Source organism: Desmodus rotundus, chromosome 9, assembly GCF_022682495.2.
Source record: "Desmodus rotundus isolate HL8 chromosome 9, HLdesRot8A.1, whole genome shotgun sequence".
Classification (NCBI taxonomy): domain Eukaryota; kingdom Metazoa; phylum Chordata; class Mammalia; order Chiroptera; family Phyllostomidae; genus Desmodus; species Desmodus rotundus.
This window is the reverse complement of record NC_071395.1, coordinates 108035266-108156021: the sequence shown is the minus strand read 5'-3', so window position 1 is coordinate 108156021 and position 120756 is coordinate 108035266. Positions and strand designations below refer to the sequence as shown.

At 49.2% G+C, this 120756-nt stretch overlaps 7 protein-coding genes and 2 long non-coding RNA genes across 9 annotated transcripts; 4 read left to right on the top strand and 5 right to left on the bottom strand.

Moving 5' to 3' along the window:
- The first annotated feature begins 989 nt into the window (after positions 1–989).
- LOC123479046 (uncharacterized) lies at positions 990–6089 on the top strand. The gene is made up of 3 exons (XR_006654510.2): positions 990–1149; positions 1765–2402; positions 5789–6089. It is a non-coding gene; the product is annotated as an uncharacterized lncRNA (long non-coding RNA).
- On the bottom strand, positions 3052–6247 carry CCL16 (C-C motif chemokine ligand 16). The gene is made up of 3 exons (XM_024553998.4): positions 6037–6247; positions 4761–4881; positions 3052–4366 (listed from the first exon to the last, which is right to left on the bottom strand). The coding sequence occupies exons 1-3, from the start codon at positions 6113–6115 to the stop codon at positions 4249–4251; spliced, it is 318 nt and encodes a 105-aa protein (XP_024409766.1). The 5' UTR covers positions 6116–6247; the 3' UTR covers positions 3052–4248.
- Positions 6248–19406: 13159 nt separating this feature from the next.
- On the bottom strand, positions 19407–24151 carry LOC112298839 (C-C motif chemokine 15-like). Its single transcript, XM_024553959.3, has 4 exons — positions 23899–24151; positions 20630–20677; positions 20062–20173; positions 19407–19667 (listed from the first exon to the last, which is right to left on the bottom strand). The coding sequence occupies exons 1-4, from the start codon at positions 23993–23995 to the stop codon at positions 19541–19543; spliced, it is 384 nt and encodes a 127-aa protein (XP_024409727.2). The 5' UTR covers positions 23996–24151; the 3' UTR covers positions 19407–19540.
- Positions 24152–27690: 3539 nt separating this feature from the next.
- LOC112298947 (C-C motif chemokine 4) lies at positions 27691–31949 on the bottom strand. The gene is made up of 4 exons (XM_024554065.4): positions 31781–31949; positions 29086–29136; positions 28518–28629; positions 27691–28122 (listed from the first exon to the last, which is right to left on the bottom strand). The coding sequence occupies exons 1-4, from the start codon at positions 31881–31883 to the stop codon at positions 27999–28001; spliced, it is 390 nt and encodes a 129-aa protein (XP_024409833.2). The 5' UTR covers positions 31884–31949; the 3' UTR covers positions 27691–27998.
- Positions 31950–45095: 13146 nt separating this feature from the next.
- On the bottom strand, positions 45096–47130 carry LOC112298827 (C-C motif chemokine 3). The gene is made up of 3 exons (XM_024553947.3): positions 46805–47130; positions 46032–46146; positions 45096–45591 (listed from the first exon to the last, which is right to left on the bottom strand). The coding sequence occupies exons 1-3, from the start codon at positions 46869–46871 to the stop codon at positions 45489–45491; spliced, it is 285 nt and encodes a 94-aa protein (XP_024409715.1). The 5' UTR covers positions 46872–47130; the 3' UTR covers positions 45096–45488.
- Positions 47131–60850: 13720 nt separating this feature from the next.
- LOC112298882 (C-C motif chemokine 3-like 1) lies at positions 60851–62877 on the bottom strand. Its single transcript, XM_045190031.3, has 3 exons — positions 62552–62877; positions 61768–61882; positions 60851–61350 (listed from the first exon to the last, which is right to left on the bottom strand). The coding sequence occupies exons 1-3, from the start codon at positions 62796–62798 to the stop codon at positions 61260–61262; spliced, it is 453 nt and encodes a 150-aa protein (XP_045045966.2). The 5' UTR covers positions 62799–62877; the 3' UTR covers positions 60851–61259.
- An 11340-nt stretch (positions 62878–74217) lies between these two features.
- On the top strand, positions 74218–76020 carry LOC112298777 (C-C motif chemokine 4). The gene is made up of 3 exons (XM_024553883.4): positions 74218–74517; positions 74998–75112; positions 75689–76020. The coding sequence occupies exons 1-3, from the start codon at positions 74442–74444 to the stop codon at positions 75774–75776; spliced, it is 279 nt and encodes a 92-aa protein (XP_024409651.1). The 5' UTR covers positions 74218–74441; the 3' UTR covers positions 75777–76020.
- A 10872-nt stretch (positions 76021–86892) lies between these two features.
- Positions 86893–91158, top strand: LOC112298614 (uncharacterized). Its single transcript, XR_002974166.3, has 3 exons — positions 86893–87164; positions 89656–89757; positions 90955–91158. It is a non-coding gene; the product is annotated as an uncharacterized lncRNA (long non-coding RNA).
- Positions 91159–92787: 1629 nt separating this feature from the next.
- Positions 92788–120434, top strand: HEATR6 (HEAT repeat containing 6). The gene is made up of 20 exons (XM_024553623.4): positions 92788–93224; positions 95687–95794; positions 97069–97209; positions 97681–97796; positions 98822–98936; positions 100697–100798; positions 101675–101812; positions 104500–104798; positions 105582–105759; positions 106158–106364; positions 106734–106833; positions 108674–109029; positions 110527–110649; positions 111014–111100; positions 113587–113721; positions 114492–114614; positions 115091–115215; positions 116011–116107; positions 117141–117345; positions 118943–120434. Exons 1-20 carry the CDS (start codon positions 93000–93002, stop codon positions 119482–119484), a joined length of 3522 nt encoding a protein of 1173 aa, XP_024409391.2. The 5' UTR covers positions 92788–92999; the 3' UTR covers positions 119485–120434.
- The last annotated feature ends 322 nt before the right edge of the window (positions 120435–120756 follow it).

Here is a 120756-nt window from a genome sequence, read left to right as displayed (position 1 = left end):
CTACAGAGGCCTCTAAGCGGTTACGTGGAAGGGAGAGTTGCACGTCTCTCGCTTCAAAGCAGAAGCCAGAAATGATTCAGCTCAGTGAGGAAGCCATGCTGAGGGCCAAGAGAGCGGGCCTCCCATACTGAACAGCCAGGCTGTGAGTGCAAAGGGCCTTTTTATTTTCTTCCCAGATTTTAAAATTTGTTTATTTTTAGAGAGGGGAAGGGAGGGAGAAAGAGACCACCCTGTCTGAAGTGGCCACACAGTTGTGTCCCTGGATCTTGAGAGCAGCTCGGGAGTCTTCTCAGTTCCCCAGCCAATAGTCTAGGGGGACCCAAAGCTCCCACCAGACTTCTGTGAGTCGCCAAGGACTGAACCTCACACTCCTCACTCTCAGACTCCTTGTTCTGGGGGTGCTGGCCCTGTCTCACAGCTCTGGTAACCTCAATGGGGAGTTATCTCCCTTGTCACTGTCCCCCAGGCCACTCACATGAAATATCCCAGGAGCTGAATGATTGACGTACCTTTTGAGGGCTCCAGGGAGGAGGGAGGTCCTGCCTGCCATTGACTCACTGGTTTCTAGCCCATTCCCCAGTTCCTTTCTCTCCCCTCCTCTGGCACTTAAAGGCAAAACGGTCCCTCCTGTTGGTTCGAGAGCAACATTAGCACTTACCCTGAAGTCTTGGCCCCTGTCTGTAACCATGTCCTGGGGGGTGGTTTCCTGTCTTAACTGGGGTGACTGAGGCCTTTTCTTAACAAAAGTTGTTTCCTCCAGAAGAGGGATTCTTTTTCTAGATGTTAAAAGAAGAACAACATCTTATTGTCATGGTGAGAGCAGAGCTGGGATTTCAGCCTCGATCTGTCCTAGATCTGAGTTTGGAGCCAACGCTTTTAAACCATAGCATCAGCTGTGCCCTCCAAATACTATGGTGCAGGCCGCCGCCGACTCTCCATGGCGGCTCGCACACCCGTGCACGCATACCTGTGCTTTCTTGCAGGGGAAATGTACGGTCATCTGGCCCATCTCAGAAGGTTGTTCTGAAGGTCGAATAACATTTCTTACAAGCCCATCAAAGCTAGCCTCAGGACAACTGGTCACCTGGTCCAAATCCTCACCAAGTGTCAGACGGCTGCACAGAAAGGGGCCAGACCTCCGGACGCCAGGTAAAATGCTCTTTGTACCCGCCAGAGCTGCCTCCTCTCTTTCATTCCTGTCCCTCCCAGTAGTTTCCCCATGTTGCCATGGGTGGCCTTCACCCGGTGGGAGTGACCTCTTTCTCTGACAAAGGCATGGAAAGCCCACTCTTCTAGCCCTTATTTTCTACCCCCTCCCAGGTGATTACCCATGTCCCACAGGCCGGAGGTCATGTAAGCTGTTTGGGTGTGGGCTTATGAGGGTGAGACCTTCTTCGCTTTGGAATGATCAGGACTGGGAGACACCGATGTGTCAGAAGGAGGAGGTCCTCCCTCTCTCTCTCTCTCTCTCACTCACTCATTCACTCACCCTTTCATACCAGGGATCTGTCTACCTTGAAAGGACAGGAATAGCCCTCTTTAAAAACAGTCGAATGCTCCTGAGAAAAGTACTTCCGGTTCTGAACCGCCAGAATTTTCTGGCAAACCTTATAATGTCCCGTGATGGGGATATGACTTTGTTTGCAGACTTTCAGTTCGTTTCTCAGGCCAACACATTAATCCTGAACTCCTCGGATGGACCAAACAAACAAACAAACGAACAACAAAAAAGGAAACGATGGCATTTCGTTCTGTGTCCTTTAGGTCTTTGGATTCTACAGTTCCCTGACTTTGACCTTGGTGCTGGCTAAGGACTTTGAAACTTCCTGCTGCCTTGGGCATGCCCGATGAACTTGTTCTGGTCCCTATATCAGCCCAAGCCCAAGCCCACGCCCTCACTGCCCTCCATGTTCACTCTGGCCTCTGCAAGCAAAGGTCCAGAGCTGACTATGTTGTATCGGTTAGTGATTCGGTCATTCCTGAATGTGAGCTGTAACCCCTCAGTTTTGAGAGCAAGAAGGGTGGGGGGAAAAAATTCCTGGATCAAGGCACAGGAACTCACAACCCAGGGGGAACTAGCCCCCTGTGGAAGGATACAGGGCCCTTCCCTGCCCGAGCCCCTGCCTGGACAGCGTGGTGACTGATGTCACCATGCAAGTTAAAATGCTTTCAGCACAAGGAACAGAAACCACGACCTGCTAACTCTGGCTAATGTAAACTAGAAGGGGGTTCCCAAGATTCCCACGGATGGATGCATGGGTAAACACAACGTGCCAGGGAATGTTACTCGGCTTCAGGAAGGAAGGAACTTCCGTCATGACACACCATGCACCTGGGAGACACAGCCTGAATGGGATGTGCCAGTCGCAGGAGGGCAAACCCTGTGATTCCACGCACACGAGGTAACTGGAGAAGTTACAGAGATGGGAAGTGGATGGTGGTTCCCAGGGGCGGGGGGGATGGAGGGGTGGGGTGCTGTTGTGTAACGGGCACAGAGTCCCAGTTCTGGGTCTGGAAAAGCCCTGGAGAGGGTGGTGGTGCTGGTTACGCGGCCGTGTGTAGGCACGTAGTGCTGCTGAATTGTACCCTTAAAATTTTACACTTAAAGGTGGTAAGTATAGTTTACCAGACAGAAACCAAGACTGACCTAAACCAACACAAAGTTATTCCAGAGGGGTTAAATGCCACCGCGGCCCTTCAGGAATTGGGGGAAAAATGGTAAGAATGCCAGGGCGTCTCATGGAACTGAAAGACTAGCTAAACCTCACCTTGCGTGGGGACAGAAACAGGGCAGTTCCAGGGACTTCCGAGCAAGAGCTCATAGACCTCTTCCCTTGGGATGCTGCTCTGACAGCAACCTGACATGTTTCTCTGGGCCAGATTTTACCCACAGGAGAGAGTCTGCTTGGCCAGCTGTGGGAAGGTGGCCACCAGGTAGATTAACTTCAGTGGGGCTGGGGTGGCAGGCTAATGCATTACCACTGATGACCCCTAGGGGGTGCTACAGGTCTGTTCACCAGAAACCAAGTCCTTGAGTGGCCAGTTTTTAGAATGATTACAGTACTTTTCCAAATTTATTTTTTCTTTTATTTACATATCTTTAATTGCCTGATATTTATGTTGTCTGCACAACAGCATTTTGGGGAAATGTTGATTTCAGTCTGAGTCAGCTTCCTGCTGTTGAATGGGAGGCAGAACATTAGCAAGAAGCGGGGATTGAGTATGTGTGTCTGGCCTTGTGAACTCTCCAAGCCCCACCCTTGACAAAATTCTCAGGTGAATGCTGAGAAGCTCCTGAAAAAACTGAAATGTTTTTTCTTCCACCCTAAGCAGCAAGGAGGCAGGGAGTTAGGAATCAAGTTGACAATAAAGGAAATTTTCTTTATTGAATGATTGGGTTTTGGACCAAGATTTTTACCCCTAACTTATCCTAATGCCCTTCCCCTGCCCTGAAAAGCTTAGTGCAGGAGCTAGAGATTCTCTTCTTTTGTTTTCTGCTCTCTCTGTACCCATGTGACCTGGGGGGAGACCAGATCTCCCAGGGACCTAGCAAAGCCTCAGCAAAAGGGACAGAGATCATTTCCTGGCCAGTTAAGAAAAAGTTACGTTTTTTTTTTCTTTTTCTTTTTCTTTTTTTTCCATCACCATTTATTTTCCCTATATACCCTCTTCTGCCTCACCCACCCCAACACCTGTTTGTTTGGTTTTTTTGAGGGTTTTTATGAGTGTTCATTTGAGCCAAACTGGTAACATATGCAGGAGAGGAAGATCTCAAATGTTCCCACAAGTTATGTATTAAAATAAAAAAAATAGAAGAAAAAAGAGATCTAGAAATAAGATAAGGATGGACAGGAAATGTCAAGACTTCTGTGGGACTCCTCACGAGTCGGAGGCCAGGGACGGTCTGACTGGCCGGAAGCTGGATGTAGTTATTTAGAATGGCTGTTGTACTGGCATGAGGTGAGGAATGGAGAGCAAAGAGAAGGATATGGAAGGTGTCTTTCTGTGTAATGAGAATGTGTGTCTGCTTACCTCCCTTAACTTTGGCATTTCCTCCAGAGACTGAGAAACTATTTAAAATACTTTTATTTCTTGGATCACTGGCTCATTTCTCTGAATATGACTCTGTCATTCAGACTACAGGGCTGCCCTCGTTTCTCCTAGGGTCACACCTTTCTCGCCTGAGCCGGGGCTCCCACGGAGGCCTGGTTGTCATGAGGAGTGGAACAGCTGGGCTAGGCCTTTCAGCTACTGAATGGGCACGTTCCTGGCGGGTAGCAAAGGCAGGTTGGGATCCTTGAGGTAATCTTGGACCCATCTGTTGTCGGGATTGGTGCAGACCTCTCGTTTCTTTTTGGTGACGAAGCTGTGGAGGTAAAGTTAGACTGTTATGGGCCATGGAGTAGGGGAGGGGTCTGTCTACACCCCCCCTTCTAGCTCACACAGGGCTCACCTAGGCCTCCCCAATCTTGCTTCTATCAGAGGGCCCCCCTCTCTGGCTTCTAGACCTCATCAACGCTTTTTTCAGCCCCTTCCCCACTCAGCCTAGACCTTCAGGCTGGGCTTCATTACGAGCACCATTTATTGGGCCACACAGCTGTAAGCGGCAAAATCAAGAATCACACCCAGGCCTGTGCTGTGCGGTTCAAAGCCCTTCACCACTACTCTCCTCCTTCTGGCATGGAGACCTCTTGTTCTGTGCTCTCCTTCCCACCCCGGCTCCCCTTCCCCTCCACAGAAATATCTGTAGGCAAGCTTACATGATTGCTGGCAGGTAACAGTTGAGGGCCTTTCTGTATCCTGCCACCAGTTTCCTTGGTAGTACTTTCTCCTGATACTTCATGCAGCAGGTGTGCGGAAGGTTCACTGACTCAACCATTTCTGCGGGAATCACATCGAAAGCTGAGCTAAGCAGGCAGAGAGGCAGCCCGTGACCTCCCTCTCCCATACACTGCATCCCACCGCTTCTATGGCCAAGCCATCGGTTAGCAGGGACTGATCACAGCTGGCAGCAAAGCTCAGAACCGCTCAAGACCACCAGTGGGCTGATCCATGTTTTGGGTGGACCATTTTCTCTCTCTTGAGGCCTGAACCCATTGCATGGGCCTGCTTGACCTCCCCAAAGGGCACTGTGGCCCCCTCCCACCCACCATATACACCTCTGCACAGTGACATTCCTGTCCTTGATTCTCGAAGCAAAGTTGATAAAGACCGGGGCATCCTGAGAGTGTGTGAGTGACCTTTGCTCCCCCAAATATTTACACAGGCAGAGGTGGGCTTGGCTGCATGCCAAGGGTGACCTTAGGCAGAAAAGAAGGGCTGGGACAGTGGTGCCCAGGTATGTGGAAGGACAGAGTGACTTGGTCCCTTCCGAAGTGATGGTAGAGGCTGGAGCAGGGAGCGGGCAAAACGAACCTCGCTCTCCATAGCCCCCAAGCACCCTGCAGCGCTGAAACCTGCCAACCCCTGCTCCTTCCAATAGGCTTGATTTGGGACTAGGCTGGGGGGTGGAGACAGGGGTCAGGAAACCCCAGATGGCACACTTGGGTGTCTCATTGGGACTCCTTTTGGCTGCCATGATAGTTCCAGCCATTCTGGCCGCACAGTACCAGGTTCAGACTCCACACCCCTGAGCTCAGCCCCAAACTGCTTCAGCCTGCCCCCCCACCACCCTGGGTCCCACTCTCCCAGAGACCACGCTGTCCTTGTCCACCCGCCTTGCCTGCCTGTTCATCGCATATGTTTATCGTTGTCTGTTCTGTGACCTCCTTGGTTCCTCTTCCTAAAGGCTCCGTCCTTGGGACTTCTGCCGTAACCTTGACCCAGCTTCCCGGAACTGCCCAACTCCAGAAGGATCGAGACTACAGCCCAGCTCTACTTACGAAGGGGAGAGTTTAAAGACAGCAGCTAAGCTTGCAGGAGGGGAGAGACCCCCGGGAGGAGGACAGAGATCTGAAAGCTCTTTCGGGGTCACCCCGCTGCCAGCTGTCCCGTTCCCCTTTCTCATGGTTGCCCTACAGGGACAGGCGGACTCACTTGTCTGGCTGTGAGAAACAGAACTGATGGGGAGGAGGAGGAAGAGGAGGAGGAAGAGGGCAGCCCTGGAGGCCTTCATCCCCCCAGTGGGGCAGTTAAGTCTCTGGGGAGGGCTGAGCAAAGATGTCCTTCTTGCTGCTGGTGGTTCCCTCTCTGCCCTCTCGGCAACCTGGACTCTGACCACTTCAGAGTAGGTGGAGGGAGAGAGAAAAATCGGGCCTCCCTCCGCATGTGCGGAAAGGGAGGGCAGCGTGGGCGGGGCCTGGTGCAAAGCTGAATTCCGCACGATTTGAATTCGTGGGAAGGGAAGAACAGAGGAAGGGAATAGGTGACGAACTGTGCTGTGTGCCAGCCACCTTGCATGTCCTATTTTACCTACTCCTCACGTTGTGAAGTAGATTACTATTCCTGTTTTACAGGTGAGGCCATTGAGGCTTGCTGGGCTGGGGCGGGGGGCGGGGTGGGCATTAGGTCACACAGGTAGGAGGCCAATAGGCTGTTCTGAAACCAGAGCCATGCGGTTCCACCGCGTTACCTGCCAGCATCTCTGTGCCCCTTTCCCCAGGTGGTCGGTCTTTGGGAGGGTCAGGGTTTTGAGGTCTCAAAATGAGGTTCCCCCACCCGCAGTCCAAGGACACACGCTTAAATTTGCTCTTTCGTGTCACAGATTATGCTACTCATACCCCAAAGAGACAGTGTGCCTGGTCCTTGTGTTTTTGTTTTTTGCTGGGGTGTTTGGCTCATTTGCCGGTTCCCATTTATCTCTTTGGATCTTGGACTTTAAACCAGCTTTAGGTCTCAGTTGGCGGCAAGTGCCCTTCTTGTGGGTTTATCCAACCTACCACCATGGCCACCATGGCCAGCAGAGGGCGCTCTAACACCGTGAGCCTGGCAGTCGGCGCCGAGTTCCAAGTTCCAGTCTCTGCCGGTTGGCTTTGGCTAAACTAAGGCTGGACCTGCCCCGCAGCATCTCCTCTCTCCTGACCTGCTCAGGACCCTGCTCCAGGTTGAAGGAGGCATTCCGAGGAGAGCTGGAGTATATAGGGGATTTTGCTGTTGATGGACCTGGAGCTCTAGAGGCACGGGCAGTGTTTCCGGAGATGAGAGTAGAGGGGGCAGGGGAAGTTCAGGGCATACAAAGATCCTCGTGCTCATAAACAGGGAAAAACAGATAATGCAACTGGTCCTGGTGGGTTCAAAGCTGATAGCCGTCGTGAAGCTGTGGCTTTTTAGGAGGGTAAGGAGGGAGTGTATGTGGGGTTCCCCCTTGACCTCTGTTTAAGGACGCAAGGAGGTCTGAGGAAGCCTGGTTGTACCCGTAGCATGCTGGCTCCCTCTCAGCCCTTGTCTGTGGAGGGCTGGAGGCCAGGGAAGGGCGGCCATAGTTCCTACACTGTGCATGCTCTCACTCCGAGTTCGTAGAGCACCTCCTTGAACCCTGAATACGGGCCTCAGAGCCCCTGGGGACAGCTGGGTGTTATTCTTGGGGCATAAGCCTCCTCTTCCTTCCTTCCACTCATCCATCCATCTGTTACCCATCCATCCATCCGTTATCCATCCATCCATCTGTTATCCATCCATCCGTCCATCCACCCCTTTCCTGAGCACCTGCTGTGGCCTAGGCTTTGTGGGGGGCACAAAAATGAATAAAACAATATAGTACAACCTGATACATGTAAGAGGATGGGGAAGGGTTGGATAAAGTATGTCCATGAACCATCCCTATCCCAGGAAGCAGTGAACAGAGGCCTTGGGAGCAGCACAGAGAAAAGGACTGTGGCGTTTGCTCCGGAGAAGCCTTTCTGAAGATTTACCTGCACAACGAGGTGATCATTCTTCGCTTTACACTTGTAAAGGTTAAGTAAAATAATGTACATAGAAGGCACTGAACAAATGGTATCTGTTATCATTGTGCAAAGGTGGCCTTCACACCGAGTGTCTTCATTGCTTGCTTTTATTTCTTTTAAAAGATTTTATTTATTTATTTTTAGAGAAGAGGGAAGGGAGGGAGAAAGAGAGGGAGAGAAACATCAATGTGTGGTTGCCTCTCGAGTGTCCTCTACAGTGGACCTGGCCTGCAACCCAGGCATGTGCCCTGATTGGGAATCAAACCAGTGACCCTTTGGTTTGCCAGCTGGCACTCAACCCGCGGAGCCACACCGACCAGGGCTCTTTACTGCTTTCTGCTCAGCTTCCCACTACCCGCTTCGCAGGCCTGACCCATTTCTTTGCAGCAGACTCTGGCCAAACTTCCATGAGCAAGGCTGGATGCTGAGGCTGAGGGTGCCCCCTGGGCTGGGCTCATCAATGTCTCGGGGCCAGTGGGTAACTTCAGTAGAAATGAATGAGGGCAGGAGGACACCACTGACCTTTCATTCAAGGTGGGGCAGCTCCCAGGAGGTATGGCTTGGCTGAGAGCTGGGAGCAAGCCTTGGGGGCATGGGAGAGGCTTGGCCTCTTGTCTTTAGGATTCCGTGCTGTGCCCTTCCCCACGACTTCTGGGTCACTCAGATCTACCCCAGCTCCTGAATGTAGCCCTCGCTGGGGTCAGCGCCAATGGAACGCCCCTTTTTGGTGAGGAATCTATGGAACGAGAGGGAGAAGGGTTACGCCCCACGGGTCGGGCAGCTAGGAAGGAGACTTGTCCTCCCTCATGAACCCCTCGCCTGGCCTGGAGGCAGCCCAGGGCCAGTCCCCTTTCTGAGACAGACACTTCAGCCCCTCAGGGCCCCTGAACCCATCTAGTCTCCTTGTCCCCACTCAGGAAGTACCCTTCCGCCTTTTCTTCCCTTCCCTTACTGCCTCCCCAGCCATAGGGCCAGCTTCCTCCTGGCTCCCAGCGGGCCCCAGATCTGCCAGAAGGCCCTCAGCTTGCCCTTCAGCTTCCTCTCCCCCTGTCAACCCAGCTGAGAGGCACCCCGGGGAGTCCCCACTCAGCATTTGCCTGGCCCCCAGGCCCCAGTGTGGGTGTGGGGGTGTCTACACAACTCCAGGCTAGGAGCACTGGCCGCTGGGTCATAATCATGTGTGATCCGCTGGTGCAGGACAGTGTGGGAAGCATGGGTGCAGCTGCACCCCGCGGGTTGGGCGGGTTCCCCCGGTTCCCCCGAGGAGAGAGCATGAAGGAGCTGAAACTGGGCCCTTGTTCAAGGCGACAGCCGAAGGGAGGAAGCAGGAGGGAAGGAGGAGGTCACCCTGCACAACGGGGAGACATGGCTGTGGAGGGACACAGCTGTCCCCTGTCCATGCTGCACCTCTGGCCCCTCTTCTCCTCCTTCTCCACCAGCAATCACCCTGCTTCCTGCCCTTCACCCTCTCAGAAGGACTGGCTGGTGGCTTCCGCTCCACACTGAGGAACTGCAAAGCCCAGGTCGCCTCAGTGAGCATGGGCCATCCCGAGGGCCGGCTGGCCGGGACACTCCACGCAGGAGGGATATTTGGAAGAAATCCCACTAGGGGTTGGGACTCATGCTGTTTGGGAAAGCAGACCCAGCCCCTCACTGCGCCCCCCTCCTGCGAAGAGGGAAGGACACCCAGACTAACCCAGGTCACGCGTGCCAGCTTTGTGCCCATTGCCTCCGTCGGTTTGCTGTCACTGTCCCCACTGGTCAGTGAGGCTGTGGGCCTGGGGTTTCCCAGGGACCTTCCCGGGACTCTGGGTGCATCAGGGACTGACTCTCGTGGAGGTACCAATACCTTCGCCAGTGGACTCTTAAGTAGAGGACCCCACTCAACCCCTTTTTCTGCTTCACATTTTGGGTCTCTGTGTAAGATTTTGCTTGAAGAAGAGGTTTCATGGTCAGAAAATTGTTTTTTTTTAATCACTGGATTAGGTGATATTTCCGTTATTTTCTGATTCTGGCACTTCACGGCCCCTTGTAGGAGTTACAAGGGTGTGACGGCCAAGCCATGCCGGGCTGGGACTACGGACGGAGGGGGAAGAGCGTTGCAGACCAAGGGTGTTTCAGACGTGCTGTGCTTACGGGGTGGAGTGACATGGGGTGTGCAAGCCATGTGACCAACCCGGACAGGCATGTGAGTGCCCATCATGATGGCCTCAAGGGTCACCGAGGGCAGCCGGATGGATGCTTGGGTGGAGAGGGCCTGGTCCTGTCACCTAGCACCTCTCCAGGCAGCTCTTGCTCTCTAAGGATGGAATCAGGGGTCCCCTGTCCCAAGACCCACTCCCACTGTGCTCCCCTTTTCATAGAGGCAAATCAAGCCGTCCAGGTTCCCACTAACTTTAGACTAACTTTATTTCAACAACCTTCTGTGTTTCCCCCGTCTCTGAAAAGAAAACGAGGTAAAGTTGAAGGGTGAGGATCAGTTTGGTTGTCTGTAAAAGCAGCTCTCCCTAAGAAATACGCTGGAAAAGCGTGACTTAGGGGCCCCTCACCTCGGTCGCATTCCCCGAAGGCCACACCTGAGCACTGGCCCTGGACGCAGGCTGGGCCCCCAGCTCAGGCCGCAAATAGACACTATGGCCTTGGGGGGCTCCAAGCACTGCTCCTCAGTCTCTCTGGGGATAATGCCCTGCCAAATGGGGGGCCCTGTTTTGAGGGAGTGGGGAAGCAGGCTGGCCTCACTCCATGGCCTTGGAGGGAAGGGGTCTGGTGCTGGGGAAGGTGGGGGTGGAACCAGTTCAAGAAAACACCAGGTCCCTTAGCAGAGCCCCTCCCCGTCCTGTCCCCCGCAGCCTTACTCCTGCTTATTTCCCCACAGGGACCAGGTTGGAAGGAAGACAGGGAATGCACTCACGTGAGGAGGATTTAGTCTTGGCCCCCAGGGTGATGGTGGTGATGAAGATGAGGAGGAGGCAGGAAAAGGCAGCCATGGAGACCTTCATCTTCCCCCAGACGGAGCCACTGCCGGAGGAGAGCTAGCCTGGTAGGGGGTTCCTGAGGCTCCTGGGCTGACGAAAGGCTGAGAAATGACTATTTGGGCAAAACAGTTTTTGAAATAAGAGAACTGAGATTTCAAAGGAAAGTAGAAAGTGGTGGTTGCCTCAGCGCTTTCGTATCCGGCACAGGAGGTGAGGGTGGAGTGAAGGAAGCACCGAGAGCCAAGGTTTCAGGAGGGAAGTTGGCTTCCATCCCCAGTGGGAATCTTTTCCCCTTTGACCTGAGCTCTCCACTAGGTAGAGACCATGGCCCAGGGCTGGGGCACGGGAGGCACTGGCTCTGACTTGGCAAGAGATCTGGAGGCTGGACTCGGCCCGTCTGTGCCCGACTCCAGTTCCAGGTCTCAGAACAAGGCTGTGTCGCGGCTGGAGATTCAGACTCTGTTCGCCCAAAGATCAGAGGGGGGTTGGGGTGACAAGATGAGGTCTGGAGTCCCCCACATCAGCTCTAGGAAATCCTCACCCTCAAGCAGAACCCGCAGCTCCCAGTCTCACCCCCACGCCCTCGCCACACCCTGGGTGAGGAAGTGCCCTGGCGCTCAGTAGGTCGTTCATTTGACGAACGTTCTCTAACAGCTGCTAGACACACTAGCCGCTGTCCCAAATGCTTCGGGAATATTAGCCCATTCAATCCTTGTATTAGCAGTTGAGGAAACTGAGGCACAGAGAGCGTTAACTACTTGCCCAAGGTGTGACAGTTGGTAAGTAGAATTGGGGTTCAAACCTGGACGGTCTGGCCCCCAAGTCGGTGTCCTTACGTAACACACTATACGGAGACACATGGGAGCCCCAACTACGCTGTCTCTGAAAACGCCCTGGTAGGCATGGGCTCTCCTGAGCTCAGGTGTGGGCCCCTCCGGGACCTTCTCCTGGCTTCCGGCTCTGACTACAGAGAAGCTTGGTGGGAACCTGGAATATGCATCTGCCTAGTTCAGGGACAGCCACTCGGCTTCACTGATCAGCGGTGGACTGGAGCTCCGGGTCAGAAGCTGCTCTGAGCCCACGACCTCCTACGTAGCCCAGAAAGGAGCCCAGAAAGGAGCCCTGTGAGTGACGGGCGCTTCTGTGCTGGCGCAGCCTGCTCGCCATGTGTTTGCCATTTACTGAGCAGTACCGGGGCTCAGGAAGGGCTGGTGACGCGCTCACATTCTCAGACTGGCTTGGGTACAGGACAGAGACATTTCTGCAACTCACAGGCCCGTGGCCTTGGCTACGCCCTTCTTTCAGGGCGGGGGCACTTGGCCCATTCTGCCTGCTGCTGTCTTCCTGCCTCGACTCCCCAAGGCAGGGGGCACCTGTGATTTGTCTTTGCCCATTCACGCAGAGCCTCGTGTGTGGCCGGTGATTTGCAAACGCGTGTTTCAGAAGAAGGTGCATACGTGAACCGAGCTCGGCTGAGTACGTACATCTTGCAGGCTCATTACTTTCTTCACACTTGATTGCTATTTTTTGCTGCGTAAAGAATTCTATGTTGAGAGCATTGAGAATATTTTAGGGGGGAACTTTTATTTGTGGTGATTTTTTTTCCTCTTTCTGGACCATTTTAATTTTTATTATTTACCTTTATTTTCTTACTTTGGGGTACAAAGAGACTTATACTTTGCCCCTGTTCTGGAATCCGCCATTTCCCTAGTGGGCCTGGTTCCTGTTCGTGGAGAGTGGTTTTGAGAAACCAAGGCCTGGGGGCTCATTGCTTTGGGAACGGGCATCGCAGGCCCTGGCGGGTGGGGCTCAGTGGATTGAGCGCGGGCCTGCGAACCAAAGGGAATGGCATTGCTTTTAGGTCTGAGCTCTCAGGGGACAGAACTAGGAAACATATCGAAGCACATACGCGTAAGTGTGTGTGCACATGTGTGTCTAGGTACTCCTATTGTGTCTACTTCGAGCCTTTATAGAAATGTCTGTATCATCTGTCTAGCTATATGAAAAACCAGGAGTCCGTACCAGCACACTCAATCACAAGTCAACACCACCGGGTTTATTCCGGTCTTCCCACTCTCCCTCTGTTTCCCTGCCTCCCTCCGCAGTGAGAAGCCTGGTGCCCATCAGCCTCCATGTGTTGACTCCTTTGCTCCATCCCTTGCATATGACAAATCTTCTGGCCACATCGGCTGTATCCCCGGTCCCAGCCCCACTGGTCTCCACTCCGTGGGTCGTGCTCTCTGGCCCAGCCCCTGCTGAGTCCTCAGATGAGGTCCCTGGTCCCACCAGGAAAACAGGGAATGAGCTATATGAGTTTTAAAATCTTGTTTGTGGTTCTAAAACCGAAATAGTAAAAATACAATATTTCCAATCGCTCTTTTATGCCTTGATGGGTTCTGGGCAGCTCTTCTTAGTTTCTTTATACTTTTAAAAATATATATATTTTATTGATTATGCTATTACAGTTGTTCTATTTTCCCCCTTTTTCTCCCCTCCTCCCTGCATACCCCCTCCCACCCACATTCTCCCCCCTTTAGTTCATGTCCATGGGTCATACATATAAGTTCTTTGGCTTCTACATTTCCTATATTATACTATACCTTCCCCTGTCTATTTTCCACCTACCATTTATGCTACTTATTCTCTGTACCTTTTCCCCCTCTCTCCCCCTCCCACTCCCCTGTTGATAACCCTCCATGTGATCTCCATTTCTGAGGTTCTGTTCCTGTTCTAGTTGTTTGCTTAGTTTGCTTTTGTTTTTGTTTTAGGTGTGGTTGTTAATAACTGAGTTTGCTGCCATTTTACTGTTCATATTTTTTATCTTCTTTTTCTTAGATAAATCCCTTTAACATTTAATATAATAAGGGCTTGGTGATGATGAACTCCTTTAACTTGATCTTATCTGGGAAGCACTTCATCTGCCCTTCCATTCTAAATGGTAGCTTTGCTGGATAGAGCAATCTTGGATGTAGGTCCTTGCCTTTCATCACTTGGAATACTTCTGTCCAGCCCCTTCTTGCCTGTAAGGTCTCTTTTGAGAAATCAACTGATTAGTCTTATGGGAACTCCTATAGGTAACTGTGTCCTTTTCTCTTGTTGCTTGTGTAAGATTCTCTCCTTCTCTTTAATCTTGGAAAATGTAATTATGATGTGCCTTGGTGTGTGCTTCCTTGGGTCCAACTTCTTTGGGACTCTCTGGGCTTCCTGGACTTCTTGGAAATCTATTTCCATTGCCAGACTGGGGAAGTTCTCCTTCATTATTTGTTCAAATAAGTTTTCAATTTTTTGCTCTTCCTCTTCTCCTCTGGCACCCCTATAATTTGGATGTTGGAACATTTAAAGATGTCCTGGAGGTTTCTAAGCTTCTCCTCATTTTTTTGAATTTTTGTTTCTTCATTATGTTCTGGTTGGATGCTTCTTTCTTCCTTCTGGTCCACACCATTGATTTGAGTTCCAGTTTCCTTCCCATCACTACTGGTTCCCTGTACATTTTCCTTTATTTCACTTAGTACAACCTTCATTTTTTCATCTAATTTGCGACCAAATTCAACCTTTTCTGTGAGCATACTGATTACTAGTGTTTTGAACTGTTCATCTGATAGGTTGGCTATCTCTTCTTTGCTTAGTTGTATTTTCTCTGGAGCTTTGATCTGTTCTTTCATTTGGGCCATTTTTTTTTTCTCTTGGCACGCCTGTTATGTAAAGGGGCGGAGCCTTAGGTGTTCACCAGGGCGGGGTAACGCTGGTCGCTGCGCTGTGACACTGTACGTGGGGGAGGGGCCTGAGAGGGAGCAATGGTGCCTGCTCTGCTCTCTGCCGGCTTTCAGTCACTCCCTCCGCTACCCACAAGCAAAGTGGGCCTTTCTGGTGCTGATTCATGGGTGGGTGGTTTGTGTACGTTCTAGGACCCTGTGGGTTCCTCCAACGAGCTCTCCTGTGAGGCTGGGAGTTTCTCCTGCTGCCGCCTCAACCCCCACGGGTGTTTTCAATTAGAGGTTTGAGGCTTTACTTCCCTGCTGGAGCCCTGGGTTGCAGGTCTGTCTTGCTCCCCAGTTGTTCCTCCCAGTTTATCTGCACGAGAATATGGGACCATCCAGTCCTCTAGCTACCGCCTCTCTGGGTCCTCCAGCTGCCGCCTTGCTGCGTGTCCTCTCCCTCCGGCTGCCCATCTCTGCCCCTCCTACCGGTCTGGGTGAGTGTTTCTTCTTTATCTCCTTAGTTGTCGGACTTCCAAACAGTTCGACTTTCCGTCAGTTCTGGTGTTTTTTGTTTTTTAAATTGTTGTCTTTCTTTTGGTTGTACAAGGAGGCACAGTGTGTCTACCCACGCCTCCATCTTGGCCGGAGGTCAGTTTTTTTATACTTTTAAGCACATTTTTTTCTAGCTATTTCTCCCGAGTTCCAAGATTTCTACTTTTAAAAATTCAAATGCAGTTGTCAGGCTTACTTAACCATATTAACACTTCTCCCAGTTGTATATTTATTTTATAAGGAAGCAACTTGGATAAGTAAATTTCATCATAAAAAAATCGAATACCAACACAAGTCAGGAACTGCCCTATTGTGTCCTTGAAACAACAATGAAGGTTCATTATTAAAAAATTATTTCCATTTATTTTATGGTAGCTAAAAAAACAGGTGCTTTTTGTAAGAGTTGCAAACAATACTGAAGTTGTAAAGTCAAGAGTGAGAATTCCCCATCAAATTGCCCTGGCACCAGGTGGCATCAGCACCACCTGCGAACTTGTTAGAAATGCTGGTCATTCGGCCCCACTCAGTCCTACTGAATCAGAATTTCTGGGGCTGGGACCCAGCAATCTAGTTTGACAAGCTGTCCAGGTGATTCTTATGCTAAAGGCGCAAAAGCCCTGATCTACGTACAGGCGTGCCTGGTTTTATGGCATCTCACACCTGTTGTGCTTTTTAAAATTCAAAGGCAGGACCCTCCACCAGCATTGCGGCGTCTGGAACTGAACCTGCAATATCTGTGAGGTTTGCCTGGAGTACAGCTTCCTGGCTGGTGTGCTTCAATATTTGGTTTCTTCAGCCCTTGGGCAGCCTGTCTGGGGCCTAGAGAGGCCTGAGCCCTGGGCTGGTTGCCCTCAACACAAACTTCAACATTTTATTTTACTTTTTAAAAAGATTTTTATTTATTTACTTTTAGAGAGAGGGAAATGGAGGGAGAAAGAAGGAGAGAAACGTCAATATGTGAGAGAGACATCGGTTGCCTCTTGCACACCCTCAGTCAGGGGCCTGGCCCACAACCCAGGTATGTGCCTGACCAAGAATCGAACTGGTGACCTTTCGGTTTGCTGGATGATGCCCAGCCCACCGAGTTATCCAAGTCAGGGCCAGACTCCATCATTCTGATCCAGTGTTGCATAATTGGAGATTTAGTAATGAATTAGAGATGGTTCTTACACACAGAGGTCGTATCTTATTTTCATTCTTCTCTGTACACTGAAATATTCTCGAGGGGCAGGAACCTCATGTGTTTTGCTGTGATGGTTTTTCTAATGCCCACAAAGTGTGCCATAAAGTAGTCGCTCAGTAATTATCTGAGCGATAGGGAGGGTCTGTTTCAGGGTTCCAGAGGAAAGGAGGGGGGTGCTCTGGCTGAGGCAGAGAGGGAAGGGTTTATGGCGTTGCCTGAATTGAACTTTGCAGGGTGGGTGGAGTTTGCTAAGAATTGAGAGGAAGGGTGCTTCTGCCAGAGGGACTGAAGAATTAAGGATGCTAGAAAGAACATAAGGAAGTGGGAAAACAGAGTCCCTGAGTCTTAGGCAATGGACCCAGACGTAACCTGCCCTTATCTCCTACAAGACCTTGATGGACAAATGCTTGGCCAGAAAGGTGAGTCCCCTCCCTTATTTCTGCTCAGCTGCCATTGTCATGACCGAAATCCTTGACCAGGAAACACCTGGCTCTCCACTATTCTCAGCACGCTGGCACTCTGTGCTCCCATTTCATTCTACTAAGCTGACCGCTTGACCAGCCGAGAACCCAGTGAAACCACACGCATTCCCCTGAGGACTAGTGCAGTTTCAATCCAACAGCTCTTGAACAATTTCCCCAAGGCTCTGAAGCCAAATCACTGCCGAGAAGCTGCAAACTACCGTTGCTGTCACCCAGTCATGCAAGCCAGGGCTCAGTGGGCTGGCGCTGACTCCACACTCCTGAATTCCCCAGAACGCACAGCAGGACAGCAATGGGAGCGACGGGGAAGATCCTAACTGAGTCCAAATGGAGGCCAGAACCCCGAGCGTCTCTCTGTGTGTTTTTTCCTCTCCCCAAATCCCGTTGCGATGACAGAACAAATATGAAAACAAAAATAAATCATAGTAGCAGTAGGGGATCAGAAAAGATGGTATCAGCTGGCCATAAGGTGAGAAATTTCTGTTCTGTGTAAAGGACATGCGTCAGCTTGGTGGCAAAACACCAGGAGGCTGGAAAGCCTTATATCCTCCTATAGGCGAAGGAGAAGATTATTGAAAAAGCGTGCTTCCAGCAAGATCCTGGGTGACACAACCATCAGAGTCAGTGGGAGTGAGGGGAAGAAGCTACGACCTTGCCAGCCTCCACTTCAGGACGTCAGGTGCAGGGGTGGCCCCAGGATGACCCTACAAGCACAGTTGTGCACTTACAGAAAGATATCTGCGGAGAGGATCCTCCAGAGATGGGCGGTGCACCAGACTGAGAATTGGGCCCTGGATAACTTCTGGTCTGGGGCAAGAAGCCCCACCCCCACCCTGAGAAACGAAACTCTCAGATCATCTCAGGGAAACGCTGGATCCCTTCTGCCCCTCCTTCTTCACGTACCAGAGCCAGGGCCCCTGTAATCAGAATCACAAGGGAGGAGCTAGGGACTTCCACTTAGGCTGGGAAAAGGAAAGGCAGCCAAGAAGGCTCACGTACACTAAGGTACTCTTCCCCTTCACAACGCCACCAGCTAGCCAGCCCATCAGTTTACCCGTACCTCCTAAAGGGGTGTATCCAAGTGAGGCTCTAGGGCCACCTGCGTCAGAATCACCTGGCATGCCTGTTTGAATTGTACACATCTGTGTTTTATCCTGGATTCCCAACCACTTCCTGCCCATCCCTCCACTCCTAAGTGATGGAGTAAAAGAAACTTTTCTACACTGTAGTCAAACCTTCAAAGATCAGCTATTTTAATAGGAAGGATGGGACACACTATGAATTTGTGTTTAATCTCTTGGCGTTAAGAGTATTTTCCAGCTTTACTCTTTGGTTATCGATCAGTTTTTTTCCCTATTGGTTTCTTATGGGCAGTCTCCCCAAAAAGTAAGCATAGGTTTTAAATGATTTTTTTAAATTAAAAAAGCTTTGTTGTTGGAATCCAGTGCTTTCTTCTGAGTTTATGAGACGTGACCGATACTTACTAATTATATGCCTATAGGCTGTAATAGATATGAATGGAAAGTTGATATGAACTCCACCTGTAAATGCTTTTCTTAATGTTCTTTAACTTTCAAGAAGACATCTTTTTGGGAAGTTATATCTCTTAAGAAAAAACATTCCAGCCAGAAAGAAGGCTTCAGTCACTGTGTGCCTCTCAGTGACATTGGATCATTGTCTAAAAGGCCCACCCAGGACACCTTACATCTGTGGGGGAAATGCACTTTCTTTTAAGTATATTTTACTGATTATGCTATTACAGCTGCCCCATCTTTTCTCCCCTTTATCCTCCTCCGTCCTGCATCTACCTCCTATCAGCAATGCCCCTCCCCCGTTAGTTCATGCCCATGGGCCCTATTGTAAGTTCTTTGGCTTCTCCATTTCCTATACTTTTCTTAACCTTCCCCTATTTTGTACCTACTGAATAGGCTTCTTATTCCCTGTACCTTTCCCCCTCATTTCCCCCCCCACCTCCCCACTGATAACCTTCCACGAGATCTCCATTTCTGTGATTCTCTTCCTGTTCTAGTTGTTTACTTTGTATTTGTTTTTTAGGTTCAGTTGTTGATAGTTGTGAGATTGTTGTCATTTTTCATAGTTTTGACCATCCCCTTTTTCTTAGATAAGTCCCTTTAGCATTTCATACAATAAGGGCTTGGTAATGATGAACTCCTTTAACTTCGCCTTATCTGGGAAGCACTTTAGCTGCCCTTGGGAAATGCACTTTTGATTGATGTTCTGTTTGCTCTTGGTCAGGCCCCAGACTTTGTGAGATTACATGTGAACTTGTAAATTTTTGTCAAGTGCAGATGCAAGTGGTTTTCGTCCAGTAGGAAAGACAATCCCCAAAGTACAGTTCGGTTGCAGTATTGGCTATCACTCTGTTTCTCTCTAAGTCTCAGGATGCCACCCCCAACTGACTGTGTAAATCCTTATTCCTCACATGGTGTTAGAATCAGTTTCATGGTTCCCTCATTAATGGGTTAAGTACATCTTTGACACATATTCCATCTGTACTTGAATGAGTCATGTGTTTACCTTCTTTACAATGATGCTATGATGTCTGATTTTGAAAAACACACAAATCCAAAGTTCAGCAATTCCTATGCTTCATTTTCCTCTTACAGTTCAAGTACAGTTAAATTGGATACTTTTTATTGGTGCACAGTTTTTACAACCAGAACAGAACATAATTGTTGCTTTTGACAAAAGAATTCAGGCCAAGAAACTCCCAGAAGGTGAGAGAGTGGAGGTGGGTGTATAGCATCTATCGTACCAGCTCCTCAAGCAACCATTTTTCTGGTGTACTTTCTGAGCCCATCTTCTCCACGCAGTCCTGAACTCCCTCACGGAAGGGATCGGCACACACACGCTGCCCCCTCTTGGTTGTGAAGCTGCGGGCAAGGCAGAGAAAAATTATGCAGTGAAGAAGGTTCTGCACATAAGGATGGGGAGCCCCATCCTCCTGGCCCCTGGGCTTCCCCACTCAGCCCATCTTCTTCCTCCCTTTCTCTGCTGAAGGGTTTCAGAGGTTTTCTCCTGGAGACCTGCCTCTGTCACCCCCTCAGTGACTCAGGGGATTGTTCTGGGGCAGCCTTGCTCCTGCTCTCCCCACGCCCCCCAGCCTCCCTCTTCTCTGGGAGCATCCCATATCTGATGCTCTGCGGGATCCTATAGAGGACACAAGCCTCCACCAAGGTCGAAGCATCCAGAGGGTGAGGCTTTTCTGGACCTCCCTCCGCCATCAGACACCCAACCCCAAGACATGGCGGTAAGCTTGGCACTTACATGACCGCAGGCCGGGAGCACCCACTGCTTGTTTCATGATAATCCTCCATGAATACGCATCGGATGTTTCGTGGGGTGTAGGAGAAGCAGCAGTCAGTGGCCCGGTGCATGCCTGTAGCAGGAGAACGGGCCATGTAAGGACCCAGCCTCTTTCTGAGGAAAACTACATCCTTTCCCCCTTGTCTCCAAAGCACTGAGGGGGTGTGAAGGGGAAGAACTTAAAGGGGTGTTTTCCTCCTCTGCAGCACCTGCTGGCATCTCCTTGGTCCAACCCTCCCCGGGGTTGGCTGTGCACCCAGGCAGGGCCAGGACCCTTTCTCCCAGAAGTGGAAGGTCTGACGCCTGCAGGAGGCATCAGAGAGCACCTTCTCCCCAAGGTCAGCAGACTCCAGGACAGCCAGCTGGGAGAGAGGTCATGGATGGTGGAGGAACCTGTAGGGCACCCTGGTTTCCCTGGAGATGTCCCCTCCCTGTTTCCCCATGTCCTGTAAATGAGGTGGACTGAAGCCACTGAGCAGATCTGTTCCCACCAGCTGCCTTTAAATACATTCCACAGTGAAACATTTACCTTCATGACTTATGGATGGATTCTGCTTAAGCAGGGCCATCTGGAGTCCTGTTGGGAGAGAGAGACAGGGAGGGAAGAGGAATCACTGGGAGGCGGCACTGTGTTGGTGTCTCTACCTGTGTCTCCCCAGCCCAGCCCCCACGACGGGGAGGCCTTGGAGCTGGACACTGGGCGTCTGTCCATCCGGGTTCTGGGCCTGCCTCCCGGCCCGTTGTCTCATTGGTGCCCTGAGAGTTTTGAGAGAACTTCTGAAAATGTTTGAGACGTGAAAATGCTCTATTGACTTCCCTTTTTTCTGTTGATTTTAACTTCAAAAAGCAAACTGCAAATGCCACGTGGATAAATCAATTGCACAGCCACACCATGTGACACAGTCCACAGTGTGCTTTCTGCACACTTCTGCAACCCACAGGGCTCGGGAGACAGAAGAATGTCTCGTTACGGGGTGTGGTGGCACAGTGTCACCCAAAGTGAAGTGCGGCTACTGACAGACAGTCCTTGTCCCCTTCGTGGGAACATTCGTGTGTGTTTGCTGCAGGAGTGTCACTGTTTCACCAAGTATGCTTCCCAGACCTGCTGCGGCTGTGAATAATGTCCAGTTATGTGTTAACTTTTAAAAATATTTTTATTTTTTTAAATGCGTGGTAAAATATAGTAATATAAAATTTACAATTTTGACTTTCTTTTCTGTCTTGGAGCTCTGACTTTGTGCCCTTCAGGCTTCTGGCCCCGCTAAGTCCATGCAGGGTGGGGCAGAAGTGGGTTTACGGGTGTCGGTGTGGAAAATAATACAATAATTAGGAAAGAACTGTGCGAGAATAAACTGCGTGTTTCCCACTTCCACAACTGTGAATATGCTTTCCTCACTCCCTGTAGTTATCAGGCGAATGAATGGCAGAGACCCGGTGGGGACTGTCAAGGGCGGGGTCATCAGAGCAGACAAGGCGGAAATGCCAGCACAGCCCTGAGAGCAGTCGCAATGCCCTCAGGCGAGAGGAGGAGCAGAAGCTGTGCACTTCAGACCAGGTGTGAGCCGTTTTCCGATGTACAGTTTAGCAGCGTTAAGGACACTCACGTATTGCACAACCGTAACCACGGTCGATCCACAGGGCTCTGTTCATCTTGTAAAATTGACCCCCTGTACCAACTAAACTGTAACCCCCACTCCCCTGCCCCCCAGCCCCCGGGCCGCCCCACTCTGCTTGGTGTTTCTATAATCTGGCGGCTGTAAGTGCGTCCTGTCAGGGGAATCATACAGTATTGATCCTTCTGTTACTGGCTTCTCTCATTTATCACAATGTCAGGTAGAGACCTGAGCTCATTTTTCCTCCATGTTGTGGTGTGTGTCCGAATTTCTGTCCTTTCTGGCTGAATCATATTCTATTGTGTGTATAATATATCCCCCAGTTTCAATCCATTCATCTGTTGATGGATACTTGGGGTGCTTCCCCCTGTGGTGTGTTAGGAATGATGCGCCTGTTAGCGTGGGTGTACAGGCATCTCTCAGGTACCTGCTTCCATTCGTTTGGGTGTGTATGCAGAAATGCAGTTGCCAGAGGTAGTGTATCACCTTTTTAAACCTGAAAGACTCTGCATTCCAAAATACATCTAGCGCCAGCGGTCTGGACAAGGGATTGTAGGCCTCCACTATGCTGGTTAGGCAAATGCACTAACTGTTGGCTCATTTCTTATACAGTAACATATGAATTATGTTTAATGAGGCATGTGTGTACCCTAAAATATGCTTGATATGATGTGTGTGGGGCTGGCAAAATAAAGTCTTGAATGGCCTTTTTTTTTTTTTTAATAATAGCTTCCTAACTAGATCATATTGTAACTCCACCACTTACTGGCTGTAGGATCTGAGCAAGTTATCTAAGGCCTCTGTGCCTCAGTTTCTCATGTGTAAATTGAGACTAATAATAATACGCAAAACCACCCTGACTGGTGTAGCTCAGTGGGTTAAGCACAGGCCAGTGCACCAAAGGGTCACTGGTTCGATTCCCACTCAGGGCACATGCCTGGGTTTTGGGCCAGGTCCCCAGTAGGGGGCACACGACAGGCAACCACACATGATGTTTCTCTCCCTCTCTTTCTCCTTCCCTTATTCTCTCTCTAAAAGTAAATAAATAACTCTTAAAACAAAAATAATACTCTTAAAGCATTGCAGTTGCTGGTAGTGTGTTCCACAGGGGTCTTAGGAGGATTCAGTGTGTGGGGAACCGTTCCAAGCGTGGGAAATGTGGCTCAGCCCCCACTTGGAAAACCAGTGGGGAGCGAAGTAGGCGGGCAGGACCCACGTCCATGGATAAGTTCTCCAGTGGGAAATCAGGCCTGCATTGTACCCAGACTGCTATGAGACTTGCTCTTGCTAAAAAACTCCCTCACCCTGAATTGAGGAAGCAAATGTTTGCTGAGTATCTTTATCTTCCCAGAATCTGGGCTAGACCCCCCAGGTATGGGACAAAGCCTTTTCGACCATTTCTCCTTTTACATTGCAAATATCCCCCTTTGATGTACTCAGTGACTTCCTCTCCTGTGTCTGCAAAGATAACCACCCCAAACAAACCTATGAATAATAAATGAGGACCATCATTGATGTAGGAGGCCTAGAAAAACAACAAAGCCTGTCCAGGCGGGGGTGAAGAGGTCTCTCTCTAACTTGGAGAGTGGCCACGTAGCCCCTTTTCCCCCACCGGATTTCTATAGTCCGTGTGTATGTGTGTTTGAATACTGAAACCTCAACAGCAGATCTTGCGGGACGAGATCCGCATCACAGTGTATTAATATCTATAGACAATTACAGTAGTTTCTGCTTGTACAAGGCAGTGTTCGATATTCATTTGCTAGTAAATCAATAGAACGATTAGGTGGAGTTGGGTGAGTGACTTGCCCGGCTTGTCCCATTTCCTGTACAAAATGGTAGTTCTGCACCACATGGGATATACTAGTTCTAACATTAGAGGCGACTCTGCTGCTTTTCCCAAGTCCACAATTTGCTACAACTCTTTGCTCAAGCACATAATGGCCCCGTACCAGCTAAGAGAAGGTGTCAGATAATTCTGGCCACGAAATGGAAGAGAATTGTTTCCCAAGTCACCTGTACACACTTTTCCCCAGGGACCAAGGCCCCAGAGAAAGGTCCACACCCTACTGCTGCTGCTTTAAGCAAGTGCAAATTCACCTCCTTGGCCCCCTGTGTCTCCTCCCTGGACTTCAGGTTACCACCACATGGGCCACCAGTGTGAAGGCTCACTGAACTCACTCACCATGTTCCAGGGATTCTCGGGCCGGGGATCCATGGATCGGGGGTCCAAGGGCAGCGGCAAGGATGAGGAAGAGGAGGGCAGCTGTGGAGATCTTCATCTTCCAGGTGTGTGGGCAGAGCTGGCCTGAGTGCTCCCGGGCTCTCTGCTCCTGACTCCCTGGGACCCCAGCCCTGCCCTCGTGTTTATAAGGGGAGGAAAATCAGCAAGTCATGAGGCAGATGTCAACTCTTTAGCTGAATATTTGGCAACTTGGCATTTTTAAGAAGTGAACAAGTCTGGGAATGCAACAGGAAGTTGAGGGCAGCGATGACGTGGGGTTTTCTCAGCTGCCCAATGGATATAGACAAAAGTGTCAAAATTTCAGACAGAGAGGTCTTGGCCAAGACAGGAGTCAGGGGACCCCGTGAAAGGAGCTCTCCCGTACTGTGTGGGTCATGGAAGTGCTAGAGGAATAACTCCAAGTGTACCGTACAGCTCTCTGGGTAACTTCTTCCTTGTAAACGAGCTACCTCCTCCTTCTTGCTCTCTGTGTGTAAATGCCGCGTCTGCAAGCACCAGATTGCTCCTTACTTTCCCCCAGTGAATCCTTTGTGTGGAGGGAATTCCTAGTCAACGTTTTGTTCATGGTAGACGAGAGTGACCATACATTATATTATTTATTTTTTATTTTATTTTCTTAAATCTCAATTGATCATATGTTTATTGGTTTGAGAGAGAGAGAAAGAGAAACCTTGATGTGAGAGAGAAACTTCAATCAATTGCCTACCTTACGTATCCCAAGCAGGGATTAAACACACAACCTTTTTTTTTTTTTAACTTTTATTTTATTGTTGTTTAGTTATAGTTGTCTGCCTTTACCGGCCCCCAGCCCCACCACCCCAGCCATCCCCACCTCCCTCCCTTACTTCCACCGCCCCTTGATTTTGTCCATGTGTCCTTTATAGTTGTTCCTGAAAACCCTTCTCCCACCCCCATTTTGTCCCCTCCTACCTCCCCTCTGCTTACAGTCAGATTGTTCTTAATTTCAATGTCTCTGGTTATATTTTGCTTGCTTGTTGGTTTTGTTGTTTAGGTTCCAGTTAAAGGTGAGATCATATGGTATTTGTCCCTCACCTCCTGGCTTATTTCACTTAGCATAATGCTCTCCAGTTCCGTCTATGTTGATGCAAATGGTAGGAGCTCCTTATTTCTCTCTGCTGCGTAGTATTCCATTGTTAAATGTAGCACAGTTTTTTGATCCATTCATTTCCTTATGGGCACTTAGGTTTCTCCCAGCACGTGGCTATTGTGAATTGTGCTGTATGAACACAGGTGTGCATAGGTTCTTTTGAATTGGTGTTTCAGGGCTCTTAGGATATAATCCCAGCCATGGAATTGCCAGGTCAAAAGGCAGTTCCATTTTTAGTTTTCTGAGGAAATTCCAGTGTTTTCCACAGTGGCTGCACCAGCCTGCATTCCCACCAACAGTGCACTCGGGTTCTATTTTCTCCACACCCTCTCCAGTACCTGTTGTTTGTTGATTTGCTTCTGATGGCCATTCTGACCTGTGTGAAGTGGTATCTCATTGTGGTTTTAATTTGCATCTCTCTGATGGCTAGCGATGCTGAGCATCTATTCTTATGTCTCTGGGCCCTCTGAATGTCCTCCTTGGAGAAGTGTCTGTTCAAGTCTTTTGCCCATTTTTTAATAGGCAAACACACAACCTTTTGATGTGTAGGACGACTCTCCAACCAACTGAGCCTTCGGCCAGGGCTAAGCTCATTTTGTTTTTTAATGATGGACATGTATGTGTGCTTGTTCTGACTTCGGTTTCTGTTCCTATTAATATTGCTTTTACTAATTTAGATCTTATATACAAATTAGCGAATGTTTCTGGTTTCGTCTCCCAGTGTTCCCTGGCCTTTATATTTTCTCTTAGTATTTTTTCTGTTGGGTCATTGGTAAAGAGCTACAGCCTATTGCAATTACTCAAACACTGGGCAGCGTAGTGAACCTTATTGTTCAAATAACATCATAGTCACATCTCGTAGCAAGTTGAAATGGCCAGTTTAAGGACTTACTTACAAAACGAACTTCTTGAAACATCAGTATGATTTGTGTAAAACACGCCATATGTACAAACTCACTAGCATTTACTTAGCAGCAGACGGGGCCGTGAACTCACACTGGAAATGTGGCGAAGGCTTCACGCTGATGGACCATGACCCCTTCCTTCCTGTGTCCTCCCGCCCTGCTTCCCCAAAGCCGATCTTCACTTTGACCTGCATGTGTCAAAAGGTTCCGGCCCTTGCTCTTGATGTCATTGGGTTACACTGTTCTCTTTTTAAGTATGTTTTATTGATTATGCTATTACAATGTCCCATTTTTTCTCCCCTTTATCCCCATCCGTCCTGCACCCCCCTCCCAGTAGCATCCCTCCCCGGACCCCCCTCACCTCCTTAGTTCATGTCCATGGGTCGTACACAGAAGTTCTTGGGCTTCTCCATTTCCTATACTGTTCGTAACCTCCCCCTGTCTATTTTGTACCTACCGTTTAGGCTTCTTATTCCCTGTACCTTTTCTCCCATTCTCCCCCCTCTGCCTTCCCACTGGTAACCCTCCTCATGATCTGCATTTCTGTGATTCTCTTTCTGTTCTAGTTGTTTGCTTAGTTTGTTTCTGCTTTTTCAGTTCAATGTTTGATTGCTGTGAGTTCGTTGTCATTTTACTGTTTATACTTTGATCTTATTCATGGGAGAAACTCCGTCCAGCAGCATGCTCCTCCCGTCCACTGTGGATGAGAAATAAGTCGTCCCGGACACAATCTTGCTGTTCCAGTGGGAATGAGGGTGACAATCCCCTCTAGTGGGGAACGCCCCAAGCCCTTCTCACAAAGGGCTTTTATTGGGAATGGTGTGTGTAGGTGTATACACAGAGAGCTCGTCAATCAATGCCGAAAGGCTACAGTCATACAAAAGCAGGTCTTATCTATAGATAACAACTGAAGGAACACAGAGATCTGTCACAGGTCAGGGCCTGTTGGTCATACTGATGCCAGAGGGTCTTTAAGACGTATTTCAGGAGATAAATGTTTACTTCTTGTGCTTGAGCTTAAACATCCGGTTTATATCACCAGGGCCATACAAGACAAAGCAGAGCAGGCTTCAAAGGATACAATTTATCAGGCCTGGTTCCCGTGGGAACCCGCCATGTTAGAGTGGAGTCATGCTTGCCACCTGCGTTTTTACCTGGTTTTCCAGGGAGACTTACTAGTCCCTTTCAGAGCTTGCTCTCACAGGGCTGTGGTCTCGGAAACCACACAATGTGGTCCCAAACACTTATTCTTAGATAAGCCCTTTTAACAGTTTGTAGCATAAGGGCTGGGTGAGGATGGACTCCTTTAACTTCGCCTTATCTGGGAAGCACTTTAGCTGCCCTTGGGAAATGCACTTTTGATTGATGTTCTGTTTGCTCTTGGTCAGGCCCCAGACTTTGTGAGATTACATGTGAACTTGTAAATTTTTGTCAAGTGCAGATGCAAGTGGTTTTCGTCCAGTAGGAAAGACAATCCCCAAAGTACAGTTCTGTTGCAGTATTGGCTATCACTCTGTTTCTCTCTAAGTCTCAGGATGCCACCCCCAACTGACTGTGTAAATCCTTATTCCTCACATGGTGTTAGAATCAGTTTCATGGTTCCCTCATTAATGGGTTAAGTACATCTTTGACACATATTCCATCTGTACTTGAATGAGTCATGTGTTCACCTTCTTTACAATGATGCTATGATGTCTGATTTTGAAAAACACACAAATCCAAAGTTCCACAATTCCTACATTTCATTTTCCTCTTACAGTTCAAGTACAGTTAAATTGAATACTTTTTTTAAAAAAAAGAATGATTATATTTCAATACACAACTTGTTTACAACCAAAAAATAAAACAGCACAGTAAAATAACAAAAACATGGTATTTCATTTGCAATGCATGTGATGTTAAATTGGATACTTTTTATCAGTACGCAGTTTTTACAACCAGAACAGAAAATAATTGTTGCTTTTGACAAAAGAATTCAGGTCAAGAAACTCCCAGAAGTTGAGAGAGTGGAGGTGGGTGGGTGGCATCTATTGTAGCTTCTCCTCAAGCAACCTTTTCCCGGTATTGGCTGAGGCCAGCTTATTCACACAGTCCTGAACCTCCTCACGGCTGGGGTCTGCACACACACGCTGCCCCCCCTTGGTTCTGAAGCTGGGAAGCAAGGGGGAGAAAGATTATAGTGGAGAAGGTTCTGCACATAAGGATGGGGAGCCCCATCCTCCTGGCCCCTGGGCTTCCCCACTCAGCCCATCTTCTTCCTCCCTTTCTCTGCTGAAGGGTCTCAGGGGGTTTTCTCCTGGAGACCTGCCTCTGACACCCCCTTGGTGACTCAGGGGATTGTCCCGTGGCAGCCTTACTCCTGCTCTCCCCACGCCCCCCAGCCTCCCTCTTCTCTGGGAGCATCTCTTATCTGATGCTCTGCGGGATCCTATGGAGGACACAAGCCTCCACCAAGGTCGAAGCATCCAGAGGGTGAGGCTTTTCTGGACCTCCCTCCGCCATCAGACCCCCAACCCCAAGACGTGGCTGGTAAGCTTGGCACTTACATTACCGCAGGCTTGGAGCACCCACTGGTTGTTAGAAAATAATCCTCCATGAATAAGCATCGGATGTTTCGTGGGGTGTAGGAGAAGCAGCAGTCACCGGGGCGATGCACACCTGTAGCAGGAGAAAGGGCCATGTAAGGACCCAGCCTCTTTCTGAGGAAAACTATATCCTTTCCCCCTTGTCTCCAAAGCACTGAGGGGATGTGAAGGGGAAGAACTCAAAGGGGTGTTTTCCTCCTCTGCAGCACCTGCTGGCAACTCCTTGGTCCAACCCTCCCCGGGGTTGGCTGTGCACCCAGGCAGGGCCAGGACCCTTTCTCCCAGAAGTGGAAGGTCTGACACCTGCAGGAGGCATCAGAGAGCACCTTCTCCCCAAGGTCAGCAGACTCCAGGACAGCCAGCTGGGAGAGAGGTCATGGATGGTGGAGGGACCTGTAGGGCACCCTGGTCTCCCTGGAGATGTCCCCTCCCCGTTTCCCCATGTCCTGTAAATGAGGTGGACTGAAGCCACTGAGCCGATCTGTTCCCACCAGCTGCCTTTAAATACATTCCACAGTGAAACATTTACCTCCATTCCCCATTATGGATGGATTCTGCTTAAGTAGGTCTATCTGGAGTCCTGTTGGGAGAGAGAGACAGGGAGGGAAGAGGAATCACTGGGAGGCGGCACTGTGTTGGTGTCTCTACCTGTGTCTCCCCAGCCCAGCCCCCACGACGGGGAGGCCTTGGAGCTGGACACTGGGCGTCTGTCCATCCGGGTTCTGGGCCTGCCTCCCGGCCCGTTGTCTCATTGGTGCCCTGAGAGTTTTGAGGGAACTTCTGAAAATGTTTGAGACGTGAAAATGCTGTGTTGACTTCCCTTTTTTCTATTGATTTTAACTGTAAAAAGCAAACTGCAAATGCCACATGGATAAATCAATTGCACAGCCACACCATGTGACACAGTCCACAGTGTGCTTTCTGCACACTTCTGCAACCCACAGGGCTCGGGAGACAGAAGAATGTCTCGTTACGGGGTGTGGTGGCACAGTGTCACCCAAAGTGAAGTGCGGCTACTGACAGACAGTCCTTGTCCCCTTCGTGGGAACATTCGTGTGTGTTTGCTGCAGGAGTGTCACTGTTTCACCGAGTATGCTTCCCAGACCTGCTGGGGCTGTGAATAATGTCCAGTTATGTGTTAACTTTCAAAAATATTTTTATTTTTTTAAATGTGTGGTAAAATATAGTAATATAAAATTTACAATTTTGACTTTCTTTTCTATCTTGGAGCTCTGACTTTGTGCCCTTCAGGCTTCTGGCCCCGCTAAGTCCATGCAGGGTGGGGCAGAAGTGGGTTTACGGGTGTCGGTGTGGAAAATAATACAATAATTAGGAAAGAACTGTGCGAGAATAAACGGTGTGGTTCCCACTTCCACAACTGTGAATATGCTTTTCTCACTCCCTGTAGTTATCAGGCGAATGAATGGCAGAGACCCGGTGGGGACTGTCAAGGGCGGGGTCATCAGAGCAGACAAGGCGGAAATGCCAGCACAGCCCTGAGAGCAGTCGCAATGCCCTCAGGCGAGAGGAGGAGCAGAAGCTGTGCACTTCAGACCAGGTGTGAGCCGTTTTCCGATGTACAGTTTAGCAGCATTAAGGACACTCACGTATTGCACAACCGTAACCACGGTCGATCCACAGGGCTCTGTTCATCTTGTAAAATTGACCCCCTGTACCAACTAAACTGTAACCCCCACTCCCCCACCCCCAGCCCCCGGGCCACCCCACTCTGCTTGGTGTTTCTATAATCTGGCGGCTGTGAGTGCGTCCTGTCAGTGGAATCATACAGTATTGATCCTTCTGTTACTGGCTTCTCTCATTTATCACAATGTCAGGTAGAGACCTGAGCTCATTTTTCCTCCATGTTGTGGTGTGTGTCCGAATTTCTGTCCTTTCTGGCTGAATAATATTCTATTGAATGTGCAACATATTCCCCGTTTTTTTTTTTTTAAAAACATTCATTTTTTTTTACAGAGGGGAAGGGAAGGAGAAAGAGAGGGAGAGAAATACCAATGTGTGGTTGCTTTTCACACACCCCCTACTGGGGACCTGGCCCGCAACCTGGGCATATGCCCCAAGTAGGAATTGAACCTGCAACTCTTTGCTTTGCAGTCCTGCACTCAATCCCCACTAGGCAGAGCTATATACCCCATTTTTAATCCATTCACTTATTGATGGATACTTGGGGTGCTTCCCCCTGTGGTGTGTTAGGAATGATGCACCTGTTAGCGTGGGTGTACAGGCACCTCTCAGGTACCTGCTTCCCGTTCGTTTGTCCGTGTATCCAGAAATGGAGTTGTGGGTGATAATGTATGACCTTTTCAAAACCTGAAAGACTCTGCATTCCAAAATGCATGTAGCCCCAGTGTTCTGGGCAGGAGATTGTAGGCCTGCATTATGCTGGTTAGACAGATGCACTAACTGTTGGCTCATTTCTTATACAGTAACATGTGAACTATGTTTAATGAGGCATGTGCGTACCCTGCAGTGTGCTTGATATGATGTGTGGGGGGCTGGGGAAATAAAGTCTTGAATGGACTTTTTTTTTTTTTAAATAGCTTCCTAACTAGATCATATTGTAACTCCACAACTTACTGGCTGTAGGATCCGAGCAAGTTCTCTAAGGCCTCTGTGCCTCAGTTTCTCATCTGTAAATAGAGACTAATAATAATAGTAATGCGCAAATCCATGGCAGTTGCTGGTAGGGTGTTCCACAGGGGTGTTAGGCGGATTCAGTGTATTAATATCTATAAGACAATTACAGTAGTTTCTGCTTGTACAAGGCAGTGTTCGATATTCATTTGTTAGTACTTGAACAGAACGGTTAGGTGGAGTTGGGTGAGTCACCAGCCCGGCTTGTCCCATTTCCTGTACAAAATGGTAGTTTTGCACTAAATGGGATATACTAGTTCTAACATTGGAGGCAACTATGCTGCTTTTTCCAAGTTCACAATTTACTACAACTCTTTGCTCAAGCACATAATGGCCCCATATCGGCTAAGAGAAGGTATCAGATAATTCTGGCCACAAAATGGAAGAGAACTGTTTCCCAAGTCACCTGTACACACTTTTCCCCAGGGACCAAGGCCATAGGGAAAGGTCCACACCCTACTGTTGCTGCTTTTAAGCAAGTGCAAATTCACCTCCTTGGCCCTCTGTGTCTCCTCCCTGGACTTCAGGTTACCACCACATGGGCCACCAGTGTGAAGGCTCACTGAACTTACCATGGTTCAGGGATAGGGGTCCATCACCCCGGGATCCATGGATCGGGGGTCCAAGGGCAACGGCAAGGATGAGGAAGGGGAGGGCAGCTGCGGAGATCGTCATCTTCCAGGCGTGCAGGCAGAGCTGGCCTGAGGGTTCCTGGGCTCTCTGCTACTGACTCCCTGGGACCCCAGCCCTGCCCTCGTGTTTATGAGAAGAGAAGAAGGAAGTCACAGGGCAGAGGTCAACAGATGCTCTTTGGCTATACAGTTGGCAACATATTTCTCATAAGGGAACAAGTCTGGGAATGGAACAGGAAGTTGAGGACAACAATGACTTGGGGTTTTCTCAGCTGCCCAATGGATTTAGGCAGAAGTGTCAAAATTTCAGAAAGAGGTCTTAGCCAAGACAAGGGTTGGGGGCCCCTGTGGAAGGAGCTCTCCCATCCTGTGTGGGTCATGGAAGTCCCACAGGAAGAACTCCAAGTGTACCGTAGAGCTCTCTGGTTCTATGGCAAATGCACTGAACTTCTTCTTCCCCTTGTAAAGAGCTACCTCCCTCTTCTTGCTCTCTGTAAATGTCATGTCTGCAAGCACCAGATGCACCAAGTGAATCCTTGTGTGGAGGGAATACCTAGTCAACTTTTTGCTTATGGTACACACAAGTGACCACATTTTATTTTTTAATCTCACCTGTGAACGTATTTATAGATTTGCAAGAGGGTGAGAGAGAAGCGCTGATGTGAGCAAGAAACTTCAATCGACGGCCTGCCTTACGTGTCCCAACCAGGGATCGACCACGCAACCTTTTGATGTGCAGGACGGCTCTCCAACCAACTGCGCCTTCGGCCAGGGCTAAGCTCATTTTGTTTTTTAAACGCTGGACATGTATGTGTGCTTGTTCTGACTTCGGTTTCTGTTCCTATTAATATTGCTTTTACTAATTTAGATCTTATGTACAAATTAGCGAATGTTTCTGGTTTTGTCTCCCAGTGTTCCCTGGCCTTTATATTTTCTCTTAGTATTTCTTCTGTTGGGTCATTTATAAAGAGCTATAGCCTATAGCAATTACTCAAACACTGGGCAGCGTAGTGAACATTATTGTTCAAATAACATCATAGTCACGTCTCCTAGCATGTTGAAATTGCCAGTTTAAGGACTTACTTTATTTCCAAAATGTATTTCTTTTAACATCAATATGATTTGTATAAAACAGGCTGTACACACTCGCTAACATTTACTGAGCAGCAGCCGAGGCCATGAATATGCAAAGACTTCCCACTGATGGACATGACCTCTTCTCTCCTGCGTCCTCCCGCCCTGATTCCCCAAAATGCTGTTCTTGGCTTTGAATCCATGGGTCAGACGTTTGCGGCGCTTGCTCTCAATGTCGTTGGGTTACTTTAAATCAGTATCGTCTCTATGTTGATTGTTAAACTTTAATTCCTCCAGTATTGTAACTCTTTTCCCTATTTTCCCAGTTTCTCAACTGAATTTTCTTGAGACTTGGGATTTGGGAAAACTTCTAATTTTCTAAGAAGTGCTGGAAGGAATTCCCTCGTGGAAGTGCTAGTGAATGCCGAGGGGGTGGGATGAGGGGCCACGGTTCCCTCCGGGCCTCAGGGGGAGGCTGGCAGGGGGAGGTTGCCGTGGCCAGAGGAGCCGATCCTCTCTGCCTAGGGAGCGGGAACGCTGGGCTTGCCCTTGTTTCTGCTCCTGGAAGCTGCATGACTCCGGACAGGACACTCAGCCTTTCTGATCCTGTGTCCTTAAAATGGCAAATAGCATCCACGGGGCTAGTACTGGGCACTCTGATCTATATACCCTTGATCGTTTTGTGCGGTAAAGGCCTTGTTTCCCCGTGTAACAGACAAGGAAGCCGAGGCTCAGGAATCCTGCACCGGGTATGGCAGAGGCCTCAGCTGACCAGTGTGGTGTCTCCAGTCAGGGGCTCCCCGGCAGCAGAAGCCTGGGTCCCTGCCCACCCCTGGATTCCTGCACGTTCACTGAAGGGGGGTGCTCAGAGGGGGCTTTTAATATTCATTTGTTGAATGAATGAATGAATGCGAATTCAATTTGGACCTGTGTCTTTCTGACTGTAAAGCTAATTATCTCTCCATTTTGCTTTGCCATTCTCTGGAGGAAAAAAAAAAACCAAAATAGATTTCATTTATTAAGTCTGTACCAAAGGCCTGGTACAAGGCTTCCTTCGTGACTTATCTGTTCATCACAACAACTCCCTGAGAAAGCATCCGATACCACGTTTGCAGGAGAAGTTTTGCAGCAATAACCGAAATTATGGGAAAGCATTAAGGAGCTCTGTAGCTGGTCGCAGTCAAAATTCCTGGAAAATAGCTCTCATTGTTTGGGCCTGCAGGGATGCCCAATGAGAGGCCCAGGACCCAGCAGTTTTCCATCTCTGAATTTGGTTGAATTCAACTCTGGAGAGTTGAGATTCAGGAAATCTCCTCTCAGGACCCCCACTGTGCCACTTTCTGCCCTGGCCCCAGCCCCCAGCAGAGAGGCAACCGGGGTAGGAACCTGTTTAGGGTGGGAAGGGCGGTGAGCTGGGAGTCAGGCATCTGGGGTCAACCCCTGCCTCTTGCAGAGTCCCCTGCTGCTTCCTCTGCTTGTGTCCCACAGACATTTATTGAGATTTTCTACCTGCCAGAGGGGGTCTGTGCTGTATTCACATCTGGACAGATCCTAGAGGGAAAGGAGAGAGGCTAACACAGGGGCCCCAGACTCACATGCCTGCCAGGCCAGGCTACAGCAGCGGGGTGTGGCCCAGCAGCAGGGGCTCTTGCTTGGCTTTCCCTATTTGCAAAAGGAATTGGCGCTGTGGATTTTTAAATGTTTCTAATTTTTAAAGGTTGGCAACTGAGTCAAACTATTGTAAAACCCCATCTGAGGCTCAAAGACAGCTTGATCCTTTGTGGTTTCCTCTCCCCCAGCCTACGCTGACACGTGGCTCCTGTGTGTCCCCGGGAGGTGGCTGAGCAGATCTTCTGGAAGGCTCTGGATTAGCTTCGCTGTGGTGGGACCCCAAGGGCCAGGGAGGCTCTGTGAGGGGGCAGGTTTTCCTCTCCCTAGAGGAGAGAGAAGTGAGTCCTGCCCAGGAATGGGGTGAGGCCCCTGGTAAAGGTGCTCTTTGTTCTCCAGAGACCCCCGGGCTAGGAGAGCCAGGCTGACCCTCATCCTTCTGGCGAGTGACCAGCTGCGGGAACAGAGCTGGGCTGAAGACTCCCGGGCTCTCTGACTCCTTGAAGTCTGGGCTCTGAGCTTCCTTTACGTGACAGATTGCTGGTCAGGAGGTCACAAGATAGAAAAAATCCACAACTGCATGAGAGTTTTGGTTCTTGAGTTGTGCCTGTTGACACAACTACTACCGGTTTAATCGAAGAAAAGTAGGAGGCAGAGAATGACCCCAGGTTTCACGTTTGGCGTGCACCTTGAGGGTGGTAGTGGGGGAAGCCCAGAGACCAAGGGCTTTGTGGCAGAAAGTGCCCCCCACTCCTGCCCCTCCCCAGAGAACATGGTTAGGCCTCTACATGGTTAGGCCCATCCTCAGGTGTGAACCGTGGGTTCAGAGGCCTGGGCCACTGTCTCCGGCTGCTTAACACCTCCAGGCCTCAGCAGGATAGGGATGTGGACTCAGGTCTGATGGGAGCTGGGAGTAGGGAGAAGGATCTGCAGGGGATCCTGGAATGGATGGGCCTCACCAGCCAGGACAGGACTGGAACACCTCACCTAAGCTGAAGGCCTCTGCCCCCTGCCCAGCACAGGGAGTTGGTCAGGTCCTTAGTAACCAAGGAAGGTACACAGGGCTCTCTGCTCCGTCAGGACTGCCTTGGGGTCTGGGGCTAAGGGACAAGTTCCTTCTGAGTCAAGCTAGGGGAGTCAGAGGCAGGACAATGAGGCTGTGCCCTATGGTTTATGCCAGGGCACATAATGGTTTACCCACAGGTGTTTTCATCCCTTCCCTTCTCTGGAGGTAACCAGGGGCAGTACCCACTGACACAGCTCCCAGGGGTATCATTCACAGGCAGTGATCAGGTCTGTGCCTCCTGGAACACAGTTCCATAGAATACAATTGTATCTTGTCACCCTCCAGTTTGGGCTGCAGGGTCCCTGCTCAGTGACACAATAGTTTGGTGACTGGGAGGTAGTGTGACCCACCATCCTCATTTGCCTGGGGTGGTGGGGGTTCCTGGAATGTGGTGTTGCAGGAGAAACCAGATTCTTCTTGCTGACACAGGAAAGAATTACAGATCAGTGAACTAATTAGCATGCAAGCAAAGTTCATTAGTGCTATGTTCTCATGGAAGAGAATGGGCCTTGCCAAAGTGGGGGGCGGGGGCAGGAGGCAAGAGCAGGGGTAGCAAGAGCAAGGGTGGCCAGAGGCCAGGTTTCTCCCGTTAACAGTAGGACTTTCAGTGCTAACACGGAGAGGAGTCGGTCACCCTACTGGGAAGTTGGGCAAACGTGGCTGTCTGCCATTTCCACTCCCACCAAATTCAGATTAAGCAATTATGGGTTTTTCCTCCAAAAATGTTCATTGTGGTAAATACACATAAAATTTACCATTGTAATCATTTTTAAGTGCACACTTCAGTGGTATTAAGTACACTTCTATATTATACAATTATCATCATCCAGCCACAGAACATTTTTCGCCTTGCAAGCTGAAACTCGATACCCATTAAACCTAACTCCCCGTTCCCCACTCCTCCCAACCATCAGAAATCACCTTTCCATTTTCTGTGTCCAGGAAATTGACTGTTCTAGGTACCTCATCTACAAGTGGAGCCGCACCGTATTTGTCTTTCGGTGACTGGCTGATTTCGCTTAGCCTAACGCCCCTCAAGCTTCATTCACTTTGTAGCATATGTCATAATTACTTTGCTTTTTAAGATGGAGCAATATTCTGTTGCATGTGTACCCTGTCATATACCTGTTTTGCTTACCCATTCATCTGTTGATGGACGCTTGGGTTGCTTCCACTTTTCAGCTATTGTGAACAATGCTGTTATGAACAGGGGTGTGCAAATGTTTCTTTGAGACCCTGTTTCCAGTTCTTTTGGATATATATATACCCAGAAGTGGGATTGCTGGGTCATAGGGTAAATCTATTTTTAAGTTTTTGCCCTACTGTTTTCCACAGCAGTTGTACCATTTTACATGTCCATAAAGAGTGCCCAAGAATTCTGATTTCTCCACATTCTTGCCAACACTTATTATTTTCTGGTTTTTTTCTTTTTTTAGTAGCTATACTAATTAATGAGTGTGAGGTGGTATCTCATTGTGGTTTTGATTTAGGCATCTGTGTTTTTATCATTTTTATATAATGGGGTTCCAGGTAACTTTATTTGCAAAGAAAATGTTCTTCCACAGAAAGAAAAATTGGAACCTGTGTTTTAATGGAAAGAGCAGGAACTTTTGAGCGAGTGAGAAGCATGGTCTTTAGTTCTGAAATCCACCACTCACAAGCTATGGGGACATTTGAGTAAGATGATTAACCTTTTCAAGTGCCACATGGTTACTGAGAGGAATATGTAACATAAACGCTCTAAGGGAGTGAAATCTTCCTTCTGTGTCCATATTGAGACCTTCCTCAGGGCAATGTTCATTCGATAGATGTTCGTCGATCTTGTACTGTATGCCAGGGCTTTCTAGGCCCGGAGATACAGAGCCAGACCAGAAAGGCAAGGTCCCTGCTCTTCAGGTGCTCAAATCCCAGTGGGGGAGACAGACAAACAAGATAGTAGAAGAGGGAGTTAAAAGCTAGGAAGAAAACAACCCAGGATGATGAGACCCAGGAGATGCCCAAGGGCTGGGTGGAAGTTGCTTAATGAGCTGGTCAGGGGAGCCCATTGGGAGAGGGTATCATTTCATCTGGAACCTGCATGTTGAGAAGGAGCCAGACTCGCAGAGATCAGCAGAAGTGTGTCAGGGTAGAGGGAAGAGCAGGGGCAATGACCCAGAGGTGACAACGGGCTTGGTGCATTCGAGGAACCGACCGAAGAGTGGGAGCCTGGAGAGAAGGGAGTGGGCGTGAGAGTGAGGAGAACTGAGGCCCGTTGTCCAGGTCCTTTGGGTCTGGTGACTGACCCGTTTGCCTCCCGTTTCACCACCATCTCACTCACGTGGGCGCTACGGTAGCAACAAAGCCAGCCAGAGTGGCTCACATCCAGTGGGGCCCCAGGGAGTGTGTCCCAAAGAGGAGATGGGGGGATTGAACCTGGACTCTTGTCAGCTGCTTTAAGGAAAAACAAGGAAGAAAAGAGCACAGATTCTGTCCTCCTTAGACTGCACTCTCCTTCCCCCCAGGTGGGTGGAGAGGGGCTGAGCTGCCTGCTTTCTCCCAACACATTAAGAGCGTAAGAAGGGAGAGAAGTTGACAGCTAGATGGATGCCTCTGACGGCTGTCTTTCTCCTCCCTGCAGACTGTAGGCTACTGTGTGTGTATGGTGGGGGGGAGGGGTGAGAGGGTGGTGGACAGTGGCCTTTGTCCCCTTGGCTAGCCTAGCAGAACAGCAGATGTGGGGGATGCGGGAGACACACATGGGCAGGAAGATGGAAGAAACTGACTCGAACCTTTGCTTGGGTCTCTCTGGGTCCTGGAATCCAACTTACTGGTGACAGAGAGTCATCTGACTTCCAAGCTTTGGTAGGCAACATGCATCCTCCTTCGGGAGTGTCAGGGTTTTTTTTAAATTATATTTTATTGATTATGCTATTACAGTCGTCCAGATTTTTCCCCCTTTGCTCCCCTCTGCCCAGCATCCCCCATGCCCTCAGGCAATCCCCCCACCATTGCTCATGTCCGTGGGTCATGCATGTAAGTTCTTTGGCTGCTCCCTTTCCTACACTGTACTTTACATCCCATGGCTATTCTGTAACTACCAATTTGTACTTCTTAACCCCCTCACCTCTTCACCCATTCTCCCACAGTCCTTCCCCCATCTCTTCATCTTCAACCTTTGACATTTTAATTCTGATATGTCTTGGGGTGGGCCTCTTTGTGTTCATCTTGTTTGGGATTCTCTTTGCTTCCTAGGCTTGTGTGTTTATTTCCATCACCAAATTAGGGAAGTGTTCTTTCATTATTTTTTCAAATAGACTTCCAATTCCTTGCTTTCCTTTCTCCTTCTGGCACCCCTACGTGGAGCTTTAGTCTTGTTTGACCGACTCTACTTCCCCTATTCAAAGGAGAAGGGGTGGGGTGGGGGAGGGGGTCTCGGGGAAGATTAAGGCTCAAAATTTGTTTCTGTTTTTGCACACTGGCACGTGCAAGAATGGTGCCGATTCATGATAGATTGTACAACAGTTTCCTGAATTTTACTCTTTTCCTGTCCGATCCCAGGGTGCTTTTATTAGGTGCTGAAGATCAGATTGTTTGTCTAAAGCTCTTTCCAGTCCAGCCTTCCTCAGATGTTTGTGTTGCCGAGAGGGAAGTGGGTCTGTCCCTCCCGACACGCCCTAGCTGTGCCCATGCTGACTTGCAGTGCACGTTTCCTCTTTAAAGTGCCAGCAAAGGGGTTCCTGCCAAGAACTGCATAGGTAGAGAATCTTGCACAGAACAGAGGCGGCTGACCACTTTCAGATTTATGGAATCTGTTCTCTTTCCCTCTCCTCTTTTTGAAAGCTGGTTGCTCTGTGCTTGTCTTCAATATTCTATGATCTCTCTGCATCCCAAGAATCCAGGACTATCAGCCTCTAACTGTACATCATCTCAGTTGCTAGAAATGACTTGGTCCAAGCAAGGAATGAAATGCCATACAATCTACTTTCCCATGTTGGCTTCATTTTCTTCTGAACTATGGGGGTTATGTGCTTTGTAGATTGTAACGGAGAAGTGACAAATGTAAATTGGAGACCACGTGTTCTTCCACCTGTTCGGTTAACACTGTTCATTCATTAATTCACTCTTTCCTCATTCATTTATTCCAATAATTAAAAATAGGCCCATGGTGTCCCCTCCATCTCTCTTTCTAACTTGACATCTCAGGGTCTGTTGCTTTCTCAGGAATCAGAACCCATGTCAGAGCCCCCAGTTACCCTGAATATCTTGTGGGGATCTCCTCATACAATTTCCCACCTGCTGCCACTCCCTCCTCTCTCTTCTTCTGCACTTGGCCAGCTTCTCCCGACTCCTTGCTGGCTCAGAAGACACCTGAAGGGTTTTTTTGTGCCTGTGATGGATCCAGAGATCTGGGTATTCCCAGGATGGTGCCCAATCCACCTCCCTAAACCCACGGGGGTTGCTCGCCTCCCTGTGGTTTCCCAGTTTCTCATCCGGGAATGGGCAGGAGGAATGGCCTTTACACAACACTGAGCTTAGAAGCCTGGCTGCTGGCCTCATAAGAGTCTGGGGGATGTGAGAGATGCAGCAAGAGGCTAGCGAGCAACACCAACTGCAGAAGGCATAACAAGAAACCGAGTCGTTCAAAGCCAAAGAAAAATCAACTTCTTCTCTCTGCCCTCCAAAGATCAGAAGGACTAAGAAAAACATAACATTTCATAGAGTTGGGGAAATGGAATGAACTGGGACATGTGCTGTTCTCCTGGAAATCCTCTCTCTCTCTCTGTCTGTCTCTCTGTCTCTGTCTCTCTCTCTCTCTGGTTTTATTCTTACTCTTTAAATAACTCACTAAAATGCTTTGCTTGGCCTTCCATATTGTTTGGGAGGGAAATTCATCTACTCCATGATGTCACAACTCAACAGAGGTCAAGCTGGGATATCTCTTATGTCACCAAAACAGCAGGGATTTTGGAAATGGCTAACACAGATCTACACTTACCTGCAGCCATGGCAAATAAATAGACCAGAGGATGCCTCTTGCCAAATAGCTCATGAATTTGGCCTCAATTATCGTATCTGTAAAGTGGAACTAACCCCTTCTGCTCTCTCTCTGAACCCCTTGGTAGAATACGATTGTCTAGACTCTCGAAAGAGAGACCTGAGCGATTCAAACCCCCATGTTGAGATTTGGATTTTTCACTCAGGTGATCTTTGTCACAGGGCGTGTTTGATATCATTTCCCCCGGGGCCAGAGACGGTGACGTCTGGAAAAGGCAGAAAGGATGACAGGCCCCTGTGGTGTTGGGGGTCTGGGAACGGGGGCACACGGTGAGTCTCCGGTGCCACTGTGCCGGGCAGCCGGGGGGCTCTGGGCTTGAGCATCAGCACAGCTAAGACAAGACGTGGGCACTGGCAGCTGGCACCCCCTTCTTGGGTTCGAGCCACTGCTTCTCCTCTGTACTGAAAGTCTCCTGGTTTTGGAAGACAGAGACGGGGGTGATGGTGCGGGACAACGTTAATTACAGTGTTTGTGTCACGCTGTGGGTTGCACAACCCGGGCGTTGTCCACACCCTTTGGCTAACCGAGGGGTTCGGAGTGATATGTGCAAGAAGAGCTCAGTTTCTCCATGGGTTTGGGGCACTTATGAGGAAGCCATCGCCTCAGCCCATCGAGGTTGTTTTGAAGACATTATTTCCCTCGTTACTGGGGAACCCGGAGTCAGGATTGCCACAGGCCTCCGTGCAAGGGCAGCTGTACCTGAACTGTGAGACACGGGCTGGCTGTTCCTCCCCACCACAGAGTGGAAGGTGCTGATGTTTTTCCCAGCGACTCAGACCACGCAGGTGTACTATAAATGATGTCACAGGCAGTTCAAGCCCAGAACAACCGCCCCCTAGGGGCTGGAAGGTGCACCTGTAAGATGGCTTCCTCAGTCACATGCCGGGCGGTTGAAGGCTGGCTCAGGTGAAGTTGTCAATGGGAGTGGTCTACGTGTGGGGCCGTCTTGGGGCTCGAACATGAGTGTTCCTGCTGAACAAGATGCAAGCTGCATGGCCCTTTGTGACCTGGACACAAGTCACATCACATCGTTTCCATCCTAATCTGTGGATCGAAGCAGCCATGGGCCTGTGCACATTCAAGCAGAGGGGACCCAGCCACCACCTCTCCACGAGAGGCACGCTGAAGAAACCGTGGCCATGCTTTAGAATCGCTACAGTGTCCTTTTATCTGTAAATATTTGTATTAGGTTCTTATTGCTGCTGTAACAAATCATCACACATTTAAAACAATGTAAATTTATTTTCTTATGGTTCTGGAGGTCAGAAGGCTGCCGTGGTCTCACCAGGTTAAAACCAAGGTGTCTGCTGAGCCGCGTGACTTTTTGGAGGCTCTAAGGCAAAATCCATTTTCCAGTCTTTTTTTTTTTTTTTTTTTTTGCTTCTACAGGCTGCCCACATTCCTTGGCTGCTCCAACCTCGTGATTACATCGCACCCGTTCAGATAACCCAGGACAACCACTCCATCTCAAAACCAGCCCATGAGCCATTTTGATTCCTCCTTGCTGTGTAACGTAACATATTCCCAGGTTCCGGGGTTAGCACCTGAGCATCTATGTCAGGGGTGGGGTGGGGTGTTATTCTGCCCACCGCAGTATTTTAGTCTACGTCTTAAAAATAAGGATCGAAAGAACACAGTCACAGCACCGTTGCTTGTTTTCCATCTGCGCGGCCTCTTCAGTGACAAGACCACCCCTGCCTTTCGCCCATGTTTGAACTGGATATTTTATTTGTCTCACTGTTGAGTTTTGAGAGGTCTTTATAGATTCCAAATACAAACCCTCTGTCAATTATGTGATTTGCAGATGTTCCCTCCCATTCTGCACCTTGGCTTTGCATCTGCTTGACAGGGTGTTTCAGAGAGCTAAACTTTTAAATTTTTATGAAGTCGAGCTTATCAATTTTCCCTTCTTATGGATTATGCTTTTGGTGTCAAATCTGAGAACTCTAGGACCTGAAGATTTTCTCCAATGGTTTTTTTTTCTAAAAGTTTCATAGTTTTATGTTTTACATTTAAATCCATAGTCCATTCTGAGTTAATTTTTGTGTAAGGTGTAAGGTTAAGGTCGGGGGTTTTTGCTGTTTTTATTTGTTTATGGACATTCAGTTGCTCCACCATTTATTAAAAAGACTATTCTTCCTATTATTTCTTCCGTAAATGTTTGGTAGAATTTGCTTGTGAAACCGGCAAGGTATGAAGATTTTTTTGGCAAAGCATTTTAATTACTGATGTAATTCCTTAATAGAAATCGGACCATGCATATTTTCCATGTCTTCTCATCCCATAGTCTTCTTGTGCCAGTAAATTACATTCCTGCTAAGGGAGAAAAGGGACAGCAAAATCGAGCATTTACCAGCCTGAGCTGGGGGTGCACCTTGGGTTGGATTTTGAGGGTGCTGAATCAAGGAAGCTAGAACGTAATCACGTAAGACTGGGTGAGGGGGAGCTTAGTGACCTGGGGGCGCTCCTTTTGGATAAAGGCTGCAACCTCCTGACAGGGACCCCAGGGGTTGGGGCAGACTTGCTGCCGGGAGAGCTCAGTCGCCCGGAAAAAGCAATGGCTGGTGCTGAATGAAGAAGTTACAATGACGGAACCGCATTGACAGATGGAGGGGGGAGGGATGAACAAGTTCACGGAAGTGGGCATGCTGGGGTGGCTATACTGTGTGTGACTGGAAGTCCCACCAGCTTGTGCTCCCTGGTGAGGCCCAGCGAGCACCCTGGTCACCAAAGCCATCAGGGCGCCCTGGGAAGAGGGGAGCCCGCATCTCTACAATGCTCGGTGGCAGGTCGCTTCTATAGACCAGGGCTGATGATAGGAGTGGTTGTCACAAATGTGGCCCATTGATAGCGATGGGGATGATGCCCTTCCTCCTAGAATCTTCCAAATCCTACCCATCATCAGTTTTGTGAAAATGGTAGCGACCCTCTCTTCAGATACACCAGCTGTCTCCTCCCCTCTCCTCGGGTTTCCGATGAACCACAGGACAGGTGCCCCACTGGACCCCCTACGTTCTCTTGTTCTCTCTTTTATATCTTCTTTTCTTCTGTGTCCTTTTGCTTCACTTTGATAGGTTTTAATTTTACCAACGTTTCTTCCGTTCTGTTTAACCTTCTGTGGGTTTTTATTTCAGTGGCTGCATTTTTCAGTTCTGGAATTTACTGTTGACTCTTACAACTCTGGCATAATGCTCATTACAGTTTCAGTTCCGTGCCTGAAATTCAAGCTTCTTTGCTCAGACATTTGCTGCACTGGCATCTGGGACCGTGTTAAAAAACATTTCGGAGTTTGAGATTTTCTAGACCACACAGGTGTGCGATGCTGGCTTCAAGGGCTGGCGCACTTCTGATTCACCTTCACTCCGGAAGCATCGGCCCAAACACAGGATGATGTCTTAAGGCCCCTTTACTTGGGCAGCCCTGGACTTTGCGTTTCCCTCCAGCCCATCGAGGCTGTGCAAGTTCAGCTCACCTCCTCAGCCACGTCTTGCGAATGGCAAACCGTCTGGAAGAGGCCTCTGATGCCAGGCTCACATCTGTGGGTCCATCCTCTCTGGGATCTTGAACCAACAAGTCCTTGCTCCTTGCTTGCCTGAGTAGGCTCTCTCTCATCAGGGAACTGTGCATTCCTAGAAACTCTGTTCCCAGTGGAACAGGGCACATTGAGAGACTCTTTCCTAGTGGTTCTTTGAGAGTTCAGGACTTGCTTTGGTCTGCAGTTTTGACGTCAGCATGATTAGCTGTGTGACCTGGGACGAGTTTCTTAAGCTTGCTGAAACTGTTTCCTCATGTATCCAAGGGGGATAATCAGAGAATATGCCACACAGTGATGTTTTGAAGATTAGATAATGCACGTAAATCCCTTAATACAGGCTGTGTGGATCATATTAATTCCTCAAAAACTGTTAGTCTTCATTCTTTTTGTTTTGTTTTGTTAATCCTCACCCGATGCTTATTGATTTTAGAGAGAGGGGAAGGGGAGCAGACTGGGAGAGAAACGTTGATGTGAGAGAGAAACTTCGGTCCGTTGCCTGTCATACCTGCTCAAACAGGACAGAACCCGCAGCCTAGGTATGTGCCCTGACCAGGAATCAAACTGGCGACCTTTGGTTTTGGGGATGATGCTCCAACTAACTGAGCCACACTGGCCAGGGCAGCCTTCGTCCTTAAGAAAGCTGAATTTATGAAAATGCATAAACATACATGACAGAATGCCTTGCTTTGGTGTTTGCCTAAGTGGTGGGTTTCCCTGGCGCAGATAAATTTGCATTTGTTTTTAATGCTTTGCTTCTTTTCCAGCCTGTGAGCAGTGTGTCCCTGGCAGAAAGCCTGGTGTGGTTGGAATGCCACTCACCCCCTTTCCCTGGCCTTCCCTTCCCACTCGGATGCCCCTAATCATTCCCTCTCACTCCTTCCAGCCAATGAAGCTGGTTTATCAGGGGAAACAAAACAAAATGAACAATAGCCAGAAGTCCGATATTTACTTACGAAAACAAAAAGAATCTTTATTATTCTGGCAATTTTAACAGAAGAAAGGACTCACACAAACTTGGTAAGCATCTGTTGAAGGGTTCGGTCCCATGTCCACCCAGAGGCAGAGCACAGTCGTCTGCCATCGTCCTGGACATGGGTCAACCGCTGTCTGATTGGCCGGGGAAGGGTTTGGGGGTGAGACGGTGTCATATGATTTCTCAGAGAAAGCACCAAGCAAGTAAAACGATTTACAATATTTAAATACCTTACTAAGGTAAAGAAAGGTTTCAGAATGTGGTTAGTGGTGGGGGAGGACTCACAGGACAAGGAACTTCTGGGGTGGCAGGGACCTTTCCCTAGTTCGAGTCCCTGCTGCCCACGGCCACACTGAGTCACTGGACCACTTGAGGGACCTCCTCCATGTTGCTGATGTAGTCCCGAACCCAGGCATCTTTGGGGTTGGCACAGATATGCAGGCCCTTTTTGGTGAGAAAGCTGTAGGAAAGGAGGAAATGTTACAGAGGATGAGTAAGGACAGGCTTGACCACCTGTGGCTCCTTCATCTTCATCTTCATCCCTGTGGGCAGGTCAGGCCCAGGCCACCTTGTCAAGGAATCCTTCCCCAAACCTCAGGGACCTCTAAGTAGTTTATGGAGATAACCTAAGGTCACCTCCTTTCCACCACCTCTTCCTCTCCTCTCTTCCCTCTACCTCTGGGCACACAGTTGCTGGCCCCACCCCCACCCCCCACAGTTCCCATTTTACACCAGGAAACCGCCCCAGTGGTCTCTTTCTTTGTCCTGCATGCACAGGAGACCCCCAGAGGACCAGGCTTTCCCAGGGTGGCTCCTTATCCACCGCTGGGGTGGTTGTGAACGGCTCCCCATTTAGACTCCTGTGTCATCCCAGGGATGGACAAGGGGACAGACACTTACATAACGGCAGGGTCGGAGCACTGGCTGCTGGTCTTAAAATAGCTGACCACAAGTTTGCGGGGGATCTGCCGGGCCGTGTAGGACACGCAGCAGGTGGACACGATGTAAATCTTTTCTGTGGGGGACAAGGGCAGTGGGGGTCGCTCAGGTGCACAGGCAAACCCGAGAGGATGAGGAGGAAGGAGAGAGACGGCACAGCTCAGCGATGAGGCTTCGGGGGGCAAGGCCACTGGAAATACTTTGGCTATTTGGTTTGTTTCTCATTAATTTCCTTAGTCTTGTCTTCGGTTTTGTCTCTTCATTTCGGCCTCTATCTTACTCTCCAGGGAACCAGACCAGTCTACTCCCTTTTCCTAAATTTCTGTCGGGAAAATTCCTTTTGTAATCCATGAAATCATAAGATAGCTAGGCAAAAGTAGGGACAGTCCTTACAACTCTTGGGAATAGCTAAGGCGATTCTAAAATTTAACCAGCCCCAACAGCATCTAAGTCGACCTCAATGCTACCTCATGCTAATAACCCAATAAATTAAACTTCAATGATCTCATCCAAAATGTATTCTAAAACCTCTCTCAACCCCCACCCTGCAGCCCAGATCCACAGACTCGGGTGAACCCTCTAGAAGAAAACAGCAGTGTTAGTTTGAAACCCTGTTCGCGGTTCTCTGATTTCCCATGGGGGTTCTCAGGCCAGAGCTCTCGGAAGATGTGGTCTGACCTCCGGCCACAGTGTGGGGAGCAGCTGTTGTTAAGGCAAGTGGACAGCAAACTCACCTTCTTGATAGGAGCAGAGGGCCCCGGTGCAGAGGAGGACAAGGACGGTCGCCCCGAGGACCTTCATGACGGTGGCCAGGCAGAGGAGTGTGGGCAGAACTGGGATGTGGCTTCGGAACCCACGCCTGCTGGCCTCCTTCTGGGATCGGCACTATTTTCCGCCCTTTTATAGGCAGCCCTGGGCCGTGGGAACATAGAACTTGGAGGTCCCCATGAGCAAGACGTTTCCATACAGTGGTGTCGTGTGACTTGTACAAGCCAGGGTTGCCCGTGGTGATGACGGAGGTTTGGGGCAGGCACAAGAATGGTTCGGTTGCTGATTTGACTGGGATGCTTATGAGGAAGTTGTTGCTCCAGATGGGTGACCAGGAGGAATTGGCATCGCCCAGGAATCATGCTTAGCTGTTTCCTCTTCACATGACAGCTGTCTCTCCGAAGGGAGGGGTCACAGCCTTTCCCCGTGGAGCAGAGTCCTCTGATGGACCCCCACAAGTGCCCCAGCCACCTAAGTGTGGCCTGTGGGACAGTGCCACTGGGTCTCAAGCAGCATACGCCACACGGTGGGTGGAAGATACAGAACGGAGGAGCACAGCGGTACGAGAATGGTCAGAGTGAGGATGAGCCTTCCAGTCACTGGTCTGTTCATCAAATACTCACCACAGACCTGCAGTGAGGTCTGGGTGTAGCACCGGGGGTGGCCAGCAGTCTTACGAATGTCCACTGGACATTGAACTGGAAACTCTACTCCTCCTAGTCTATCCCATGGCGATGACTTCACACACGTGGGACATATCAGGGACAGTGAGGTCTGATGCAGCTTGTCCATTATTGAATAATTGACAGCAAGCCACGTACTCTACCTTCTTGGCGTGATAAAGTAAACCCACCGATGGACCGTTAGCCAGCCGCTTAAACCGATGGAGTGACATGAAAATACTTGATTTTTGATATTGAATATTAATAGGCACGATGCAAAATTTCATCTGTAATCTCATTTCAAAACTCCTGGGAAGAGGAAAAGCAAACAGCAATAAAGCCTCCTCCCTCTGCCGCTGTGCTCCCCACCCCACGTCGCATGGGCTGTCTCCTCCGCAAGCCCTGCTTCTCTCCAGGACGGCGGACAGGTGCTGATATCACACAAAGGTGGGGACACTGACTGTTAGTGTCACTGTGACCATCAACAAATTTGGGAGGGATCTGGAGAGAAGCCAGCAAAGTAGTGGGGCGTCTGCCTTAACCCCGAGGAAGTGGCAATCCAGAGGCCGAGGAAAGCCAAGCCCACTTCTTCCGCCCTCTGAGGGGAGCCAGCAAAACGTGGACGGGGAGGTCAGTGCTCAGAGCTGCAGAGTAAGGCACGCAGGGAACCGAGGAAGCGAAGCCTTTCCTCTTTGCCTTCAGTTTTCGTTTTGAATCTCTGCCCCGGTCTTTCTCTCTTTTCAGGGAGTGTAACTATAGGAAGAGTTGACTCTTGCGCCCTCCCGTTTGGGGAACGTCCTCGGTCTACAGACGGAGCTGTAAATTATCCAAAGGGAGGAAGGAACTCCTTGAGAGAACTGAGGGGAATCTGCCTTTTGGCTCGTCCTAGGAACTATCTGGACCTGGCCTTTGCATCTTGCTCACGACTGAGTTGGGCCGCAATTTCCCAAGTGAAAATGGGTCCTAGCCCTCCTCTGCCTTTCAGATCCAGAGACTAGGATGGATAAAACTCCTTGGGAAATAGCCTAGGGCATTTTGAAACCTTCTGTAAAGGTCTTTGCTTTTACTTAGGAGATCTCAAGCCATAGGACTTAAGTGACAGGGTTTAGACGTCCCAGAGCATTGGGACACATCTCTGAAAGGAAGAAAGGATGAGCGCCGGGAGAACCTGGTGGTGCAGAGAACACTCGTGAGTGAGGGCAGCCCTGGAAAGGGGGACGATGGTGGGCGGGCAGCAGAGTGCAGGCAAAGCTGAGCCAGGACTAGCCAACCGTTGCGGGGGCAGCAGCGAATGTCCAGTCCATGTCCCTGCCTGTGTGTGGGCAGCTCTAGCCCGTGAGGAGTTGGAAGCTGGCGATGGCCTGGGGGGAGTTGTTGCGCGGTGTCGCGCCCAGGACTTTCCAAAAGGCGAAATTCACAGGCGGGGCAGCCCCGGCCTTTGTCTAGCTGTGTAGCTGGCAATATGTGTATTCAAGATGGAGCTCTCTGACCCGGACACCTCAGCGATCAAAAAGCTTAATGTCAGGCACTTACGTTACAATCAGACAAGCTAATTGTCAGGCACTTATACTGCTCTGCCTGCCCGTGAGCTGCAGCGCACGGCTGGTGAAGGAGCCTGGAAGGCCAGCTCTGGCTCGCTCCTGCCCCTTCTATAGCCCTCCGATGCTGCAGCCGCCGACAGAGTGTGGTTTTAGCTTTTAGCTTGGGTGGTGCTTCTCCAGACTCCGAGGCACTGTCACCTCTGTGCCATTGGAACAGCTGGGGTGGAGGTCAGAGGTCCAGCTCTTCGGGAGGACTGCTTGAGCTGCAGACCCGCCTTTGTGTGAAGGCACCAGCTGGCCTGGGGTCAGGGTCACACTGGAGTCTCTCTGCCTCTCACCATGGAAACCATGCCCTTATCAGGTGATCCACTCAACCGTTCCTGCAAGTAGCCGGGGCCGTGTGGTGACCCAGAGCTCGCCTGGCTCATGGCAGGACAGCCATCACCGGGACGAAAAATTCCGCCCTCAACGCTGACGATGAAGAGAAGACATGGCTCAGACCCCAGTGGGGACAGGTCCCCAAGTGCCCGCTCTACTCGGCCTCCACTGGAGCCCACACTCTGCTGCCCAGTGTCAGGGAGCTCACGGTGGCTGCCCTCGCTGTCCGGCTCCTCAGACCTGCTGTGCCTCGTGCGGGTCTGCCCTCCTTTCTTTCTTTTGCCTGCTGCTCCCCACTCTCTGGCCATGATGGGAATCACAAGGCCAAAGTCTCGTGCCTGAGGCCCTCTAAGTAGAGAACTTCAGAGGGATTTCAGTGGTGATTTCCTGAGAAGACTTTTCCTTCTGAGGGGGGTTTTAGCAATTCTATTCTGCTCTGGGAGACAGAGTGGGCGTAAACCCCGTTTTACGGGTGGGAAAATGGAGGTCCATCTGGGGCTTGGACAAGAGGTAGGCTCTGTGTTCAGCTGGGGCCTTGGCTCTCTGCATGAATTCCAGACGGAAGCTCCCGGTGAGAGATGAACAAAGCAGCACTTGGTTCAGAAAACTAAATTCCTGGCAGAGACATAGAGACCCAAAGCTAAACCAGAGAAGGGGAAACACAAGAGAAAGAGAGATACAGAAATAAAAGTGTCAAGGAGAAGGCGGAATGCCAACTTCCTCCTGGCTGCCTTCGTCCCCGCCTCCCCAGACCCGGGCAGTGCTGTCCGCGTCCACTTCTTCCCGCCCGTTGAGGGGCAGCCGGCTTGCCCTTCCTTCTGGACACGACTCAGGACCCTTCTTCAGTCCTGGAGGACCTGCCCCTGGGCGAAGCGGAGACAGGGGAGGAGGCACAGGCTTTGTGAGGGGAACCCCACGTGACACACAGGGAAGGTTGGTGGACCCTAAGGTTAAGGGGAATTTTACTGAGTGAGTGCTGAGGTGTCTGGGGCAGAGAAGGATGGAGAGGCCTGGGGTTGGGGGGAAGGGGGATCCAGGGAGTCCCTGCTGGGTCGCTCCCTGTGTAACCCTTCTCCTCTCCACAGCTTCCTAACCAAAAGAGGACAGCAGGTCTGTGCCAAGCCCAGGGAGGCCTGGGTCCAGGAGCACGTCACAGACCTGGAGCTGAACGCCTGCATGGCCCGGAAGCTGCAAGGAAGGTGTAACCTCTCTGGGTAGATCAGGGAGCAGGCACCAAAGCCAGGCAATGACCCTGGGACCCAGGACGGCATCTCTTCTGGGGGTCACACCCCCAGCCCCGCCATGCTCTGGGGCCCTCCTTCAGTTTTAGTTTACGTATCCTGTTATTTCCATTGTGGGATTGTGTGATGGACCAACTAACTGTTTCCTCTGACATCTCACGGCATCTCCACCACACCCCCCTCTTTACTCCTCCTCACACTCAGGAGGTGAATCAACCAGCATCGTTAGTTCTGTCTCAGAAGAAGTTGTATCCAGTAGATTAAACACCAGATGCACGTTGGATGGTTCTGCCCAGCACAGCGTTTCAAAATATTGAAGGTGCTTATATATACAGTAACCAGCATTTTCCTTCTGATGACCCCTACTGATTTTTTCTTCCCAACTGATCAAAACCACAGGTTGAGAAGCAATACCAGGGAAAGAGCAGGGAAACAGGAAAAGGGGCAGAAAATAGGAGAAAGGGCTGAAGAGTGAGTATAGCGACATCGAACGTTTCCGTGGAGTCTTTCCTGGAATGTTGAAACTGACATGTTATAACTAACCGTAATTGACACAGTCTAGGGAGCTTTTCTACCTAAACAAACACCAAGGCGATGTACTCTGCGATGTGTGTTTGTGTACACAAGTTCATTTCCACAAGTGAAGCTTTCCCTGATGATGGCCGTTTGCTGAGGGTTTGCAGAGAGGGTGCCGGCTGTGACAGCCCAGCTAACTCAGCCTGGCAAGGACCGCCTACCTGCGGGGGACTGGAAGCCTGGGTCACCTTCTCAGTTGTTCTGCTCTCTGCATTCTCCTGGAATGGTCTTCATAGTTACACCTGAGATGAGGCTGGGGGACTAGAGTAGCCAGAGCCAGCAAATAAAAATACAGCACGAATCGTTTTTAAATAAGCGTGACCCATGCAATATGTGGGACACACTTGTGCAAAAATGATTTGTTGTGTCTGAAACTCGAATTTAACTAGGAATCCTGTATTTTATCTGGGAACCCTGCTGGACGTGAATATCTCTTATAAAGTATATTTCCTGTCGGAGATGGACATCACGTTAGAATCAACTTGGGGAGCGTTTAAAAAATCGCGGTACCGGGACCTCACTGCAAAGCTGCCATTCGATTGGACTTGGGTGGGGCCCGGGCACCAGTAACTTAGAAACTCCCGCGGTGCCGCTATCTAATGCACAGCGGTCCGAGAACCCCTGTTGGGGTGCAGTCGCAGGCTGTTTTGGACCAACCTGGGAGTTTCAGAGGCAACACAACTCCCTTTCGATTTTTCAAGGCTTCTGGTCTGTGTTTGGCCAATCCCACTGCATGGTTAATTAGAATTCCCAAATCTCAGCCAGGGTCACTTCTGGAACAGCGATTAGGAAAGCTCAGCCCCGGAGCTCTGGCCGGGCCTTCCCCTGGCCACACCCCTCCCCCAGTTCTCTGATTTCTAGCTCCACACTGCCCTCTGCTGATGAAACAGTGATACAGCAGGGAGGTCAGCACGAGGAGCTCCCTGCCTCCGACAGCGTCCCAGCTGTGCCTTTGCGAAGAATGGGGACTGTTCGTTTTCTTCCCAAGATAAATATTTAAAAGAGGGGTCTGAGGAGGGGAAGGATAGGGCTGTTTATGGACCCCACTATTTTTGTCCGTCCTCGTCTCCCATCTTCCCTTTTCTGCTCATACTAACATTTAGTTTGGGGTGCACAATTTTGCTCTTCCAGGACAGGGATTCTCAATCAGCAGGGTTTACAGGCAGCAAGGAGAAAGGGCCTCTGATAAGCAAACAGTTTTTTTCTCCTTCTCTGCTATCAGAAGCACCAATTTCAAAGTGAGCTAATCTCCTTAATGGGCTTTACTGATTTATGCCAAGAAGTAACCAGTCTCCAACATTGAGAATTTTCCTTTTTGATGCAACCGAGGTAGGCAGCTGGCCTTGGTAAGAATTTTAACAGGCCGGGCTGGTGTAGCTCGGTAGATTGAGCATGGGCCGGTGAACCAAAGAGTCTCCAGTTTGATTCCCAGTTGGGGCACATGCCTGGGTTGAAGGCCAGGTCCCCAGTAGGGGGTATGCAAGAGGCAATCACACATTGATGTTTCTCTCCCTCTCTTTCTCCCTCCCTCTTTCTCTAAAAATAAATAAAATTTAAAAAAAAAAGAATTTTAACACCCCACAGGGGTAAGCAGCTGTTGTTCTAGCTAGAGGTGTGGGTTCTCACCAACTTAGACCTCAGCTCCTGCCCCAGCCAATTCCACTTCGGGGGTCTGCTACTTGCAGCGTTGCGGTCTGTATTGGTTAGGGGTGGTTTGAGTTAGAGGATCAGAAAAGCTGACTCAGTGTGGCTTAAACACTAAAGGGAACTCATTAGCTCACATAACCAAAACCTCAAGAAGTAGCACTGGCCCCAAAGTTTGACCCAGGGAGCTTAAGTATCATCACAAACCATTCTGCTTTCTGAGTTTCTGATTCCCCTTCAATTCATCCTGCGTCCTGTGGCATCCAGCTGTAAAGTGAGTCCCTTCTGCTTGTGGACACTTCCAGTTTTTACATTACCCTCGTGAGACCCCTTCACTGGGCTTCCAGGGGAGGACAAGTGATGGGCCCTCTTCCACAGAGGTGGGACGCACTAGGCTGGAGAGTCCCTTTGCTTTTGTTTTTTGTTTTTGTTTTCGTTTTTCTACCTATGCGTGAACTTGTTGATTTGTTGGATTCCACCACATGGAGTGAGTTTCCTGTTGGTCAAATGACCCCGTGGACGGCAGCTGGACTTCAACCTTCTTCCCAATGATACTTCTTCCCAATGATACTGCACATAGACTGGGGAATCATATCCCGCCTTTTCTAGGGAAAACGCAGTTTGTGTCGGCTGTGGCAGCATAATTACTAACAGTATCCCTTTGCCTCTCAAAATGGGCTCATGCTACCAATAGGAGATCCTTGCTTGGAGGGGCTCTAACAGCGGGAGCTGGTGGGACAGTCTCAGGGCTGATGTCCATAGAGGTCCCTGGCTGTGTGGACAAAGGGTGCTGAAGGCCAGTCTGCCCTTCACCTGTAAGTCTTGCCCCTGGTGCAGGGCTGGGTGCTCCAAGAGGGTGTCTTCTTAAAGTGCCCAGGCTAACAAATGTTATAATATAGATATGGGTGTGATTAACAATACACGTATGGAATGTACATGTTATATACATTGTTTCACATTAGTATCATCTGTATGTACTTCATCCTGTTCAGTGGTTTCATAATTATGTGGCTATACTATGTTTCAAATGATTCCTCTTTCCATGAATGTGGTTCTCTTTCATTGCTTTTACAAGCAGGGCTGCAAAGAACACTGATGTGCCTATACTTTTGTATCTTTAGATAGTTTCTTGAAATTCCTAACAAATAACGTAGCTAGATTGAAGAGTGTGTAAATTAGAAAATTTGCTGGAAACTGTGTCTTGCCTTTCAAAAACGCTTACTACCAAAATTCCACTTTTTGATACTAAAAAAATAGTTTAAAGCAAAACAAAGTAGGGCTTGTCAAAAATATCACCATATACCCCGTATTAAGGAAAGAGTGGTAAATCCCTACTGATTAATTCTGTGCGTTTTGGTCTTCTGTCTGCATGTAAATCACATGGGGGGTTGGTAAAAATCTAGATCCCCAGATCCAAACCCAAGACATTCTACCGTGAGCATTTTAAACCAGCGTCCCATTTGCTCCGAGATGTTTCTCAGAGCATCTGTAAGTTGCTCTTGTAGATGACACTCCGAGAAACAACCGGCCAGGTTTGCATCTTAGTTGTGTTATGTATTAGCTGCCTGACAGCGGGCAAGTTGTTCTAACTCTCTGAGCTGACATTTTCTCGTCTGTCAGTTGGCACTAGTGATGGTACTTAGCCCTGGTGAAATTGCCAGGATTTAAAGGGCAATGCATACTTCTTAAGGAAGCTTGATTTATGAGAAAAATAAACTTAAGTGCGTGACTATGTATCAAGAATATATTTACCTAAAAAAGAATATATCTACCTAGTACATATACATTATACACTAGATATGTAATATTCTATAAAGTAATCATTGTTTTATAAAATAATGGTTTATTTTTGACTTTCAGGAATATGTGGACACAGGTATATTGTCATTTCCCCTTTTCAGATCTTCCTAAACTTTGTCCCCTCATCATTTTTTTCCAACCAGAGATCCTGACTTCATCACAAAAAAACCCATGTAATCACTGTTGATGATTCTATAGAATCGCATATACTGATAAAATAAAAATATTAAGAATGGTTTATTTCTTAATAAGCCTGGGAGTGGAGTCCCTTGTTAGTTTCTCTGATTGTTACCACCCTATGGGACTCAGGAACTCAAGCTCCCCCTCCCCCGGCCACTAGGGCCAGGTGTTCAGGGGACAGCCTCTGGGTGGCAGCCGCAAAAACCAGGGCCCTGGACGAGTGTTAAAGCACCCCTCTGGGAGGTGCTGTGGCACGTGCCGGTGGGAGAGTGCAAAGACGGCCCTGCCTGTTGGAGGGCAAAGATGGTACCTGCAGAGAAAAAACAAGTTGAGTTTAAAAAAAGAAAGAAAAAAGAAAAAAACGGTGCCTGCCAGCGTTAGTGAGACTTGGGAAATGGGGACAACAGCTCCCACCAGGAACCCTGTCCCCCCCGGAGTGTCCCTGCAGGCCAGCACCGCAGGCCAAGGCTCTCAGGCCAGCGGGAGAATCTGTTGGCTGTCAGATCTGGGAGCTTTTCAGAAGGCTGCTTCTGCGCTGAGCCTTTGGGACCGGTGGGCACAGTGCATTGGTCGTCAAAGCCGGGTGTTTGAGGAGCTTGTCTCTCGGGTGCACGTCTTAAAAGCTGGGTGACAGACGTGGGGCACCCGGCCTTCACTCCCCAGGGAGAAGCCCTGGGGTTGTGATTTCCCATGAGGTTATGGATTATGGAACCTTGTCTCAGTCGCCCCTAACAAGGCTGTTAGGAGAGGCTTTTTTTTTTTTTTTCCCTTCTCTCACTTGCACCTGTGTGGCAGCTGCTCAGCTAATTTTCAGGGTTTTGTTTCCCGCCCCCCCCCGCCAGAGGACGATGTTCCTCATGGAGCTGTAGATCCGGTGCGTCCCCAGGAGGAGGTAGATTCAGGCTGTTTTTATGTTGCAGCTTTGCGTCACCTCCTCTATGTTTTATTTTTGGTCTAGTCTTAGCTTTGGTCTCTGTCTCTCTCTGCAGGGGAATGCAGATGACCAAATAGTCTGCCTCTTGTTCCAGTTCTAGTTGGAAAACTTAATCTGGCCTAGGAAGAGATTTTTCCAGCAAGAGGCTGTCTTTGTGAATCACCTATAGAGTGGGACTGAGGTGAGTTTATTACTCAGCTGATCACTGCAAAGCCCGTGACACTGGATTCTGCCTCTTGGTGAAGCCGCTCCATTTAACCATTCCCCAAATAAGACAAGCCCCCACCCTGCCTGCCAGGTATATAGAACAGAAAGCTAAAACTCCTCTGGAAAGTAACCCCCCTGAACACATAGCCCAGGGAATTTCGAACCCCCCTTGGGAAGTTCTTGATTTCACGTGGGTGCCTTTATCGATGGGACTTTGGTGACATGGTCTGACCCAAGCCAGAAAATGGGGGGGGGGGGGCAAATGGCAGCAGGAGGACACTTAGCCAAGGAGGAAACAAATGGCCGTTGCGAGGGGGACAGTGATGGCCCGAGGCTCACTGATGCCAGCCTCCTTCTGGGGTCCAAGCCATGTCCTCTACTCTTAACAGGTCATAAGCCCTGGACCCCGGGGAGATGGAAACTGGGGGTGATGAGAAAGGAAGTGTTTAAGTACAATGGTGCTTGTTGACTCCTACATGCAAGAGGGGTCTGGGGTAACCACAGGGCTCAGGGTATTTGCAAGAACAGTTCCAAGTACTCGCTCGCCTGGGGCCGTTCCTGGGGAAGTGGTTTCCACAGTGAGAGTGGGGGAGGTGTTGATGTCACCCCGGGACGACACTTAGCTGGTTTCTTCGCACTAACGCTCTCTAGTCAGAGTTTCCCCGGCGGCGCAGAAACTTCCCTGTCATTCCACAGCTCTTCAGACTGCAGAGATGTGCCAAGTGCAATGACGCCGTGAGTTCTGAGCAGCCCCACTGAAACCACATCCAGGGGCAGAGCTGCGTTCTCGAAGCCTGGGCTTCGGGAGTCATGGGTGCGGGCAGCCGGCCGCCCCGGTGCCTGCTCCTGCAGGAGAGACGGTCAAGGGCCCCGATACACCCAGAGAAAAGGGCACGGAGACGCGTGAGATGTGGATGCGAACGTGCATAGCAACCTTCAGACGGTCTCAGATGTCGGCCAAGGTCACCCATGTTTAGGAACCTATTTCCTATGTGAATAACTTCAACTCTGGAAAAAAGGTTTATGCATAAGAATATTTGTTCCCCGGCGCATGGAGAGCAGTTTAAAACCGGACGCAACTGAACTCATGTACAATATGGAGATGGCGGAGGACCCCGTGGCACCTTCGCTTGGTTGGCTGTTAGGGAGCCTGTCCGAACAGTGCAGTGATGTGGGAAGTGCTTATGCTGCACGGAGAAGTTTTAACAAACCCAAGGTGCAGACTGGCGTCCTTCATTTTTGTTTATTTGCTCATTTATTTTTATGTTTTTAGGTGTTGCTGATATGGTACTTTTTTAGAATTATTTGTAATTATTTATTTATTTTTATTGGGGTGACCCTGGTTAATGAGATCACATAGGTTTCTGGTATACAATTCTGTATATTGTATTGTGTGTTGGCCACCCCAAGTTTCCTTTCATGTCCATTTGTCCCCCCTCTACCCCCATCTACCTCCCAAACACCCTTTTCCCTCTGGTTACCACCATACCATTGTCTGTGTCTGTGATTTTTCCCCCCATACTCCCTTCACCTTTTCCACCCATCCCCCACCCTCCCTGCTGCCAGCTGTGGATCTGTTCCCTGTGTCTGGGAGCCTCTTTCCATTACAAACTGGCTTGTTTTCATCACGAGCCACCCAGGCCATGTGGTCAGTTGCATATAATATCTCTTTGCGGACGTGGGTCCCAGGAAAGAAGGAGACTAAGGGTCATCTACCCCTCTGACCACCTCATATGAAAGGAGTCTCCTCTCTTCCTGAGTGTGGGTGAGCTCAGTAGCGATGACTCATTATTCTGCGAGTTCTTTTATCGCCACCCCCCCCGCCACGTCCCTGGTCTTCTGCTTCTGTGGAGCAGGGTGGGTGGTGACCGCAGCAGGGCCAGCGCCACCCTAACTGGTGTGTCCTGGAGCCGACACGCAGTTTCATTTTCTGGTGGTTCCTTTGGCACTACAAAGGGTGTATTTTCTCTTTTAGCCTTTAGATTTGGGCAAGAGTCCTTTACAGGACAACAGGAAATACACAAGCCGGCATTTCTGTAAAAATAATGACAGAAGGTGGAAGACTAAGAGTTTCTAATCCAGGGGGCAAAGGAGACAAAACGCCCATCACATACAAAGTGTGAGTGGCCTTCACACATCAAGGGAGAAAATCCACAGGAAAACACATAATGAAACAGATTTTTTTTCTGGCCAGCATCTATCCTACATCCTTCCTGATGCCAGAAACCCATCGTTCTTTGAGAAGTCACTCTTCCTCCTAATCCTCAGACTTCAAGTTTATGTGAAATTCTCCCAACCCGCACTCCAGGAATGCGCCTTGATTCGCTTAAGCAAATCATCCTCCATGGCCACAGGGATTGGTTAAGAATTGGTAGAAATTGGAATTCCGACCTTAAGTCAGTCAAATCCAAAAGAACCTAGTGATTTTTTTTTTCAGTGAAGACCCAGCCTCTCTGTTCTCGGGGTGGGGGTGGGGGTCGGTGAAGACAAGGGTCCGTGTAACACGGTAAGGCCTCCGGACTCCCCCACAGAGAGGGGATCCGAAGGAGAACGACAGCATCTGTGGACCTGGCCTGGAGCCGGGCCGCCCTCAGGCCCTTCCATCTTGGAGCACAAGGCTTATTTATTTGAGCTTCTCGGAATTAAGCTTGTTTGCTTGTTTGTTTTCGTCCTTGAAACTACCAGGATCCTGAGAAATATCTCCTGTGTGGAGGAGATACTGGGTCTGTTGAAAGTAACGGCTCCGGACTGAAGGGTAGGACTGGCTTTACTGAAAACGGAGCAGGGAATTTGGCAAACAGCTTGTGAAATGAGAGTGGTTTTTAAACTTCATTGTGCCTGGGAATCACTGGAGGTTGGTTAAAACGCAGATGGCTGTGCCCCACCTTCCAGAGGAGGGAAGGGCTCCAGGCATTTGCATTTCCCAGGAGCTCCCAGGTGTTGCCTGTGCTTTGCTCTGGGCTCCGCCTTGGGGAACCGCTCTTTGGTGGCAACGCTGCTGTGGTCCGTCGCCTGGTTGGTGCTGAGGTCCTGTGCCAAATACAAAGGCTGCAGCATTAAAGAATTTGATAGGTAAGATGCTGAACATTGGAATATAAGAGCTATGTCTTGCATCTATCAGTAAAGTCCTTTTAGAAAGAATTTAGGCTCCTTTGCATGCGCTCACCTGAAATCAGGAAAGGAAAAAAGAATCAGCTTTGCTAAGAGATGACTTTCCAACCTGTTGACTATCGCCAGGAATATGGAGTCTGGAGGGGCTGTAAATGCAGACGTTTCTGCTCCAAGCTGAAGGCAGCATGAGCAGAGGCAGCCAGATGGGAGACTTCACAGGAGAGAAAGCTGGCGTCCAACTATGGCCCTCAATTCCCCTCCCCCTCCATGAAATATTTGTCTTACTTAAACTGGACAGCCAGGTCCTTGTAAAGGGGCATGCATATTGGTGCTGGGCATCAAATGTGTATCACTTCTGCACGTTGCCCCACCTCTGTAGGGGCCAAGGTGAAGGTTGGAGTCTCTCAAAGCATTAGGGGTGACTGTGGCACTGAGCCCCGTGCTGGGAAGCACACATCCCCAACCCCAGTTAAAATGCAAGATAGATGCCTGGAGGAGCTCTCTGCTTCTGGTTGTTTAGCCCGTAGAATGGATCAGAAGCAAAGAGATGAGAATCCTACTGTATTAGAAGGGGGTTGCATTGCCAAAGAAACCTCAGCCAAAAATGGCCGTTGACTGCCCAAGTGTTGCCTGGGAGGGGGCTCTGTGTGTGTGTGTGTGTGTGTGTGTGTGTGTGTGTGAAAGAGAGAGAGAGAGAGAGAGAAAACAAAATGAGATAATCGTGGCTTATAAAAATGAACACGTTTGAGTTTCCCACCAGTCTTTTGAATTTCTCCTTCTTTCGCAAAAAGGACCCTCATTCAGTGTATATTTCTTATAGTTATAACTGTAACTCCTGCAATCCGTCTACTAAAGAGCTCAGCACCCTCAGTAAACCCATAAACAGAATCCTGCTCCACGCACAGGCTGGCTGTCTTTCCCGTCAACCTTGGCCCCGTGTTTTGTGGGGCAGGGTTCACGGGAAGTGGGTAACAGCACCACACGCAGATAAGCATCGCCTTTGGAGGGCGGTGAACCCTGTTACACTGTGTCAGGGGCTCTCAGCTGTTGACCTGCGTGAGGAAAACCTGATAAGCTTGAGAGAGAGACCGCTTTTCAGGTCCACATCTAAAAATTCTGATGTGAGCGGGTTAAACAGTCACAGCTTGTGATTTGACTGCAGGTGGGTGGGATTTGGGGAAATCACTTGGCTGCTGGCTAAGAAGAAAGCCTGTAGTGATGCCAAAGTCTGGTGTGGGAATCAATGGTACCTTTCTCTGAGTGACCTTGGCCAGGTTGCTTAACCTCTCTGAGTCCCAGCCCCAGTTTACTCTTCTGTCAAATGAGGATATTAATCGTCCCTAAGCTACCCTGTCTCCTTGTGAGGATCACATAGGCATTGCATAAAAAGCACCTGGCGTAGACTAAGTCTCAAAGATGTTAGTAATTATTTAAAAAGCTTGATTTATCTAAAGATGCACTACGAACGCCCTTCTTAATGGTGTCCATTCATTGGTGAATTCTCCGAGAGCCGTATATTAGGATTTGATGTGTGAAACATGCATAGTTTCGGTGCTCCGGAAGTGTGGCCCCAGCACACAGCAGCTCATCTCCGTGGTGGCCCCCCTTCTATCTCTCCTGTTTTCGCTCCGTTTCGTATCTTCCTGCCCTTTGCTATTACCCCTTTCAACCAGGGGTTCTAATTTGCCAAATAAACAAAACCAAACTCAACACTGGTTTCTTTTTTAAAAGAGCATCTTTATTATTTCTCCAGGCTGAACACAGCACTGGACAGAAACATTTCGCACATACAGGCCCATCTGGTGGCTTTGGCGCCACCTCTGCCCAGAACAAACTGATGACCGTCACTCAAATTTGCCAATCATAGCGCAAGTGAAGGGGGAAGGGAGGGTGGTGACAGGTGTCCTGAGATCTCTTGGAGCAAATAGTCCCAAACACAGTGTGACATTGAAAAAATATATTACAAAAATTAAATAGTATAAATAAGTTGAAATTTAAGTTATGAAGTGTCCCAGAGTGTGGGTGTTTGCCACAACCAGCCCACAGGAGAGGTAGCTGTGGTGGTGACAGGGCTGTTTCCGAGGCTCGGACCCCTGCTTCCCATTGATCCACCAAGGTCACTGGGTTCCTCAAAGCTTCCAGGCCACTCAGGGATTCAGCTCCAGGTCGGTGACATATTCCTGGACCCAGGCCTCCCTGGGGTGGGCACAGACCTCCCGGCCTCTTTTGGTTAGGAAGCTGTGGAGAGGAGGGGAAGGGTTATACAGAGAGCAACCCAGCAGGGGCGCCTGGGGCCCTGCTGAGGCCCCTGCACCCCAGGCTCTGCCCTGCTCACTCTCTCAGGGACCCTCTGCCGATCTCAGACCAGGGACTGCTCTCGCTGACTCAGGGAGCCCCTCCCAGGACCCTGTTGCTGCCACCTCCTTCTTCCCCTCCCTTCCCTCTGGGCTGCACGAACCCCCACCCTGACTTGGCAAGCCCCTGGCCAGGTCAGGTCACACCTGGGAGACCTGGGTCCTGCATAGCTGAGAGGACCTCCTGGAGGATGGGACCTTCCCAGGATGGCGCCCCTGGCTTGCCTGTGCCCTTGGGCACTGCCCCCACTCCACACCCTCCCCATCTCCCCAGGGCTGGGCAGGAAAAGCTGGCACTTACATGACGCCGGGATTGGAGCACTGGCTGCTGGTCTCAAAATAGTTGACTATGAACTTACGCGGAACCTGCCGGGAGGTGTAGGAGAAGCAGCAGGCGGTTGGAGTGTCAGCACCAACTGGAGAGGAAGAGACAGAAGGAGCCTGAGTCACAGTGCAGGAGAAAGGGGACATCTGAGGTCTGATCCCTGAGGGGGTGAGGAAGAACAGCACAGCCTTGCTCAGGGTGTGGGCTGGGAGACAAGTCACTAGGGGGCGTTGGGCGTTTTTTGCCAAAACTTTCCCTGTCCCGGTCCTTGTTTCTCTCTGTGTCCTTGTTTCTCTTTGAGCCTCCATTCTGGGTGCTGTTTTTCTCTCTGTGATACAAACACCCAAGCAGACTGTTTGCTAATCTCCCTTCAAGGAGCGGTACCCCAGCAAAAGAGAAGCCTCGTACATACCTCCTAAGACCTCCAAGGGACAGAGCTCTCGGGGGACCTAGGATGACTTAGTGGAAGAACGATACCACTGGGCTTATACCCTGGCAAACTTATTTCCGTAGGCCCCTATTTTGCCATCTGTAAAATGGAACTGTGACTCCCCTACCCCACCTGGCTCGGGGACCAAGCTACCTAACACCCTTTTGTAAGATGAAAATACAAGCCTTGCAGAAAAAAGCAAAGAGGGTTTATAACCCTTTAAGAAGTTCTCTATTTTCCCTCGGGGGCTCTCAAGACCACAAGAAAAGATGGCTGTGGTCTGGCTGTGGCCAGAGAGCCGGGCCACCCGCAGAGACACCGCGGACTCACGTGGTACCGAGGAGACCTGGCTGCAGAGGGCCGCGGTGCAGAGAAGGACGGCCAGCGCAGCCGCGCAGACCTTCATGATGCCGCACAGGTGGCGTGTGGGCGCGGGCGTTGCGAGAGCAGAGACAGGAGTGGGCGCTTGCTGCCTGCTGCGTCCCTTTGCAGGACGGAGGCATCTCCCCTGCTCTTTATAGGCCCCTGGCGGATGGGGAAATGGAATCCGGGGGTGAGGTGGGAAATTTTTAAGCATCGGGGTGCTATCAGGCTGAGTATTGCACGACGTGGTCCTGGGTGACCACAGGGGCTCAGGATACCCAAGAATAGCCTCTCTGAGCTACAAGTGGGAGCCCACAACTCATGACTCGTTCTGGTTTCACATGAGGAAATGGTTTCCCCCGAGAGCAGGAGGAGAGAAGTGTTTCTAGACTCAGGGCTATTCTTAGCTGGTCCCTTATTCCATGGAAACTGATGTAGGTATGACCTCTCCAGCTCCGTCCTTCAGACAGGGCTGAAACTTCTGTGCTTCCTCAGCGGCTCTAACCCTGCGGATGGGGCAGAGGGGATGATGCTGCGGAGGGGGGCCCAGCCTCCCTTGGTTGCAAAACGCTGAATTAAGAAATCCCCGCTAGAGGAGTAGGAAGCATGAGGTCATGTTTCTGCCATTTGTCTGTTCATCTAACGGTCACTGAATGACTAGGGTCACTGGGTTAAACACAAGTTCAGGATCATAGAGACACATTGGGCGTGGGTGTTAATATGTCAGGAGCCTAAAAATATTTATACCTGAAACCCTAAAGGACACAATTCATGGAAAGAGTCCAAAAGGAACAAACCCAAATAGAGAAGCAACGTCAAACATAAAGATATTGCTGACCCAGCCTCTAAAATAAGGAACCCTCTTTTCCTCTATCAGGAATGATAAATAAGTTATGATTTACCCACTTGTTTATTATTAAACCCTTAAACTGAATGAGGTGCAGTAGAGTAAATATAATATCCGTTGTAGAAAAGTAAGATGAAAAATTGTACAAATCGTACAACAGGAAGAGTTGTACGAATATATGCACCCATGTGACAAACACTGTGGCTACATATATGCATACGTACAGTCTACATGTATAAACGCTGGGCATAGAAGACAGAGGGAGCATTGGAGAGGAATGAGCTCAAGGCCCTGATGCGGCAACAGTACTTACGTACGTGGGCAAGATCTCTGGGTGAATCATCTTCTTGTTTTTCTCTTTCTCTGGAGTTCTCTCGATTTTTTTTTTTTTTTTTGAAGTGAGACTGTAGTGCCTCCCTCATCAGCTCCCACGTTTGCAAACACGTTTTGTTAAAACAGCTGCAACAACCCTGATTGGAAAGGAGGTGGTTGCCAGCTGTTTAATTTGAAAGACATTTTTGAGAAATACTCCAAAGTTTTTGTCCAATGGCTTTTGCTAAAAGAAAGCCTTGATTTCCATTTCTCTGAACTATTTTAAGGAACCTGTAGATACTTACGTAAATGATGTCAAATTTAAAGCAGTTAAATTTTTTCTTATTCTTTTTAAGTCATAATTTCAGTGGTGTGAAAGGGCCTACATTCTCAGTCAGGTCTGTATGTGTTTTTCCTCCTCCATTCTTTCTTATTTATTGTTACTTAATAAGCATAAATCACATTTTATAATGAGGAATAGATTTAGTTCTAGGTAATGGTCTTTGTCCTCCAGACTCCCGTGGTCCAGGAGGAGCTGGTAGCCTATGTAACCAGGCAACCCCAGCACTTAGCAGAAAGTGCTCAGATTCCCAGGAGAAAAATAAACGAAAGCCCAGAACACCAGGAAGAGAAAGCACTGCCATCCCCCGGGAGGGTGGAAGAAGCCCTCACAGAAGGGATGGAACTCTGGCTGGGTCTGGAAAGCTACACAGGATTTGGACACATGGAGATGGGGTGGTAGTGGCAGTCCCGCTGATGCAGAGGCACAGGTGGAAACTGCCAGCTCAGAAGACAGAGAGAGCGCCGTTGTGGGTGGCGGAGCAAATGTGGGTGATGAAGCTAAACTGGGGCCGGACCATACGGCTTTGATCCCCCCCGAAAGGGGCTAGAACAATGGAGGAAACAAGACCTGAGCGAAGTGTGACCACGCCTTCGCAATTCTGTCCTTCGTGTGTCTTCCGAGTTCCTGCCTCTGAAAGCACACGGGCTGTGTTTCTATCCCACCCCTACAATGGCCGACGCTGGTTTTGAGGGAGGCGAAGCAAAGGCAAGATCGGGGGCAACAGCCGGTTCCACGGAGGCTTTCGCATCCAGGAGTCTTCCCTTACTACTGTCAGTTCCAAAAATGCGGTCTGTCACTTGTTTCGTCGGAAACTCTAGAACCCAGGCAACGCCGCCCCCTCGCCGCACCTCCTCTGCCCAGTTCTCAGCTGGCACCCTGAACCCCGTTATCTCACCGACTTCCCGCTGGTGATTCAGGTTCTCTGAGTGGGGGAGGGCAAGGAGAAGGAAATGGAAACTGCTGAGTCAGCCGCTTTCTGATTAGAGACCTTATTACCTACCTCCCTGATTACAGCACTTACCACACGCTGTTATAACGCATTACTGATCTAATTTTCTCTTCAAAACATGTAGACCATGTGCTGTTGACTTTACACCAAGTTCACACCATGTCTTATTATTGGGGGGTTTAATAAAGGCGACTTACTGGGTATAAAATTTCGTCTTAGTAATTGTACATGTAAGGCTTTCCATCTCAATCCTAAACCCAGGAAATCACCCTGTGTCTGGTGAGTTTTTACTTGACTAGGAGGATAACATACTTGTATGCAAAGCATGTGCTTGCCCTGTATGTATGCAACGAGAGGGAGCCCCACGGTGGTTGAAGGGCTCGTGAAGGGCCTTAGGAATGTCCTGGGTGCTACACCGATGTGCCCGGGGGAAGTGATTTGCCCAGGGCCACACAGATAGAATTGGTCGGTTTTATGTTTCACCGTGAGCATCATTAACAGTGTATCTCCAAAGATAACCATAGTGTCTGACCCACAGTAAATACTTGGTACCTGGATGAACAAATCACTGATTTCATTAACAGGATGCCTTATGTCTAAGTCCTACCATGGAGCTGACATGCTAACAGGAAGAAAAGGGTCAGAAAGGCCACGGAGTCAAGGTCTTCATCTTTGGGGACCACCCAAGATCTCTCAGGCAGCGGTGGCAGAAAGTAGCCAGCAGTCAGCACGGTGGACCTGTCGGCACGGAGGGGCTTCGTTGGTATCCGAGCTTTCAGGCTCATTTCAGCCTCTTTGAGGCCCCAGTTCAGTCCAGCAGAGTGCCCCAGCCCCGAGCCCAGGGGATTCTGGCGGAACAGTTCACGTTCTGCAACATCGCTGCCTTGTCCTGCCCTGCTCACCTCCCTGTTGCCCCCCCCCCCCCCACACCCTGGCCCCGCTGACTGGTCTCCTTTCTGTTTCTGGCCCTGCCGTTCCGCTTCCCCCAGTGTCCACCTCAGCTCTCTCCCTTTGACTCCGGTGGCTCCGTGGGTGGGGTCACTGATTGTGATGCCCTTGAATGGCCCAGCCTCAGGTTCCTTTTCTCAGGTGTGGCCCAGAGTCAGGTTGCAGCAGGCGTGGCTCCACCTTTCATGCAGGTAGGAACAACGTCCTGGGGCCTTTTCAGCATCCCGGAGAGACAGCCTCTCCATGAAGCCCCTTCTCTCTGCTTTTCTGTCCCTAGTTCTTGTCCTGCTCCTCTGGCCATGTTTTTGGACGTGTGCAGTCGATCAAGGCATGCACCTTGACATTGAACTCGATCCTTCCCCTGTCTCTCTGCTGCTCCCTCTGTATTCTCTACTCAGTAAAAGGCACCCCCCACTCCCCAGCTTCTGAGCCACACTTGGAGTCGCCCTTGGCTCGTCCCTCTCCTTCACCTCCTTCACCTCTAGCGGTCCCCCCTTATCCACGGTTTCACTTTCCTGAGTTTCAGTTACCCGTGGTCCATTATGGTCCAAAATATCAAATGGAAAATTCAGATATAAACAGTTCCTAAGTCTTAAATTGTGTGTGGCCGCCCTGCCCCATCCCGGTGGGGATGTGAACCGTGACCGGGTCTAGCGTATCCCTAACTGTGTCCGCTACCTGCCGGCTAGTCCCTCAGTAGCCGCCCAGTTATCGGATTGGTTGTCCATATCACAGTGCTTGTGTCCAAGGAACACTTCCTTTGCTTCACAATGGCTTCAACGTGCAAGAGTAGTGGCGCTGGTGATTGGAATATGCCATGGAGGGACCCTAACGTGCTTCCTGCAAGTGCAAAGGTGTGCATGCAGTACAGGACAAAGGTACAGGGGTGGGCAAAAGGAGGTTTACATCTGTGAGTGAGCAAAGCAGGGTTTACTCTTGTATTAGTATTTATTCTGGTGTTCTATATTTATCCACGTAAGCCCACTTTTGCCCACCCCTGCAGTGTACGGAGGGTAGCGCTATCTGAGGTTCTAGGCACCCACTGGGGATCTTGGAATGTACCCCCCAAGAAAAGGGGGAACGGCTGTATTCGATCACCAACTCTGTTGTATTTTGAAATGGAGTGTTCCTGCTTCTCACCACTCCCACTGCCGCTGTCTGAGGTCAGGCGTCACCATTTCTTCCCACGGCCGCTAGCTGTAGGAGTGTCCTATCCATCGGTCCTTCTTCCCGTCGGCCTCTCTCAACTCTGTCCCATCGTCACACAGCATCCAGCGTGAGTTTGCTGAAGTACAAGTCAGTCTCTGTCCCTGTCTGTTGAAAATCCTTCCAACACTTGGCATTGTTTCCAGCCTGAAATGGGAATCTCTCCTCTGTGACCAGACCTCTGCCTCCCTCTGTGGCCCTGTCTCCTGTTACCTTCAAACTTCCTGGAAACTGAGACTCAGCCCTCTGCTTCCACATAATTCCTTGAAAGCGTAGGTCTCTTTTCTGCTTTTTATGAATGAGGTGTCAGCTCGGCTGGGCACAACTTCCCCTTCTTGTAGATCACAAGGCAGAGTGAAGTACCACGAACAAGCATGAGTGTGTCCCGTGGCAGCTGCAGAGATCAACGCGTAGAACAAATAAGGAAACCACTCTCTAATTCTCTTAGTTTGCTAAGGAAAAGAGAGAAACCCATGGAGTCCACTGTTTAGAAATAGGCAATATGTAAAACTAAAAGACATTTTACACCCTAGTCGCAACACTTTGGCTGTTGAGCTTTTAACGTACGTACACTTGTAAGAAGCGTATTTGCCTTCTCTGATTTACTTACCCTCTGCAAACACCCCTCTTTGGTGACATTTCCAGATCGATCATGATTAGCTGTGTGTTCTTCCGTAGGTTACGTGTCTGTCTGTGCTTCAGTTCCCTGACGTCTGACAAGCGATAATAATAGTAGAATTAAATACATTAGCATCTATATGCCCTGGCTGGCGTGGCTCAGTGGATCGACAGCCGGCCTGGGAACCAAAGTGTTGTTGGCTCGATTCCCCAGTCAGGGCACGGGCCTGGGTTGCAGGCCGGGTCTCCAGTAGGGGATGCGCGAGAGGCAACCACACACTGATGTTTCTCTCCCTCTCTTTCTCCCTCCCTTCCCCTCTCTCTAAAAATAAATAAATAAAATACTTTAAAAATTGAAATAAAGAGATTAGCATCTATAATAGAATTAGAACATCACTGGCTCGTAGTAAGTGTCCTTGTTGCCGTCAGCATTTAGCTAGAAAAGGGAAGCAAAGGGCACTAGACATTGAACTGGATAGATGGGGAGCATGAGCTGGCCTGCCTAGCCGGGACGCTGCAGCTTCACAGCCCTGGGGACCACAGCAGTGTGCTCCGCTGAGGGGATCAACACTCCTCCCTTCCCGCTCCAGCACTGGATTGTTGGGGGCACTGGGGGAGGAGCTGGACCATAGAGGCCTGTCAGTATAGCTGGGGGGAGGGGGGGGAAAACCCAACCAAAGCCCAGGAAAGCCTGAGAAGTTGATTGGAAATTTTGAAAAAAGCACCTGGTCCTTTCCAAAGCCAAGCTCCCAGTTACAACCCCAGGGGAACAAAGAACTCACTCCCTCTTGCCCACCCAGTGATGCACTTGCCCCGTTCGTTGGCATGCGCTCTCGCCTGGGAGCACACGACCAGGGGGGTCCAGTAGCTCTTGGGACCTGGAGCAGATGACTTGGGCTCCAGGAGGACTAATCAATCTCTCTTTCTGTCTCCTCTCTCTCTCTCTATGACCTGCACTTGCAGGGTGCACACACCTGTTGTCTCCATGGTCACGTGGGCCTAGCAACCACGTGGCCTGTGGCCCTGGGGACTCTACACACAGGCTCCAGGAGGGAGCCTGAACGCAGCAGCACAGCCAAGCCCTGCGGCAGGAAGCGCACGCTGAGTGGCCGGGTGCTGCTCTGGACTGTACTTCAATATGGAGCAGAAACTCGGGACCCTGCCTTTTGACTTGTCCTTGCTGAGGACACAGCTGGACTTTTTCCATGGTGAGACGGACAGAGATGGAACGTTGGGAAGTCAGGAGGGGAACCCCCTCAATTTTACATCATCAGTGAAGTTCGCCACAGAGCCCCATTCTCCCCTGAAGGTCTGAGGAAATTCTTGCCCTCTAAACACCGCAAGAACTCACTTCCCACCAACAACGGTGTCAGTTACTATTATCATTATCGCGGAGTATTTCAATTAATCTATTTCATGTATTTTACAAAGGGCAGGCTTCTTGTTCTTTGCCTGAATAACCCTGCCCACACACTCTTTCCCTGGCTGATCATCCTTCAAGTTTCAGCTCAATTCAGAATAGAGAAAAATTAGAGCAATCTGCATGACCGACCTAAGCACATCACGGTTAAAGATAAATTTCGGCATACGATGTTGGTGTAGCCATGCCATAAAATACCGTGCATGCTCATCTTGCATAGCCTTTGAGTTTGTAATGCAAGGGAGGAATATAAAGTAGTGGTAATAAGATATACTAGCTCAGGAAAGACTCAAGGAACAATAGTAAAATGCAAAACTATGCAGAATGCCGGGTAAGTTTTATTTTCTAATTTATGATTTTCTGTATTCTCTAAATTGTATACAGTGACCATGTATGTTTTCTATTGAAAACAAAGCGCACGAATACACATTTTTATAAAAATCAGACATTGTGGTTTGGGGAAGCCCTTTTAGACTCTTCACTACCACTTTCTGAAACGTGAGCCCCCAGCGCCTGTCTTAGTGCCTGTCATTCCGTGGGTACTCAGTAATAAGTTTTACTGAGCTGTTTTCCTCTCTTGCTGGATATTCCAGCCTGGCAAGAGCTAGGAACGGGTAGGAAAGCACTGTCTGAAGGAAGCAAGATGCTTCATAGAGAATGCTGAAGGCCTTCTCAAACCCATCAAGTCCTGGCGAGCCGCGAAGCTTCTCTCAGGAACTTAACACTCGCTGACATCGCTGCCCTCCCCCTCGGCTGCGGAAGAGCAGGCTGCAGTGGGAGTCCAAGGCCCTTCCCACTGCAAGAAGAGTGAGGCAGGCTGGCTGAGCGTGGAGGGAGGCCGCCCTGATGAGCTGCTGCAACCAGCTCACTGTCCCCCAGATTCCGTCCTGAGCCCTGCGCTTTGCATAATTGTGGGTTTGCTTCTTTAGTCTGCAATCCCATTTCCCCCGAGTGACTGGGCTACCATATTGGCAAAACCAAAGGGTTTATCTCTTCTTGATTTATTATTTTGGCAAAATGACCGTGTGTTCCACCTCGCCTTGGATTTCCAGTCTCAGGAGTCTCTGGCAAGCAAGTCTCCAGTTCTCGGCATCCACCTCCTTGTGGCCAGTGCTCTCGGCCCCAACGCCCAGTGGTGTCCCAACACTCATGCGTCTCAGCACTCTCATTCTGGGAAAACACAGAGGAGCAAGATTGGCCACCTCCGTGTCCTGCTCCTCCGCAGCGTTGTGATCTCCCCGAGGGCCTGACACCCTCAGAGGTCCCCTACGTGTGCATCTCAGAGGGCCAGGCCTGTGAAGGAAGCCTGGTCATCTTTGGACCAGGAGCTGGAAGACCTTGGGTCTTACCACACATCCTGTGTGACCTTGATCAAGTCTTTTAACGTCTCTAGGTTTTGCTACAATAAGCAAAACTGACTGGGATCAGATAAAACTGTGGACATGGATATGCTGGTGGAAATCAGAAGTACCAGGGCCTCTGCAAGGCCCGCGACTGCGGGGTTGCCAGTCCTGCGTGCAGAAGACAGGGGCTGGGAGGACAAAGTGATGAAGCCGATGTGAAAGTGCCCAGAGTGGAGTTACGAGCACAGCGCCAGTGAAGGGCGTGGAAGGGGAAGCTCCCTGTTACCCCGAGCGAGGGGAAGTGAAAGGTTTCCCTGGAGCGAGAGGGTGGGTGAGCCTCAGAATGCAACCGGGGTTCCCTGAAACCATGCTGACTTCTCTCATTTCTCACACTCCTGAACTGAAAAGATCAAGTCCTAAAGTAGTATCCCTTACCATAAAGCCGCTGGGTCTGTGGGCTGAGGAGAGGGGGGGAAGGGGAATTATTAACTCATCAGGGCTGGGGAATTACCTCTCGAACAGAGTGTAAGAATGCCCAGTTCGTTCTTACCACTCTTAGCTAAATGGAGTTTGCATCCTGAGTGCATGTTACCTTCTTACCCCCTTCCCTTAAAACGGGTGGTTTGGGCTGCCTCCGGACCCTTATTAAACAAGCATTTATTGAACACCTACTGTGTACACAGGGATAGGCATAACACACTTTCTGCATGAAGGAGCTCGCTGTGCACGGGAGGAGGCGATCAAACAGGCGGAGATGGCACAGGTGATGTGCTGGCGGCAGCCCCGGGTCTGCAGGAGCAGAGGGAGACGCAGGGCCCGGCTGGAGAAGGGGCTGGGGAAGCTTCCCTAGAGAAGATGAGCACTTTTTTTTCCCTGTGTATTCGAGAGACGTTTGGTATCATTCTCCACTCCCTGTTACCTAGAAATGGCCTCAGCGCCTCCCTCTGAGAGGGCATTCATTTAGCTAAACATTTCGGCACAAGCCCTCTGTGCTCTTGGTGTTGAACTTCACTAGTGTGAGCACAGCGTTACTGTCGGGACCTTCATGAAGAAAACACTTTCCTCCGTGAGCCAAAGAGGAAAGCAAGGCTAGGAAGCAACGGTCAGAGCCGTGGCGTGGCTCCCTGCGGACTCATCACCCATTCCTGTCCCTCGTCACTCTCCCACCTCCCCGGAGCCGGCATCTTCAAAATCCCTCCAGGGCCTGAAGTTCGGCACAGCCCGCTCATTCGGACGGGGGTCTCCGTGCCGAGGGCTCCTCTTTGGCACACAGTGGGGCTTAGACTTGACCCGGAGCTATCAGTCTACAGCTGGGGGATGACTGACGTTTCGTCCCTACCTCTGATATGACACTTTATTCCACCCCATGGGACAGTTATTTCTTTTTTAAATAAGACTTCATTTATTTTTAGAGAGAAGGGAAGGAAGGGAGAAAGAGAGGGAGAGAAACAGCAATGGGTTGCTTCTCGCGCACCCCCAACTGGGTACCTGGCCCACCACCCAGGCGTGTGCCCTGACTGGGAATTGAACCAGCAACCTTTTGGTTCATAGACTAGTGCTCAATCTACTGAGCCTCACCAGCCGGGACTGGGATAGTTATTTCTGTCGCTGTCAACGCCATCACTGGAGGAAGAACTCTTTGAGGGGAGGGCTGGGGCTTCACTCTGTTCTGTTTTCCCTGACAAAAAGCAGACGACTTCTGCAGTGGGTTGTGTGTGAATGGCACAGATACCAAAGTCTAGGCAAACCCCAGGGAACACAGACAGAGCCTCTTCCTCCTAAAGTAAGGTCCTCCTCCAACCAGGAGAGACCGTGAGAGATGCTGGCATAGTGACATCGGGGCTGGAGAACATTAGAGCTGGGGACAGTGGTCTTGGGGAAGACCAGAACACTCGAAGCAAGACGCGCACAAGGAAAAGGGTGAGGACAGAGGGGTGGAGGAAGGAAGTACAATCTGTATGTGTCTGAGGGGGTGGGGGTGGGGGTGGAGGCAGTAATATGAGGTAGGATGACATTGAACTGTATTTAGTGACCCTGAAGCACCCCAAGATGCTGCTCTGCCCCCTTCTATCCCACGTCTCCACAGCACCCAGGGTGCATGGTTTCCTGTTTCACACTTTACTCTCTTTTTCTCAGAGCAGAGGCAGGTAGCAAGGGGGGTGGGGGTGAGCAGGTGGGGGTGAGCAGGTGGGCCAGAGCAGTGGAGCTGAAGGTGGATAGAGATTTGAATCCGACCACCCCAATCGCCCTCACTTGCCTGAGGCAGGTACTCCTGTATTCCTGGCCTTTGTGGGCTTCACCGAGTCACCCCCACGTCAGCTTCAGGTCTCAGGGCTGGGGCCTCCCAGCGAGCGGCTGCCGAGCCAGGCAGGGCTTTATGTGCACACGAGGAATTCCCTGTCAGAGGCTGGGAAAAACCCCTGTGCCTGCATACGCCTTTCATCCGTAACACAGGCAAACTCCTCGCTGGGTGTATCCAATCCCGTTTTTGTGCTAGAGGGACATTCTTTTTCTTTCTTTTTTAACTAAAGCTGACATTCAATATTATTGTATATTAGTTTCAGGTGTACAGCACAATGGGTAGACGTATAATTTACGAAGGTAAAAATGGCGAAGGGATTGACAAGTACAAAGTGGCATCGACAGAACAGTCACGGGGACGTAAGTGCAGCACAGGGAACACAGTCAATGATATTGTGACGACTGTGCGTGGCGTCAGAGGGGTGCCGGACTTACTGGGGGGACCACTTTGTGAGTTGCGGGCAAATGGTGGAGGAATGTGCTTTATCCAGGTCTTCCAAACTCGATTCTCACTGATTTCTTTCTCCTCTTCTATTAGGGCTCCAAGGGAACGTCTGAAGCCTTTCTTTTTCCTTCTGTTCCCTCCTTGTTCTAGAACAGACTGACCCGACCTCCCCCTCCTGAATTCAGTCCTAGAAAGATGGCCCTTTGTGTGTGGCCAGCCCCTAGCGGGCAACAGCTGCTCTCTCTGTGGTCACATTCTACATTTGCGGCAATGGGGCAGAAAGAGAATGGGTTTTAGAGTTAGGAGACTCTCACTTCCAGTCGGGGTACTGCCACTTAAGGTTGTAGCCATGAGGCTATCAGCAAGCTCCCCTCCGGGCTGCAGTCTTTATGGCCCCTGGAGGGTAGTCACACGCCTGCTCAGGGTGGTGGTGGGTTGGACATTATGGTCTCAGGCAGCCAGCCCAGTGCCTGGCACATGGTGAATATTCAGTAAGTAGATTGTTGTCCTGCTGGACCCTTCCGCACATTCAATGCTGGACTCTTGGTGCCCAAGGAAGCATATAAGGCACTAAGGTCACTCAGCCCAGCAGAAGGAGGCCCAGGAAAGTGACCTCCAGTCCCAGCTCCCCCTTCCTTCTCAAGGCCAGGCTTGTGGCAACCCTGGAAACAGTGACGCGAAGCCTCCAGCTTCTGGAGGTGCCAACCACGGAGAGCAGCATGGTTCTCGTCTACAAGCCTCACTTAGCAGGTGTGAATGTTTCATCCTTCCTCTTGGGGTTACAATTATCTCCACAGTCTCGGTCACTGCCTTTAGCTACCACTTCCCTCTTGGGTACAGCCCCCTTCACCCTTCCTCCTCCTCCTCCTCCTCCTTTCCACCATGATAACATCGCCCTGCGGGTGATGTGATGAGCTCCTCACTGTCAACCAGCTTCAGTTTCCTTATGGGCACGATGACATCATCTCCAGCCTGGAAATTCCATTGGCCTCCTGGCTGTCCCAGTCCTCGGAGGTCCTATAAAAGGGGGATCCCAATGCAGTATCAGCGCAGAACACAGTTGGGTTCTGGAGCTTCTGGGGTCTGCAGTCTCAGCTCTGAGAAAGCCTCTTCTCCACCAAGACCATGAAGCTCTGCGTGACTGCCCTCTCGCTCCTCGTGCTGGGGGCTGCCTTCTGCTCTCCCGTGCTCTCGGCCCCAAGTAAGTGTGTCCTTTCAGCTGCTACTTCTGGAACCATGTGCAGGCGGAGCCTGCTTTTCCAGCTGGGGCTGGTCCAGCAGTGGCCCCTGGGGATGGGACGAGGGGGAGCTGGGAAGATTTTTAAGCAGCCTGCCGTTAAGTGTCGTGTGTGCTAGACATTCAGTAATATTCAAGTTCCTGTTTTCTTGAGAAACAGTCACCAGCGGACTTGTGTAAGAAAGGGCCCATCTCTCTATGTGTCTCGGTTTCCCCATCAGTTAAATGCAGTTAGACATGTGCTCTGGGACCCGACCCAGCTCCGTGACCTTCCCTTAGGATCCTGTATTCAGGAAAAGGCTCCTACTCGGGTGGGATGGGATACAAGGGACCGGACCTGGGGATCTGGTAGCTCCCCAGAGATGCTGCTTGCATCTCTGGGACTAAAAGCCAAAGGAATAGCTCCTTGTGGAGCCTTGACCTCACCTGGGCCTTTCTTCCCAGTGGGCTCAGACCCTCCCACTGCCTGCTGCTTCTCCTACATCCAGCGGCAACTACCTCGTGACTTCGTGGTGGATTACTACGAGACCAGCAGCCTTTGCTCCCAGCCAGCTGTGGTGTAAGTGCCGGCCTCTGGGCTGCTCTGGGAGGCAAGGGTGAGGGCAGCATTAGACAAGGGGCCTACTTTGGGCAGGGAGAGGACCTAACAGTAGGGCGGCAGGTCTCTGGGCGGACGCCGTCCTGGAAAGCAGTAAGGAATAGTCATGAAGTCACCTGCTGAGTCCTGGAGGGGGCTGGGAAGGAGTCAAGGGACAAGATGCCGGGGTTCTGGGAAGGAAATTAGCCAGAGGCTAGGAAACCAGAGAGAGTCAAAAAGATCACAGGAAACGTGGGCTGATTTCTTAAACCATGCCTAGAAAAGCCCACGGAAAACTTATTGCTAAGGGCACTAGGGGATGAATGGGGAGATACAGCCATGTCGATCATAAAACTAATTGGCTGTTGATCTGGGCAACCTTGAGGCCACAGCTAGATCCAGGGGGGAAGTTACAAGGACCCCATTTCCAGTGCGACCCCAGCAAAGGTCCTGCCACCCACTGGAGCTGCCTGACGTGAACCCTGGTCTAGCAGAGGGAGACATCTGGAACAGGCGCGGGCCCCTGCGATTCTCACCTATCCCCTCCTTCCCCCACAGCTTCCAAACCAAAAGGGGCAGGCAAATCTGCGCCAACCCCAGTGAGCCCTGGGTCCAGAACTACATAAGCGACCTGGAGCTGAACTGAGCCGCTCCAGGGGCAGGACCGGGTCTTCAGGGAAGGCCACTGGAGCCTGACGCTTCTCAGCGAGATGCACCTTCTCCTCGTTCACCACCCCTCCCCGTAGTGCCCGTCCCTTCTCGTAATTTAGTCTTTATGATGTGCTGTGTTATTGTATTCGGTGTTGTTTCCATAATTTATGTCGGTTTTACCAAAGGACACATATGCCCCGCGGGGATGGTCCACCTGTACTGTTTCTCTGCTGTTGCGCGTGTGTGGGTGAGGCAGGTGATTCTGTGTTTTCATAATAAAACTAAAAATACAGACAGTTTCTCTGTGTTTTCCTTTGATCTGGTATGAAGGGGACATAAATCATGGTATGATTTATGAATAGGGACAAACTACCGTTTCCAAACACGATAAGAATGCGTAATTACTGAGGACTCCGTACGGGCTAAATGCGCTAAAGACAAGCGCTCACTTAATACTTTCAACAAGGATGTTAACACCCCTGTGAAGTAGGGAGTCTTACCTCCAGTTTCGCGGGGGAAGAACAGAGGCACGAGGTGATGTGACTTGCTCAGTGTGCAGGTCTGTCTGGAGGGCGCCGGGAAAGGGTGATCCGGGACAGCCGCGCTGCTATGGTTACCATTGCACATCCCGTGCAGAAGCTGTAAATAGCAGAGGGAGGACGCGGTGGTGCAGAGCCGGGAAAGTGGGCCCCCACCACTTATTACGGCATATCGTTAGGAAAGTCAGCTTGCCTTGCCCGGCCTCAGTTTTCACATCTGCAACGTGGGGGGAGCACTGTCCACTCGGAAGGGCTGTTATGGGGTCACAGGGCCTGACACCCGGAAGATTCTCCCTTGCCCTCTGGGAGCCCTGGCCTTTTCCCTTCAAATGGGCGGAGTGTCTATTTCCCTAGCACCTGTCATGGGGATGAGATCAGTCAGCGGACCAGCTCTCTACAGCCCAGAGCACAGGGCGAGTGTTAGCACGAGGACAGAAGAAATGTTGGGTTGGCCCCGGCGTGCAGTGGAAGCAGCCTGGAACCAGGTCCCCTGGTAGCCCTCTGTCAGAACACCCTACCCCCTGGGTCGGGACCGGGCTCTGAGGCAGAATTAGTACATGATCAAGCGTGGTCTACAGGACGCAGAACTGGATCTGTTAAAGCTGGAAAGGACCTGCCAGACCTCCCGGTCCGGCCCTCTCAAGTCATGAAGACCGAGGGCCAAGGGTTGAGAAGGGACTTGCTATAAAGGCCACCCAGCAAGTGTGTGACACAGTGGGGCTCCAGCCAGTGCCAAGCCCCAGGTTAGTCCCCTTTTCGGTGCTCCTTATGACATGCCTCTGTCGTGCCAAAAAGGACAAACCATTCTTACCTTTTTGTTACTTACAGTTACATTTCCCCTTTACTAGATATATAATCTTTCACAATAACAATTTGTGTTTTATTTGTGTAACCTGTCTCCCTGTCTCTCTCTTACTATATGTCTTGTATTTGGAAAGGTTTGCATTTGGGGGCTGCTGGTTATTTTATGCTAAGCCCTTTCAGTACTGCCCTTCCTCCCTTCCTCTTGTGGATTATTTTCTCTGCCCTTCTGTGAGTAATAGTCGTAATACAATTAGCTAATCTCCTCCTTTTTTTTCTCCCCTCCCCACCCCAAACCCCTAGCAACTGTGTTGTAGACGGCCTTGACTGCGGCGAACACTTTGTGAGTTACATACACATTTAATCGGCGTGTTGTGCGTCTGAAACTAATATAATATTGCACGTCAAGTATAGTTTTAAAAAACAGAAAAAAAAGATTGTCTTGATTATCTTGACTTTTGGAGCTTTTGTGTAAGGTTTAGAATAAGTTTATAAATTTTCAATAAAAATCTTTAAGATTTTAATTGGAATTATATTAAATTTCGGTTTGGGGGAAACTGACATCTTCATGGTCACGAGTCTTCTGATGCATGAACTTGGCATATCACTGTGTTCTGTTCAATTTTTTAATTTAATCTTTATTGTATTTTTTTCCCATTACCATTTAGTCCCCTGATACCACCTCCTCCCATAATCACCAATTACTGTTTATTAAGATATTTTTAAGTGTTTCTTGGTAATAACATGAAGTTTTCTGAACCTAATTTGTTAGATTTATACTTAGGAAATGGATGGTTTTGATAATACCATAAAGCCATTTTTAAATTTTATTCTTTAATTGTAAGACTTAAAAGCATTGAATGAGTATTTCTTCTCATCAGGCGTCTGTGAGCACCAGTGCAGAGCGGGCAGGGACCACAGGCGGGGAAAATAGCGCGTCAGGCGGGGCTGTGGTCACGTCTGCTCCTCCCACTGTTCAAATAAGTAAGTCTTTTTTTTTTTAAATTTTAAATTGACTTATTGTTTTAAAGATTGGTTTATTTATTTATTTTTAGAAAGAGGAGAAGGGAGGGAGAAAGAGAGGGAGAGAAACATCAACGTGTGGTTGCCTCTTGCACACCCCCAAAAGGGGACCCAGCCTACAACCCAGGCATGTGCCCCGACAGGGAATTGAACCGATGACCCTTTGGTTCGTAGGCCAGCACTCAATCCACTGAGCCACGCCAGCCAGAGCAAAATTGACTTTAAAAAATTTTTCAATTACAGTTCACTTTCAGTATTATTTTGTGTTGGGTTCAAGTGTGCAGCATAGTGATTAGACAGTCGTGTATTTTACAAAGTGTCCCCCCGAATGTTTCCAGAACCCACCTGGCACCGTACGCAGTTACTACAAGACTATTGACTCCTTTGCCTGTGCTGTACGTTACATCCCCGTGTTTATTCTAGAACTACCAACCTGTACGTAACTCCTTCACCTCTCTCACCGGGTCCCCACCCCCACCCCCTAGTAGGTAAGTCTGGACTTCCTTCCGCTCTTCCTTCCAGGGAGAGTTAGGGGTTCCGTGCTCTCGGAACTTTCACAACTGTGTGCTCACCCAGAAATGTGGCTGAAATACGCTCGAATGCCTGAGGCCTCCCTCTGCTCCTGCCCTTCCTGAGGGAAAGGCTGGCCCTGAGGCCCCTTATCCCAGCATTTTCAAGTAAGAGACTCCTGAAAAAACGTTTCATCTTTTTAGAGGAATATGCTCATTTCAGGAGTCAGAAACTACAGAACAAATTGATGGCAAAAGGTGCGCAGAATCTCATCACCAGGAGATAAATATAATTACATGTTTTTTCATATCCATATGTGTGTGTGTGTGTGTGTGTGTGTATATTTCTTCAGGGGGTGTGGTACAAAATAATCACTGCATCACACTCCACAAACATTTTTAAACTTTTCTTTTTTTCAACGCTCAGTGATAAGTAGCGAACAGCTTTGCACAACAATGTACATACTGTTACAACTCTGTGTTTTCCAAAGGCTTTAGAGCATTTTCACTGTGGAATACCACACTTTGCTTACTAATTTTTGACCAATGGACATTTAAGTGTCTCTAATATTTTGCTATCAAAGGATTCCCTTGGAACTAAGTATTTCCATGAACCCTTGAATTATTTCCTTAGGAAATGTTCTGAGAAATGTCACTGCTGGCTCACGGGTTATGCATTTTTTTATCCAAAGATATATTGCCAATTTGCTGAGCATTGCCAGTTTTGTGAGAATGAACTTTATATACAAAAAGTTTCATAAACCTCAAAATGCTGAAAAGATTTTAATTTTTAATTATTTGACAACAGTATACTTTTATGAGTTTTCGCTTTTAAATCACATACATTTTCTTTTTTCCTTTTTTGTTTATTTAATTTTTATTTTAAATCAAATACATTTTAAAAACAATTTCAATTGTGTTTATGAAACATTTACTTGTTTTTAGGAAATGTTTCAATAGTCCTTTGTAATCAGTTGGCATCCCCCAGAGAGGGCAGGGAGTGGAAAAACACATATTTGGTGACCTGTCTGGGCCAGGTGTTTTCAAACACATTGTTTTATTTAATCTTGAGAGCTTTCGTTATCAGACCTCTATTTTACAGATGAGGAAGCTCAGGAGTGAATCAAATTCTTTCTTTTCTTCTGCTCCCCTTGCTCTGATTCCTTTCTACCCTTTTTCTTAAGTCCCTTGGATCACACTTTAAATAGTGACAGCAGGAGGCTGTCACACCTCACGGTGTCCCCCAATTCACACTTAAAGATTGCTGTCCTCTCCCTCCAGGGAGGGGAGCCCCTGAGCTCCTGGCTCAGGAGCAAAGCCTGGACCGGCATCAGTCCCATTGCGCCCCCTGCTGGCGGTTACTGCCTAGTGCATAACCTACGTGGCAGGCTGAGCTGGAGGTGAGGTGGGATTCTCTGGAAACCTCACACTTTTGCATTTAATCTCCATAACGTGTTTTTGTAAACATTATTACTCTTACTCCAAGTGCTTGGAAACTGGGTTTCAAAGAGCTTATTTGCTTAGCACGCATCAGGCAGTTATTAAATGACTAGTCTTTGACCTCCGAAGAATACTTCCTAGTGCACCATGCTGCTCCCTTGTGAAGTCATTATGAGGGAGCACTGTCCACATCGTTCTGGGGTGTCCTGCAAACCATTCAAACTATAATAAACAAACACCACCCAGCGTCTTTGTACAGAGTGGCCACAAGTGTGGGTTGCACTGTAACAGTCCCGGCTGTATGTACTTGGACTCCTTCACCGCCACCCTCCCGCCTTGGGACCACTTCTTCCTGCTTCGACCCACCCTTTCCTGTTCTCTGAGAGGCCCGATGGGGCGAGGAAGCACTGTCCTAGAGGGGTCTCCCTGACTCTGGCTGGCTGGCGGGCTGCTTTTCCTCCCAAACCCTCCTTGCCCTTCATCAGGACTCACAGAGCCCCATCCCGAGGGAGCTTCTGGTGGGGACAGCAGTCCCCAGGGCTGTCGTCATTGTCCTGGTTCACCGGTGGACACGGCTGCTACTTCTACAGAGGGTGGACAGCAGAGTGAGGTTTGAAGTCACACAGAACCGGCCCCAACCCCGGCCCCTCCTTTTCCGAGCTCTGTGCTTCCCAAACTTCCAGAGCCTCGGAGTCTCATCCACAGTGGGGATATGGTTCCTGCCTCACATCGCTTTCTAAGCATTCCACGAGATTGCGCTCAACTCTTAGCCCAGAGCCTGGAGTTTGGCAAGTGCTCAATAACCGGCAGCCAGGAAACGGGTGAGGGGTCGGCGCTAGATGTGCGTCTTCCCTGGGGTTGCTTGGTCAGTAGGGAGCACTGGTGTCGCGTGGAAGTGAAGACCCTGAGGCCTGGTGTCAGTCAGACATCCTCGTGACTTTCAGCTACGCCGCTTCGTGGCTGTAGACGGTGTAGTTCCATTCTGTGTTCTCTCTGTAAGGCGCAGAGTCTATTAAAGCCCAGGGTCCTGCCTGTTTTTAAAACTTCTAGATTCGTATTTCCTACCAGCTCAGCACGGCCCCTTTCAAATGTCATAAACACTAAGATACTCTAGTATCCAGCATGCTTAGGGACAGTGTGCCTGGTGGATTCAGGAATGCCCAGAAATGGAAACCTCTGTTATTATTCACAGCACTCTGCACTTACGTTTGAAGAGACTGTTGCATTATTTATGCGTTTTGCAGACACTGTATGGGTTGCATATGGACCTGCTCACCACACGGGTTGACCTTGCTGTCTGATGCTGCCTGGCATGTATGAGCTTCGGAAACCGGCTCCTAACAGCTGGGGCTACCACCTGGCTCTCTAGCGCTGGGTGCCCAGCTCTCACTTCCATGGGTGCTCGTGACAGGGACTGGAGTTTGAGGGTCAGCCTGGGAGGGGACCTTCCAAATTCTGTCATCCTTTAAAGTCTCAGTTGCAACCCGGAACTCAGAAAAGATCAAGACTCCAGTTTTCCAAGAACCCCGTCTCTTAAAGGCTGGATCGAAGGCTTCTTGCCTTTCCCTCATGCCGGCCAGGGATTATTCCGCCCTATTCCCAGAGTAAACACAGTCCTGTTAGACGTTCATGCCTGTAATTGGCCCCCGATTTGTACTTAAGAGTAGGTTGACTCCAGACAGGAAAGCCGTGGCCTCAGACCTACAGAGGAGAGAGATGCGTGTGGGAACAGCCTGTGTTGGAACGCAGAGAGCCGTGACAGGCTGGACAGAGACCCCCGCGAGCTCAAATGACACTTCTGTCGGAATCTGGAAAAGGCCCTGTTCTGGGGGACAGAGTCTAGCGTGAGTTCAGTGTGGTGAATAGACCGCACCTTTACCATGTTTAGGAAAAGTGTCCGTCCCTCTGAGTGGAGGCCGAGCCAGGCGCAGGACTATAGAAACGAAGTCGGGGATGGATTACAGACCCACCCACCCTGTCACCACACACAACTGTGCCATACACAACCTACAAGGCCCTACGTGGTCGCCCTGGTTACCATGAGGTACAGCTCAGCCTTTACTCCTTACTACGTTTCTTTGAAGTCATGATGTCACGCTCATTTCACAGACATGGGAATTGGGCGTAGAGAGGCAATGTGGTCCGGTCACAAAGGGCCAAGGTGGTCTCTTTCACTCGAAACCAGAACACTCTCTCCCACACCAGACCGCCTCCTTGCATGGCGTAGCTTTAAAAAGCCACCCTCTGTCCACTTCCCCATCTTTCTTCGTTCATTTTCTCAAAGCCCACAGACTTGAACAGCAAACGGCCCAACATCTTTGCATGTGGCATGTCCTGGGGTGGCAGCTGCTGGCCATGACTCACTCTCATGGCCAAGCTCCCCCGTCTCGGCCCCTCCTTCCTGCTCAGACCCATCTTTCCCTGTCGTCTGAGAAGCTCAGCTGGAAGAAGCAAGCTCTGCCCAGGTCCCAGTGGGGTTCCCCCAACTCTGGCTGGCTGACTGGGCTTTCTCCACCAATCCCCCTCCCTTCCCCTAGTCAGGGCCCACAGGGCCCCATCGCGAGGAGGCCACGGCAGGGGGGAGGGGGGCTCCAACTGGGGCAGCTCTTGCTGGGGCTGTCGTCACTATCCTGGTTTGTGGGTGAAACGGCCATTGACCCCACAGCGACTTGGCAGCAGCAGTGAGCAGACGTCGCTTCAAATCTTTCTTTGGAAGTCAGACTTAGTTTAGATTCTATGGCTGCCTTTTCCTGGCTCTGGAGTCTTGTATGAATTACTCAAGTTCCCAGAGCCTCTGTTTCTGTAAATTGGGATGAAGAATACCAACCTCACAGGGGTCTGTGACAGATAAGTGAGACCAAGGTGTGAGTCACTTGCCTAAAACTGGCGCCATACCCGGCCCTCACTTAAAGGCAGGAAAGAAGCCTGGGAGCGCGGGAGCCAGATGTACCCCATTTCTGAGGATGAGGAAGCATCCCCTTCATGTGATGGTGAGAAACCAGGATGTCTGGAGTCCCCCAAATCCCAAACTGAATCGCTGGCTGCAACTTGAATCCTGTGATTACCTGGTCTCCGTCTGGAGACACATTGATGAGCCTCCATTCAAACCCACAGCCGTGTACGCCTTTAAGAGTCTTGCTTCACTTTCAAACTGGCCTGTGAGGGCTGTTCTAATGCAAACAGGTTAGGCACCCCACACGATGGTTGTAGTATCCTGTTGCCCCAGGGGTGCCGTCAAACTGCTCTGTATTTTATTGCATACAAGCTCCACACATGTCCGAAAAATAGTAGTTCGTACTTATTCTATATCTGGAGTCCAGAAGGACTTACAACCTCATGCATTAACTGCTTCCCTGAAAGACGTACAGTCCCAGTGGGAGAAACACCACGTTCTGAGCTCCTGCCATTGGCCAGGCAGGTTCTAGGGTTACTGCTTTCAAATCTCCGAGTTACGCAGGTGAAGAAGCGAAGGCTCCAGCAGGGCAATGATGTGCCCACGGCCACAGAGACAACACTGGGCAGCCCAGGAGCACCTGCGAAGCCTGATGAGCTCAGCACAGGCCTCGCTGGGGCTCTCGCTGGCAGACGTTAACGCGCATCCCATTATCTCACGTGGATACCCTACTGGGCACCACATACCTTACACGTCTCATCAGCTGTGGGCGTCTTTCCATGTCGGCACCAGTACCAGTAGATCTTATTTTATTGTGATTATTAATGAATGAATTTACTAGAATTCATTTAACCAATACCCTTTTCTTGGCTATTCATTAACTCATCATTTTATGCTCTTGTGCCCTTTGCTGTAGGGAAGAAGATTCTATATTTTTGTCCACCTATGGAGATGTTTCCTAGAGAATAAATTACTAGGAGTGAAACTATAAGGGCAAAGGTTATAAATATTGGTTTTCATAAATATCCTCTCTCCCTTCCTCTTCCCCTCAGGCTCTCTTCTTCTCCCTCTCCCTCCCTCTCTCCCCCCACTTGCCTGCCCCTGTTCCTCCTTATTAACCACAAGGACTTCCCCCTTTTCTCCCGGACAAGAACTCGTATCGTGTGCTGCATCTTCCGCATGTTCACATCTCTAAGCCTCGTTCTTGTATGTAAAGGAGCACTTCCGAAATTTATGAAACACTTTCTCTCTCAGCTGAGCCCATTGCTGTCTAATTCAACAAAGCCTAATTTGAAACTCGCCGCTGCGCCCTGGCCCCTTTACCCCAGCCTGGCGTGCCCTCCCCCCAAACAGGGGAGGCTGTGACTCAGTGAGTGGGAGCCTCATGGGCATGCAGAAACTGGGGAGAATCAGGAACCAAAGGTACACTGGATGGACACCTCAAAATAATACCAGCTCTGTTTTTGCAATAGTAAGCATTTAAATAATTATAGAATTCACCGAAGTGGCAAATTACGGGCATTACATCTTAGGAAGGGTGACATTCATCCTCTGCCTCAGCCTCTCCCTGGCACCCTCTCCTGAGACTTAAGTTTTTGGCGGATCGGCTCTGGCGGGAATCTGTGAGCTCCGGTGCAGGAGGGTCCGGCACTGCAGAGCCTGAAGACGGTGCAGGAGGGAGGGCTGCAGCCGGCTCTGCCGCCCCCATCCTCCATGCAGGTGAGACCAAGAGCCCGGCCGGATTCCCCCGGCCAGGAGTGCCCAGGGCCAGCCCTGCCTGGCCTTTCCAAAACTGGGCTGCTGCTCAGAAATGGAACGGGAACCCCTCGGGGTGCCTGGGGCCGCTGCCTCCACTCCTGCCCTTGCCATGAGCCCAGGATCTCATTAACAAGGCTCCTTTAAAAGACCTTTCATCATCTCCTGCCCCTCCCCCGGCCTTTTTAACAAGTAATGCTCATTATGTAAAGATCAGGAACTACTGGTGAGTCTATATATGTATAGATACGTTATGATTATGACGTGATAATCATATATGCTATCCTTTATATAACATCGTGGTTTTTAATGCCCTGACATTTCAACATTTCATTCATTACTTACATGCTTATGTGAGTATTAACGTGTATTATTGAATACCCCTATTCAATAGTGGGTTCTTGACTTCCTGTGAGAAAGATTTCACAACACAAGTCCAGGTGGTTTTTTTTTAAGATTTTATTTATTTACTTTTAGAGAGAGGGGAAGGGAGGGAGAAACAGAGGGAGAGAAATATCAATATGTGGTTGCCTCTCATGTGCCCCCTACTGGGGACCTGGCCTGCAACCCAGGCATGTGCCCTGACTGGGAATTGAACTGGCAACCCTTTGGTTCACAGGCCAATGCTCAATCAATCCACTGAGCCACACTAGCCAGGGCAATTTTTTTAAAAAAGATTTCATTTATTTATTTATTTTTAGAGAGAAGGGAAGGGAGGGAGAAAAAGAGGGAGAGAAACATTGATTGGTTGCCTCTTGTGTGCACCCAGACCAGAGTCCTGGCCTTTAACCCAGGCACGTGCCCTGACCAGGAATCAAAGTGGCAACCTTTTGCTTTGTGGGGATGATGGCCAACCAACTGAGCCACACTGGTCGGGGTGAGCCCAGGTGATTTTAACCATGTATTGATGAAAGCTGGGCACAATGAAACAGAGGAAGGACTTAGGGTGGAAGAAGTAGCAGGAGAGAGCAGAGGTGGGGCTCTGCTTTGGCTCCTAGAAACGTTATAGGAAGTAAATGAGCCAAGGTAAGGCTGCTGTTAGCTCACTGGGAAGTCAGAGAAAAGGGGGGCCTTAGAGACAGGATCAGGGGGTGCCCGGGACGAGCTGCCACTGCCCATGCTGCTCCCCTGGTTGCAAGTCTCATGGGGACCCTTAGAGTTTAGAGGGAAGTAAAAAGCTCACACCCGAGGAGGGACAGGAGTGTGCTCTAGAAGGAGCCACACCTGGTCTTTGTCATGGGAGGTGGGGGGTTATCTCTCTCCTTCTCCTGAGAATCTTAGGGGAGGGTTTCAGCAGAATATTCGTTAGCTTTCCAGGTGTGTTTTGAATATGCTGATGCGTCAACATGCGCATAGTGTGGGGTGTTGGGGTTATTCTCTGGTCTGCTTCACTGTTTTACTCTTATCTTGGGTCTGTCTGGCTTTAATGGCACTTTTGTTATTTGTTCCTCTGATTTCATCTGTCCTCGGGCTTAGTGCAAATGGCATTAACTGGGTCTCTGTTCTCTATTTCCCACACCAGGGAGAGTTAAGCTGTGTATTCCCTGGTTAGGGGGGAGAGGTATAAACCATTTGCTCTCAAGGATCCTTGGTTGGGGAAGATACAGTCTTACAATTCACCAGCTGCGGGTAAGTCGTTCAAATTGTTTGGCCTTATTTAATTTTCTTGTCTCAGTTTCCTTATTTCACTTGCCCAGGACCTTTCCTAGCTTCTGACTATCCTGCCTCAAGGCCAAGCCAGAAGGAGACTAAGGTCACCTCCTTACCTCCAGCAGGTGACTTGGGAGCATGCCTGCTAGCTCTCCTACAGCCTCTCCCTGCCAACCACACCGGAGGCACTAGGCTCAGAACACAGAGGGGAGAAATGGAAGAACGGACTGCCCCTCCCGAGCCAGCACCCAGTTCCTAGGTCGTAATTTCTATAAGGACATATTCCTCACGCCTCGCATGTGCCTGGCCCAGAGGACATTCGAGAATTGTGTTGAAAAATGAATGCATGAATGAAAGTACAGAACAAAAGTTAGCACGCACCCCCCCCACCCCCTTTCTCGGTCACTCGTGTCTTTCCTGGTTTGGGAGTTCTATTTGTCAATCAGAGGAGGGTGTTCTGTTGACTCAGAGACTTGCTTAGGCAACAACGTGGCATAACCCAGGGTGCACGTGGTGTGCGTCCCGAAGGAATATCAGTCTCTGGGCAGGGCTCGGGCTCCCGCAGTCGCTAGTGCCACCCCTGGCCTTGCACTTCAGCTCAGTGGGCGGAAGGGCATACATTACGGCTGTTGCCAGCCCCGCTGCTGCATTTTTACCAAAGACTTCCAACGGCACCATGAAGTTGGCAGGCTTCCTCCTCCTCGTGACCATCACCTTCCTCAGCCTGGAGGTACAGGACCTCCAGGCTGCTGTGCCACCATTGAAACTACTGGGTGAGTCCAGGCGGAAGGCAGCCCCGTTCTTCTCAAATGATGGAGCCAGAAAGTAGGACATGAGAGCTTGGTATTTGCAGGAGGAGGAGGGGAGGAAATAAGAGGGTAAATATCCTAGTGAGGGAGTCTTTGCAGGGACCCACCTGGACTGCAGTGTCCCTCTTTCTGCCTCCACTTTCTCCCCCTCCTTTCCCTGGTCACCCCCCATCTGGACCCTCCTCCACTCCTCTTCTGGCCCCTCACCAGCCACACGGCTTCTCCCAGCATCTCTCTTTCTACCAGTTTCTTCATCGCTTGATACAAATCAGTAGGATTGTCCAGAGAAGGTATTTTCTTAATTATGTTAAATATTAATCACGTTCCTCTCTTCTTTTCCTTTTACCATCGATATTCTCAAAGAAGTCATCTTAATTCTCTGCCCTCACTTCCCCGTACTTCATCCCTTGCCCCCTTGCAGACGGACTGGACTGGAGTCTCCACAGCTGACCCACCTCACTCTGCTGAAGCTTCTCCCCTGGGTCCTGTTGAGAAAAGTCTTGACTCTCCTCAGAAGCCAAAGTCTTTAACCTCCACAGCACCTGACGGTTTTTGCCATTCCCCCAACCCTCAAACCCTCCTCTCTCCTGAATTGTCTTCACTGTATCTCTTTCTTCTCCCTAGAGACTATTGGACTCAACACTTACCCCTCTCTCTTCTTTGCTCTCCTCCTGCTACATTCAACTGGTTGCCAAATACCACCCATTCTTTGAAATCGTCTCTTTCACCTGTTCCTTCCTTTCCACCACCCATTGCCTCACTGCATTTCCAGCCCTGATTACCCCACGCTGCAGCCAGAGCAAAGCTTCTCAGCGGCTCTCCCTGCCCCCTCTTCCTCCTGAAGTTTAATTGTTTGTTGCATCCTGGTTCATTCTGTGCGCTGACACCAGAATAACCTTCCTAAGTAAACAGTAATCATATCCCCTTCTCCGCCTACCAGACGAAATCCAAACTCAGATACTCCAGATCCATCCTCTGTAACTTTTCTCGCTGCCTACTTTTCCTGCTTAACCTCCCAGCGTTTCCTAATACTTACCCATTCTCCCGTTTGCCACTCCTCCTGTATTCCTCATATTTCAGGGTGAGGAGTGAGGCAGGTGAGGCACCCAGGGCACAAAATTTAAGGAGTTAATTCATTCTCCAGATTGTGCAAGTGACTCCTTAATTTTGTGTCCAAGCCACCGCACACGCCTCTCCCTAGTCCAAGCCCTGGTGCGTTGTCCCTTTGTGACCTTTTGCTAGTCTTTCTCTTCTCTTCTCACACCACACCACTGCTCCCCTCAGCTCTGTCTCTTAAAAAATCCTGTACTTCAAGGTTCACCTTGGGAGTAACATCTTCCGTCTTCGGAGCCCCTTGAGTCCTTTGGGTACACCTAAGGACAGTTGTCACAAACTGCTTTGTTCTTGGTGCTTTAAACACAAGTCTTATTTCCATTGTTAGACTCTAAGCTGCTTAAAGATAATGAGCCTATTTTACATCTTTGTATTTCCTGAGTAACTTGCTTCTATGCTTTATACATAGTAAGACATTAGCAGATCATGAGTACCTAAGCTGCCATGAGTGGGGACAAGAAATCTTTAACCCTCTCACCGTAAATCAGCAACAGCTAATAGCAACATGGCAGGTTGGTGCTGATTTTCTCTGAGGTCTGCAAGTATTGGGGTGGCCAAAAAATTCGTTGTTTCTTTGTACGATGGCTCTAGTAGTGCTTAATTGCCTTTAACTTCAGTCAAAACAATTTTGTTAAGATTGTATTGTGACAGTTGTCATATCAATGTTCACTTAAAAAAAGTATCAAAATGGGTGAATCTTTGTGCAGTCATTTTAATATTGAAGGTGGAAAAATATGCAACATTTTCAGTGTATTATGCTTTATTATTTCAAGAAAGGTAAAAACACCACTGAAATGCAAAGAAAGATTTGTGCAGTGTATGCAGAAGGTGCTGCGACTGATTGAATGTATCAAAAGTGGTTTGCAAAGTTTCCTGGTACTATTGACATTTTAGCCAAATAATTCTTTGCTGTGGGGCTGTCTGTGCACTGGAAGATGTTTAGCAGCCGATACCCACTAGAAACCAACAGCAGGAGATGGCCAATATACTGAAAATATCCAACTCAATAAAGTTATTGGCGAAAGTGAAAATTGTGTCTTTTATATTATGGACAAAACTAACCAGGCTTTTTGGCCAGCCCAATACATTGTATGCATCCCACCAGGTCCCCTTCTTACATGTCTTTAAAGTAGGTCTTGCTTTATTGGGATTATATGAATGTATTGCTTTTAACCAAAATATATAAGATGTTAATGAATATTATTCTGCAAGTAATCATTTAAATGACATTATGAATTGAACAGAAAGGACAAAAGCGGAACTGGCTCCTTAAACCAGGGCTGTCTTCTCCAGCACCTGTGTCTCAAGCGTGACGGTACTCAGCTGCTCTGTTCTGGTGTAGGTGCCTGCATTGAATTCTGCAGCAGCAGCTTGGACTGTGATCCGGGGGAGCGCTGCGTCAGCAACGGGTGTGGCCACATCTGTGCTGCAGACTTAAGCACAGGTAATAACATCCGGCGCTTGCTTGCTGCCTCAAACCTGGTCCGAGCCAGGCAGGCTGTACACCTGGCCCTGATGGGACTTTGCAGAAATGAATGGGTCAGAAGTCTGTCTCTCTGTGATCTCTCCCTCTTCACCAACCCGTCCCCCAAATAAGAAGCATCTATCACAGGATAGTGGTTTCCAAACCCTTCAAATAATTTAGTTACCCAGTATATCCTGGAGAGAAATCAGAGTCCTGGCTCAAAAAAGAAGATAAAATTCACCCATGATCCCAAAATGATGCCTGCTTAACACTTTGCTGAATACTTTGAATGCACACAAATACGTAATATTTATATAAGAATATGATAATGTCTGATTTCTTCATTCTTTCACTTAGAAAGAGGTAGTGAACAATGTTTACTATCAGCACTGATGCTTCTATTTCAGGGGTGTCAAACTCATTTTCACGGGGGCCACATCAGCCTCGCGGTTGCCTTCAAAGGACTGAATGTAATTTCAACTCCTTAACAGTTCAGGAGTAGTTACATTTATACAGTCCTAAAATTATTTCAGCCCTTTGAAGGCAACTGCAAAGCTGATGTGGCCCCTGGCAAAAATGAGTTTGACACCCCTGTTCTATACCATCCACTTTAATAGCCTTTTGGAAGTCGTCATATACTTAGCAACTTCACTTAATACAAATTTAATATATTTCTCATTTTCATAGTATTAATATGGCTGTAATTATATTAAATTGGTGTACATGCCCTTATTAATTTTTGTTGAGATAAATTCTAAGTGTAATTAGTGACCAAAGGAGATGGCCATTTTAAGCCTTTAATGCACATTGCCTTATTTACCTATGAAAACCCCTTTCCTGTAAAAATATTTCAGGGTCGTCACATGATCATTTCTTTATTTTCAGTAGCCATTAAATTAAAAAAAATCATAAAAGCTACTGTGACTCAGTTTGGATTATAAATTAAGTTGTATTAAGTACAACAGAATCAACATATACTTTAAAAATAACCCACTGGTGTTCAGAACGTATTATTTGTCCCACCCACCCACAATCCTCGGGCGGTTTTTGACCTTGCTGGCTCTGTGCAGGTGCTTATTGATTTCCAGAACTGGAACTGTCGCCTCTCAATAGTCTTAAGTGCACTTGGGTCCCTAAAACATCAGGTCTCATGCATAATTTTTGTCCATTTTTCAGATGAAGACTTACCTTAAGGGTCTCTCCTTCCTAATAACTTCTCACCCCTTCCTGGAGTTCCTATCTTCAAAGATGTGGCTGTTTGGAGCTCCTTGCCCAAGAAGACAGATGAACACAGGAGCCTGTGGATGGAGATTCCAAGGGATGTGGTAGAAAAGGGGAAAAAATCTGTTCCTTTAATAAAAATCAGCATGGTTAAAAGTACCCACACTACCTGAGTTATTTGGGCAGGGGTGAGGAGGAAGAGAAGGCAGAAGTGGGGGATAGGTGACATTGGTTGAGCTCCTGCTATATAACAAGTGTCTATATATTCTCCACAAGCATAGTCCAACCTATCCCGACAACCACCTCGCACCTATGTTTACCATCATTACCATTTTCCATATAAGGACACTGAGGTTTGGCAAAATTAAGTAATCTGTTCCAAGTCATATGCAGGTAAGTGTCAGGGTCTCAGCTGCAACCTAAGATGAGCCACACCAAACCCAAATCCTTTCCACTGTCTCTTTCCTGCCACCCCCACTGTGTGATGACCAGGCCTTACATCCTTCTAGCCCAGTGGGTTGGACATCTCATCTGTACTCCTTCAAATACTCTTCCCTTTACAGTCCTATTGTAATCATTGCTACAGCAACCAGTTTATCTCAGGCACCTACCAGATGAGTACAAGAAAACTTGTCCAGCCTTGCCTTGAACGTGTAGCCAGTACTCTACCCCTCTCACTTTTGCCTCATTCAAATAAGAGACTCCCTCAGGAACCATCACATCCTGATGGGGCTCAACTCCGAAGCACTGGAGAATCTGCGCTTGGTCGGGTAGCAGCTGACAGCGGAGGTCAGAGACTTAGACAGGCGGCTTCCCCTCCCTCCGTTCCTCAGGAGGGGGATTCTGAGCATTCAGAAAGGCTTCGCAGAAAGTCATAAGGATTGAGCAATCACCTCTTGTAATGGCCAACGTAATAGCACATATTTGCATTGATTCTCCTTTCTTCCATGTTCATTCCGGAACAAATCACTCACATGCTGACCTCATCTGAGGCTCTGCTTTAGGGGAACTCAGACTAAAAACATCAGTGACTAGGTCTCAGCTCCCGATCTCGGAGCAAATGCTTAAATATCACAAACACACATACATATATAACATATATGTGCACACATCCCCCAAACAAACAATATACAAGCATAATGAAATCTAAAGTCAAACAAAAAAATAAATATTTCTCGCATATGCCCAATTTTCATTGCTAAACATAAGTGCTTTACTCTCGGGATAAAACGTGTACATTCAGGTGACTTCAAGGTTTTCCCTGAGAGTCATGGGTGAGAATTTGCTTTATATTTGCACAACTGAGAGGATTTCCCGGTCTGCCCAAATATAAATCTCAAGGCTTCACCTCTTGGGTAACCGAAAACTGTTCACAGATTTTTAATGGCTATTTTCTTTTTCCAGCATTTTCCTTTTAAGATTTCAGGAAATCTTGAGGGTGTCCAATCGCAACCAGGTCACCCTTAGGCAGGTTACATTTTACATGGTTCAGTGTGAACTCCCAAATGACTTTTCTTGCGTGGTGAGTTTTCTCAAGATCCACACGAGGATTCACAGCCTGCTGCAAGGAATACTGGGGAAAGTAATCTTTATTCAGAGTGGTTTTGTGCGTGGGGGGAAAGAAACAGGGGTTGTGGTGCCCAGTAGAGGCATGTAGCACAAGCAGCAGTTTCTGCCACTGCCGTGGGTCCGCAACTCCAGCCCAAATCTGAAACGCTAGTACTAAACTGGAAAGTCAGCCCTGCTCCCGAACAAACTTCCCGGGAGGACAGACAGACTCCACCTCCCGGTCAGGGCTCAGGGAGAGGTGGGCGGCGAAAAGGTCTCCAAGCTCATTTCCAACGGGTAGGTGCGGGATACGGGTCTCAGCAGCCGGCGCCCAATCTGTAGGATTGGAAACAATCGCCCTGGGTCCCGGCCCAAAGAAAGCGTTTCCGGAACTGGAGCGTGGAGTCAGGGATGTCCCGGAAGTATTTCCCCCGTTGTTCAACGTAGGAAAGATGGCGACCGTGCAAGTCGCCAGCTCTCTGCTGGGCGGGTCACCACGAGAGGTGCCACGGGAGCTACCCCGAGAGCTGGGCTCGGGGTTCCGCCGCCTGTCGGCCAGGCTCTGCGCCTTGCGCCCGGACGACAGCAGCGCCTCCCGCACGGAGATCCACCTGCTCTTAGACCAGCTCATCTCCGAGAACTACAGCGAGGGCGGTGGCGGCGGCGTGGCCCCGGAGGTAGGCGGGGTGTCCTGCGGAGGGGACTCCCGGAGCATCTGCGGGCCCCGCCCCACCCCGCAGGGGCCCTAGCTGGTAGCTCCCGCCTGCCTCTCCCGGCTTCTCTCACCCCAACTTCGAATTCCTAAATTCCAGGCTGGTTTGCACCTTCCGACCGTGACACATCCTCTTTCCTCCATCTGGAAGTCTCTGAAGTGCTTTACAAACTTGCATCTCTCAAAACCCAACTTGCTGACTTCTGCTCTGATACCCACGCATGTGTCATCTCTGGTTCCACTTTCCGCCCCACCCCCCTTTCCCGCCCCACCCCCCTTTCCCGCCCCACTCCCTGCATCCAGAATATTTTGTATATAAGATTCACGACTACTATTTATTGAGGACACGGTACGTGGATCGCGTATTGTGCTTTCCCGTGCACGGTTCCCGGAACTCAATGGAGTGTGGCTATAATTAGGTCCATTTTACTGATAAAAATGCAGAGGCTCATGAAGATCCAATGCCCTGTTGCTGGCAAAGGCGGGGCTGGAATTGGAACCCAAGTCTGTCATAAAGTCCCTGGCTTTTTCTGGTCCTTCACGCTAGGCTCTGCCCTCTCTGCCTCCTCTTTAGAGTGTGTTGAGTGGTACTATTCACGCACATCAGGTCTTGGATACTATTTACCGAATTCCCTGAACTCCTGACCCATCATACCACTGCCTCTGGTGTTCCCGGGTGCTCCAAACTGGACAGTTCCTAAGAACGAGTACATTACCTCCCCGCTGATCCTATTCCCCAACACACGCAAACAGACACACGCACAGTCTGCCAAGTCACACAGGCACAAACTGTTTCTTCCTCTTTCCTGCCCTCCAGATCCTGTCCAATCCGGATTCTTTACGATCTGCCTCATAAATATATCTCAATCCATCTCCTCCTCTGTGTTCCCATTGCCAACGCCTTAGGCCCTCCAGGCCAGGTGACTCTTTCTTGGACCATTGCACTTGGCTTCTCGAACTCACTGCCTGCCTCCAGGCCAGCCCTTCTCCGAACCATTCTTTGCTCTGCTGCCGGAGGGATCTTTTCTTTAGTGGGGAAGAGATCTGATTACAATAGCAAAGCTTTGATTTGGGGAGATCTTTAATACATGTTGGTAAATGGTCACAGCCAGTTACAGAACAGTTCATACAATCTGAGACCAGTGTAGGGTGGGGAGGTTTAAAATTTATGCACATTTATAGATACAACGGGTTCACAACAGAAGAATAGTTTGCATCACCAGGAAACGGAGTGGAATTAAGGACTAGTTGGGAATGGGACTTTTCATTTGTATAATTTGCTGGTTTTGCACCAAAACTATGTGCCTTTCCAGCTTCCTGTTCTGCAGCCCCTTCTGTTGTGCCCTGTATGCGTCCTTTACAATTTGCTGTTCCTCAGGCGCCTACTGGTGTTTCAGTCCACTAGTATTCCGAGTCTTCGCACTTTATTCCCTTTCTAAAAATACTATTTTTATCCTCACCCAGAGGACATTTTTTTTTTCATTGCTTGTGTAGAAAAAGAGGGAGGGAAAGAGAGAAACATTCATGCGGGAAAAAAAGCATCAGTTGGTTGCCTTCTGTACATGACGGAATCAGAGGTTGAGTCCATAACCTAGGCCTGTGCCCTGACCAGGAATCAAACCCTCAACCTTTCCATTACGGGATGAGGCTCCCACCAACTGAGCCGCACCAGCCAGGGCACATTCTGTTCCCTTTGCTTGCAGTGTCTTTCAGCGCCTTGTCTGTCTACAGATTTTCACTCGTCCTTCAAATATTTCCAGGTTCTGCTTAAAAAGCACTTCCACCAGACCTCCCTAATTACCGTTTCTCCAGAGATTGTACTTTATTCTTTAGCGCTCAGTTCACCTGAAGTATTTGTGAGTATTTTCGTCTCACTCATTAGATTGTGAACTTTCGGGGTTCGGAAATATGTTTGTTTACCTTTGGAGCACAATGACCTAGCTTACTACCTGGCACATAGTAGGTGCTCAGAGCCTTCATATTCCGTAAACATCAATAGATGAATGAGTAATACAATTTTGTTTTAGAATCCCCTAATTTTACATTAAATTCATACAAGCGTCATTTCTGATTTTCCCAGTGGCATTGAGAATCTGGTTTGTTACTTTCTTGTATTTTTAACTTCAGTGTGTGCTTTTATGTTATGGAAGCCTTTCTTTGGTTATTTAATGGTATTGCTTCTACCTGTATAGAGACTCTGGGGTCTTTAGCCTCACAAAAACGATATTGATTCTTTTTCTCATTTTTTTTTGGCACATCCTATTTTTGTGATGTCATTTCCTACTTTCTGCCTCAAATTTCACCCGTCCCCATTCCGAGTGTTAGCCTTCACTTTTATTTTCCTGTTTGCCTGTGTTTGGGGGCAGGGAGGGTCTTCACCTCGCTAGCAGGTGTGTCACCTTTTCTTTGTCGTCTTTGTTTTCCTAGGACGTCAGTACTCTTCTCGTCCAAGCCTGTCGCCTGGTGCCTCTTGCTCAGAACCATCTTGTGAGCAAAGTGTCTCAGCTTATCCACCATTTACTTAACACATTACAGGTAATTATTTATGAAACTTTAGAATTCAGGTTACAAACTTGGAGAATAACTAATACCTTTGAAATACTGGGTTGGCTAAAAAGGCCATTTAGTTTTTTTCCATAAAATAAAAGACACCTTTTTCATTTTCACCAATAACTTTATTGATTTGGATATTTGAGTATGTCGGCCATCTCCCACATGGTATAATGTTGATTGTTCTCAATTAATGTCTCAATCTGATCGCCGTCAGCTTCAGCCGGTCTGCCCGACCATGGAGCATTGTCCAGCGAGCAGTCTGCAGCACGAGACTTTGCAAACCACTTTTGACACATTCAGTCAGACACGGCACCTTCTCCCTGCACTGTACAAATCTTTTTTTTTTTCATTTCAGTTTCATTTTTACCTTTCTTGAAATAATAAAGCATAATATGCCAAAAATGTTGCTTATTTGCTTCTATCGTCAATATTAAAGACAGCCCCTGGTGGAGAGCCACCCTCTTAGACAAATTAGGGTTTACCCTCAGGTCCCGTGTGGGAGAGGTGGGCACCCAGACAAAGTCTGCCCTGCCAACAAGAACAGGAAGTGGATGCCGGGGGCTCCCAGCAGTGTGTGCGTGTGACTTCATAAATGGAGTAAGGCTGTTCTCAAGTTTAGAACTTTTCAGACTGAAGTGATAGCTTCTGAATGTTTACTGTTCTCAGGCGTATCACCTTTGTCACACTGGCAGTTGGAATCATTTTTAATTACCTGTGACATCTGCAGCCCGTAAGCAAGTTTCTAGCATTCGATGACAGTTTATGTCAGCTGTCCGTGAGTCGGTGTTTGGATTAGCCTACTTTGTCCCACCGAGATTATGAGTGACTGCAGCACCGGGATATGCCATCTCTTCGTGTTGTATTCACCACACGATGGGGGAAATATAGTGGCTATTTAGTAGACATTCACTCACAATGTGTGTTGAGCATTTACTACGTATAAGGCAATTTAGTTGAATTAGGAAATGTCAGTGATTGAGTCTCACCTATCTGTCTGCCAATGTCCGGGCAGTTCGAGGAGAAGTTGTAAGGAATTTGCTGGGACCCCCTTGGAGTGGAGGGAGTGCAGGGGAGAAGTGAACGCGGCCCTGGGGGAGAAGAGGCCGTGTCTCGATCAGACGTGCAAGGCCTTTAGAGCTGAGCTTTTTGACACGAGAGAGATGGACCCGCCACAGCTTAATTCAGATGAGCGTAGGCATCTGAAAGGGTAAAACGTTTTGCAGTTAGGTCGTGTGCATGTTCCGCTCTGTCTGCAGGTGATCGTCGATGAGCACAACCTGGACTTCCTGCTGGCGTACACCATCTCCGCTCTGCAGCAGTGTAGCCCCTGGACCCACGTGAAGGTCCTGCAGGCCCTGGCGGCTCTGGTTTACTGCAACGGCTCCAAGTGCCAAAAGGTGGTTTCAGCTGTGTTCTGGGGGCTTCGTGTGCTGTTTTGTCTTTGTCTTTGTTTGTTGAAGGGCTGGGGCACGGGTTCTGACCCACAGGCCTTTGCTCAGGTTTCCGTGCTGCCGTTCATTCGCTGAGCCCGAGCAACCCTAATGCAACCACTCGGAGGCTCGTTCTCCTGTGTGAAACAGTGCCTCTGGGGACGAAGTGGGACAGCACTTGTGACGTGCTTGGCACCTCGTAATATTAACCATTATCACCTGTTATCATGACCCTTCAGCTCAGTGACTCCAGAGGTGGGAGTGAAGTCCCTTCCCTGTGCCTTTGGGCGTATCTTTGCACGCCCATCTGAAAGATGTACCTAGCAGCTGGTCTTTTGCTACTTAACTGCCCTTTAGTTAAAAAAATGAAGTCTGTCTAAAGAGTAATATTTTCCAGAAGCTGTAATTTGTTCAGCGTTGGCTGTTATTTTGTTTTAGTACCTCCCAGACTTATTAGGCAAGAGCGGACTCTTGGTGAAGTTGAGTGACTTGACCCAGCCTGACCCTGAGGTTAGGAGAGCTGCAGTACATTGCATGGCGAACCTGTGTCTCAGGTAGGTGGATCCAACCAGATTTCCCAGTTGTAATAATATAGGGAAATGCATTCCTACATTCTTTGTAGGTGGTTCAATCTGTCTGAAGCCAGAAGCAACTTAGGAAAATAACCTACTTTGCATTTCCCATGTTCTTTGCTAATAATATCATCTTATTTATTTTTAATTTTAATATTGCTTGAAAAAAAATGAAAAAATAGACTAGGACCTTATCCCTAAATATAGGAAAAGCAATATTGTGCCCTGGCTCGTGTAGCCAGTGGATTGAGCACGGGCCTGCAAACCAAAGGGTCGCTAGTTCGATCCCAGTCAGGGCACATGCCTGGGTTGCGGGCCAGGTCCCCAGTTGGGGTCATGTGAGGGGCAACCACACATTGATGTTTCTGTCCCTCTCTTTCTCCTTCCCTTCCCCTTTCTCTAAAAAAAATAAATAAATAAAATCTTTTTTTTTTAAAGTGATATACGTGCAGTATGTCAAGGTTGTGCTTTCTACTGGTATAAATTCTGACCTTATTCAGTCTTTTAGAAGGATATATTCATATGAATTGAAGCTCTGATGAGATTTGTCTGTCAAGGCCAGTTTCTTCTAAGAAAACGGAGGCCATCTCGGCTGCCCGCCTGTAGGTTCGTGCAGTGGAAGATGAGCAGCACAGGCTTGAACTGGCATGTGATGTTTTGTCTCTGCCTCGCAGTGCTGTCCGGGGACTAGGAGAGCGGGTTTAGCTGTGTGATTCTGACTTGACAGGACCTGCAGAGCTGAACAAGGTTTTCCCCCCATTCCTCTTCCACCACACACTCCTGTAACTTTTCCCTGTGGAGTCCTTCCTTCTTCCTGTTCATTTCAGTCTTCCGCCTGTCCCAGAGCAGTCATTAACCAAAGCCCACCGGCCTTCCACAAGACAGTTTCTGTTCAAGGGTATATTCCAACTCCATTAGTCTACATTGTTGCTACTTTTAACTCTTCCTCTTTTGCAAGCCCCCTTTCAAAGGAGGCGGAGTCTGAGTTGCTTTCTCTGTGTGTTCAGTGTGCCGGGACAGCCGCACTTGGAGGAGCCCTACCAGAACATCTGCTTCCAGGCGTTCCTGACCACTTTACAGTCTCCGAAGTCGTCTGGTATGGATGAGATCACGTTTTGCATGGTAGGTGGGCTACCCTTACCCTTGTGACTGTTACAGGTGTGTCTGCAGGCAGCAGTGGGACAGGAGCCGTTACCAAGGAGTGTGATGTGGCTGCTGCATTCATTTTGTCTAGAGATTTAGGCATTAGTGCAATGTCCATCACCTAGGAGACTGACGGGGGAAGGGACGAGTCAAGGAGCGCGTGTGAATGACCCGTGGATGGACAACCGGGTGGGGTGGGCTGTGGGAGTCGGGGGTGGGCTGGGCAGAGGAGGGCAAAGGGGGAAAATGGGGACAACTGTGATAGAATAACAATAAAATATTTTTAAAATAAATAGAGAGACTGAAATCGTATCTTTCAGGTTTAAATTACAAGAAATTGTTTTTGTTTGCTGTTGTTTTTGTTTCGCAATTCAAGGTTTTTAAAGAAAACTATTTTTTCCCTTCTGAGTATAAAAGCATTACAGTTTCAGACTACCAACTGTCTTTTAGATGGAAAGGAAAAGAGTGGATTACACAGTATCTGCATTATTTTATTTCTTTTTTAAAAAATCTGAAGCATCCCTGACTGGTGTAGCTCAGTGGGTTGGGTGTCGTCCCACAAACCAAAAGGTTGCTGGTTCAATTCCTGGTCAGGGAACATGCCTGGTTTACAGTCCAGATCCCCAATTAGGGGGGTGCAACAGGCAGCTGATTGATGTTTCTCTCACTCTCTTTCTCCCTCTATTCCCCTCCCTCTAAAAATAAATAAATAAAATCTCTTTTAAAAATCTGATGCCAATATGACAATTGGTTAACATATTTTAAATTCTGAGTGGCACATTTCAAAAACTACAGGTCTTAGATGGGAAAGTTCCTTATAGTCCTCTGCTCAGATATAACCACTTGAGAACAAATTGTTCTACATGCCCCAGATTTTTTTCTATATATAAATGATCATATTAAATATGTTGTTTTGCCACTTTTCTCCTTTTTAAGCTTAATATCTCTTGGACCTCTTCAGTACCTGTTGTACCTCATGCTTTCTAACTCTAGCTGGCAGACCTCGGGAAAACTACTTCTTGAGCCTCCACGTTCCTCATCTGTGAAGTGGGACGAAGGGTCTTAGGAGGAGGATATGAAATAAAGCATTTAGAGTGCTTGCCATTCTTCCTGCTGACGTTTCCATGTAGCAGAGGGTTAGCTTCTTATGTAATCATTGTGATGGATGATCTGTGGAAATGGAAGTTTTTTCAATGTGTTCACTATTTCAAACAAGGCTGCTATTTACATCCTCTCCATGTGAGGAGGGTTTTTTAAGGACAGAATTCTGGAAATGAGTTACTGAGTCAAAGAATCCATCTTGATCAGAATTGACCTCCAGAAACCTGCTCCCCCATTTCATTTCTTTGCCCCTAAGAGTTGCTGAGGTTGCTGCATTCAGATTCCCCACTGCTGTCCTCTGCTGCCATTTTTCCATTCCTATCGCATTCTTCCCACTGAACACTCTTCTTTTTTCCTTACCACTTCTACCTGCTCGTTTATAAACATGTGCATAAGACCACTCTTACTCAATAAGAGCACTCTGTTCTTCCGGAAAATAATTAGTTCATCAGATCTCTTCTCTGGATCTTCACTTTTTTTTTTTTTCATTTTCATTTTTGTTTTTTTCCCTTCCCTGTCTAAAGGTTTGTTTCATCATCTAAAGACATTTCCTCTTCCATCCTCAGTGGTGCTAGGAAGTTGATCCCTGGACAACCAAATTTCATTTACCTCTTGACTTGGTCTCCTTTTCCCCCTAGTTGTTACAAAATGCGCTAAAAGGTATACAGTCTCTTCTCAACGGTGGGAAGATGAAATTGACACAGACGGACGAGCTGGGCGCGCTCCTGGCGGTGCTGAAGGTGAGAAGGTGCTTGGCGTCTTTCCTGCTTAAACCCCCAGAACAAGGGCCGCTCCGTCAATCCATGGCTAGCATTAGGGTATTATATTTTAAGAGCGAAGAATACAATGTTCCTATTCAAAAGTACTTAATATTAAGAACTGAAAACAATAAAGCTTGCTTTAGTAAATGTATCAAATTCTAAAATTTCATCTGTGTACCTTAACTGAGAAGGTGTATGATCTGTAGATAATTTAATTTTAGATGATTTTGAACCTGTTTGTATTTGAAAGAAAAACCAGGGCTCCTCCTTGTCTCTCACCTCCATCCAGCAGGTGGGTCGACTGCGGTGCGAGTCAGCAGGCAGCCGTCCTGTGGCTGCTGAGCCTGCTGAGCCTGCTGACCCTCTGGGAAGCCGGGCCAGCCTCCTGGGCCCAGCGGTCCTCAGCAAGTAGTGCGAAGCTTTGTGCTGGCCTCAGACTGAAGCCATGTGTGATACCTTAGCTTTATCAGAACTAAAATTTTATTTTTTCCCCTGTGCTATCTCCCCGACTCCCACATAGACAGGGAGACAGATATCTAGGTGTGGACATGGATAAGCTACATTAAAAAGATTATATTTAGGTAATATAATTAGGTAAAACTGGATAAAGTATAAAATTAATAAATAAAAATAATAAGTAAATTAAAATAAAATCTACCCGGATCTGACCAAATGATGTCCCACGGGATGAGATTAAACTCTTCTGTAAGTCCTACAAGCTGTCTGTCTTCTGTCCCATTTTTATTTCCTTAATAACCTCCAAACATTATTCTGTTGTGTGATCCAGAACATAATGGATAATGCTGGTTTCTGAGTTGTGTTTTTTGCATGTGTTTTCTTAATCATCGTCGCTAGAAATCCATGTTTCATGGACTCCCCGGAATAAACCTAGAGATGCCCACGGTGCTATACCCCACTCCGCTTCCACAGTACGATGGGCGGCCACCTGCCAAATCACAGCTCTCTGAGTCCAGCGCGTCTCGACCAGCTGTGGTACGTCACGTCTGTTTAGATTGAAGCTGTGGGTTGTTCTTAATTGCTTGCCGTGTATTTTGTATGATTTGATCACTACTGTGCCAAAGGCTCACCTCGAATTTGACTCAATTTAGGAGTTTTAGCAGAGTAAGTTTAAATTCACCACACTGCTGAAAATACCAGTCAGAGCATCTGATACTTCTAAAATGCTAGTGAGTGTAACAGCTGTAAAAATGGGCATTCACTTTATGCCCAAAGCCAAACGTCCTCACCCTTCAAAGGCTCAAGATCACAGAGCAACAAACCTTTTCTGCAAAAGATTGGTTCTGTTGGGAACCTCCCTGCCTGGTTTCAGAGACTGTAGCCCCCCATGGCTGAGGGTAGTGAGAGACCTTGAGACCCTAAGCCACTAAGGAGACAAAGCTTATCTCCCTGGCAGGAGCACCGCCTCTGCCCACTTTACTTCACCCTGATTGGCCCCCAGTGCATGACCAGTTAGCCAATGACAGGTAAGATTCCTCGAGGGAGGGACGACCTAAGACAGGCATGGCCACCAGGGGGCCCTCAGGGAAGGACTTGGGGGGCTTTGGAGAAAGGAGGGGTGATGGACCCTCGCCTCTCAGCTTTAACATAGCCTGAGTCGTCCTTCTGTCTGCAAGAAGTCTAATCTCTTGGCTGCCTTACTTCCCCTGCTCAACCTAAGCCTGAAACAATGCTGGAGGTGGGTGCGGCCCTGTGCTGGAAAGGGCAGGTTCCCCTGGGCGATCAGGCCTAAGAAAGAATGCATAAAATCCTGTGAAACCTGCTTTGCTAATACCCTCAATTAAAATGATAAGGGTCCAAGCATAGAATGAGTTTGTTCCCCAAAGTGTTATGGCCCTTTAGCTAACTGACCCTGTTATATATTTGATTATTACTGCCTGACAATGATTGATGAGCTTTCCATATACGCCCTGTATTCCTATGCAAATTAAGCCAATGAAAAGCCGCCCCTTTTCCTCCACAGCACTCAGTAGTCCACGTGAATTTGTCTCATCTCAGCCACAACGCCACGGACACTGCTTGCTGGTGACTGCGTCATGGCTGGGACATGTTTTAGGCCTCTGTTGTGGCTGCTAGCTCTAATGTCCTCGTGCAGAAACAGCCACGGACACCATGTTAATGAGTGGCTGTGGCCGTGACCCAGTAAAACTGTATTTACAGTGTCAGGCTGTGTGCTCAGCTGGACTTGCCAGTGGACTGTAATTTGCCGACCCCGCTCTAGACCATTCGAACCCAAGTACCAGTCAACTCACCGTCTTCACACCCCTCACATTCACCAGCTTTCCAAGCCTTTCCCGACAGCTGTCCTCTCCCTGACATTTCTGTCGGAGAACCCAGAATATACAGATACATAACCAAGGTATCACATCTAGAAATGTAGTGCCTGATAGAAATGCTCACGATCGAGAATTCTCCAACTCATCCACCTGTTCAGTGCTCACTGTTCGTCTGCGGCGGCCCAGACGTTATGCTAACAGTGAAGGTACAGGCTGTTCTAGGGGCCTGGGGGAAGCAGGCAAAGATGGGCGGACAGCTGCAATGCAGCGTAGTGACTCCTTCCCTCAGCGTGTTCACGGGGCTTGGGGACACGCCCCGGGCACCCAGTGAGGTTGAGGAGTAAGAAGTCTTCCTAAAGATGTGGCTGAACTGAGACTCAAGAAGGAGGGTAGTGCAGGAAAGGGATGTTTTTACTTTGAAGGAGCAGGAGATGCGTGCATAGAGAGAATGAGAGTGAGCGTTAACTAGTCAGCATAGAGCGTTGGGTGTGCGGAGGGGAGGGGCGGGGCGGGGCAGGTGTGTAGCAGAGGCCAGACCACAAGGGTCCTATATAGTATGCTAAGGAATGTGGGCTTTCATCAGACAGCGGTGGCGGTTCACTGAAGAATCTTATGCAGCAGAGTCGATGACAAGATCTGCATTTTAGAGAAGTCACTGTGGTAGCAAGTGAAAGGGTGTGAGTCGAGCCACATTAATAATCTCAGGTGGAAGTGCGGGTGGAAGTGATGAGGCCCTTCCCCGAGCTCCGGGACTTGGAGAATGCAGAGGGGGCACAGATTCCAAAGATTTTTGACGTCAGAAAGAACGGAGAGAAGAAACTGGCTTTTACTTAATATCTACACCTACAAAGCGCCAGTGCCCTAAAGCGTGCATTGTACCTAGTGGATTAGCATCTCTCCTCTGCGTGTAGAGTGGCACTAACTCCGTGTCTTACCGGGGAGAACTGAGAACATAGCCACTCAGGTCACACTGCCCGTAGACCTTAATTCTCTTGCAGAGCCCAGCTGAGAAGGCTGGGTGCGTTCACAGCTGGGCCGGGTTGGTGGTGTTAGCCTTACACCTACAGATGATGAGGCCCAGACTCAAAGATGCTAAGTGGTTTGCCCCGTGTCACAGAGGTGGAATTTGCACCCAGGCCACAAGGGCCACTCTGGCCCACATTTTTCGTCCCTTGCTTCTTATAATCCCACAGGGTATGTGTAAGCACTTCGCAGAGTAACTGACACAGAGGGTACTGAGTAAGTGCCGCTTTTTCACTTTCTTCTTTCTTGCCACTACATGTTGGGGACACATTGGGTAATTAGCAAATGAGAAAGCATCAATGATCAGTTAGAAGCTGTCTTGAAATCACTGCCGTATATGTTTTCATTTGCTCCTACCATCAGAATAAAAAGAAAAAATCAAAGATAAAACCAAAGAAAATCCAGCCAGGAGAGGAGGAGGAGGAAGAGTCCAGTGGAGAAAGAGAAGCGGCCCCGGCCACCGGCTCGGGCAGAGTGAGCCTGCACGAAGGGGGCTCGCAGCCTCCCGCCCCGCCGGGTGTCCCGGGCTTGCCACTCGATGGAAGCGGAGCTGCGGGGAAAGACCAAGTCCCCGCACCCTTCAGCTCGTCCGTTTGGAAGAGGGTCAGCAGCAGTGAGTCGGACTACTCCGATGCTGAAGGGGGCATGCAGGGTAAAATGAGGTAGTAGTATTTGGTTATATTTTTATGCCTTGCATGTGAGTTTTTATAACTTTGCTTAAAACACTGACTGCTGCATGGGATTTCACTGGAAGAGTCTCATTTATGAGGGGCTTCGCATTACTCTGCACTTTGCCTCCTTCTCTTGATCCGCCCCGGTACGTGTGGTTCCTCTGCCTGGAATAGTCTTTCTTTCACTTTTTTTTTTTTTTTTTTTGCCTCGTTAACTTCTACTCGGCAGTCATACCCCCTGAGAAGCCTTTCCCGAGCCTCCCCTCCCGTACCGGCTTAGGTGCCTCCGCTGTGCGACCCTTTTGCTTCTCTTTGCGTTCGTGTCAGTAATGATGTGCCACAGCCATCTCCGCAACCACGTCTCTGCCAGTGAGAAGCTGCTCGGTGGCGGGGGCTGGCTCTTGCCCCCCAGCCTCAGCACCGTGTCTGGCGCGCATGCGCGGGCGCCCGCTCCCTGCGCGTTTGTCGGCCGGGTGGGTGTTCTGCAGTCTCACCTAACACGCGTTTCCTGGCATCAAAGTGCTGCCCTCTTACTCTCTGTCTCGTCGTGTTTTTTTAATTGTTGCCTTTATTAACATGTTATATGAACAAGTTGCTTTAACACGTTTTCCCTGTATTTTGAAAAATAATTTTTAATGTCATGTTGGCATCTTTAAGACTTCGAATATTAAATTTCTCAATGTATAATTTGAGTTAACTGGAATAAGTAGTATTTCATGCCTTTATTTTGAAAAAACTATTAAAAGACTTGGTTTTTCCTCTTGGTTTTTAAAGGTCCTACCAAGCCAAGGTTCGCCAAGGAGCGTTAGCTTGTTTTCTCTCTACTGTGAAATCAATAGAGAAAAAGGTCCTTTACGGCTACTGGTCCGCCTTTGTTTCTGACACGTCTGAGCTCGGGAGCCCGCAGTCTGTTTCCTTGATGACTCTCACGTTAAAAGACCCCTCCCCAAAGGTAGGAGAGTTCAGGTTCTAAGTGTTACGCTGGGAAGAAAGATGGAAAAGTCTTTGTTGTTTTCTCTGCCCCGTCCAGTCTTACCTGAACGCAGCCCTTCCTAACGCCAACCCAGGTCCTGACCTGAGACCCACTGGGTAGCAGGAGAATAGGAAACGGGCTTACGTGAACACGGGCTGGGCCAGGGCGTCTGAGAGGCAACCAGTTGATGTGTCTCTCACACATCTGTGTTTCTCTTGCTCTCGTTCTTCCTCCCTTCCCCTCCCTCTAAAAACCAATAAGTAAAATATTTTTGAAAAATGCTCCTAAAACCTTTGAAAATTAAAAGCATGTATAGGAAGACGGGGGTTCGACTCCTGATTTTCAGCTAACTGACATGAATCTCCCTGAAACCCCAGACACGTGCCTGCGCTCTGCAAGTTTTATCTGCCATCTTGGAAGGCTCGAAGCAGTTTCTTTCTGTTGCGGAGGATGCGGGTGACCACGGAAGGGCCTTCACTCCCTTCTCTGCCGCGATCGCGTCCAGCATCGGGGAGGTGCACCGGTGCCTCTTGTTAGCGCTGGCGGCCGAGTCGTCCTCGCAGACCCTCACTCAGATAATTAAGGTGAGCGTGCCAAGCTGTCTGTCTCAGTTTGTAGGATGTTTCACGTTGCTGAAAAGTGACGTGACTGAAGAATATTACCAGGTAGTAATTTTATTTCAAGATATCCTGTTTGTACCTACTTGTTTGATCTTGCTACCGACCATCTCTGCATGTCCGAATGAATGATTGACTAAAATACACTCCTTTGGTTTTAGTTTTAAGTTGTACCAATGAGAAAACAAATGCTCTGCCCCGCCCCTGCAAAAAGACGGAAAAGAAAAAGAATGATTTTCAAATAAGTGAAAACTTTTCATTTTTAAGCAAATGCTGTGAAGTCTTTATGTTACGGCTTACTCAGGCCCACTGATGAACTGTTCTTGTGCTTCTCAGTGCCTTGCGAATCTAGTATCAAATTCACCTTACAACCGACTGAAACTCAGCCTGCTGACCAAAGTCTGGAACCAAATAAAGCCTTACATCCGCCACAAAGGTTGGTAGGAGTTTAAAACTAATTGCTTCTTTGTATCAATCAAATCTAGATTAGTTTAAAAATATTCACAGCGACTGTATAGCTCTAAGATACCTCTGTTTACTCTCCAAGTTTTCAGGATAATCAGATCTTGCTAGAACTTCATTTTTTTTTTTGACCCCTGAAGCACCACTGGAAGGAAGTGAGCTGGTAAATTGAACTTGTAAAGTTCGATGCTTCTTTGATACTTTGTGCTAATCAGAGGAGCCCCTTAGATTGAGCCCAGGACAAGGGTTCCCTCCAGTGTGTGATGGTTCGCATCCTTTAGTCACAGGACAGGATGGATGGACAGTCGGATAGACATCGTCTTTTTGGAAGGAAAAACTGGGGTATAAAACCTAACTTCTTTCACGTTATTTCCTCTGAAGATCAGATAAAATTTCAGACCCTCAAATCCTCACTAACTACAGAGCCTTATTTCTTGGTATTTCCCGAGTCACTCCCACATACAATATACAGAAGTGGGCAAAAGTATGTTTATGGTTGTGAGTATGCAGAACATGTTTGTTTATTAGTTACTGTATTATTTTCCACACGAACAATGGCAGCGTACGTCTGCGAGTCCTTGTACATGTGCTGTGAGCGCTTGCCTTTCAAACATTTGTTTTCTTGTGTTTGCAAGCTTTATGATCAGACGCCATGCTGATAAGTTGTTTGTCACTCAGAACGGCAGAACCGGGTGGAGGTTTGTTGTGATGTTGCAGGAGGGGCACTGGGCCCGGAGTCAGCCTGCTCCCGTCTCTGCCGCCTCGTGGTCGTGGGCCCTCTGAACCCCGACTTCCTCCTAACAGGAGGACTTAACCAGCCCCATGAGATTTTCAGGAGGCACAGCTGAGATGGGGATGAGTAAACTAAGCCCAGTTCACTCCCTTTCCCCGTGTGTGAAACGGGACTCTGAAATGTAAATCTTGCCTTGGGTGTCTCATCATGTGAGTGCCAGAGGTGATTGAAACAAGCCAGCTCTCCTGGCTCCGTCCCCTGCTTGTCCCCCTGCACCCGCTTCAAGTGTTTGCCTTTGTCCCCCATCAACTTTTTATGACTAAAATGTTCAGACCCCCAGAAAGTTTGAGAGAATCGGACATCGAACATCCGCATGCCTTACCTAGACTTCCCAGTCGTTAGTATTTGTCATATTTGCTTTCTCTGTCTCTCGACATACATGTATCTGTGTGTGTGTGTATACATATGGGTGTATCTATGTGTATCTTTATGTATATAAAATTATATAGACTTTTTTCCTTGACTGTTTGAAAAGTAAATTATAGCATGAAATTTTATCCTAAATACTTCAGCATGCATATCCTAAGAACAAAGATGACCTAAAAAACACAAAACCATTTTGGCACCTGAGAAATTTACATCAATTCCACTATATTGTCTAATCTCCTGTCTTCGTTCATACTTCCCCACGTGTCCCAGGAAGTCTTTTATGGCTGTTTTTAAACCTGTGTTCATTCAAGTTTCAGGTACTGCATTCAGTGGTTATGTCACTGTAGCCTTTTTGAACTTAGAACAGTCCCACGCCTTTTTTTTCTTTCACGATACCGAGTTTGGAAAAGTCCAAGCCAGTTGTCTTATAGAATGTGTCACACTCTCAGTTTGCCTGATAGTTTCTCAGTAATGTTGTTTAACGGACATTTCTGCCCCGTGTATTTCCTGTAAACTAGAAAATAGGTCTCAGGTTGAATTAAATTAAGCTCGGACTTTAAAAGGATGGCATAATGCTTCGTGCCTGCAGGGGCAACTGTGGTCCTTACACAGCTGTTCCCATGGCGACAGGTTCTTACTGTTCCTTCCACAGATGTCAATGTTCGCGTGTCAAGTCTCACTCTCTTGGGAGCCATAGTGTCCACTCACGCACCTTTACCTGAAGTCCAGCTCCTCCTCCAACAGCCCTGCTCCTCTGGACTGGGCAGTAGCAATTCAGCAACTCCGCACCTCGGCCACCCCGACTGGTGGAAGAAAGCCCCCTCAGGGCCCTTCCTGGAGGAAGTGGCCGTCGGCTCTCCAGCCGGGTCTTCCGAGCCCTGCTGGCTCATCCGACTTTGCGTCTCCCTGATTGTACTGCCCAGGGAGGGCATCTGTGTGGGCGCCGAGGCTGGCTGTGCAGCAGGGAGCACCCATGTGCCGTCCCCCATGCGCCTGGAGGCCTTACAGGTAGCAGCTTTCCTTTCCTCACCTCTGAAATGGCACATTGCTCCCTGCTCCTGCACTGGGTGCAGTAAAGAGCGAGTCCATACCGGTGGGCGGGAGGCGTGTTGTGGGCGGGAGGCCTTGTTCTTGTTGCCGCCTTGGTGATGGCGGGCACTTCGGCTGTAAAACGTCAGGTCCATTCCTTTTCGCTGCGAGCCGCTTTACTCCCCTCGGGCTTCATGACAGGTGGGTGTAATGATTACATGAGGTCTGTCCAGAAGGAATCCAGCCATGAATATTAAAAATAGAGACATTTATTGAAGAAGATACAAGAAACATTGTACACAGGACAATGACATCTCAGCCCCCGTGAAAGTAGGCACCTTGGGACCTCACACAGTTCTCCCAGTTGCCATCAGGTGCCCCGTCCTATTTTCCTGAATCTCATCAATGATCTGAAATCTCTTCCCTTTCAAAGGTGATTTTAGTTTTCAGAAAAGCCAGAAGTCACAGGGCACCAAGTCTGGGCTGTAGGGGGCTGAGTCACCTGGGTGATTTGATGTTTCACAAAAAAAACTGCGCAAGATGTGATGTGTGAGCAGTAGCATTGTTGTGCTGAAGCTGCCAATCACCAGCTGCCCACAGCTGCAGCCTTCTGAATCATCTGAATAGTTTCCGTGGAGGAGTGTTCGAGCTCAGTGAAGAATCTGATGCAGATTCGTCGCTCTACTCAGTCACTTTGAGTGCGATGGCACACGGTACACATGTCTCTCAACGGCATCTACCGCCCCCACTGACCAGTACAGTGCAGTCGTCACTGTTCACACATGCACATTCCAGTCCACTCTGCTTGGCTGCCAGGTTACATCGGTGTCGTGCAAACCGTTCTCCTTATATTAACGATGGCTGGACCATTTCCGGACAGACCTCAAGTAATTTTGAAAGAAATTGTGTAGTTAATCTTTGATTTCTGCCACTTAAAGTTTAATTCTCTATAAACTTTTCTTTGGTCTTTTATCTGCTTAGAGAGAACAAAATATAATTGTTCCTTCAAAGGAAGAAAACAGCCCCAGGTTGAAGTGTCTGCCGTTTCTGCGCTCAAGTGTGGTCTGCGGCACGGGCTTGGTCCTGGCTCGCTGCTAATTACCTGCTTAGCATTAAACACGTCCTTTGACCACTTTAACCTTTAACTTTTTTCAGCCTTAAGTTTCTGCAGCTGAAATATTTAATTAAAATTAAGACCTATCTTAAAAAATTGTACCCAGGCTTACTAAAATGAGATCATATTGATAATCTTAAAGAAATATATTTCATAAATCATAAACCACCATAAAATTATGTGCTATATATAGCTCATTGATTTTAGCCATAAAATAAAGATTATGCTTGTTCTTCACTTCATTCAGCATCATATCTCAGCCCTTTGTTAAGCGTGAGCAGTTTGTGAGATGTGGAAATGCCGTTCCGGGTGTTGCAGCCCCGCACAGAGGTCACGGGGTCAGTGTTCTGTGCTCTTTGCAGGTACTGGCCCACCTGGCAAGGGGCTACTTTTCAGTGGCTCAGGTCTACTTGATGGAGCTTGGAGAGGTGATCTGCAGGTGCATGGGGGAAGCGGATCCGTCTATCCAGCTCCACGGAGCAAAGGTAACTTTCATTAAGAGCCTCGTGCTTTTCCCCCCAGCTTTAAATTCTTCTTTTTATGTTATATGTTCCTCCGTTCCGAGGTTTCTTCAAGAGGTTTCAGGTGGGGAAGTCATGCGTTCCTCCGTCCTCAGCTCTGCATCTAAACCTAAGAATTGATTTAGGAAGAAATGAACAGCACTGTAAACAGCTGGTGATTTTGCACCTGGAAAGAGTGCCTTTGACATAGAAGTTGCATAGAAAACAAAATATAATTGTTGGAAATTATCTTTCCCCTTGATCTGAGGTGATCTCCAAACTGAAGTGGTCTTTTGCCTCCATGGTCCTAACGCTCTGCTCTGATCATCTATTTCTTTTCTCCTCACAGCTTCTGGAAGAACTGGGCACAGGCATAGTACAGCAGTACAAGCCCGACTCCTCCCTACCACCTGGTCAGAGAGTGCCCGTCACCCTGGTAAGTAGCTGCCGATTCAGAGGCGTCTCTTCTCCTAGTGCCTCAGTCAGTTCACCTTGAGGCTCAGCGATAAAGTGGAGTGGGCGGTATGGTTTCTTCCAACGTCAAAAATTATGGTTTATTATCTTAGATAATGAGATACTAGCATGAGTAGGTTTGACTTGCATTTTAGTTTATTTGCGGTTCAGCATGTGGTAAGATTATATGAAACACACAGCCAGCAATGCAAAAACCAATTAATTATTTCTTTGGCATAAAACCTGGTTTGGTTACTCAGCCTGCCCCAGAGGCAGACCAGAGTGCGGGGGGAGCCACAGGTTTGGAATCAGAGGGTGAGAGAACAAATCTAGGGAGCACCACGTAATCCCACGTGCCTGTGAGCATAGTTTCTTCATTTTAGAGAGGAACAAAAATCCTTAACGCATGAGCCGTTGGAAGATTGAATGAAATGTAAAGATGCTGACAAAGAGTAGCACCCAGTGAATATTAGTCCGTCAGCTCCCTCACTGCCGCAGTCCCCCCAGGATTCCTATTACGTTCTTGTGATCTTAGGTTGTGTCTGTTCCCCCCACGCTGTGCCAGTCTTCCTTGGAGAGGGAGCCTGTGACCTCCCCAAAAAAGGCTCAGCTTAGTGCCAAAAGCAAAATCAACTCAGCAGTTTTCTCCCTCTGCCTCCTCATCCTGTTTATTCTTCTTCCTTCACAATTTCCATCGTCCTTGCAGTGAATTAAGACTGCCTAGCCCCAGTCCCTTCCCTAGTCTGCTGCAGAAACTGAAATGTGGCCGTACGCAGGGAGACGAGCCAAGCTTTGCCATCCAGCAGACCTGGGTTTGAGTCCAAACTCCTCCCCGGCTCGGCAGTCACTCTGGGCAAGACGCTGAACTATTCACACTCAAGTATTATTTCATCTGTGAAAATGGGATATACTTTCTGTGTTGTCTGTTGAGGAATAATTATCCTAAACCTTTAGCAGCTTAAAACAGAAGGCACGTACTCTCTCCCATAGTTTCTTGGGGTCAGGAGTTGAGAGCAGCTCAGCGGGGGTCTGGCTTAGGCCCTGTCCAAGGTGGTTAGTCAGGGTAGTGGTGTGGGGGTCCAGGCAGCAGAGCTTGGCAGGCTTGGAGGGTCTTCCTCCAGGGTGTCTCACCCCCATGGCTTGCAAGGTACTGCTGGCTATTGGAAGCTGGCCTCCCTTCTCCCCGGGAGGACCTCTCCAGGGGGGCTGCTTGAATGTTTTGTTGGCTTGGAAGTTGGCTTCCCCCACAGCAAGTGAATCAGAGAGAGAGAGAGAGAACGATGGAGAGACGCAGGATTTTTATGACCTAGCTTCAGAAGTTTCACAGGGCATTACCATACCATCCTATTGGTTACGCAGGTCAGCCCCAGTCAGTGTGGGAGGGGACTGACGCCTCTTACACATTAGGTGGCGAGAGTCGTTGTGGGCCATCTGGGAGCTCGGCAACTGCAGCTGTCCACATTCTTCTGGTTTGAGTGGGGAGGGTCCAGGCTGGAGCTAGGATTGTGGGGCGGACAGAACCGGCGCACGGGGTACACGGCCACACTCAGGAATCTCCATGGGGCAGAGAGGGAGGCGCTGAAACCCCAGACAGATTTGCAAAGTGAAACCCCAGGCGTTTTGTAAACCATGGGAGGGAAACTGGAAAGGTGCGCTTCAGGTGCCTGCCTGCCTTGAGGGGCTTTGAAGTGGGTGATTCTTCAGAGTGCTTAAAGCAGAGCCTGCTGCTCAGTTTAGGGGTCCACCAGGCACCAAGCACTTTGCCAGGAACTTTGCACACGCTCTTACATTTTATTGTCACACACACTGCCAAGTAGATGTCTTTGCCCCGTGTTACTGAAGAGGAACCAGAGCTTAGGTTTAGTGACTCGCCCAGGGCTGCACAGTGAGGAAGCCGTCGCTGAAGGACTCAGCTCCAGCTCTGCCTCGGGCACACGGCCCATGGGCCACTCTGGGCCCCTGAACTCTGTGCCCACGAAGACGCAGATTGAAGGAGCCCTAGCTGGCGTCCGTGACCCGGGTTTTAGCCCAGCTCCGCTGTCCACTTGTTTCTTTGTGTGTCAGCGTCCTCGTGGGACTATGGGGTGACGACACGCACTTCGTGTAGTTCGCGGAGGGTGAAAACGAGGTGACGTGTGGAGAGCACTTGGAACAGTCTCTGGCATCTCGTGAGCGCTTTGAAGAACAGGTGCTGCTGCTGTGACTGTCGTCATCGTCTTCATCTCCCTCTCGCCGTTACCTCTGTCGTCGCCCGACTCCAGCAGACCGTGGTTCCTCATCAGCAGAGTGGGAGGGCTGACTCAGTTGTTTCTAAGGCTCCTTCATCGCTGTGCACGCCCGTGACAGCGTCTGTCAGCCGCTGCCACTGGGAGGAGAAGTGTTTGTGACTGCGGTCACTTGCGGCAGTCCTAGCAGCAGTCTGGCTCCCCTGTGCCCTTGGGCTGCAGCTCCATCTCTGCCCTGTTCCAGGTGGTGCTGTTCTGGACCATGATGCTGAACGGCCCTTTACCCAGGGCCCTGCAGAACTCAGAGCACCCGACCCTGCAGGCGAGCGCATGTGACGCCCTGTCTTCCATCTTGCCGGAAGCCTTCAGCAACCTGCCGGTAACTCCAGGCCTGGTGCCTCACCCCCAGTGGTGTCCCCGCGTGTCACAGCTCGGGTTCGATTTCGGTTCTTTCTCGTTTTGAGCTCGTATTTACACCATCCCCAATGGAAACGTGCTCGTTCTACTTGAGTGGGTGGTGAGGGCAGTGGGAAGACTTAAAATCTTAATGTCTCGGGAGGGCTTCTCCCCGTGCTTAGAAGGCAGGGGCAGAAGTAGGGGGGATAGAGGCTCTGAAGTCAGAGAGATTGCAGGAAGAATTCAAACCCAAAAGTTAGGAAGACCTGGGTTTATGTCCTAGCTCCTCCACTTTCTGGCTTTTTGATTATCTTCTCTAAAACTGTATTTTACCATCTATAAAATGGGAGTGATGTAACAAGAAGTGTATGAAAAGACTTAGCTGGTGCCCGATACCTATGGCATCCGAACTGTTCCTTTCCTGCAGTTTTCAGTGGCGTTTACATCTGTTTTTACTTCCATAAATTAGACATAAATTAGCTGCTATGAGGAAGGCAGCCCTAGTGAAGCAGGAGAATCAGGTGACCTCGCCCGCGCGGCTGTAGAGGTTGTGGTCCCAGGTGCGGTGGGTGCCCTGAACCGGGGGCGCTCGGATAATCACGGGGTCTGAAGCGCACCTTGCTCTCCACCAAGGTAGCCTCAGGGTCTCGGCTGAGTTCGCCTCCTGCACAGGACCCCAGACACAGACACGTCGCAGTCGCTTGTCGCAGACCTTCATTCTCACTCTTCCTCCACCACCCCCTCTCGCTGCAGAGCGACTGGCAGGTCCTGTGCATCACGGTGCTGCTCGGGCTGAACGACAGCAAGAATCGCTTGGTGAAAGCTGCCGCTTCGCGGGCCCTTGGCGTCTACGTGCTTTTTCCCTGCCTCAGACAGGTCCGAGCGGGCCCGGGCCCTTCTGGGCCTCTCGGTAGTCCACACCGGTCCTTCTTTCTATTGGTGGCCATAGAGCTCTTGAGTTGGACAGTAAAGGACATTAAATTGCTTTGTAATCTTCCTTACTTGCTACTAAAATATGGTAATACCTGTCATTCATTTATTTTTTTTTAAAGATTTTATTTATTCATCTATTTTTAGAGAGGGGGAAGGGAGGGAGAAAGAAAGGGTGAGAAACATCGATGTTAGAGAGAAACATCGATCGGTTAAAACCATGGAAGACCTATCCCTGGGATTTCAATGGGTGTCCGAATTGTAATACATAAGAACAGTAAATTGACTGGGTAAATGAATTTTGATTTCCAAGTAGAAAGTAGTGGTAAAGAGTTAGCCCTTTGCCGGAACACCTGAGAATTTCTTGGGTAGCGGGTGAATTTCTAAAGTGACCCCACCGTTTCGTTCTGTTTGTCCTGCAGGATGTCATATTTGTTGCAGACACGGCGAATGCAATCCTGATGTCACTGCAAGACAAGTCTCTGAACGTGCGAGCCAAAGCAGCCTGGTCCCTGGGCAACCTGACCGACACTCTGATCGTGAACATGTGGGTGGCCCCGCTCGTGCTCCCGGGGTGGCTTCTGAGGCCGAGGTCCCTACAGTAAAGGAATTAGCAGTGACGCCCCACATTATGGAGTCAGCGTTCCCGCTTTGTTTTGTTTTGTAGCCCTTCGAGGAATGAGATTAGTAAGCTGCCCTTAACGATCACGTGTAGAAATACGGCACGCTGATCCACGAAACCCGTCCACACTGTAGACAGTGTGGGCACACGAAGGTGCACATCCAGAGCCCTCGTGATGGCTGCCCTCCTCCCTGCGTGTCACGCGCGCATTTGAGCAGTGTGCTCACAGGCCGGAGGGGTCGAAGAGTGCAAAGCCTTTGTCCTTCCTTCCTCCCCTGCTTTCCTGCCCCAGAGGCAGCTGTGACTACTCGTGCACAAGTGCCCTGCTCTGTGTCACTTAACTCTGGGATAACACGTAGCAACACTCTCCTGACTTCTGCCGGCGTTTGTAGGTCACTGCTTACCGTGACTCACAGTAAACCGCCGTGCGATGGTTATTCCATCATTTCCCGATCATCGGGCATTCGAGTGTCTTAGGCTTTTATATGCAGCGAACTCTTTGTGCATGGAATCTCCACTCGAGGTATTTCTGCTGGTTACATTCCCAAATGTGGATCTACTGGGTCAAACAGCATAAACTGTAGGTTTTGGGTATAAGCCGAACAGATTTGTTGAGCTGTTTTCCTAGCTTTTATAGTTATACTAAGAGAACATATTTGTGTATGTACATCTCAGTGGGTCTTATCGTTTAACGTGTTTTGCCCGCTTTGGGTGGAATAGGGACACCGCAGACCCCAGTTTCCAGGAGGAGTTCTCTGGTCTCCTGCTCTTGAAGATGTTGCGGGCAGCTATAGAAGCGTCCAGGGATAAAGACAAGGTGAGCCCGCGGCAAGACCTCCTCTCTGTCGGGTAGATACTTGGCGTGCTGCGGTTTCATTCCGCCCGGTCGGTCTCTGTTTGAACGCTGTGAAGCGGCCCGCTCCACACCCACACCTGCGCAGTCTGTTTCTGACCTCCCGCTTGTAACAGCCCCAGTGCCGTTTGTCACCTCGTCCCTGGCGTGTCCACGCCTGTTTTAACATTAGTCTGTTGGGGGTTTTTTCCCCAAAAATCTTTAGATAGAATTGACAAGTGAAAGAGATGAGCAGCCCTTGGTTTTGAATACTCCCTATGACATTAATAAGTTTAAAAAGCACTATCCTGGGCTGTAGGGTCAGGCGGACGTGGTTTAAATCCTGGCTTGCCCTTTAGGGGTGGGTGACCTTTGGTGCGTTGTTTGACTTCTGTGAAGGCCAGTTTCTTCATCTCCAGCACGGACGCTGTTACGTTTACCTCATGGGACTTGAGATACCTGATCTTAAGCACCTCACACAGACCGGACTTCAGTCAGTACCGTGGTTCTGAAAACCTGGGAAGCCCTCCCTTCGACCAATGCCATTAGAATTTCTGGGGTTAGGGGGTGGGGATTGATTTTTAAAAAGAAAGCTCCCAAGAGGACTCTAGTATGCTGTGAAGAAAAAAGCACTTTTCTCCAGTGGAAGAGCACTGGTCTGGGGTGGGGAACCCAGCGCCCCCTCCAGCCTCGCTGGGAGCCAGCATGTCCTGTGGCCCCGGGCTTTACCTGCCGTCTCCGCAATGCGAGGAAGGGGGATATCTCTGAAGCCCAATCTCACAGTGAAAATGCCAGCGCAGGGAGCTCTGTGGAACCTCCCCTTTCTGAGGGCTCAGGACGTCAGCCAGACGAGACCGTGCAGCGTTCCGAGAACTCGCACCTCTGCGGGCTGCATTCTGCTTTAGCTTTCTTGCTTCGGGACGTCTAGGACCCCCCGGGTTTCTTAAAGCTGAAATTATACTTTCTGAACCATCCCTTCAGCAAAACAGATTCCTAATGCTTTTACATTTTATTCTAGGTAAAAAGCAATGCAGTCCGGGCCCTTGGAAATTTGCTCCATTTTCTACAACCGTCTCACATAGAAAAACCCCGATTCGCTGAAATCATAGAGGAGTCTATCCAGGCCCTGATCTCTGCCGTCCTGACCGAGGCCGCCATGAAAGTCCGATGGAACGCTTGTTACGCAATGGGAAACGCATTTAAAAACCCTGCTCTTCCGTTGGGTACGCAAGTTTTCTTCTGCTGTCCAGGGCCCAGAGTTCCCCGGCTGGCGCAGCACACACGGGTCTGCATTGTTGTTAAACATACTCGTCACAGTAGTGTTTATCTCACCACTGGAAACAAATGGAAACATACTGAGCATCCAGGGTGAGGGGGTGGTCTGAGATAAGTCATGGTATATGGCATTTTGTTGCCATTTGAAGTGGGGTATCCACACTTTTTTGATCGTCTGGGAAAATATTTCTGGTGTTAAGCAAACTAAGCCAGGATGTGAACTTACTGCTACAGTGTGGTCTCAATAAACGGGCAGAAAAGGACTGGAAGGAAATCTCCCTAATTGTTCACAGTGATTGCCTCTGGATGGGATGATGAGTAGGAGCGTTTTCTGCTATCCTTTTCTAAATTCCACTCCATGAGCATACTGTTCTAACAGGCAGGGGAAAAAATAAAGGGGAAACTGGCATGGGGGACAGAGAGCCCTTGGTACTTGAGTGAACGCTTCCAGTGAGCAGGCCATCTGTCCCTAAGTAATGACAGCCGTGCACCTCGATTACCATCGGTGGCCAGTAGCTCAGACAGATGGACCGTGGCCTCCAAATCCCGTTCACTTCAGCTGCCAGCATCTGCCCGATACATTCGTCTCTGTGACAAGACCTGAAACACAAGCGTGTGCTCCTGGAGAGGAAAACCCTTTCTGGACCAGCAGAGCATCAAGTTTGGGGGACCTGGCCCTGCTCCCCTTATCTCCAAGAGCACCCAGGCAAACCGCGTCAGCTGGGAGCTGGTGGGAAAGTAGCCTTCGGGCTTCTCCACCGAGGAAGGAGGCTCGGGTGACTTCCGGTGGCTGTCTGCTCGGCTGTCCCTGAGGCAGCAAAGCAGCTGGAAGGGCTGGGAGAACTGGGAAAGCTGCATTCTACGCAGCCGCCCGTCCTGAGGAGAAGAACCCCTGTGAAGTGGAAGGGGCAGGGGAGTGTTAGCCCTGATGAGGAGGAAAGCGGGGAACAGGGAGGGAAAGAGAAGTCTGGGGGTCGTCTCAGAATGAGAAAACTAAGCCTGCAGTGAATCCAGGTGTTCTGTTCCCCAGTCACTCCCCGTACGGTATTTTCTTCTGTTTTGCACTAACATGAGTGACCTGTGTCTGGATGCTAATCCGGGTGACAAACTATTCTTTCCCGGCATGGACAGGTCTGCGCACACAGCTGCACAGCTTGTGCACCCGTCAGAAGCAGCCAGCCGAGAGGACAGTGGGGCTACAGTTCCATCTGTGCTCCTCCCACCAGGCCGTACCCTCTCAGTACCTTCCCAGAGAGGAAGCCTCTTCCAAACGACCAGAGTCACTGTTTGGGTGGCAGAGGCCCTGAGCATACGGCAGGCCCGCCTATGGAAGGAGGGAGGTTTGGGGGTCAGTGCTTGGCTGCTTACCGAGGGGCCCCGCAGTCGGTCACTCAGCACCCTGATTCTGTAGGGTCATTGTGAGAATCGCAGCGTGAGCTGACTCACTGGAGCACTGATGTATGTGTTTCCTTCTGCCGGCCCCTATCCCTCTCACTGTGTTTGTTTTTAAGCCTTCATTTCTTTTAATGACCTTATTCCTTCTAGGAATAGCCCCGTGGACCTCCCAGGCCTACAGCGCGCTGACATCGGTTGTGACATCATGCAAGAACTTCAAAGTGCGCATCAGGTCTGCCGCTGCCCTTTCCCTCCCGGGCAGGCGAGAGCACTACGGGTCTGCCGACCAGTACGCGCAGATCTGGAAGGCGCTGGTCACCGCCTTGCAGAAGAGCGAAGACACCATGGACTTTCTGGAATTCAAGTACTGTGCCAGCCTCCGGACCCAAATCTGCCAGGCGCTGGTTCACCTCTTGAGCTTGGCCAGTGCCCCAGACCTGCCCTGCATCAAAGAAACCTTGGAGCTGAACGGGGGCATGATCCAGTCCTATATACTACAGTTCTTAAAATCGGGCGCAGCGGGAGATGACACCGGAGCACCCCATGGTCCACAGGAGAGAGACCAGATGGTCAGAATGGCCCAGGAGCATGTAAGCAGTGTCCAGGCCCTGGCTGGCGACACGGCCAAAAGGGCCATCATGGGCTTTTTGCAGGATACCCTGACCATTTATTTTGACTCAATCAGGTCCTAAGTGCACTCCTAAGTTGAATAAATCAGTGACTATTCCACCATTACTTTTCAGGGGTCAAGTGGTAACAGGAAAACCCAAGCTTGAGCATCAGATAGGTGGAATTTAATCTTAGGGCAGAAGTACGCCCTCCAGTATTTATTTAGAATGAATTAGCAGCTGTGTTTATTTTTCTAGCAGGGCTCAGCCACTTTAGAGAGAGGTCCTGCTGCATTGGCCATGGTCGTAGTTGCTGGAACCTCTGACCTGTGTAACCAGGAGCCGAGGAGTTGGGTTGTAGGATGGGCTGGGCAGAGTGGGGCGTGTGAAGGATGTTCAGTGTCAGACAAAAAGGCAGCCCTGGCTGGATGGCTCAGCTGGTTAGAGCATTGTCTCAACTCCCCAGGCGGGTTCAGCCCCGTCAGGGCGAGTGTAAGAACCAGCCAACGCGTACATAAATAAATGGAATGACAAATCGTTTCTCTCTCTCTCCCCCCCCCAAAAGTCAATAAATTTTTTAATTGTTTTAAAAAGCAGCAAAAGGATTTAGGAATTTTGTCTGTGGGAATTGTTTCTCGTTTATAATAAACGTGAAAACTAGTGTGCCCATAACCTCCCGTTTTTATAAAGGTGCCTTTACAGAAAGCTGCGAGCAGTGCGGATGTCCAGCCAGTTTGCACTAAACTGGGGTGCGGCTAAAACACCGAGAGTCCCTCCAGGTCGCTAACACCTGCTGCATTGAACCCCAAGTGCCCACTCCGGAAGCCCCTCCATGCCTTCTGAGGGAAGCGGCTTGTTTTCTTGTCATTTGCGTAAAAGTATGGCATATATACCTTATTCCTAGTTCTTTGGGCTTTTACTGGTGGATTTCTTGACAAAATGTTGTGAAAGGGCTTTGGATGGTTTCATTTAATGAATTACTCTTACTTATCCTTTGCTTACCTTGAATAAAATCTAATGTTTTTCTTTTTAAACCTTTTGCTCCTGTGAAGGTTTGCAGTCTCTGAAAACAGATGTTTATGTCCGTGCAGGGAAGGAGCAGGGGTAAGCACTCGTAGAAATTCCGGCACAGGCTCCCGAGTCAGCAGTAAGGGGCTCTGTTCTGACGGCAGGGTGAGCATCTCCTCACCGCGCTCGGTGGGCGAGCACCAGGGGCAGGCCTCCTCCCAGACGCCGGGCCGGGGCCTCGGCCACGCTGCCGTTGTAGAAGGAAGCCACGCAGGGCGTAAACGATTAGATCTTATTTGATGAGAAACAGTAAAAAGTCTGGCTCTGATTCAGAATCCGAATTCAGAA

Coding starts and splice junctions, on each gene's coding strand:
- CCL16 (XM_024553998.4), bottom strand. CDS start 6,115: ATGAAGGCCTCCAGGGCTGCCCTCTTCCTCCTCCTCTTCCTCCTCCTC. Junction 4,882..6,036: donor TGTTTCTCACAGCCAGACAA/GTGAGTCCGCCT, acceptor TGATTCCCGCAG/AAATGGTTGAGTCAGTGAAC. Junction 4,367..4,760: donor TGTTACCTGCCAGCAATCAT/GTAAGCTTGCCT, acceptor TTACCTCCACAG/CTTCGTCACCAAAAAGAAAC.
- LOC112298839 (XM_024553959.3), bottom strand. CDS start 23,995: ATGAAGATCTCCACAGCTGCCCTCCTCTTCCTCATCCTTGCCGCTGCC. Junction 20,678..23,898: donor CCGAGAATCCCTGGAACATG/GTGAGTGAGTTC, acceptor CTCTCCCAACAG/GACTCCAGATGGCCCTGCTT. Junction 20,174..20,629: donor TCCATCCATAAGTCATGAAG/GTAAATGTTTCA, acceptor CTCCTGCTACAG/GCATGCACCGGGCCACTGAC.
- LOC112298947 (XM_024554065.4), bottom strand. CDS start 31,883: ATGACGATCTCCGCAGCTGCCCTCCCCTTCCTCATCCTTGCCGTTGCC. Junction 29,137..31,780: donor ACCCCTATCCCTGAACCATG/GTAAGTTCAGTG, acceptor CTCTCCCAACAG/GACTCCAGATAGACCTACTT. Junction 28,123..28,517: donor TGCTCCAAGCCTGCGGTAAT/GTAAGTGCCAAG, acceptor CTTGCTTCCCAG/CTTCAGAACCAAGGGGGGGC.
- LOC112298827 (XM_024553947.3), bottom strand. CDS start 46,871: ATGAAGGTCCTCGGGGCGACCGTCCTTGTCCTCCTCTGCACCGGGGCC. Junction 46,147..46,804: donor CCTCTGCTCCTATCAAGAAG/GTGAGTTTGCTG, acceptor TGTCCCCCACAG/AAAAGATTTACATCGTGTCC. Junction 45,592..46,031: donor TGCTCCGACCCTGCCGTTAT/GTAAGTGTCTGT, acceptor CCTTTCCTACAG/CTTTCTCACCAAAAAGGGCC.
- LOC112298882 (XM_045190031.3), bottom strand. CDS start 62,798: ATGCTTAAAAATTTCCCACCTCACCCCCGGATTCCATTTCCCCATCCG. Junction 61,883..62,551: donor CCAGGTCTCCTCGGTACCAC/GTGAGTCCGCGG, acceptor CTTCCTCTCCAG/TTGGTGCTGACACTCCAACC. Junction 61,351..61,767: donor TGCTCCAATCCCGGCGTCAT/GTAAGTGCCAGC, acceptor TCCTCTCCACAG/CTTCCTAACCAAAAGAGGCC.
- LOC112298777 (XM_024553883.4), top strand. CDS start 74,442: ATGAAGCTCTGCGTGACTGCCCTCTCGCTCCTCGTGCTGGGGGCTGCC. Junction 74,518..74,997: donor TCCCGTGCTCTCGGCCCCAA/GTAAGTGTGTCC, acceptor CTTTCTTCCCAG/TGGGCTCAGACCCTCCCACT. Junction 75,113..75,688: donor TGCTCCCAGCCAGCTGTGGT/GTAAGTGCCGGC, acceptor CTTCCCCCACAG/CTTCCAAACCAAAAGGGGCA.
- HEATR6 (XM_024553623.4), top strand. CDS start 93,000: ATGGCGACCGTGCAAGTCGCCAGCTCTCTGCTGGGCGGGTCACCACGA. Junction 93,225..95,686: donor GCGGCGGCGTGGCCCCGGAG/GTAGGCGGGGTG, acceptor TTGTTTTCCTAG/GACGTCAGTACTCTTCTCGT. Junction 100,799..101,674: donor CGCTCCTGGCGGTGCTGAAG/GTGAGAAGGTGC, acceptor CATCGTCGCTAG/AAATCCATGTTTCATGGACT.